This window comes from Nomascus leucogenys, chromosome 15 (assembly GCF_006542625.1).
Source record: "Nomascus leucogenys isolate Asia chromosome 15, Asia_NLE_v1, whole genome shotgun sequence".
NCBI lineage: Eukaryota > Metazoa > Chordata > Mammalia > Primates > Hylobatidae > Nomascus > Nomascus leucogenys.
In genome coordinates this window covers 16525922-16668117 of record NC_044395.1, presented here as the reverse complement: position 1 = coordinate 16668117, position 142196 = coordinate 16525922, and the positions used below count along the sequence as shown (strand labels likewise).

Below are 142196 nucleotides of genomic sequence, written 5' to 3'. Positions count from 1 at the left end.
GATCCTGAGTTGAACAAATTAGCAGCAAAAGGTATTTGGGCAAAGGGGTAATTGGGCTCTTTGATTATAATGTGATTAAGTTCTAAGGCAATAGCAAACAATAATTTTGTTTGTTTGTTTGCTTGTTTTTTAATTGTTTTGTTGTCGTTGTTTTTAGACACAGGGTCTCACTCCGTCACCCTAGCTGGAGTGCAGTGGCACGATCTCGGTTCACTGTAGTCTCAATCTCCCAGGCTCAAGCAATTCTCCTGCCTCAGCCTCCCAAGTAGCTGGGACTACAGGCACACACCAGTATGCCCAGATAATTTTTTTTACTTTTTGTATAGATGAGGTCTCATTATGTGGCCCAGGCTGGTCTCCAACTCCGGTTCAAGTGAGCCACCACACCCAGCCCGCAAACAATAATTTTTAAAATATAAAATACATACGTGCTTTTAAAAAAACTTCTAAATTATTCATAGGTCAAAGGAGAAATTATAAGCAAAAATTTACCTAACTAGAATGATAATTTAAAAAGTATATTATATACATATGCAGACACACACACATATATATATATACACACATATGTACATTCATGGAATGTCTCAGTGTGACATTTAGCAGCTAACCTTGAAATGCTTGCGCTCTTTCCTGATCTAGACTTGGACTGAGATGCACCTACCTTTGCATGTTACACTTAGAGCACAGGTGATTCTGCTGGGGAGGTCAAGAGGGAACCAGGAAGTTATGACTTGGCTAACATGGCAAATCCTCACTGTCTTTGGAAGGGAGGATGTGGAGAGGAGGTTGGTGGGTAGAGAAGATCCTCCCCTTTTTCACAAGGAAGGAAGAAGACTAAATCCTAGACAGGTGAGGCCCGAACCAGAGCATGGGCCTGGCTCTCCCAACTGTGGCCCAGAGCTGCCTCCACAAGAAGGTGCCCCCACCCTCACCTGCAAGCCATTACAGGACCGTGATGGAGGGTGAGTGCAAACCTTGGCCAGGTGCTGGAGCAGGAGGTAGAGAAAACTCCAGCCCCAGCCCATTCGTTTTTGCAGGGAAGCAGAGCGAAGACTTTTCATACAAAGTGGGAAAGCACTGCAATAGAAGCACGTGTCACCGCAGCAAACAGGCACATACCCATTCCAGGGAAGCGATTCCAGCTAGAGGGCTCAGCACATACAAAGGAACAAGTACCAAGAAGCCCAATGTCCAGAGAACAGAGAGAGTTTAGTGTGGGAGAGAAAAACAAAAAGGGAATTTGAAAGGAACGATGTGGGAGCACACTGTAGTGAAGAGAAAAAAATCTGGGCATTAGAGGCAAGGAGACTGACTCAAAATGGTGGGCCCGTGTGTGTGTGTGTGTGTGTGTTGATTACAAATGTATTGCATAGTTATAAAAATTCAAGCAATACTAAAGGTTTAAAAAGTTAGACTGGGCATGGTGGCACTTTGGGAGGCTGAGGCAGGCAGATGGCCTAAGCGCAGGAGTTCGAGGCCAGCCTAAGCGACATGGTGAAACCCCATCTCTACTAAAAATATGAAAATTAGCCTGGTGCTGTGGCATGTACCTGTAGTCCCAACTACTCAAGAGGCTGAGGTACAAGGATCGCTTGGACCCAGGAGATCAAGTTTGCAATGAGCCAAGCTTGCACCACTGCAGTCCAACCTGGGCAACAGAGCAAGACCTTGTATCAAAAAAAAAAAAAAAAAAGAAGATATCCAAGAGTCCATGGGGGCCAGAACAATAGGGCTTTTGGGCTGCTATGAGGACTGAATAAGATAGACTCGTTCTGAGCAAGAAAGAGTGACATCATCTCATTGTAATTTTTTTAAAGTGTAATTTACACACAGTAAAATTCATTTTTAGTGTAGAATTCTGCCAATTTTGACAAACGTACACAAGTAAGCAACTACCACCATAGCTCCATCACCCACAAAAAGCCTCGCTTGCCCTTTATAGCCAACCCATCCCCAACCTATAGCGCCTTACAACCACTGTTTTGTTTGCTGTCCCTATAGTATGCTTTTTCCAGAATGTAATATAAATGGAACCATATAGTAAGTATATTTTTGTTTGTTTGTTTTTGAGGCTTTAGGCTTTCTTTTTTTTTTTTTTTTTTTTTGAGACTGAGTCCAGCCCAGGCTGGAGTGCAGTGGTACGGTCTTGGCTTACTACACCCTCTGCTTCCTGATTTCAAGCAATTCTCACACCTCAGCCTCCCGAGTAGCTGGGATTACAGGCACCTGCCACCATGCCCGGATAATTTTTGTATTTTTAGTAGAGATGGGGTTTCACCATGTTGGCCAGGCTGGTCTCAAACTCCTGACCTCAAGTGATCTGCCGCCTCAGCCTCCCAAAATGCTGGGATTACAGGCGTGAGCCACCACACCCGGACTTAGGCTTTCTTAATACTTCACTTTTTATTTTATTGTTGATTTTTATTTTCTTTATTTATTTATGTTTTGGGAGAGACAGGGTCTCACTATGTTGCCCAGGCTGGTCTTGAACTCCTGGCCTCAAGGGATCCTCACACCTCAGACTCCCAAAACTGAAATTACAGGCATGAGCCACCGCAACCAACCCAACACTTAATATATTTTTTTTAGAGCAGTTTTAGTTTCACAGCAAAACTGAGCAGAAGGTAAAGAGATTTCATATATATGCCCTGCCTCCACACATGCAGGAGTGTCCCTCGTTATCATCAACACCCCCACCAGAGTGGTACATGGGTCACAGATGATAACGCAGGTACCTTTCTGAGTCTGAATTATTTCACCTAGCATACTGCATTTGAGATTCATCCAATGCTTTCACTTAGCATACTGCATTTGAGAATCCCATAGTGCATGGGATTTTGTGGAATATTCCATTGTATTGTATGGCTAGACACAGTTTGTTTTATCTACTCACCAGTCAAAGGAGGTTTAGGTTATTTATTTGTTTTGGCAATGGCAAAACCTCTAGAGGCAACTCTGTACGGGTTTTTCAGTGAACATAAATTTTCTTGAATTTCTTCTGACAAGAATGCAGTAACAAAAAATGCAATTACTTTCCCATCTGAAACAACTAAAATGCTGGGGAGAAAACGCACGAAATGGCTTTCAGACACAGGGCATCAGGCAGCACAGGTCAGTGATTCCTGAGAGAGGAGAACCAAATGAGGGAGCCCTCCAATTGCTACAGTACCAGGAAAGGGGACTCGGGCAGAGTCTGGCAACCTCCCAGAATCCAAGAGATGGAGTTAGGAGTCCTGTGGATAGGGCTCACTGGGCAGTATCTCAGAGAAGACACAGCTTCACAGAGACAGCGCTCCAGAGATCTGCAAAGAGTCCCCGTGAGTCTTCAGCTGCTGATCCAGGCACACCTGAAGCTGAGAAAGAACCATCAGAAAAGATTAGAGGAAGCAATCCCCGGAGCTCACGCAGGGCCAAGAGTAGTTCATATTGCAGCCAACTAAAACGGCAAAACTTCCTAATTCATGAGAGATGAGGAAGAGGATTCACAGAGCATTGCCTCGGTAGTGGGTGAGGTCAGCCCTGGATTAAAGGCTGCCCTATGTGAGCTCCAGGGATTTTCCTTCCTCATCCTTTCTAGAGGCTTCTTCCCTTGCCTTAGGTAGTTTCCTCACACATCTGCACTATCAGTGCTCAGCTGAAAACTTGGGGGGACCCTCCAAGTTTCTCTGGTCCTGCAAACTCTTACTATCCTAACCTCCCCCAGATTCTTGGCACCTCTCCACAACTCAGAGAGAATGCTAGGCTTAGCCTGGGGCCCCCTCCCCAGCCTTCCAGGCACTGCAGCCTAGAAACGATCTCCAGGCAGTAAACTGGAGCAATAGTAAAGCTCATCTCATGAGTTTCTCCCTCTCAGGAATGACAGTTCTCCACTGCCTATTGTCCAGGGTCTGAAAACCATTGTATCATATGTGCTTTCCAATTTTTTAGTTGTTTGAGGTGCAAGGGTAAATGGTCTCTATGCCTCCACCTTGGCCAGAGCTAGAGATGACATCATCTAATCCTGTTTTAAAAGAACCACCCTGGAAATTAGATTAAAGAGGACCAAGGGCAAAAGCAGGAAGACCAGTGAGAAAGCTACTGCAATAATCCAGGGGAGAGCCAGGGCGGCCTGGGCAAGGACTGTAGGAATGGTGGTAGCGAGAGGTAGTTGAGGTGATGATATATTTTGAACATAGACCCAATGGGATTTGCTGACAAAAAGGTTTCAGGTCAGAGACAAAATAAGGAGTCGTGGTAGACTCTAAAATTTTTGGCCTGATGACTGGATGAATGGGGAAACATGGGGGGGAGCAGATTTGGGGTCAGATTGAGGTGAGATCATAAGTTTGGTTTTGGGCAGTTGACATAACCAAGTCTGCCAGGAAGCCAGGAAGGGCTGGTCACTCCCCTCCCAGCCCTTACTCACTCAGCTGACAGCCCCTCCTGACCAGGAACAGGAGGGTGTGAGCTCAGTGCTGGCCACACCTGGGTTTTCCTCCTGTAATGCTGGCTCAGCTTATACACTACTTAACATTTACATGGCCTGCACTTTGTAGTTTTTAAAGTATTTCAGGCCAGGCATGGTGGCTCACGCCTGTAATCCCAGCAATTTGGGAGGCCGAGGCGGGCAGATCAGCTGAGGTCAGGAGTTCAAGACCAGCCTGGCCAACGTGGCGAAACCCCATCTCTACTAAAAATATAAAAAGTTAGCTGGACATGGTGGCACACACCTGTAATCCCAGCTACTTGGGAGGCTGAGGCAGGAGAATTGCTTGAACCCGGGAGGTGGAGGTTGCAGTGAGCTAAGATCGTGCCATTGTACTCCAGCCTGGGCAACAGAGCGAGACTCTGTCTCAAAAAAAAAAAAAAATTCATACCTGTTGATTCATTTAATCTCACAAGAGTACCATGCAGTAGAAGTCATCATCCCTATTTTGCAGGTTAGGGAACTGAGGCTTGGAGAGATGAAGTGGCTTGCCCAAGGCCATTTCACTGGTAGGTAACAGAGTGAGAAATTGAACCCAGATTCCTGGATTCTAAGTCCAGGATTGTTCTTTTCTATATCTGCTTGCAGGCAGTGGAAGGGGACCCTACATCTTTCCTGTTAGCACTGAGGGTGGCTTTGTTTAAGCAGTGAGCTAGGAGAGAACATCTCCCCTCTTGCTTGTGTGTGCTCTATTGCTACAGCGCGCACAGGTCCAATTAGAATGCCAGTGAAGGGCTGGCCATCTGCCTGAGGGAGTGGGAGCCCTGGGGCTCCTGAATTGGGAGGGTCTTCAGCTTTCTCTGGCTTCAACCTTAAGTCTGCTCTCTAAATGGCATGATAACACCATAGGAACCAAAGATTGTAAAGCAAAGTCTCTCCATCTCTTGCCCTGCCCCCTCTGCAGATTTTCCTTCATTCATTTCCCCTTGACACCCTTTCCTCTGTCTTGGTGCCAGAGGTGTGACCTGACCCATCTTAAGGCCAATCATTCTACCTGGTCACTAGATCCTATCCCCTTGGGTCCACCCAAACGACACTTTCTTTCCTCTCTCTCAACTACTGCAGGCTGTCTGGCTCCACTGTCTCTTCCTCAGGTGCATTTAACTTGTTTTTATTTCTTCCATCTTTAAAAGAAAACCATCTACCCTCCTTCCTACCAGGGCCAATGCCTGTCACAGCTAAGTTACTTGAAATTGTAACCTATGCACCAGGGCCATTTTCCGCCTCCCACTGACTCTTCCACATACTAGAATCAAGCTTCTGCCATCTCCCCCCATCTGGCTGACCCATTTCACTTTGCTGGGTTCACAGAGGTCACCAATGACCAAGGGGCAAGGATTGATCCTTAACTTAGCGATGGTCACCCTGTTCTTCTTCTTCTTTTTTTTTTTTTGAGATGCAGTCTTGCTCTGTTGCCCAGGCTGGAGTGTAGTGGCTCGATCTTGCTCGGCTCACTGCAAGCTCCGCCTCCTGGGTTCACGCTATTCTCCTGCACCCACCACCATCCCCGGCTAATTTTTTATATATTTTTTAGTAGAGACGGGGTTTCACCGTGTTAGCCAGGATGGTCTCGATCTCCTGACCTCGTGATCCGCCCACCTCGGCCTCCCGAAGTGCTGGGATTACAGGCATGAGCCACTGCGCCCGGCGGTCACCCTGTTCTTAATACTGTTTCTATATTGGCCTCAAAGACGTCACTCTGCCTTGCCCTTGGGTGCTTCCTCATCAGTCTCCTTCTTGGCCTCCTTTTCCTCCAATTAGCCCCTGAATGTCAGAGACCAGGGTTCCCCCTTACCATGATCTAGATGAGCCACCTTCCCCACAATCTGAGAGATTGCTTACTCCTAAGGTCCAGACTTCTTTTTGGTAACTGTCTACCATTTTGGAGCAGATGCACCTGTGCTATTGCCTCCTCTGTTAGGTAAGTGAATTTGCATGGATACCCCCCAGCCTCCTGGAAAGCTGAACATAGGGAGTTAAAGGGTTGTTCTCCATCGGGAGTCAATTGACCCAATCTGGGGGTTGCAGAATGCAAGGAAGGGAGGAGAGCTGGCCAAAGACAGGATTTAGAGAAAAGAAAGAAATTAGGCCCAAAGGCCCAAAGGCCAAAAGACCAAAGGGTCTATCAAAAGAAATCTTTTCTGTTCCTTTAATGCAAAGTCCTAGCCCTTGGGGTCAGCAAAGCTCCCCTCTCTCTTATGAAAGCAACAGAGAAGACGACATGCTTGGGGAGGAAGGGGAGGAAAGTGCAACCAGCTTCTCTCCTAACACCAATGCGGGGGAGTAGAAGATAATTCCCAGCTTTTGTACCAAGGCCCTTCTGAAAGATTCCCTAAGCACGTATGTTCACTTTCACCTTTATTTTTAGGTGTACAGACCTCCTAAAGTCAATCTGATCTGCGTGCCTGCCACCAGCTCAAATTAAGGACCCTTAATTTGTGTGTATGTTAGTCCCCATTGAGTCAGCATGGGGCTGGCATGGAGCTTAACAGGGAGTGACCCTATATCCAGGTTTGCCCAGGACAGTCCCGGTTCCTAATGTGGTTTTGAGACATTGGGCCATCTGTCAGTTATAATGGCTATTGGGTGGGGAAAGGAAGTAGGGATGAAACAGAGCAATGACAGAGACCTAATCAGACCTGGGGACTGATCCTTACAGGGGTAACTGCAAGTTCAATGCATAGCATACCAAGGGTTCTAAACCCAGGCTTGCCTCAGGAAACCCCAATATCCAACCGGTGTATTGCAGATGGGAAGGTAGCAGGAGGTCCCAGGCAACAGAAGTACCTGAAGACAGGAAAGTGGCTGCGTGGGGAACCCGGGTGGTGAATCCATTCAGGGCAGAAGCACAGCGCACAGTCTCTATAGCTGAGGGCTGGAGGAAGCAGGGCTGGCAGGGACATCTGCCGAAACTGATTCTGCGTACCTGGAGTCCTTGACGGAGAAGAGAGGGTCTTTCGACAAGCTCTTCTGAGTACTTAGTATCTTGAACCCTTTGAAATGCAGTGTGAGGTGAATCCATTGAAGAGAGGAATATGGTATGGTAAGAAATTGTGGTATGAGAAAGTCCAAGAATATAAGCAAACACCTACACATTGGTACATATCCCCAGTTCCTTCCCAGGCGCTGGCCTTATGCCCAGCACCCGGAAACTCTTTGGAAGGTAGGCGTTCATGTGAAGCAGATTTTACCTGGACCTAACTAACCCGGGGAAGGGAAGGAGAGAGCGAGCCTGGGGGAGGAGCTGCTGTGACATTTGTGGTGCCAGGGTCATGACCAAGGTCATCCATACCAGGAGGGCCCTGGCAATGATTCCAGTATTAAAGAGCCACGTTGCCAACTTCTCCAGAGAAGGTATGGGAATGGAAACGACCCAAACACCTGTGAATGTGCCAGACGTTCTTAGGCAGTTTGCCTGTGTTATTTCACCTAGGCAGGTAACATTTTAGACACAAACAGACTGAGGCTCAGAGAAGGTAAAGAAACTTGTCCTAAGCACAGCTGGCAAGAAATAAAACTGGAACCCAACTCCCAACCAGTCAAAAATGGAAGCCCCCAAATCCCAAATTATTAAACATAATTTTTATTTCATCCAAGGCAAAGCTAAATACAATTCTACAAAGCAAAACTTGTTGTAGAGGCCAGACTGATTATATCCGTTTTGTGCTTGAACACAAGTCAGTGCTGGGTGTGTGTGCATCTGTGCCTCCCAGAGGCACTCGCACACCTGAGGCCTCCCAAGGCCTGTCGCTGCATCATTTGATCTATAGTTACATAGGAAAACTGACTATGGGTATTGTTGTCATCCAAGCCAGAGGAATAAACCATGCATAAGATAGTCAAAAGCACTGCGTATCAGGTGGGAGGTGGGAGGGTAGGGACTCCAACCTGGGACAAAGTAAAGTAAAGCAAGCTATAGGATTTTCCCGAGAAGTCCCTGCTCCTGGAACTCCCTACCGCCAGCCCTCTGATGGCAGCTGTCTGTAACAGTGAAATGAAGTCATGGAGTGACAGAATGCAGGAGCACGGTTGGTCTTCTCTGCCTTTAATTCTTTCTCAGTCTCCAGATGCCTCAACAGGCACAGCTCAGCCCAAGAAAGACAGCTCCTGAAATGTTCAGCATCTGCCTATCACCCCTTCCATGCAGAGCCCACCCACTCCACAGTCATGCCGCCAAGTACCCACACTGCCTGCACACGCATGCATTTCCACATGCACACTCCACACAAGCACACCCCACCTCCTGCCATCTCAAAGCGTGCTCTCATGCCCTCACTCCACAAGAGCTCTTATTGGCCTGTTATATGTAGTCTGAGCCCCATCGGCTGCTCTCCCCAGGCCTCTCTAACATCAGGGGTTTATTCGGGCTGCCTTCTGTTCAGTTCCGACATGGGGAAAAGCCCAGAACCTGGAATGCTGATTTCATATTTTGTAGTCGATGAGGAGCTCGGAACTTCGTCTTTAGTCTCGCTGCCATCACTCAGCGCAGCTGCATGCGCCCAGGTCTCTCAAGATCGACTTTGTAAGTGGCTCTCTCTAGCCCACAAGCCCTGGAAGCCACCATCAGAGATTTGCATGCACTGAGGTTCCACTTGGGGAAGATAGCTTTGCCCATATACATCCTAGTGCAAATCCATGCCAGTGTTTCTCCATGGGTATAATGTTGACATGAGACAGGATGATTCTTTGTTGTGGGGGCTAAATTTAGCATTCTTAGTAGTGCCCCCAGGCATGGGGGCAACCAAAAATGCCCCCTCTACAATCTCAATCACATCTATTGAAAACCATCAAAAAAGAGCCATGGACAAGAAGCTTTAAGTATCAGAGTCAAGGTTTCTAATATTGCAAAGACTAAATAATTCCAAGGGGGTGGGATGGAAAGAAAGAGAGAGAGAGAGAGTGTGTGCGTGTGTGTGTGTGTGTCTGTATGTGGGTTTAGAGATGGGACACAGAGATGAAGACAGGACAGACTTGGAACTATCCCTGCAATTAATACCTGGCTTCCCAGATCCCTTTCCAAGCCAAAAAGATGTTTTTAGACAAAACTCACCAAGCCTCACAACAGTCCTGTGAGGTAGGTAAGTATTATTACACCCATTTGGTAGATGGAAAGAGTTGAGCCCAGAGAAGCTGCATGATCCATCTAGAAATCAGCAGTAGACCCAAGGGAGGAAAGAGAGGATGGTGCCCTTCTTCTCCCTACTCTACATGCCTTGGCTTTCTCTTAAGACAGGAAGAGAAGCCCCAAGGTGCTCCACCTCTTCAAATGTCACCATTGAGAAGGAAGAAGAAAGTAGTTTTGCATGAAGGCAGCTGTAAGAAGTTTTCTGAATGGCTGGTGGCTCTGGTCTGTCTGCTCCCAAAGCTAGGAAAATCTGAACCCCAGCCCATGACAGGTTCTAGGTAGAGAAGAATGGGAGGCGCACAGGCAGATCAGATGGGGAACTGGTGAGCCCAGCAGGTTGGCTAAGGGACACTGGCCACAGCCACGGGCACCCTGCAGGTGCTACTGGTCCCCAGTCTCCCCCACCTCCACCCTCGCGAGGCTTGCAGCTGCTTTTTGACAGGGAGAGCTCTGAGGTAGACCCCAAACTCTCTGAAAAAGAGGGCTACTCCTCTCTCATCCCTCCTAGGGGCCCAGAAGACAGGGCATCAAAAAATCAGTAAGGGAGAGAGGGATTGGAAGTAGATGGGCCGAGAGGCCTGTTACCACTTTTCCCTGCCATCCCTGGCCTCACCAATTCTGCCCCACAGGGACTCACACAATGGGCTGCATCAGGAGATCTCACTCCCAACATCACCACCTCCCCCTAGGGCAGGCTAGAAACCCCAATGGGAGCACCTGGCCGGTGTCTCCAAGATTCAGTCACTGGCCAATTCCAGCCTCATGGTTCCCTCTATGACCTTGGGGAGGGGAGGGCTGGAGAACCCTCACCAGCACCACACCAGACTCTGCTGTTATGTCCGGACATACGGGCTAGAGAGGATGGGGCTAAGGGCTAGGACTCAGGACTAAGGCACGGTCTAGCCCCACACACAAGGGCTGTGCAAACCAGCTCTGGGAGAAGCAAAGGAAAACTGTGGGCACCCACTCCCTGCTCCTCCCCAACCCCAGGGTGGGAGGGGGTGGCCCAGCTGAGCAAGAAGCAGCTGGGAAACTCAAGGACCCCCTCATCCAAAGAAAGAGAGTCCCTGAGGCAAAGGCAGGCCCTTGACCCAGGGCTGGGAAATGAACCACCCTGGGGGCAGGGCGTGATGGAGGGCACGGAGGAGCGAGCCAATGGGAGGTTGGAGGGTGCAGCCTCTCAGGTAGGAGGGAGAGGAGCAGGGGAGAGCTGGGCTCGGGAGTACCCAGAGTGGCGATGGTCCTGCCATGCCAGGGGAGGGGCTGCCAGCATTGGCAGCGATGGGGCGGGCATCCCAGAGGCCCAGGACACTGGCTCACTACCTCTGCGGCCCAATTCCCCAAGTAGAAATGCTTGGAAAGGCATAGGGAGCACTCGGGTGCTCCAGGAAGGCTCGAGGAGCCCCTTCCTGAGCCCTTCAGTAACCCAGAGAGCAGAGGAGCAGGCTAGGTGGCCAGGACCCCCCAAGACCAAGGCGACCAGCCCTGGTTGGGAGGGCTTAAAAACTCTGAGCAGGGGAGGGGATAGGCAGATAGGGTCCCGGGACAGGGGAAAGAAAGTTCCCTACTTGGAAGACTGTGGGGGATCTGGCATCCTATGAAGCCGAGGCAGCCTCTCACTGTGGGCCTGCCCCCATCAGCCTCCACCCCAGGTCTTCTCCAGAGGCCTCCAGCCCACTCCCATCTCCAAAGGAAGCCACCTCTTCCTACACCCCATCTCCAGGGCGCAGCTCTTAGGACAGCCCTCACGGATCCTCCCAGTCTCCTGTGAAGAGAAGTATGGAGGAAAACCAAGGCCCTGATTGTGCAGGGTAGGGAGACCGAAGGAGACCCCATCTGCCCAGGTGTCAGGGGACCAGCCCCTCCACACCACCCTAGCCTCTCCTTTCTTTCTCCTGAATCTTCCACAGACCCCCTCCCCTGGCCATCCCTTATCCCTGGGGAGCCCTGACTGGGAAGGGGATGGGCAGGCTGGGCAGGACTCTGGTTTCTTGTGCCCGGAAAGACTACAGTTTGAGGCAAGCAGCAGATGTCTCAGGCACGTGGGTTCTACGGATGGGGCTCAAGCATCAGTTTCATCATCAGAAAGGGGGCTCCCTGCAGCTGCTCAGCCCGAAGCAGGGCTCACACTTTTGAAGGTGGTTTCTCCTCTGCCTTGGAGCCAGGCAAGCCATTCTCCGTGTTGTCGTTCCCCGAGGAGCTCACGAGACACTCCTTCCTGGAGAGGGAGAGAGAAGGGATAGTGGTGAGGAGAGGAGCAAGAGTAGGGGGAGAATTGTGGCAGGAGCCGTGGGCCCTGCACCCAGCCCTGTGCCTCTCCCTGGCCTTCTACAGAGCTAAGGTAGCCAGAGGCCATGTCACCTAACCTCTCTGTACCTCAGTTCCCTCATTTGTGAAAGAGATGTATGGATGACACCTTCTGCGTGGGGTTGCTGGAAGGAGAAATGAGCACTTAGAAGAGTGCCTGGCATGTAGAAAGTTCTCAACTGGCCAGGCACAGTGGCTCACACCTGTAATCCCAGCACTTTGGGAGGCCAAGGCAGGTGGATCACTTGAGGTTAGGAGTTCGAGACCAGCCTGGCCAACATGGCAAAACCCCGTCTCTACTAAAAATACAAAAATTAGCCAGGCATGGTGGCACGTGCCTATAGTCCCAGCTACAAGGGAGGCTGAGGCAGGAGAATCGCTTGAACCTGGGAGGCGGAGGTTGCGGTGAGCCGAGATCGTGCCACTGCACTCCAGCCTGGGCAGCAGAGCGAGACTCTGTCTCAAAAAAAGAAAAAAAGAAGATTCTCAATAAAGCTTAGCTGTCACCTAGTTGTCTCAACATGGCAGAAAGCAAAGGGCACCAGGTGCTGTTCCCAGGGGTCAGTTCCCAGGCTGTGCCACGCCAGGGGGAGGGGTCCAGGCCAGCAAGGAGTATGCTGAGGACACAGAGTCCCTCTCCCCAGGGCCCCCCAGTCCTTCCTCCCTGAGCTCTCTGTGACCAGAGGTATTAAGAGAAGAACAGAGTCCATGGAAGGGGCAGAGCAGGCAGTGGGTTTGGCTTCAAGGGTGAGAGGTCTGGGCAGAGTTTGGTGGGATGGAGCAGAAGACAGCAGGAAGGAGAGATGGTCAGATGGGAAGACACCTCCCAGGAGCCGTTCCACCCTGACCGCCCTGAGCTGGACATGCTCTGACTTCAGTGTGTCCCTCCTCCCTGACACCTGAGCAGTGTGTCCCTCCTCCACAGCAGTGCCCAGGCTGGGCACACAGAGCTCCCCAGGGAGCATCTGCATCCCTCTGAGCTTTCTGCTCATGAAAATGGCCAAGTCTTTCACAGCTGCCACAACTAAACTACATCCTATCCTCACCCTGGGCTTGGGCAGCTGGGTTTGAGGCCTTTGAGAAGGACTGAATATTTTGTCTTCATTAATTTCATCTTGCGACATCTAGTTCCTAGCTCCAGCCTATCAAGATCTTCCTAGATCCCTTTTTTTTTCCAACATAGTCACTAGGCTTCTGGAAGTTTGATAAATATGACATCCCTAGTGTACTTCAAATGTTAATAATAACAATGAACAGGCAGAGCCCTGTGGAATACACTAAAGACCTGTATTTGGATGGACCCATCTCTCTCTCTCTCTCTCTCTCTATCTGTCTGTCTCTATACCTAAGGTATAGTTAACCCAGCCAATTACGACCCACCTAACTGTATTCCATGCAGTCCATAATTCTCCACTGAGAACCTACTGGGTACCAGGCACTGTGTCGGAAACGTGCACTCTCCTAGGGGATGTGACATTAAACAAGTGATTGTGACACACTGTGGCAAATAACAGGATGAGGGATGTAGGAAGGAGGGACCCAACCTAGGAAGCCTCCTCCTAGGAGTCAGGGAAGGCTTTTTGGAAGTATACCTTAAACTTCCAAGCTTCTTTGAAACCAAGAAAGATGAGCAGGAAAAGAGAAAGGGTAAATTCCAGACAGAGGAAACAGCACCCACGTTTCAAAATCAATGGTGAGATGCTGTTCTTGAGAAGCCACTGTCTCTGCTGTAATGTGGGCATTCCCTGCCACTCCAAGGACACCCTCAGGCTTTCCTACAGCCTATCCCCTGCCCCCAGGCTCTCCCACCCAATCCCTCCGCCCACCATGGCCAGATCCTTTTTACTGTGCTCTCTGATCGTGCCAGGGCCCAGCAAGCCCTTGCCAGCTCCCCTGAGTCAGAAGTCAATCACAGCCTGGACTCCCAGGTCCCCAACACCCTCTGCTGGCTTTTTTTCTCCTCCCCGCCCACCTCACCATACCCGGCTCTCTCAACAAACAAAAACCTTGTTCTCCAGACACAAGCCCACTTCCCAGACTCTCTGCCTTGGCTCAGTGGTGCCTCCATCTGGAAGAATCTTCCTTTCACTCTCCCCAGGGCTTAAGTTATATTCATCTTGCAAGGCCTGCCACAAACACCCATTCAGCCAGAAATCCTTCCCCAGAATTTCACCCTGTCCTGAACCCCCACAGCAGCATTGTATCAAACATTGCTGGCACTGATCCCCTCTACCTTGTATTACATTTATTTGTATACACATTTATTTGTATCTTGTCTTCTTTAGTTAAAGGCAGAATCTCATTCCTTCCATAATTTCCTACAGCATCTGGCACAGTGCCTTGCACACAGTGCCTCAAAAACAGCCACAAAATGAACAGATAAATGGATGAACTCTAGATATGCCCAATGAGTCAGTAGAACATCCTCCAATGGTTTAAGCTTTGAAGCCAAATTAGTCAGAGTTCAAATCCCAGCTCTATCACTTACTAGCTGTGTAACCTTGGGCAAGTCACTTCACTACTCTCAGCCTCACTTTGCTCAATTGTAAAATAATAATTACGGGTAGTGTATAAAATTGCCTGGTGGAATTCCTAACATATGGTAGGCATTTCATGAATGACAGGAAGTGGTATTTTCCAGAGCAATCTCCTGTTCTGCCAGTGCCCTATCAAGAAGACATCTAGCATTCCTTTTTTTTTTTTTTTTTTTTTTTTAAGAGATGAGGTCTTGCTAAGTTGCCTAGGCTGGACTCAAACTCCTGGGCTCAAGGCATCCTCCTGCCTCAGCCCCCCAGGTAGCTGGGACTTCAGGCACGCACATCAAAGCTTAGCATGTCTTGTCTTTGATAAACCCACTGTGGCTCTGAAGGACCACTGTTGTCTTTTCTAAGTGCTTTTAAACCATATATTGACAAATTTGTTCTCCATCCATCGATAATAAGACTGGTTATGAAAAACAGAACCTAATCAAGCTCCACACTTCTAGCCTCTCTCAAGATCACCAAAACCCTCACAGCCTCTGGCCACAAGGCAGGAAGACAACCCTTGAGCTCTTCATCGACAACCCAGTTCTGGGGTCCTCCCCTGCTCCCCAGCCCCAACGCTGCTACCTGTACATCCTCTCCCTACCTCTAACTTCCATCCCCTCTTTCCAGAGTAAGTTCTGCCCTTTCTAGTGGAATTCCCTCTTCTCAGCAGAGCAGCATTCCCTCTTCTCAGCAGAGCAGAATGTTTCAGCAAACAGGAGCAGAGCAGTTCTCCCTTCTCTTTGCATCTCGTGGTTACCACCACCCTCTCTGTTCCAATGGGAAGCCATCTCTTCACATCTGTCTTGCTCAGAACACAACTTTCAAATGCCTTTTCCCTGCTCTAGTTTTGCAAGGTTCTCCACATGCCGCTCTGGAGCCTGTCTGATACTGTTCCAAAAACTCTGGGCCTGAGGGTTGCACCCTCCGTACCTCCCCCATCTTCCCTCCCCTTCCCCTTATAGATGTCTATTTTTATACCTGAACTTATCCTAGGGCTCCCTGGGAGGCCATATCTGCCTTTTCAAACTTTTTAAAAATCACCTCCATCTGAATTTTCAGAAATTCCTAACAGAAGAATTTCGCTCCCATCTCCCTAGAAGCGTCTTCCCATTTTAGAGTCTCTGTACATGGAATCTTACATTTTCTCTGTTTTTTCAAAGGCTTCTTAAGTCCTTTGGTAAGGCTCGCGGTTGGGTGGTACAAATGGAAAGAGAGGCTAATGGGACGAGAAGGAAGACAGTGGGATGAGGAAGAACAGGTGGCTGGCGTTTGTGTATTCAATGAACGTATTCAATACATATTGGGAGGATGGGGAGGAGGGAAAGCGATGAGGAAGGGGCTGAGAGATGGGGAGGGGGTGGCAGGGATAGAACAGAGAGCAGTAGGAATGGGAATGAGGGGAATGAGGAGGCAGGTGGAAGGCTGAAAGCTGGTGGGGGTAGATGAGAGGGTGGTGGGTTGCTGGGAGGACAGGAGCATGCTCCAGATCAACTCACTTCTTCTCCCGTGTCTTCTTCAGGATGAAGATGATGAGTTTCTTGATCAGCAGGATGAGGATGAGGAGCCCAATGACCCCGCCCACGACAGCCAGGATGATGAGTGTCACTGTGTTGTCCACTTCTTCCACTGTGTGGCCCGAGTAGGGAGGAAAGGGAAGGCACAAAGGGAGCAGGAGTCAACCTGGAGTTGAGCACTGTGGCAGTGCAAGGGTCATGTAGCCTCCACCCCCTGGCATCTGGGGCACATCCACTCCCAGACCCCCAGCCCTCCCCAGGCCTGCAGCAGGAAGCTGGAGAGACAGAGCATGGCATCTATCAGGCTAGGGCACACACAAGGGGCCCTCTCCCCTGCCCTGCACATGCCCTCCCACAGATGCACTCACACAAGTTCTGGACTAAATCAGAATTGGAGCCCATAACACTCAATTTTGAGTGGTGACTTGATCCCCAAATTGCCAGGCGAAAATTTCATTGCCTCTTTCTAGACCTTCTTTGCTCACATAGAAAAAATTAAGAACCTCCCTATGATACCTCTTAGATGGTGAGAAGACTTTGGAGTCAGATAGTCTGAATTTTAAGTATGGGATTTAACTGTCACTAACTAGCTGGCGATGTTGGGCAGGTCATTGAACCCTCCTAGCCTCGGTTTCTTCATCTGAAAACTGAACTCCTGACTGCTTCCCGGACCTGCTCTACCCACAGTCTTCCTCCTCTCCACCGAGAACAACTTTATCCTCCCAATTGCTATAACCACAATCCTTGGAGTCTTCTTTGATGCCTTTTATTCAAATGCTTTATCCAAGCTACCTGAGAATCCTGACAGCTCTAACTTTAAAAAATTCCTGAATCTAATGGCTCACAATCTCCCTGGCCCTGGCCCAAGCCACCTCTTGCATGGATGTCTGCAATTGCTTCCTAACTGATCTCCTCCCTCTATCATCTATTCTTGGCATAGGGGCCCGAGTGAACCTGTTTAGGCCTTAACTCCTCTGCTCCCAGGGGCTCCCACCTCATTCACCCTTCCAGTAGGGTGGTTACACAATCTGGCTTGATCTGACTCATCTCTCACTCCTTGCCCTGCTCCAGCACTAGCCTGCTGTGATTCTTCACGCATCTGCCTCAAGGCCTTTGCACTCACTGTTCCCTCCCTATCTTCCCAAAGACGCCCTCATGGCTCCTCTCTCACCTCCTTCAAATATCCCCACTCTATCGCCTTTTCCAGAGAGACCTTCTCTATTCACCCTGCTGGCACCCCATCTTTCTTTCCTGCTTTATTTTTTCTTCTTAACACTAGCCACGTTCTCCTCTACAATATCATTTTTCTTCTTTATTTTCTATTGTGTATCTTCATACACAGAAGAGGAGGAAGGTAATCTCCATAAAGGCAGGAATTTGTCTATCTTGTTCGTATCACATCCTCGGAACCTAGAATAACGTCTGCCCCATACAAAGTGCTCAGTAAATATTTGTTGAACAGATGGATGAATGAATCCATACAGATGGAGAGACGATCCACCTCAAGGGAGCTGGTGAGGAGCAAAGGAGCTAAAGTCAATGACAGCACCTAACTCGGGACCTGGCACCCAGAAATGCTCCACAAATGCCAGTTCTCTTCCTTCTGAAAAGGCTGAGCACAAGCCGGGTGACAGGAGCCCAGACGGAAAGGAAGAGGTGACACCATAGGCAGACCTATGACTCTAGGCTCAGAAAAGCTGATTGGATAACCTCTGGCTCCGTCCTTGCACACTCAAGATTGAACTCACGGGTGTCTCCCTCTCCAGGGACTCAGTGTCATCCAGGAGAGCAGCAAACCCCCGGTACACACAAAACGCAGCAGAGTCAGGATCCTTGAGCAAGCCCCCTTCCCTTTTCTCTCTGCTTCTGCACTTCCCTAGTCTTCCAGGCTCCTCCCCTCTGTGGGGCCGCGTCTCACTTCTCCAGCCCTGGTTATCATATCCTCCTTCTCTAACCACACCAGGTCCGGTCAGGGACCACCTGGCTCCTTGTCATATGCACCCTCCTTGTATGATTGGTCCTCCTGTGTCAGACTGGAATCCTAGGTAGGATGTAAGCCCCCAGAGGACAAGGGCCATGTCTTACTCCATCTCTGTTGTTTTCGCCTCTACTGGCAGATGTATGCATCATGTTCTGCCCATTCTAGCTATTTATTTGTCTTCTGTCCTACCTTGTACTGTGAATTCCTCAAGGAAGAATGTAACGTATCACTCATAGCACTTTTCAGTCCAATGTCTGACATTCAATCAATTTTTGCTAATGGAATACCCAGTGGTATTAATAATCAGTATACACGGAGAAAACCTTACTAGCCACAAAACACCCCCAGGTAGCTTCTCTAACCACAACTCTAGGAAAATGAAGCCACATTCCCATTTTACAGATGAAGAAAACGAGGCTTAGAGAGGCTAAGAGTACTTCATAAGCGATTTGGTAGCAGAATAAGTGTTCAAGCTGAGCTCTTCTAGCTTTTAGATGTAACTCCAGCAGCTCTGGAAAGTGTAAAGCAAAAGAAAACACCAACACGGTCCATTTTGCCATTTCACTGTGATGCTGAGTTGGGTGCCTCCCAAGTCCTTCCCACTCCACTGCCCTGTGCCAGCCCCTACTGCATACGTCTATCAACGACTTGGAGGAAGATGGTGGCGTGGTGCTGGAGATTATTCTCCTTGGGGTTCTTCACATGGCAGGTGTATTTGCCCGTGTCGCTGAACTCCAGGTCCCTCAGCACAATGGAAATGTTGTTCATCTTCTCCTTAGTAGAGCCTACCAGAGCGATGCGGTCATCGTCTTTCAACGTCACCTTGGGGTCAGACTTCTCATTCTTCACAGTCCCCTCTATGAGCTGGTGGAGGAAGGGGGTTGGGGTGAGAAAGTAGCCAAGAAAGAATCAGGGTCCTCAAGGGTCATGGCATCACACCAGCCCACTCCTTGGGTGCTTCCCCTGTCCAGGACCAGGAAGAGCCTGCAGTCACACCCTGCTCCTTCCCCCATGGTTTCTTCTTCCAGCGTAAATAGCTCTGCCTGTCTAACCTGAATTTTACTTGTTTCAGGCTAAACCCATTTCCTTTTATTAAGGTCTCCCTGGAATGCAGCACAGCTCTTACTGCTCTCTTCATAAAAGCCTTTTACGTAATGACTCCTGCAAACACCGCACTCATCTCCCTCTGTCACCTCCCACCCAGCCTTTGCTGACACCATGTCACCTGCCCAACTGAATTTTGGCCCCCTATCAAGACCTGGATCAATCCCACAGCCCTGCCCGTCAGCACCCTCTGAGGTCAGCATTTAATTATAACCAGAGTTGGTCTCTTGTGGCTTCCCTGTGAAAGTCTCAGGATCCCCCACTAGATTGTAGAGTGAGTACAATCTAGTGAGTTCACTCCCACCCCCACCGCAGCCGCGCCAATGCTCCTGCAGCTCTCCCTCTCCTCCTCTCTCCTTTCCCCGCCAGTCCAGCTTCTCAGCCCTTCCCTCATTCAGACTCTTCTCATTCCCTCTCTCCAAGCTTTCCAAGGCCTTTCTCTCTCCTGTTTGTTAGACTAAACTATTGATTTTTAGACAAGCAATCCAAGCTTCGGGTGTTTCTTAAGACCAGACAGAGGACTCTAGCCAAGAATTCCAACAGTCCCCGAATTCTGGCAACACGATCTAAGCATCTCTCCCAGTTACATCCTTCCTGGCAGGCTCTGAAAAGAATACTGGGAGAAAGGGTGGCAAAAGGAGGGTTCTGGGGACCATCGCAGTGGGTCTCAGTCCAGAACGGACCAGAGCCTGGGAGGCGAGGCATGGGTGAGGGAGGCTGGACTGTACTGTCCTTCCTCCAAATACTTACAATCTTGAATGCGTCACTGCTGTTGTAGGTCCACCGGAAGTGGAGGTCCTCGAAGCCAAAGCAGCTGGAGAAGGTGCAGGGCAGCAGGATCTCCGTGCCATTGACAGCGTAGATGTTGGTGGCCTTCCCCACAGACACCTCCAGCGACAGGGTTACGGGGAGCAGGAAGAGGCCTGTGTAAGGAGCACCGCCTCCCTTAATAAAACCCCACCAAAACAGCCTGGAGCTCTGGAAGGGGATGCTTGGGCGGGGCGGAGTGGCTTGGCCGGGCAGGTAGGTCTCTATCACCCTCAGTGCCAACTTCGGGAGGATGGCTCTCTACTCCAATCAACACCGCCTGGGCCACCTTCCATCATTCTCTCTTTCTCCCCTGGAAAGGACTGAATTCTGGACCAGGGAGTAGCCCTTGTTGCGCTCTAGATGACCACCAGGGGTCACCCCAACCCAAGGAAACAAGGGCCGGGCCACTGCCGCGAACCGCGCCCCCGCTCCGCCCCTCACCTGGGGACGCAGTGCCTGGAAGCGCTCCTGCCGCACCCACTCCAGGACGCGCAGGGCGGGCTCCCTTCTGTGTGCAGGGGAATTCCCCTAGGACAGTGCGCGCCTCTCGCCAGGTTTTCAGGACTGACGGGCTGGGCGGTCGAGGAGGGGGAAGAGCCGGGTCCCGTAAGGTGAAGAAGAGAAACGCTGCCGCCGCAGTCCCGGGCCGCCGTCCAGTAGCCTCTCGTTCCCCCGCCCTGGAGGCTCCTCCCTGGTCCCCAGGAGCAGAGAGGCAGAAGGACACGTTCGGGCTGAACCTCGCTGGGCCAGCCGAGTCCGACGCCCTCTGGCCGCCAAACGGGACCCTGGGAACCGCAGGAAGACGGCCCGGCGCGGGGGAACACTGCGGGGGTGGGGACGGACGCGGAGCTTGGAGCTTGGCAGCCGCGGGGGCGCGCGGGCGCAGCCAGGGTGGGAAAGTCAGTGGCAGAAGACACCCTGGGGAGGGATTCCGGGCCAGCCCGAGTGCACACGCGCGGGGGCGGGGCGGGGAGGGCGCTGGACCCGCGGTCCCCTCCTGAGCCCGGCAGCCCGGCCTCCTCGCCACACTCCGCCCCCTCGTCCCCGAGCGCCCCCAGGCTTCCTTCTCACCCTTCCAACCTCCGCCCCAGCACTCTGATGCGGCCCCCTCCGCTGGGACGAGGCCTCTCCACTCACGGCCTCCGAACTCCCGCTCCGGAGTCCTTGTAAGGGGGCCTGGTTCCCCGCCACCCCGCCCCACACACACACCCACCCCCAGTCCTGCAGATGCCCCAAGGAAACCCCACTCGCCTCAAGGTCGGTGGAGGCGGGGGCGGGGAGGGTGTCCGGAAGTGGATGCCTGCCTCACCTCGTCCCTGGAGGACACTGGCACCTTCCACCTCCACTCTCAGGAAGGCCCTCTGTTGTCTAACTTAATTCCCTGTTCTGCATCATAGACCTCTTGTTTTGCCCCCACCGGATGATAATGCGTCTGAGCAATGCTTTTCAAATGACAGAAAAGGATCTCCAAGGAGATCAGGCAGCCCTGCTCGCTCAGCTTCTTCCTGTGCCCTTAGCTTCTGATGACAAAGTGAAGTGCTCATAGCCCCCAGCCCTAAAATCACACCCCGTGGTCCAGTAACCCCATGGTGATTCGGCCACTGTCGATAACGATAGTAATAGCTGATATTAACTGAGCATCTACTATGTGCCAGGCGTCTTTCATCCTCACGGCCTGTCCTGAGTCACGTACTATTATAGGTCCACATTGTAGGTGAGACAACTGAGCCTAGAGACGTTATGTAACTTGTCTAAGAGACCCAGATCTGCCCACCAGGGCTCCAATTAGTGCTGGGAAGTTATTTCAATTAGCCTTCATTTTTGGTCAGCTCCTAGGATTTGTGGCCAGCCAGGATTTGTTCTAGAGCCATGGTTTTCAAACTTTGAGAGTGCATCAGAATCCCCTGGAGAACAGTTACGGCTGGCTCCGCCCAGGACCTGGAGTTCTGATTCAGGTCTGGAGTGGAGCCTGAGCTTTTACGTTTCTAAAAAGTTCCCAGGGAATGCTGTGCGCAGGGACCACACTTTGAGAACCACGGTGCGAGAGGATTTGTGCATACTAACTCCGACTTTTATTAGAATGCTCAAAGGCAGGTATAGTGTTCCCATTTTATATATGATGAAATTGAGGCTCAGAGAGGTTAAGTTGACTTGGCCAGGGCCACATAGTAAATGGTGAATTTGCGATTGAGCAGTTACTGTAGGATAGGAGAGGTATTTTATATACACTGTCTCATTTAACCCTCATCATAATCCTATAAGTTAGTATTTTTATTCCCAATAAACAAATGAGGAAACAGGCTTAAAGAGATTACCTTGCTCATGGCCACACACCCAGAGAGTGGCATAAGCAGCGTTCAGATATTAGCCCCCCTTCCACCACTCTGCGACCAACCACACTCTCCAAGAAAAACACTGCTATCAGGGCTTAGCACTGCATAGAACTTCTGCCTTTCTGTTTACCTCTGCCCTCCTCCGCCCTATCTGCCCCAGAGGTCTAGGGACAGAAGCCAGACACAAGATCTCACTCTCCAGTCTGCGGCCAGCACTAGAACCTTCTGGTGGGAGACACCAACTCTGCTTCCCACTCTCCATAGCCCCCACAAACAGGAAGTGAATGCAGAGCAGTGGACAGGGAAGCTGTCAGACAGGGCAGCTTCCTGATAGCTAATGGCCTCCCTCAGGGCACCAAGGAGTGTGGCAGCTCCTCCTCATCAGCATACCGGTCCAGGAATCAGGGTCCTGGAGGAGATGGGGGAACTCAAATCGGTGCCCAAATCTCCCCACCTCAACCCCAGCCAGAAAAAGATATTCAAGAGCACAAAAGATGCGTGCGAAAAGGGAAATCTTGTTGGTTGCTTTAAATAGAAGCAAAAACAAGCAAAAGATGGGTCCAGAAGAGAGGAGAACACTGTATCTTTAAGGTCTGGCTCATGACACAGTACACATTTCTGCCAGGGTTGTGTGCGCCTATGTGGATGACTTAACTCCAATACACTCAGGTCTCTGCGAGGGAAGCATTGCCATTTCCTCAGTAGCTGGGAGGGGAAAATGAAAACCAGCAGAAATGGTTTCACAGAGTCCAGAGCCCTGCCCGAGTGAAAGCATCAGAGAGGGTGGGCGAGCCTGGCTTCTTCAATGCACAGCCCTCCCAGCCGGGAGTCATGTAATCCTACCAGTTATGTCTGGGAGGGTCATGCACGAGAAAGCCGAGGGGCCTGCCTCCCATTGAACTCAGTGTCTCCTGTGAGGCTGCTGTTGGGGAGAGGGGGGAACCAGGAGCAGGTGTTGGTCCACAAAGGCCACCGGAGGGCTGCTTCAGGATGACCAAGTCCAGAGAGGACTGGTGAGCATGCGCAAGGCAGGCCCCACTCTGCCAGCTGACCTTGAGAAAGTCAGAGGTGCCACATCCGGTGTGCATATCCCCAAGCCAGGGCAGGGATGCCTCTTTCCTACTTCTCAAGCTTGGTGTGAAGCCAAAACAGGAGATTATAAAACACAAGAGGGGCTTCCGTGAGTGGGCACCCTGCAGGGAGAGGAGGGTGGTATTTGAAAGTGGAGCAGGGGACAAGGGTGTCCCTCATCACAGGTAACCAGGGCACCCCTAGCTTCCCTGAATAACCAGTGTCAGCCAAGAATATCTCCAGGCCATTCCCACATTGATCTGTATTTCCACCCTCTACCACTTCTTGGCTTATTTCCATGTGGCCGTTTCCCTGGAGTAAAGAAAGCCTTGCTTTGCTGTTTTCTAAACTTAATTCTAGAATGTTAAAGTGTACATGTGTGTGTTTGAGAGTGGGGGGGGCCTCTTTCTGGCATTGTGGAATTGAGGAACAACTCTTCCCAGTCATGATCCCGTGGAATTCCATCCTGAACCCCAAAACCTTGCTTTTCCTCACTAAAAAGCCACTCTCAGAGCAGCCATTTTCTTTGCCTTCTCTGAAGTCCTGGCCCCCTGCCATCCTCATCTGGGGTTTTGTCTGAGGACTGACTCAGGATCACTTTTGTTAAAGTGGAAAAGTATTCAGCACATGCAAATCATATTATTAAATATTCACACCAGCAGGAATCTTATGGCAGCTACCATATATCCCAAGGCAAATGTGGAAGCAGGAAACATTCCACCACCTTTTCCCACATGCAGTGATCACTCACAGCCACCCCAGGATGGGGGGAGGAAAGAGGGGCAGGCTGGTACCCACTCTAAGTATAGCTGTGAGGGCTTGCTGGCATGGCAAGTGGACACACGGCTGACTTTAATAGGGAAGCTAATACACTCTGGCCCAGGGAGAGTTAGAAAGGCTCAAAGTTAGAGCTGGGGGGCAGAAAGTGGGCCGAGGCCAGCAAGACAGGACCCCTCCTGGGGTGCAGGCTCTGGGGGCTTTGGGAGGCAGGGCTGGGCCGGGTAAGGCCCCTGGGCCCAGAGACAAAGGAAAGATTTCAGCTCCCTCTCCCTAGGCAACCTACCTGCTTCCTGCCCATCCCCAGGAGCTTTGCTGGTATGAAAGCATGCCCCTGAGACAGCATGGGATGCTCAATGAAACCAGCTTTGCAAACAAGTCCCAGCAGCATGCCTGTCCCTCCTCTTACAGGCCAGAGAGCAGGTTGTGTTGGCACGGCCCACCCCTGGCTTACGCAGAGATCCCTACACCTCCTTGAGGACTGGCAGCAGGGCAAGGTCGTCCGCTGTGCCCAGTCTCCCTCTCATGCTGATCCCACCAGAAGGGGGCCAGTCATAACAGCTTTGGGACTCCAGCCTTCTCTCTCAGGTGCCCCCACAGGCTTGCACCTCCAGCAGGTTCAGAAGGAGAACTAAGCATGTTTTCCAGGTTCAGACCCAGGATTCCAGATTCAAACTCCCTCCACTTCTCCCCTTTCCTCTCTTCTTCTCCACAGTCTCCTTGCTTCCTCTTTCCTTTTTCTTCCTCTGAGTGGGACTGTGCACCCTCTTCTTAACTGCATTCTCATTAAACAAGCCCTTAATAAATACACACCAGGGGAAACAGGGTTGTGCAACAGAGCACCCTCACAAGTGATAATTAAACACAGATCACAGCAATTAAGTAAATGGGGTAACAAGGAAGGAGTGGGCAGGACAGAGATATTACCAGTTACATGCTTAGGAAGAGATTGGAAAGCACATAAACCTCAAAGGCAATAATATAGCCTTGGAAACTGCTTCTCAGTTTAAGAAAAGGGCATTTTGTTAGGTTATCAAAAATCACTTTGGTCTCAGTCTATGAGAATGGGTTTGATACGGGGAGAGGGGAAGAGGACTCCTGGGAGTTCACTGCTCTGTACCCAGTCTCCGAAGCTGTGAAAACAGCAGCTCTAGGCCCCTCAAGTCTTTATCCTTCCACGCCCATGCCCCAGAGCCTCATTTACTCCTCAGCCCTAAGCACAATTGCTATTTACCTTCCCCCTCACCAGACTTGAGTTAAGTGGGAAGCAGCGTGGTGTGACAGAGCCCAGGAAACTCAGATTCTGTCCCACTTGGCCATCAATTGGCCATGCGCCCCTAGACAAGTCACCATCCCTCTCTGGACCATGACTTCCTCATCCCTAGGAGAGTCCTGTGCTCTGCTTCACAAAGTCCCTGCCAACTCTGATGCTCCCAGGGAACACCTCCAGTTGGCTGTCCAGTCGTCTCTGTGTCTCCCCCACTGGACTGAGAGCAAGGATGTCATCTATGTCCCAAGCTCAGACCAATGCCCCTGTGAGGGCTCAGTCAGTGTTACCTGGTCAAGGGCCAAAGGGACTTTGGTTGGAGTCCCTCTGCAGACCAGAGGGGCAGGGGACAGAGCAGATGAGGCCAGTCCTGGGGCCTGCAGGTCTCCCACCTACAAGTCACTCTGCTTTCTCCTGGGCTCCCAAAGGGTAGCTCAGAAATTCATCTAAACCTACATCAATAGGCCTTAGCCCCTACCTGGTCTATACAGCTGAACAGTCCTTGGAGAAGGTGGGGCTTCCACCTGGAGAAATGTACCAAGACTGTGCCCACAATCCCCCTTACACACGTGCACACACACACACACACACACACACGCACATCATTTTCAGGGCCCTCTTGGTTGCCTACAGAGGCCTGGTTCTATGAGTATTCTAACAAACAAGGGACTGGCATCCCACCACCCAGGAAGATAAGCCAGAGGTGTGAAGTGGGGTAGTTTAATGACTGTCTGAGTTTGAATTCCTCAGTGATCCTTTACCCCTGCCATTGCCACCATGGGGACCTGGGCTGATCTGAGATGGGATGAGGGGAAGTAGCATGGAATGTCACTGTGCCCACCCTGTGAAAAGGAGCCTCAGGCCTCACTGAGGCCCACTTCATTAAAGTCACTGTGAAACCAGCATGAAATCTGTGCCAAAGGTAAGGAGAAAACCAGGGTGTCTTCCATCTAGCGGTATGGAGGTAAATAAACATCCCAAGTACAAGAAATACTGTCTCCCCTCTTCACCACCAGGCACCAACCTGCTAGATCTGCACACAGTTTACATTCGCAGAAACAGTAGCCACTTCCCTCATAGGCTTCTGTCTCCCTGTTTTCAGCACAAATACCTACACCGTGTGTCTTATCCAATGCAGGGAGCTGCCAAAAGCCAAATCTGGCCAATAGAAACAGGAAGAGATGCCGTTGCCGGAGATAGAGTCGGCTTACATTAAAGTCTGGCTATGATTTATGAGGAGATTACATCCTGGACGAATAAATATCATTCCCTAATCTCTTGGAGTTTGACACTCAAAACTCTCATGTGCATATTAATAGATATTAATAATGCTTCTTCCTCCGTGTCCTCTGGACATGTCTCCTCTGTCTCCATATTCACTCCAAAAATGAAGAGCCAGGAGCAGGTCAAACAGGTCTTCCCTACAGAATCTCTTTGTAGGAAGAGAGACGAGGCTGTTCCTAAAGGGCCTTGAATGATCCCGCAAGCTCCTCCAGCCCCTTCCAGCTTTCAGGTGCTGCTGTAGAGAAGGCAGTGGCTCCTGAGGGAGGTAGAGGGCAGAGGAGCAAAGCAGGAAAAGGGCCCAGGAAGAAGGGGACTCCCCCACCCCCAACTGGTGCATGCCTGGTGCCTGGGAAACAAGCAAACGGCTCTGGGCAGGGATGGAAACCACCATCCCAACAGTCACACGTGCAACCCACCTGGTATCCCCTGCACTCAAGCCACGGACCCCCTCCTCCAGCATCCTGAACCTCTGAACTCTGGAGACCCGCGCTGCAGCCCCAAGATCCAGCTCCAAAAACCTGGAGCCGAAGGTGCCAGAGACAGCAAAAAAACTAATCCTGAGACTGGCGGGCTGATGGGGTAGAGAGGGACGCACACGGTCCCCAGGGAGCACAGCCTATGAACCAGGCGGGAACCAGGCAGGAAGCCGGCGGCCACCATCCTCATTCCGTGCGGCACTCCAAAGCCCACCCTATCCAAGGCATCTTCCTTCTCGAGTGTCCCCTTCTCTGGGGGTGGGAGGAGGCAAGAGAAGAGACCAAGCTGGGGCTGCCTTACCCAAAAGCCCAGTGCCCAGCCATCTCGCCGGGGCTTTGCCTCCGTCCCCAGCCCCGAGCATAGTCCTGTTCTCTCCGGAGCGCGCGGGGGTCGCGGGGATGGGATACGGGGCACAGCCGCGCTCTCCGCCCGAGGTCGGCGTTCGGCCACGAAGCTACTCCGGAGCTCTGCGCCGCCGGTCGGGGCTCGGGAAAGTTAGCGGGCAGAGAGCGAGAGGAGGGGGAGGGAGGGAGCGGAGGGGGAGGCGCGCTCGCCCGCTGCTGGGAGCCGGCTGCTGGAGCGGCGGCGGGAGGGAAGGAGGAGGGGGAGCTGGAGCAGGAGAGGGAGGAAGACGGAGAGAGCGCAGCGGCGAGCGAGGCTGCGCCTCTGCTCTGGAAGCGCTCCAGCCGCAGGAGGGGCGGTGGCCGCCGCGGAAGCCAGGCAGCCCCCGCCCGCTGCGCACCCTGCCTGCCGCGCCCCGCCTCGCGGTCCCGGAGACCCGGGACCACGCCGTGCCCCCAACTCCCTCTCCAGTGGGGCTGGGCTGCTGCGGCTGGCACTGCGGGGCCTGCCTGCAGCCACCCGCATCATCCCATGCGCTGAGCTGCCAATTAGGAGCATAGTTCAGGGGGAAGTAGAGGTGGAGCTTTTCGGTTGTTAGAAGGCTGTTTTGCTTTGCTTGGGGGAACACGGGAAGGTTAGCGGCTCCCTCTCCCAGGACCGCCAAGGGACCGCTCTAAAGTCCGCAGCGGACGCTGCCGCAACGGGTGGGCGTGTGCGGGCTTGCTCACTGCAGCCTGCGCCTCCTCCGTGGCCGTGCGACTTGGCGCGCGTGCAGCCTCGGGACCCGCTCCCGCCACCTTCTGCCCCATCGCTCAGCAACTCCGGCGCTTGTTTTAGGAAGCCCCGAACAGAGCTTTCCAATTGCAAACTGACCCCGCACTCCCTTCCCCCACCCCCACACCACCCCGCCCCACATTTCTCCATGGACCCCTTGGAAATCACCATGCTCCAGGTTAGAGAGCAGGATGGTCCGCGCCTGGTCTGTGTCCTGCGCCCCATTTCACCCTCCCGCTGCACCCCTGCTTCTCATTTTCCCCACCTAGGCCATCCCCCTCAGACTCTGCCTTTTCGCCCTCCTCCAACTCTCCTGTTTTCTTCGGAAAGGCAGACTCCCTCGGCCTCCCTTTTGGGGTAGGGGTGGAGGAGTCCAGGGTGACAACCAGGTCAGAGGGCTGAGGAGAGCTGTGAACGAGTAAGCCTTTTCCCAGACAGGCCCAAGTGAAAGAGTTTCACCTGAGCGGTGCTACTTGGGGTGGTGGTTCTGTAAATGAGTCGATCTCCTCCTCAGCACCTTTCCAACCATCCAAGACCCTCCCTGCCTCACAGGCCCTCTTTACTGTCTAGGACTGGTCCGAACTGGGAAGCCCCCTCCCACTTCATGGTCTGACTTCTGCTGCAGGCACACCAACGCACCGCCTTCTTAACGAGGGGTCTCTGGGTGGACTTCGGAGTGATCACGGACCCCTTGAGGTTGCAGGCAAAGTGCTGAATGTCTGTTTGCTTTTTCAGGAGAGAGGGTCGCTGCCTTCCCTATAGTGGCACAGAGGCTGTGGCAGCGCCACCATTTATGACTGTATGGCTTTGAGCAAGTTACACAGTCTTCTGGGGGAGCCTCTGCTGCTCGTCTATAAAATGGTGAATGCAATGATATTTGCCTCCTAGGCTTATTAAGAGCAATGTTACCCCTGGACCTGGGCAACAGGAGACTCAGCCCTGGATTTCTGGGTTTAAAGGCTTTCATTCTGGCCCTCCTCTGGCCATGCCCCTCCTCACTGGAGAATGAGTCCATGGGACCAAGGGGGCAGGGCAGGCGGGGGCATGCAACTCCTCCCTTCTAGACTGTACTCCAGGTATCAGGAACTCTGGAATTCCCCTGTTCCCCAGATCTGTCCTTTCAAGAGCTGACCATATCAGATGTACAGTCAAGGGCTAGAGCACTGGACAAGGGACAGCTGTTTGCAGGTGATGGGGAATGCCTGAAACTTGACATACACCCCAGGCATGCACAAGAGCCCCTCTCACTACAGGACCAGAGAAGAGCGTGTACCAGAGAATGGCCTGAAAATTTCATTTTGGACATGGTTTTCCAGGTTATCATGAAGGAAGAGTAATTAATGGCAGAGGATAAAACATCAATTTTAACACTTTGTTATCCTGATTAATATTTAGACATATGTATAATTTCCATTTGTACATTTGCTCCAGGACTTGCAGCATCAGAAATGGACCTAGCTGTAAAGAGGGAATGAGGTATTATTGCATGTAAAAGTGCTTAGCAGACAGCTAGGCACAGGATAAACACTCAGTACATTTGAACTTAAAGAGGTCTGTGGGCCCTGAGGCTAAGCCTCCCCGTCTGTCTCCAGGTTCGCAGGATTACCCTGTCCTTCCCCCAGGAGGTCCTTGCGCTAGATCAGCAGGGCCAGGCATACAAACTGACCACTTTATTTTTACAGCAGGGGTCATGTTTCTCAGAGCCCTAGACTGAGGTGAGAGAGGAGGTGAGCCAAAGGGAAGGAAAATGACCCCTGCCCAGAGCAGGGGGAGGAGAGGGACAGAGCTGCAGGGATATCTTTAGATCCTGGTGACAGGAAAAGGTGGCCAGTGTCCTCAGTGTCCTCTCCCCACCTTCCCTTCTACCTCACTGCTACCTCACCAATTCATAGACTTTGAAGGGTCCATAGGAAACCCTCATGCCTTAGGAATGAAGAAACGGGCTCAGAGAGGTAGAATGTGTAACCCGAGGTCACCTACAAAGTTACTGTTAAAGTCAGCGTTAGAACCTGCCCATTACTTGATTTCCCCAGTCCACACCCCCAGCTTTCCTCTGAAGAACTCCAGGAGGGCTCCGCAGCTGGGCAGAAAGAGTGCTTGGGAAATGGATTAGCTTAAGGGCTAGAGGATTTTACATTTATAGAGCACTTTCCTCAAAAATTCTCAAAAACCTAGCCCATCCATCTAACTCAGAGCCACCTACTGAGGATGCCAGGGGAGAGGGTGTCAAAAGGTCAGAGCTCCTTCTCTCTTACCTTTTCAAAACTATCTTTTCCAGGGGCCCTCCCTGATTTAGCACCTCTTCACCCAGCTCAAGAGTCCCCAGTCACTGGATAGGGACAGGAAGAAACAGATACCACACCTTGGCTCCTGTCCCTTCTGCTGGAAGTCCCTTAGGGGAGGGCAGGGGTGGTATCTGGGGACACAGTCCCCAGCCACGGTCGGACAAGCCCGATTCCTGGTGATGGGGTAATGCACACGCAGCTCTTGGGTGGCCTAGCTCAGAAATACATTGAAGAGCCAGTTTTCAAAGATGCAGAGGCGGATTGGGCCCTGTGCCACAGAGTTGTCAGAGAACTGCCCGCTCACAGGCTGCGGGAGACAAGGCCTAGATTTAAGGGGAAGGAGATTGTTTCCTTGAGGATTCGTGTAGGGTTCTTTGAAGCAGTTAGCCCAACAAAAATCCTCAGGGACAAAGCAACTGACTCAGTTGGTCTGCTCCTCCCCTGCCCTCCTAGGGAGCTGGATCTGAGCTAGGAAGGAGGGTGAGTGCCTGCTTTCCAGGAGGGGCCAGCCTAGAGAGGAATCAGCATGCCCCAGGGGAAGTCGGGTGGGCAGGAATGGGCCGAGCTGCAGCTGCCAGCCTCCAGAGCCGCTCTTACACTGGAAGGCATTCACCCCCTGGAGTGGGATCGCCTTGTACAGATGATCAGGGTGGGTACATGGGATGCTTCCTCCCCTGTCAGTTCTCAGAAAGCTATCGAGACCCTGTGCAGAGGAGGAAGGGCAACAGAGAGCTCCAAAGAGGTCTCCAGCGCTATTTTGAGAGGAGTTCCTCCTAAGTAACAAGAGCCTGGCAGGGAGCCTCCTCCCACTCTGGCTCCCCTATTGCCCTTCCCCGCCAGCCTCCCTCTCCCTCCTCTTCCCCCATAAACCCTCGCGCTCCTGCTGGGGCACTGCAGGTAACAGAGGGAGCTCAGCGCAGCGCTGACTCGGCTCTTGGAGCTGGAGGACAACGGGCTCTGCAGGGAGCCCGCCTCCCCCCACACACACCCACCTCACAGCTCCTCTCCAGAGCAACACCGAGAGGTGCATCTTGCCTTCCCTGAGCTACCCCCTGGTGGTAACCAGAGCCCCGGTCTCAGAATGGGGAAACTGGAGGCGGGAGATTCTCTACTTGCACTAACTTAAAGTTAAATGTTCACAAACCCTCCTGCCACTTGAGTAGGGATTGAGTGGACGCTACCTGGACAGACTTTTGGGAGCTTCCTTCTGCAGCACTGAGGTCTTCGCTCTACCCCTCCCTACTCACCACTCCCTTCCTCCAGCTCAGAGCACCGGCTTGCCCCTAGCCAGAGTCTCAGCGTCCCCTGAAGTTTGGCAGGTGCCGAGGGGGTTAACAGGACAGCATGTACCAAACCAACCCGCAGGCACGTGGCTTAGCAGTCCAGCAAGGAACACCGCACAGAGTCCACCTCACACCAGCGAGTTGGAGTAAAGATAAACTCTTTCTGAACCCTTCTCCCAAGGAGAGTCGATCGCTTCTTCTCACTCCTCTCTGCTTTCTAGGGGCTCTGGGCAGAGGCAGGTAGGCAGCCACCTCCTCAATCCCTCCCTTCCTCTGTTTCTGTTTTCTGCCAGGTTCTGTCCAAACATCCTTTCAGGCTGAGATGGGTAGGGAGCCCCAGACAGATGAGCTCATTGGAAGGAGGAGGGCAGAGGGAGGAGGGAGCTGAAATATCCTGACCAGAGGGATGCTCACCGGCCAGTCCTGAGCTGGAGAGGGTGTGTGCCCACTTCCGGGAGCAGGTACGTGCTGCCCTTGCAGTAGCTCCAAGATGGGGTGAGTCCTGGACATCTCTTTACTATAGGCCACATTGGGGTGGGGTTTGAAGCCCCCGGGCAGGGTGTCAACCACCGTACCCAGCACCCCAGAGCTATATTTCTCTCTCTGCTTCATGGGTCACCATGGCCCCCTGCCTGCCCATCAAGGGAGGATGGTGGCTCAGGAGGGCTGGGAACTGGAGGCTTTGGAAAGGTCTGTCATTCACTGCAGCCTGCTGCTCACAGCACTGCCTTGTCAGCTGAATAGTCAGACGCCCTCCTGGCCTGGCTCTGAAATGGGCACCTGAGACAGACTGGCCAAGCCAGAAGCACAGCATAGCGCGGAGTACCCGGCAGGACTCCCCAGATGCTCTGGTTTCATGCATTAGGAGCATTTTAGTGTGGGAGCAGTGGGTCTTGCAAAGTGAGGGGAGAGGGAGGATGTGGACCAGGAGAGCAAATGTGGCAGAGAAGGTGGGGGGCAGAGGAGAGGAAGAGAGGAGGCCTGGGAGCAGAGGAGAGTCTTCGTGAGTCGAGGGCAACTTAAAGTTGGAATGTGGCTCAGGCTGAAGGAGACGGGTGGGGACAGGGAGACAATTGTCCAGTAGGTGAAGCAGAGGATACACAGGCTTTTGGCAGGAAGGGAGTGGAGCGAGAAGCCAGGAGAGGGGAAGGTGGCCAGCAGATGCTGCAGCTGTTTGCACAGAGCTGCGGGGCCAAGGGCCAGGCCATGTAGGGGTGGGCAGGAGGGGCCCACCAGGAAAGCGTGGCCTCTGCTCACAGTTTTGCCCTTATGTTGTTGTCCATGTTCATTTTAGGGTTGGCTCCAAGCCACCCTTCCCCCACCCCCAAGTGCTCGGTCTGCGAGAGCCCAGTTCACTGTCCTTTCTCCTGGTGTCATGGGATGGCTTTGGCCTCACCAGGCCCTGAGTGTGAATTTGGCTCTGCTGTTTCCTAGCTGTGCCACCTTGTTTGTACACATACTTGTAATACTGCAGAACTTTGTTTCCTCATGTGTAAAAATGAGAAAAGAATGCATTTGGGCGGGGCCTTGCCCTGAGGATGAAGTAAGCTGATATACATCGAATACCTAGGTCAGCACCAGGCACAGAGTAGGTACTCGAGAAATAGTGGCTCTTATTGATCTAGCCAAGAGTCCCATACCTTCCTCCCTCAATGCCCTTCAAGTTCAAGATGGCCATGAAATCCACCTCTTAGCCCTCCCAGCAGGCTCAGCTCCAGTGGACAGCCTGCACGGGTATGACAGATTTGGCAAAGCTGGGAGCACTCAGGGACAGGGAGGCAGGGAGGACTTGTGTCTTCCATCTATAGTCTTGACTGGAAAGACAGGAGTTTCTGACCTGGCTGGTGGGCCTAAGGAGGCAAGTCAGACTTGGCCTCATATTTGGAAAGAAGCTCCCCAAGGTCATCTGGTTTCAAATTTCCCACCCTCTCCCAGTGTATTTCTCACTGTATATAGAGGCTCACCCACAGCGCCCACAGCCCCACCACTGATAGATCAGGTACAGAAGAACCAGCCGGGCGCGGTGGCTCACGCTTGTAATCCCAGCCCTTTGGGAGGCCGAGGCGGGCGGATCACGAGGTCAGGAGATCGAGACCACGGTGAAACCCCGTCTCTACTAAAAATACAAAAAATTAGCCGGGCGGTGGCGGGCGCCTGTAGTCCAGCTACTCGGAGAGGCTGAGGCAGGAGAATGGCGTGAACCCGGGGCGGAGCTTGCAATGAGCCGAGATCGCGCCACTGCACTCCAGCCTGGGCGACTGAGCGAGACTCCGTCTCAAAAAAAAAAAAAAAAAAAAAAAAAAGAAGAACCAGGTAAAGCGGTACAGGGGCATAGAGGGGGCCTGGGGAAGGCCATCACTGAGTAAGAAGGCAGAGGGCCAGACACGCGCGCGTGTTTGCGGTGTATGTGTTATACTTATCTTCAGGCAAGCAAGACTTCAATCCCACTTCTATAATTTGAGTCCTAAAAAGAGGACTGCAGAGGGGCATTATCAGTAAACTTAAAGGCTATCTAAAAGTATGCCCCTGATATAGGAACCTTCTCAACAACACCCTAAGTTATGCTTAAATACCTTCCGGGATGAGGATTTCATTACCGCAAAAACCCGACCCTCTGCACAGCTCTGATTTACATTGGATCAATATCTGTCTCTCCCTGCCAGTCCTAATGTCTTGCCTTGGGACAGAATGGGACAAGTCTAATCCCTGTCCCTGAAGCTACAGCCTGGGCCACTCTATCGGTCAACTGCTGTGATGCACACTTCCCCTCCTGGCTGAACCCACCCTCCTCTTCTGCCCATTCGCCCACAGGAAGAACTCTGGATCTGTTGGGGCAAACCGTTCCTAGTCCCTTTGCCACCTGTTTACTGGGAATGTGTCCCACTTGAGAAGCAGAGGCAACTGTGATTGGGATAGAGGTGACCTTGCCAGGGCCATAGGGGAAAGCCCCTCCCATGGGATCCCAAGTAGCCAAGCTGAGTGCCTGGCACCCACTTGCCCCTCCTTCCCCAGCACCTCCTAGACCTGAAGGTCATTATTGCCAGAGAAAAGAAAAAGTTGCCATACCAGGCCACTGACTCCCCCATCCCAACTCATCTATTCCCATCACCTCTTCCCCAGGGACTTGCTCCCTTTTCTCCTAGGCTAGGCTCCACTGACCGCCCCCAACCACGTCCATGTGCCGTGTCAGGATGCCAGGATATGGTTCTCAGTGGGGCTTCCTTCCCCAGGCCCTCCGGAGCCATCATCCACTGGGCTGCTGGAGCCTGTCCTAAGAGGTAGCTGGCACTCTGGACATCAGCTTGGTAGCAGGCAGCCAGGAATGACTAAAACATGGTGGGTTTTTGGGGTGTGATTCTGTAGGAAGAGTCGGGGGCAGCAGTGCTACCAGGACTCTCTGAGAAGAGTTCCTGCAGAGCCCTTCCCATGCGGACCTTCTGAGCCCCCAAAGAACCAATGAAGAAGGCCAGGAGACCTAGTAGGGGCCTGCCCTCCTGTTCTGTGTCCAGTTGCCCAGCCTGCACCCCATCAGACACTACCCCAGGCTGCTATCACCTGAAGATGATTTGATACTACCTTCCACCCTTGCAAGATGGGAGGGAGATAAGTAGCCTAAGAGGGGCCCATATGCAAACTGACATGAGGCACATCATGCTGATGGGGGGTGGGAATGGGACTCTGGGAACTAGTGCCAAAGGACATGAGCCTATTTGCCCAGGGACATCAGCTCAGCCTGGGGAAGGCCTTTACTGGGGGAAGAGAGACTTGGCTTCTATCCCAGGCTCTGTCATTAGCCAACTGTATGACTTTGGTCAAATCACGTTCCCTCTCTGAACCTCAGCTTTGAAAACTGGGCCCTTAAGGAAGCATGAGTGCCTCTTCTGCACCAACTCAGGTCAAGCTGGGGAGGGCAGGGGAGGGGACTGGGCTGGTGCGTGCTGCTATGTCAAGCACTAGGCCCAGCACCTGTGGACTGCAGGAAGAACAGTGGACTTGGAGCCTGATGCCAGACTCTGTCTGTGCTTGCCTCATCATGTCACCTTAAGCATGTCACTTCTCTGTTCTGGTCCTCAGTTTCCCCTTTAGAACAATGAGGAGACTTGACAGGTATTCCTGGGGGCCCTCCCATTTCTGCTGTTGTGAAGGTCTACTCCATCACCCCTACTCTTTTTGGCCCAGATTCCTATTCCCTAGCAACCGTCCATGGGCAGGTCGATGGCTATCCCACTGGGATATCCCATGCATGGGGTGTCCAGTGGGAACTGGGAAGCTCTTGTACAGGTACCTCCACCTCAATTGAGGGGCACAGGAGACCAATAATTTTGAGCACCAGGGTGGGAACTATCCCTTCCCCCACCAAGGCAGCTCATTCTGCAATTGAAATTAATCCACCCCGCCCCAGGCAGGCCGGGCCAAAGAACCCAAATTTAGGGGAGATGCCTGAACCAAATCCAGCCTTCCCAGAAGCCAGGCCCAGTTCGTGACTACCAAGACCCTCTTCCCCAGGGCCTTGCTCCCTTTTCTTTGCCCATAGGAATAACTCTCAATCTGTTGGGGCAAACTGTTCCTTAACCCCTTTGCCACCTGGTCCCCAAAACCAAGTGTTTGGGGGAGAAGCCCAGTGAGGAAGATGCTGCTGGCCTGGCCGAATATCAGGGGCCTGTGTCCATCCTGGAAGGAACCAACCAGAATCCCTGGTGCCTTCTGCTGCTCAGTCCATGTCCCTTGCCCAAATGTTCCTATCTGTTAAGTAGAGAAGCACCCCCCCGCCAACACCCCATTCTTGGAAGGACTCAGGCTCCAGGGATAGACATCCTTTCAAACCAAGGATACTTTGGCTCTGTTGAATACCAGCCACCTTTGTTAAACACTGCCACCTCCAGTCTGACTTCTCTCCCAAGTGGCAGTTGTCATCCTTTAAGCCATTAGAACTACAAATATCAAGGTCCTGTTGGTGTATTCCTAACTACTAACCACTGGTGAGGGTCTCTGGGTCACCGGGTAGGGAGGAATGAGACAGAAACCAATAGAGAAGTAGGAACCAACTACCTAAGTATGTCCTTGCCATTCAGTACGTTGAGGTTTTTCTTGCTGTAAAGGGTTATCCAGCCCGTCTCTCTTTGCAGTGGTCCTTAATTAGGAAGAAGACACAGATTGGCGGGGGGATGGGTGGTGGCAGGGTGAAGTTCTGAGAGAGCAGGAGAGGCTGGAGCAGTTGAGAAAGTCAGCAGACTGAAACCAGCAGAGCGTGGTGGCCGGAGCATGCAGCCAGAAGTGGGGCTCGAACCCCAGGGTGGGAAGAGGAAGGTAAGCCTGGTAAGCCTCCTAGGTGAGAAAAAGAGAGAGAGAGAGAGAGCGGTGCAAGGGAGAGAGGGAGAGATGCAAAGAGATGGAAGAATGGAGAGCAAGGGAGAAAAAAAGCCCTGTCTGGGACAGTGGAGCCCCTAGCCAGGAGGTCGCCTTTGGTCCTAAACTTCTTAGGGCTGCTTTGGCACAGGTAAATAGGATCCAGCAGTATGTAGATGGGACATGAGCCACCTGAACCTTCCCACAGCCACCCTTCTCCATGAACTGCATGAGGGCAGACTCTGACCAGCTGTTATCTATCTATTCTTTCTGAGTCCAGAGGAGGCAAAAGAAATGTCTAATCCAACACCTTTGGGGAACAGAGCAGGAAGGATGGCCTGTCTGCCCACACAAAGAACCGGCAACATCCTCATGACAGTCAGCCTTGGGAGCTTCCAGGGTTGTCTTCATCCCCAAAATAATCAAGAGCCCTCCAAGAAGTAGGTGTTCAGCCACCCTGTTCCAGGGTGAGCAGAGTCCCCAGGGGGTTGGGGAAGGCAAAGGGATGAAACATCTATGGGGGCACAAGTGTGGGGTATACAACCTTCCCCTTGTGAGGCAGGGGCGTTGAGGCCCTCAGATGCTGGAGATCTGGCAGCGCCAATGGGATTACCAGGAAAGGAGCACCTAGGGTTCCAGTTAAGATCCTGGTGAAGCATCAGCCTACCCTGCCCTGAACCCCTGAATAAAGCCACACTTGAGGGATTTTCAGGGAAGATAGTTTATTGTCACCAGTAGACCCAAACAATAAGACAAATTGCAAAAGAAACAGTCTGCTCCCAAAAGCAGATACATCCCAGCAGTCGAGTCATAGAGGGCCATCTCAGTTTCTCTCCCCTTCCAACCACCCCTTCCAACCTCTCTACAGCACACACAACCGAGAAAGTGCATATGTAGTTGGGTTTTCCCCTCCAAGTGCACAAAGCGCAAGAACATTCCAAAATTTGCCTTTGGTGAATCAACTCAAAACACTGAGAAGTTATTACACCTCCCCACACACACACAGTGTAACTTTTGGGGTGGGTGTGGTGAGATGTTTGATATTTGTATATATAATATATCTATACCTATAGAGAGAGACTATGTACAGTGCATCAGCAAGCTTCAATAAAGGAAGACGCCAGCAAGAGGCACAGCAAGAGACACAGGCTGTCCATCCTTAAGACATAAGTAGGAAGGAAGATTTCTTGCTTCATCACCCGTTAACTGCACCAAGCCATTCCTATGGCCTGGAACTATCCTTTTGCACCTGCCCAGTATTTTCAATTGTCTGTCTGCTTAACCTGACCTTGCAAATATTTACCAGCCCAACCTCCCCAAGGAGACTCGCAGAGAGAAACATGGATCCGATCAGCTTTTCCTTTTTATAAACTGAAAATAACTGTGAAGAGTCCATAGCTAGGGGGCAGATAGCTATTTCCAAAGCCAGTTCCAAGGCACCTCAAGGCATTTCAGTCCTGAAAAATTGTGCTTTGTTCTTATAAGCTAAATCCCATGGGTTAGCCAGCCCGTCTCTCTTTGCAGTGGCCCTTAATTAGGAGGAAGAGACAGATGGGGGGTGGGGGCAGGGGGAGGTTCTGAGAGAGCAGGAGAGGCTGGAGCAGTTGAGAAAGTCAGCCGACTGAAACCAGCAGAGCGTGGTGGTGGGAACATGCAGCCAGAAGTGGGGCTTGAACCCCAGAGTAGGAAGAGGAAGAACTTGTCAGCTTAAGTTAGGAAACAGGGTAGAGAAATGGCCGCTGTGGAAACATCTCTCTGGTTTTCCACCTCTACTTACAGAAGCCCCATTTTGCTCCCAACTTCACCATCCTGGGGGAGGCAGCTCTACGAGTCCTCCGGAGGAGATTCTAAGAGGCTCCAGAACAAAATGCATATGAGGGCTGAGCACCTGGGACAGAGACGGCTCCTGACCCAGCCCCATCTGCCGGGGCCCGGAGGCCCATGAAGAGACATTGCTTTTCCTAGGCCCCAGTTGGTCAGGGCAGAGGAAAAAAAGACTCCAGGAATCTTGGGCTTCTTGATGGAGAGTTAGAACTTCTCAGAATACACTAGGAAAGCCCGCAAATAATTCCCCTAAATGTTATGGATCCTGGAAAAAGATAAGTTCGCAACATCAGCACAGCTCCTCACTCAGCCTGGGAGAGAAGGACACTTAAAGGGTGACCAAAAAAATGAAATCTGCAAGCTGCAGAAATAAATACAACCACTCTTGGTCTCAGCTGGCATGAGGTGCCTGCCACCCACCTCTCTGCCCCCAGCTGGCTGGCTCGAGGATGGGCAGCGTCCATCTGCTGCAGGCATCCTGGCGGCTTAGCTCACCCCCATTGGCAGTGTGTTGATTGGCAGTTAGGTACTGAGCTGATGAGTTTAGCATTTCCAGATGGGCTTGACTCACTCACCTCACCCAGGTGTTACCAGGCTGGTTGCCCATCCCCCACTCTGCACCCACTCTGCCTGGCCTCTGCACCCTTGACCCTGTTGTATTGCCCCTCTTCCCTGCTGTTTCTCCCTTCCCAGGGCCCAGATTCTAGAATCCCTTCATCTTCCCCTACTGTAGCCTTGGAAGCAGTGTCTTGCAGAGGTGGAATTAGATGCACCAAAAAGTTAATTTTGGTCCCTACAGTGCCAACCTGGCAGTCCCCAGTGCTTATGGCTTTGTGTATATCCCCGGTGCCCGGCACAGTGCCTGGCACATAATAGATGCTCAATAAGTGGTTGCTGAATTGAAGCAAATTAAGCTGAATGTCCCAGATGATATTGCTCTCTCCCCAAATTGGCAATCTGATGGGCAGAGGCAGGGATTGGTCCCTGAGACTGTCACGGTCCTGTCTCCACCCCCTTTTCTAGACTTATTCCCTACACTGGGCACCTGACTCCCTGAGCAGGGGTGGGGCTGAGCTCCTGGAAAGGCTGGGAAGTGCAGGGGCAGGGAATGGGGCATTTGCCAGCAGCTGTGCCCTTCACACTCGCTCCCTCCCTCCCTGCTTCCCTCCACTCCTCCTCAGTCCAGGCCAGAGGGGCCGGGCTCCTAGGAGAGGGTCAGGGCTAGAGGAGCCCACCCCTCCAACTCGCCCCATCATGGACCAGGCCACAGAGGCCCCTCCCACTGGGAAAATGATGGCTCTGTTGATTCAACCTGGAGACTGAGGAGCCAGAGAAGAGGGCAGGACCCTCAGTTTCTGTCAGTTGGAACCTCAGTTTCCCCATTTTAAGTGAGTGACTTGGCTAGCTGATCTCTGAGGATCTTCCAATGTCATGTTCTCAGAGTCAGTGTTTCTGCCTCTTGCTCTTTCTCTCAGGCCTAACCAATTTCCATTGAATGTGAGTGTAATGGCAGTGATGCTTGGCTCCCCACAATTGCCTTTTTTTTTTTTTTTTTTTTTGAGATGGAGTCTCTCTATGTCGCCCAGGCTGAATTGCAGTGGCACTATCTCAGTTCACTGCAACCTCTGCTTCCCGGGCTCAAGTGATTCTCCTGCCTCAGCCTCCCCATTAGCTGGGATTACAGGCACATGCCACCACGCCCAGCTAATTTTTGTATTTTTAGTGGAGGTGGGGTTTTTCCCATTTCTACTAAACGGATGGGGGTAATCGACCCGCCTCGGCCTCCCAAAGTGCTGGGATTACAGGCGTGAGCCACCGTGCCTGGCCTACAATTGTCACTTTTGTCCCCACGAAGGGAGTTGTTGGGAGAGGAGTGAGTAGCGTGGCCGCAGATGGGAAAAGGCTGGCATTGGCGGCTCAGGTTCCAAGGCCTCCCCTCATGCTGGCCTCAGGCTTTCCCTTCCCTCTATGTAGCCAAAAGCCAGGTGGAAACCCCACCGAGGGCAACAGGGAGAGTTCCCACTGAAGCCCCAAAGAAAGCTGCCCCATCCTGCGCATGGCCTCCTCATTTCCCAGCCTTGGCTGCCCCTGCCCAGGCGAGGGTGGTTACCCCATGGAGAAGGCAGAGCCTGCAGCAACCTGCATTCACCATGGAGCCCAGCCCTCAGTCCCTCAGCTGACTTTGAAACTGGCCTCTGTTGGTGGGTCCCCGCTGGGAAACATGGCCCCCTACCTGGAGCTGCTCTTCCAGTCTGGCCTCATCCACAGTCCCAAGGGATTAGGAGCCAACGGGAGCCCCGAGGAGGCCACTAGCAATGGAAACGAGGGCCCAACATGGCCTCCTGGGCCAGGGCACACGTCCAGCTTTGCCTGCAGCCCTGGCTTTCCGTCAGTGCCCTGGAATGCACAGTCATCCCTTTAACATGCCCCTCCAAGTTTCAGGAACTCATCGTCACCTCCAGCCTGATGGCTGCTCTGGGCTGGGAGCAGGGCAGGAGCACAGCCATGCCAGGCCAAGGCCCTCCTGAGGGAGCTCTGTCAGCACAGGAAAGCCCTCCCTCCCCACCAGGTCCTCTCTGAAGCCACTGCCAGGCCAAGCACTGGGCAGGTGGACAGCGGCCCCCTCCTCTACCCCTGCCCACCCACTCCCTTCTCTCTGGGGACCCTCACATGTGCCTCCTGCCTCCCCCCAGGGACTGGCAGGTGGGAGCCCTTTCTCTCCTCTCCCCAGGGCCCACGCGTCCCAGAGCATGGCAGGTTTCTCGGATGGAAGAGAGTGGGTCACTCTTGGTGCAGGGTGGGAGATACGAAGTGGGGGGTTCAGGAGGCCCCAGGTGGGCCCTGGGGTCCTAGGTCACGGGAAGCACACCAAGAGCGAGCAGGCAGGGTCACTGTACAGGGCAGAGAGGGGAGGAGACGGGACACGGGAGGCTGCAGGGCCGGCCACCCACTACTTGGCGCCATCATCCGGATTGCCTTCGCCGTCCGTCTTGCCCTCCTCCTCGGTCTTCAGGTCATCTGTGCTCAGCTTCTGCTCTTTTTTTCTCCTCACACACTTGACCACCATCAGCACCAAGATGACCACAGCCAGGAAGCCCCCGACGGAGGCACCCACAATCACGGCCACCGTGGAGTCCCGCTCAGGGGGCTCTGGAAAGGAAGCAGAGCCACTGAGCACCAGGGCTGGGAAAAGGGCCTCCCCCACCACCCCACTACCCGTGGCATGCATGGAACCATCCTGACTTTACTCTCCTCCACAGACAGGACTTTAGCAAAGCCAAAAAGCAATCCAGTGACTGACCCTGAAGCGCCCCCACCCCCAAATCCCAGGACACCCAAAGCCCCCAGAGGAGGTAGTGTGATGAAGTATTTAAGAGCATGAACTTTAAGATCAAACAGGCCCAAATCTGAGTCCTAATTGTACAACTTACAAATTGCGGTGACCTTAAGTAACTTATCCTCTCTAACCTCAGTTTTCTAACCTGTAAAATGGGGTTAATAATAGTACCTTCCTTAAAGGTTTTCGTGAGGGTGAGATAATGCATGAACAGAGCTTAGCCCTATGACTGAGACATAGAGGTGCCCGATAAATGGAAGCTGCCATCATCACCATCATTATTATTGCTGTTGTTGTCATTTGAAACAGGGTCTTGCTCTATTGCCCAAGCTGGAGTGCAGTGGCGCAATCGTGATTGACTGCAGCCTCTATCTGCTGGGCTCAGATGATCCTCTCACCTCAGCCTCCCAAGTAGCTGGGAGGATAGGTGCAAGCCACCATGCCCAGCTAATTTTTGCATTTTCTGTAGAGATGGAGTTTTGCCATGTTGCCCAGGCTGGTCTCGAGCTCCTGAGCTCAAGCTATCTGCCTGCCTCAGCCTCCCAAAGTGCTGTGATTACAGGTGTGAGCCATCACGCCAAGCCCCATTATTAAGACTGGGATTATAGTCTATATCATTACCAGGACTCTCTGGGACATGTTCCCAGGTTCTTGAGGACTAGAGGGAAGAAAATGGATTCCTTCTATGCAGCACAAACGGTTGCTCCCACCCTCAGGAGGGCATGGCCTCCCCAAAGTGCCCCGAGCGAATGCTGCGGAGAGTAGGTGGGTGGGAAAGGTCAGGGCCCCGCAGCTGGCACCCCAGCCTTCACCTTCCATGAGGACCTGCAGATGGATCTTGCCGTGGCCACGGTGGCGGTCAGGGGGGTTCATGATGTAGCAGTTGTAAATCCCCTCATCCTCCGGCTGCACGTTTCTCAGCATCACGGACACATCGTACTTGCTGGGGTTCCCCGAGAACTCCACGCGGTCTTGAAACCGCTCCAGCTTCAGGTTAATGATCTTCATGCGGAACTGGAGGAACTGGGGATGGAGCAAGGGACAGGATGGGTGGCTGGATGAGCAAGGAACTACAAGGACAGTGAGGATGCCCCCTCTTCCCATCCACTCCTTTCCTGGGGAAGAGAGGCAGTTACCTCTGTGAGGCACCTGGGTGCTCAGCACACCTTGTTTCAAAGCCTCCAGAGCACGCAGCCCACCCAGGGTCCTCTGGGGCCCTAGTGCAGTGCAGGGTCGGGTGGTAGATCCGGGGGCTTCATGCTGCAGGGCTCCTACCTCCTTCCCCACCCCCGCCTTCAGCCCAGGACTCACCATCTCCTCGGAGCAGTTGTTGCACTCCTGGTAAGTCCAGTTCAGGGAGAACTGTTTGTGGTTCACTGTGTAGCAGGAGTTGAAGGTGCAGGGCAGGCGGGCGTCAGAGCCGTTGAGGACATTGAGGGTGGCAGGTACTGTGACCTCCATGCTCCGTCCTGGTGGCACTGCAGATGAAGCCACAAGCTGGTGAGAAGTCTGGCTGAAAGGGCTGGGGAGGGGCAAGCCCTCTGTGCCTGGGGGTGTTGGGGGATGAGGCAGAGCAGAGCTACGGGCAGGGGACTGGGTCCCTGACAGCTCCAGTTAGTCAGGAGGTGGGAGTTATTGTTATTTGCAACAGGGTCTCTGTTGCCCAAGCTGGAGTGCAGTGGCGCAATCATGATTCACTGCAGCCGCGACCTGCTGGGCTCAGGTGATCCTCTCACCTCAGCCTCCCAAGTAGCTGGCAGTACAGGTACAAGCCGCATGGAATTGGGCTTCATTCTTCCTGGCAGGGGCCCACTCAGCCTCCCCAGTCCATACTCCTGGAGTGGGCAGGCGCATATGGGGCACCAGATGTGGTCTTTGGGGCAAAGCGGGGCGGCAGAGCAGGTAGGGGAGGAGAGACACCAAATCATCACATCATCTATATCTGTCAAGCCAGGGGCAGCCAAATGGCCCCAAGCCTTTTCTAGAACCACTGTTAGGCACCCCCACCCCCTGTGACACTTGCCCCAGTTCTGTCACATGCTAGCAGAAGACCACAGACAAGGGGCTTCACTATGCTTGCCTCAGTTTCCCCCTTATTCTCACCACTTCTAACCATCTCTGCTGGGCCAAAGCCCTTCCAGCTGAAACTGCAGGGCTCCCCTGCAGTTCTGTTCTCAGGACAGCAGCATGAGAACAGCTGGCGATTTGGAAGGCCTTGCTCTCCATATCCCAGGGACAGAGCAAAGCTGTGTCCCAGCCCAGCCCAGCCCCCTACCTTCCTCAGGCTTGTGACAGACAAGAAAGAGGCAGACAAGCTGTGGGAGGGAAGAGGTGCCCCAGAAGGTGAGGCACCATTCCAAGGACCAGCTGATGGTTCTGCAGGGACAGGAGTCCCTCTTGGAGATGTCAGGCCTGGAGACACTGCAGCAAGGAGCTGCTATAGGCGGGCAGGGTGGGAGCCGCTGGTTCTGTGGAGTCCTATTAGGAACACCAGACGTAGGCCAGGAGACCTTGGTGCTAGGGCTGAGAAAGGCCTGTCCCACTCTGACATTCTAAGCAGGACAGAGCCCACAGGGAGGTGAGTGAGGGGCCTGGGGCAAGACACGTAAGGGGCATCCACTGTCTGGTCGTGGAAATACCTCCTTAAATGTCACACCCTAGGCACCTCACTGGACTCACCTGAGCCCTGGCCTTCATTCCAAGATGCTCTGCCTGTATCCTCAAGAACCTTATCTCAGAAGATTCCTTTTCTTTATGGAGGATAAATAGCAGTGTTCAGCGTCATTCATTCACTCATTTACCAAATATTTATAAATCACCTACTGTGTGCCAGGCACTTAGTCTAGGCCCTGGGGGTTACTGCTGTGAACAGGACAGGCAGAGTCACTGCATCATGAAGCTTATATTCTGGGGAGAAGGATAGACATCAACAAGGAAAAAAATCATGGAGTTGAAGGTAGAGACACACGGCAAGGTAGAGGGGCATTGTCTGCTGTCGGGTGGGCAGGGAAGACTGCTCTGAGGGGGACACGCAGGCAGCGCCCACCTGAAGAGAGGGAGTGAGCCCGTTGAAGTTTTGAGCGAGTCAAGTTCCCAGGCAGGGGTACTCCCAGGGGCCAAGTCCCAGTGGCTGGAAGGAGCTTCGTGTGCCTGAGGCAGAGGGAGCAGAGTGACTGAGGGGGTGCATGGTGAGACCTGAGGTCTGAGAGTTAGGCAGGGACCAGCTCACAAAGGCTTTCTGGGCCAGGATATGGAATTAGGAGTTTCATCTTTGGAGTGTGATAGGAGGTCCCTGCAGGGTTGGGGAGTGTGGGGGCTGCTGGGAGGCTGCCCAGGCAAGCCCGATAGAGGCTGATGTGGGAATAGCGTAGACAAGGGTATGCGACTAGACTTGGGTTCAATCCCAGCTCCAGCCTCAGAAGCTGGAAGAGTGGGGGCTGCTCCTTTGTAAAACGCAGTTGGTGACACCGATCTCCCAGGGTTGTTTCGATAATGAAAACAAGCACTAAGTATTCAGCAAATGGTAGCTGCTATTATCCTCAATTCTCCCCAAGTTCTGCCTTGCAAACAGGAAGGGCTTGCAGGGGAGCCTCTGGCCTGGCCTGAGGGCACCTTGGAGAGTGCCCCCCTCCAGCCAGTCCGTAGTAATTGGCGAACAGCCCAGGCCTGCAGGGCTCCTATTTTTCAAACTTTTTTTTTTTTTTTTTTTCTGCACAAAGCTGCAGAAGCAGCTGCCCTGCAGCCTGCAGGGAAATCAACGTCTGCCTGGAGCAGCCTTCTGCCAGCCCCGCCCCTGGCCCGAGTGACCAGGGCAAGTGGCAGGACTTAAGAACCAGAGATTCTCTGAACTGGCAGCAGCCCTGGATGGAGGGGTAGGCATGGGGACCTCATCTGTTCTCCAAGCTGGGAGACAGGTGTCACCATCTGCGTTTTCTAGAGGAGGAGCCCAGGGCCGAGGATTCCAGGTGTAAGCTTAAGTGCTCATTAGGGGAGTACGGACTGGGGAGGCTGAGTGGGCCCCTGCCAGGAAGAACAAAGCCCAATTCCATCTCCTGTACTTTCATCGCCATTCTGAAAGCATCTGGCACCGCACCAGCCAGGGAGGAGGTGTGCAGAAAATGCCAACAGCATCTCCATCTGCAGAGGCCTAGAGCTCTGAGGGAAGGCATTGACAGTGCTTGTCCTGAGCTTACCTCCCATCCCAGGAATGTCCTGCCCCTCTAGCTCTTCCCTTGGAAGGTCGATCGTCTTCCCAGGGGCTCCCCAGACCAAAAAGTCTGCGTTCTGTGAAGCCCGGCGGACCCTGCGCGGGCCTCTGCCCCGCCCCCCCCAAACCCAAGGCAGTGCTCCAGATTAGAACTTGAACCCCACCATCTCGAAGGAGCTAGCACCCTGCCGTAGGGGAGGGCAGGGTAGAGAGGAGTGCGGGGGCGCCTTTTCTGGCCGGCAGGACTGGGGCAGCCGGGAGAGGTGCAATGCGGGCTCTCGCTCCCCACCCTGCAGCGCAGCACTGCAGAAGGTACGGGGCGGAACACGCGTGCCCTCTAGTGGTCACAGAGGTCAAACTTGAAGTTCCATCCTGCGGAGCGAGCATGGGATCCGGAGCCATAGCTGGAGCTGGGATCAGAAACCGTAGATCTAGCCCCATTGTTTTACCGGTGAGGAAAGACAGGCCATGAGAGCCGCACACAGAGAACAGGGACAAGCTGAGGCCAGAATCATGGTTCCTAGCCCCTAATCCAAGATCCCCACGTGAGCCTGTGGCCTCACCAGGATCCCGGCAGCTCTAGGGTGCTGGCCTCAGACCTTCCACCAGTCCAGGCCCTCATTAAAGACGAGGAGACCATGGCTCAACAAGGTCAGAGCTGTGAGCAAAACTCTGGTCTCTTGATTAACTCTCCTGCTTCGGGAAAGCACCTGAATGCATGGCCAAGGCCACAGAAAGGACTTCATCACGGCCACAAACCCTTACAAAATGCTTACAACGAGCCAGGCACTGTCTAAGCACTCTATATATATATCACCTCATTTAATACTATCAAAACCCTGTTATCGCTCCCACATTCCGGATGAGGAAGATGGAGCACAAAGAAGTTAAGAGACGAGCCCAAGTTCACGGCTACTAAGAGGCAAAGCTAGAATCTGAAGCCAGCCTGCCTGGCTCCTGACAGGGTTGAGGCATTGAAGCTGAGTGAGGAAGTGAGCCCCATTCCAAGGCATCCGGGGTACCAGATCTCTTACCGACTATAGTGGCAGGTCCAACTCCAGGCAGGCCGGCCAGCAGGGAATGGTCCCATTTAAAGGAACCTCCATATAAGGGGGGCCCACAATCTTCCTGGTTGTCCCATTTGAGACCAGGTCTGGGGCTTGTGTCTCCTGATTTTCAACTCACAGAAGGGAAATGATCATCAACGGGATGTGGCTTCTGATCTTAGATCCAAAATCTCAACAGTGGCGGGCCCCCCGCTGTCTCCAAGGCACATCTAGTCATCCGCTGTTCTAACTAGCCCATCTTGCAGAGACTATGAAAATTTGCTCATCTGCCAAATGCTGTCTCTTGCAGAGACTGAAAGTTAATCTCCTCACTCCTCTTTCCACCCTACAGCAACCTATGAGGTAATTATTTTCTTCTTGGTTTTTTTTTTTTAAGTGTCTAAACAGATGAACTGTCTCCCGGGGCAGCCCTTGCCTCCCAGGTGAGTGTGGCATCCAGCCCGTATCTCTGCACCTGCACTGCCTTACCATCCAGACCCTTCCTGCTCCAGGGCCTCCCCAACCCCGGCCACGCCAGTCCATCCCTGTGCAGCCAGGAGCAACCCACCCTCATCACTCCTCACCTCCAAACCTCCAACGGCTACCCACTGCTTTCAGGATCGAGTCCAGGCTCCTGGGCACAGCTTCCAAGCCCTTTGCCATCTGGGACCAACCTATACCCTAGCCTCATCCCCTGCCAGCCCCCATTCCCCCAGGTCTCCTTCACTCCAGTGACTCCAGTTCTGATTTTTTCTGAAAACACCACCTTCCTTCCCTTCTCCATGCCTTTGCACGTATTTTTGCTTCAGGTTGAGAAGCTTGTTTGCCCTCCTGCCCCTGAACCCCTTCTACTTATCCTTCAGGTCCCAGCTTACAGAGCATTAGCCTCGGTGACTGTTTCCCCAGTGTCCTTGTCCTCACCCCAGCCCTGTACCTATCTCTTCCACATGACTTGGGGGCAGAATGGCAGGATAGTTAACCTCCCAGTGCCTCAGTTTCCTCATCTGTAATATAGGGGACATTAAGCCCAACTTCATAGGGCTGTCGTAAGGATTAAATGACTTACTACCTGTAGGAAGCTCAGCACAGTGCCTAGCACACGGCCCGGACAAAAGTTAGCTGCGACTATGATGATCATTATTGCTATTATTGTTGTCATACATACAATGTTGTCTTGTTATTATTTGTTCACGGGCCTGTTTCCCTCAAGAGGCTCCGGGGAACTGATTCTTATTCATCTTGGTATCCCTGGCACCCAGGACAGTGTGTGGCAGAGCGGGGACTCAATAAAGTCTACTAAAGGAAGAAGAGACAGCTTTCTCTCCATGTCTGGGTCCCTGCCACCACAAGCAGCAGATATGTGCAGTGGGCTAGAGTGAGGACTAGACTTCACTTTCTTTCTTTCTTTTTTTAAGAGAGAGGGTTTGGCTCTATTGCCCACGCTGGAGTGCAGTGGTGTGATCATGGCTCACTGCAGCCTGGAACTCTTGATACTCCTACTTCAGCCTCCTGGAACAGTTAGGACTGCAGGTACATGCCACCATGCCTGGCTTATTTTTCTTTTCTTTTCTTTTTTTTTTTTTTTTTTCTGTACAGACAGAGTCTTGCTATGTTGTCTAGGCTGGTCTCCAACTCCTGGCCTCAAGTGATCCTCCCACCTCGGCCTCCCAAAGCACTGGGATGCAGGCGTGAGCCACCGTGCTCAGCCCAGACTCCGCTTTCTGTGCCTCCCCTAACATAATCCATACATTGGTAAGCAGGCCAGCGACTGTGGAGTCAACGGTCTCAAGAAAAACTTGAGGGCAGTCCAGTCATTTGAATTGTTTCTGGCTAAAACTAGCCTCATATGCTTCTGTCGTGGGTAGAGCTGGTTGCCCACCTGCCCTTTCTCTTTGCCACCTCCATAGTCATCCCCACAAGCCAAGCCCCGACAGAGTCCCCTCCCTCGTCAATTGTGGCATCCTCCATCCTGGGGATCGAAGCTACTGCAACACCACCAAAGTTCCATTGTCAACTCAGCCCTCAGCATTGGAGTGCCAGGGACATGCCTCATTACAGCACCAATCAAGTTCAAGTTCAAGGTCCCCATTCCTGCAACCTCTCCCACTCAGCTTTGCAGAAGCTTTAGCTTCCTCCCACCACCATCTCCCCACCGCCAACACTCAGACCTCTTCATCCCAGACTCCCTCTTCCTCACCCTAGCCCAGAGCTCCGGGTCCTGGTCACTGAGCCCCCTTTCTGTCTTTACTTAGCCATGGCTCTCACCAGGCAGCTTCTCTCCTGCAGGAAGTGCTTCCTAACTCCTGAGGGAGGGGTCCTGTCCTCCAGCTGGGGCTCCTTACAACAGGCCACTCACCCAACTCCCCTTCTTTCAGCCTGTCCTGAGACTCTGATCAATTAGGTACTGTTAATATAGCAGTGCCATTTCTTCAACATTGGGGGCAGTGGAATCCAACATTTAAGAGAATGTGCTGAAGTCAGACACAGGGAGTTCAAATCTCAGCTCCCGTTACCATAGTCATCTGTTTCCTCCCTGTAACCTGAGTATAATAGAATCTACCTCAGATTGCTGTGAGGGCTAAACAAGATACACAGTGCCTGGGCTCACGAAAAGCATTCTTACTTTAGCCATCGTTGAGTTCCTGCCGTGCGCCAGATCACAAACATGTCAGGCAGTAGGCATTCTTTAGTTTACCCGGGAGGGAACTGAAGCTCAGAGGGGTTGAGTAACTTGCCTGTGATCATTACGTAAATGACAAAGGTGGCTGGAAACCCAAGTCCTGCCAGAAATTCCATAGCATTCCTGCTCTGATGTTAATATGCCAAGTAACTCAGCAAAGCAGGCTGGCAGGGCCTCTGCACTGTCTGTGTTTAGCACTCCTACTCCAAACCCAGCACATCACACCACACAAAGAGAGAGAGGCTTTGTGGTGGGGAATAGTTCCATCAACAGTCCTTGGACTTGACGCTCAGTTGCTGCTCCAGCAATAAGTAAGTTTAGGAGCAAGAATGAAACGCTACAAAGCAGGCTTGCAAATAACTTTCTAGCCCACTTCCCCACCAGGAAGTCTCTGAGTGGTCAAATACAAAATTAATATTTGGGGCCACTTGACAGGACAGTCTGCAAGACTGGGCTGGGCAAGTTCTGAGGCTGGATTTAAAGGGCTGCAACCTTACTCAGCCTGTGGGTTCCATTTTTTTCCTGAATCTCTACACCTGGCCCTTCCTCCATTCCATCCGGCCCAAACCAAAGGTGGCTTCTCCATCAGTGCGTGCCTCAGCAGGTCTCCTCCCAACCCAGACATCATTCCCCAAGCCCGCTTCCCACCTACTCCCACACACGTTCCAATAGATCAGTGAGACCGAGTGCCAGGAAGCCAGACCCAGACTCAACTTTCTGCCACCAGCTCCCCCGCACACTCTCCTAATACCCTAAATCCACCAGGGTCGAGGTTCCGAAAAGAAGCCCCTTAAGGGAGCATTAAGTCCCAGGACCCCACATTTGCGGCAACTACAAAAAAAAAAAAATCCCTGAAGAGACTGCAGGTCAATCCACTCTCTGCCCCACCCCCCACGTAGGTCCACTTAGGGGAAATCCAGAGGAGATTCACCTCCCTTGACAATTGTCAGCCCCCAGCAACACTCAGATCCCCTGACCCAACATTTCTGTGACTAAGTAGTCCCAGGGTTCTGCACTCCCCAGCAACGTCCCTTCCAGTCCCCAGCACCTCCCCTCCCAAGGACACAGAGGGAAATGCTAGCAATGTCTTCTTTCCTATCCCCTGCCCCCATCCTCTTCACATTGCGGCTACACTTCTGAACCCTCGGGAGCATGCAGATGTGAGTCTAACTTACCCAAAGAGAAAAAGAGACTGAGCCCCGTGAGGCTGAAGGCAGGGCGAGGTAGCCAGGCATCTCTGTGCATTTTCAGAGACTGAGATGTTAGTCGGGTGGGCTACGGGAGAGGGTGATTTGAGGGGGCGAGGACTACAAGGGAGGAATGGTTGGATGCTAAAAAAAAATGCACGGATGTACTTCAAAGACATATACAACATTAAGGAAGCTTTATTTCCATCTCTCTAATATGGCCGGCTTGTATGTTGCTGCTAAAAAGAGAGAGAGAGGGAGTGTGTAAAGGAGAGAGAGAGAGAGATGGGGGGAGAGAAAAGGGGGATGGGGTAAATATTGTGGTTGGTGGATTTCAAAAAGCAGGTGGGAGGGCATAAAAAAGTCATTTTGAAAAGAACAAAATCCCAGAAATTTTTACCCTCTAAAACAAGAAATAATACAAACCCTGCCTTTTGACCTCACTGGGATGATTGTTGGATTTTGAAAGCTATTAGAGGAATCCATTTATTTTCAAGATTCTGGAAACGGAAACACCTTTTGTCATTTAAAAACACCCCCAGGCTGGCACAGTGGCTCACACCTGTAATCCCAGCACTTTGGGAGGCCAGATGGATCGCTTGAGTCCAGGAGTTCAAGACCAGCCTGGGCAACATGGCAAAACCCATCTCTACTAAAATACAAAATTTAGCCAGGCATAATGTCGCACACCTGTAGACCCAGCTACTGCACCACACTCCAGCCTGGGCCCTGCCTCCAAAGGCAAAAAAAAAAAACCCTAAAAAAAAAAAGGAGATGCTTGTTTTTGTGTTATTGAAAAGGGTTCAGGAAAGTGAGTTGGAGAGACTTTCAAGAGGTAACGATTTCCTCATTCTAGCGTTTCCTCTGAAAACAGAACATGTTGAAGCAGGCTGATAGAAAAATACCCAAGAGATCTTACAATCGAATGTAACACAGGCCTTTGGAGAAATCTGATTCAAACAAATCAACAGGAAAGAAAAGTTTTTGAGACAATTGGGAAAAGTTAAATATGGACTACATAGTAGATTGTATTAATGAATCATTCTTAATTTTGTTGGGTGTGATAAAATGTGGTTTTGTCCTTTAACATCTCTATCTGTTAAAGACACACATGGATGGCCAGGTGGGATGGCTCACACCTGTAATCCCAGCACTTTGGGAGGCCAAGGCAGGCAGATCATGAGGTCAGGAGTTCAAGACCAGCCGGGCCAGCCTGGTGAAACCCCGTCTCTATTAAAAATACAAAAATTAGCCAGGCATGGTGGCGTGTGCCTGTAATCTCAGCTACATGGGAGGCTGAGGTAGAAGAATTGCTTGACCCCGAGAGGCAGAGGTTGCAGTGAGCCAAGATCATGTCACTGCATTCCAGCCTGGGCGACAGAGCGAGACTCTGTCTCAAAAAAAATAAAGACACACATTGGTGTGTTTATGGGTGAAATAATATGATGACTGGATTTGGTTTAAGATATTCAAAGAAGCCACGCACGGTGGCTCATGCCTGTAATCCCAGCACTTTGGGAGACCGAGGCAAGTGGATCACCTGAGGTCAGGAGTTCGAGACCAGCCTCCCCAACATGGTGAAACCCTGTCTCTACTAAAAATACAAAAATTAGCCAGGTGTGGTGGCGTGTGCCTGTAATCCCAGCTACTTGGGAGGACTGAGGCAGGAGAATTGCTTGAACCTGGGAGGCAGAGGTTCAGATCACTCCACACCCCAGCTGGCCAGAGTGAGATCCACAGGAAGATTACCACTATGCCACTGGATAGTACATATTCCCCAGCCTTGGGGAAGCATCTAACGAGGAGGTGTAAGAGACCCTACTCCAATGAAGTAGCAGATCCATGCAGATCATGATGTGATGGCCCTTTGTACCAAACAGGGAGCAACTAATATTTTTGAGCATAACTCTGTGCCAAGCACTTTATTGTGATATCTCAATTTTTTTTTTTTTTTTTTTTTTTTTTTAACAGGTCTCACTCTGTCACCCAGGCTGGGGCATCTCAGCTCACCGCACCTCTGCCTTCTGGGTTCAAGCAATTCCTGTGTCTCAGCCTCCAGAGTATGCTGAACTACATGCACATGCCACCACCCCCAGCTAATTTTTTTGTATTTTTGTAGAGACAGGGTTTCACCATGCTGACCAGGCTGGTCTCGAACTCCTGACCTCAAGTGTTCCACCTGCATCAGCCTCCCAAAGTGCTGGGAATACAAGCATGAGCCACCATGCCCAGCCTGTGATATCTCAGTTTAATCTTTTCTTTTTTTTTTTTTTTTTTTTTTGAGATGGAGTCCCGCTCTGTCACCCAGGCTGGAGTGCAGTGGCGCAATCTTGGCTCACTGCAACCTCCACCTCCCGGGTTCAAGCAATTCTCCTGCCTCAGCCTCCCAAGTAGCTGGGATTACAGGTGCCTGCCACCATGCCTGGCTAATTTTTGTATTTTTAGCAGAGACAGAGTTTCACCATCTTGTCCAGGCTAGTCTTGAACTCCTGACCTTGTGATCCACCGACCTTGGCCTCCCAAAGTGCTGGGATTACAGGTGTGAGCCACTGTGCCCCGCCCTGTCAGTTTAATCTTAACCCTGGGATAGGCGATTTCTTTTTCCTTTGTCCTTTTTCTTTTTTAAAAATTTATTTATATTATTATTATTATTATTATTAATTATTGAGATGGAGTCTCACTCTGTGGCCCAGGCTGAAGTGCAGTGGCATGATCTTGGCTCACTGCAACCTCCGCTTCCCAGGTTCAAGTGATTCTCCTGCCTCAGCCTCCTGAGTAGCTGGGTTTACAGGTTCCCATCACCATAATTTCTTTTTTCTTTTTCTTTTTATTCTTTTGTTGTTGTTGTTCAGACAGAGTCTTACTCTGTGGTCCAGGCTGGAGTGCAGTGGCACAGTCTTGGCTCACTGCAACCTCCACCTCCCAAGTTCACATGATTCTCCTGCCTCAGCCTCCTAAGTAGCTGGGATTATAGGCTCCTGCCACCACACCCGGCTAATTTTTGTATTTTCAGTACAGACGGGGTTTCGCCATGTTGGCCAAGCTGGTCTCTAACTCCTGGCTTCAAGTGATCTTCCCGCCTTGGCCTCCCAAAGTGCTGGGATTATAGGCATGAGTCGCTGCACCTGGCCTTTATTCTTTTTTTTTTTTTTTTTTTTTTTTTTTTTTTTTTTTTGAGACGGAGTCTCACTCAGCTGCTTAGGCTGGGGCGGTGGTGTGATCTCGGCTCATTGCAACCAGCATCTCCCGGGTTCAAGTAATTTTCCCTTCTCAGCCTCCTAAGTAGCTGAGATTACAGGCACCCATCATCATGCCTGGCTAATTTTTGTATTTTTAGTAAAGGCGAGGTTTCACCATGTTGGCCAGGCTGGTCTCGAACACCTGACCTCAGGTGATCCGCCCGCCTTGGCCTCTCAAAGTGCTAGGATTACAGGCGTGAGCCACCACGCCTGGCCTATTCTTTTTTTAATGGCAAATGAGGAAACAGAGGCTCATGGGGCTCAACCCACCCAAGTTTACATATGAGAGTTTAAGGGCAGAGTCAGGATTCAAACCAAGGTCTTCATGAAACTCTGGGTGTCACCAGCATTCCACATTGCTTAGCACCAAGGGAAGGAGACATGGAGCTACCCCCAGGTTGTCTAGAAAGGCACCAGGAAGAGAAGACCAACAAGACACATGAAGCAATTAGCCTCTGCAGGTGACATAAAAGCAAGGGCTAAGAGGCAGGCTATGGAGAAACAGTGAGAATCCAGCACAGTGCCTGGCTCAGGGCAGAAACTTCGTCAGCAGGCGGTGAATGACTGCACGGGGGCACACCTGAATGAATTAATGAATCTGGAGAGGGAAGGGAGGAAAGTAGACATTGTGGAGGAAATGAAATCCTGCCACGGCCTCTCAAGCTGTTCTGGGCTGGGGAGGAGCAAGGGGGCCAGGGCTTTGAGGCAGAGTTGCCAGAAGGCAGAAAGGTGGGTAGTCTAAGAGCCCTTTGTGGTTGTCCCTGCCGAGATCACACACAGACTCTGTCCCCAAGTGCCTCTGTCCCATCCCTAGGGTCTGGCTCTGGCTGGCCCATTCACAAAACACAGGGCCCACAGGGCAGAACTGCAGGGAAGGAGAGGTGGGGCAGCCTGGGAAGAAAAGTCTCCTTCAGTCGCCATGCCTGGCCCCATGCCCAGTGCCCTCAGGCCCTGAGGTCTACCCCGCTGTCAGCAGCTCACAGCTGTGCCCCGAGGGGTAGACTGGCACAAGCAGGGCCTCAGCTCCCGCTTAGGCGCGCACTGCCAAGTCCCACTCTGCAGCACAGCCATCCATGCTGCCGCAGACACATGTCAGCTCTGCCCCGTTGCCAGAGATTTTTGGTTTGACGTAGCCGGCCTCCTCTTTTTTTCTTAATGCAGCAGAGGGTGCCCGTGAGGCCCAGAAACTGAAGGAAGCTGCTTGCCTGGCCTCACTTGGTCTCACATCAGGTCCAGAAGCTTCTATTTTGGAGGCATCTGAGGCAAGAAGTGGATCCAGAAGATCTGTTTTTATCCAGAATTCCGCAAAGAGAAACTGCATATCCAGACTTAGAACAGTCTTCATCCAACTCAGCCCCCCGGGACCAAGGGTCAGGAGGAGCCAGATCAAGGGCGAGGGGCAGTAGCAGGCAGAGCCAAGGGGAGAGAGGAGGAGAGCTACCCCGGAACTTCCCCACAACCCACTTGGGCCTCCAGATGCCCATCTGCTCCGAAAGAGTAAGCCTTCTCCAGGAGCCAGTGAAAGTCTGGGAAGCAGCAGCTGTAAGAGGTGTTTTGCCGAATGAAGACACCAGTGTCAAAGATGTGCTTTTTTAGGAGTGAAGCCCTGTGGTTTTGGCATTCGTGCCCAGGGTTATTTATCAGTGAAGGTTTTATTAGACAGCTCTCAATTACCTACCCTGCCGGGAAAAGCAGTGTTACAAATAATTCAAAGGAAGGTAGTTTCCTTTTATCTTTGGAATGCCTCGTTGAGGCTATAGAGAGCCTCCCTAGTTATTTACCTTAGAGCCTCACTTTTCAAAGTGTGGTCCCCAGGCCAGCATCATGGGTGTCACCTGGGAGTTTGTGAGAAAGGCAGTGCTACAGGCCCCACCCCAGTCCCAAGGAATCCAGATCTGCATTTGTGTGTGTGTGTGTGTGAGATGGAGTCTCACTCTGTCCCCCAGGCTGGAGTGCAGTGGCGCAATCTCGGCTCATTGCAAGCTCCGCCTCCTGGGTTCACGCCATTCTCTTGCCTCAGCCTCCCAGGTAGCTGGGACTATAGGCGCCCGCCACCACACCCGGCTAATCTTTTTGTATTTTTAGTAGAGACGGGGTTTCACCACGTTAGCCAGGATGGTCTCGATCTCCTGACCTTGTGATCCACCCGCCTCGGCCTCCCAAAGTGCTGGGATTACAGGTGTGAGCCACTATGCCTGGCCCGAATCTGCATTTTTAACAAGATCTCCAGGTGATTCTTGAGCATATTAAAGCTTGAGAAGCACTGCCTTCAGCCAACATCAAAAGGTTTGCATACCATGAGCAAGGGGCCATTAGAAGCCAGGTTTGGGGGTTCAGGGAGAGAGGAGTAGGAAGCAGGAACAAGCCTCGGATGAAATGCTGGCCTCTGGTGATCTGCAGAGCACACAGCAGTCTGTTCATGAGCTACGAGGTAGGGATGCATATCACTCACCTCTCTTCTCTGCCCCACAAGCTTCTGAAGCCCTTCCTTACCAGGTGAGGTTTCTCTAACCTGGCATGCAGCTTCACATCTCTGTCTTTGCCTTCACTGTTTTCCCTTGTAGGAATGCCCTTTGTCCCTTGCCTGCTCATCAAGCTCATGGTCTTTCTTCAAAAATGCTCCAAAGTCACCTATTCCTGCTCTTCTAAATACCTCTTCTCTCTGCTCCTGTGACCCTGGGTACATTCACTCATTTATCAATCAGATCTCTCATTGAACAAACTCAAGTATCTGTGGAACAGCCCCTATGTGCTAGACACTCAGCTAGGAGCTAGAGACCAAGAAATGAATGAGATACAGCTCACCCTTGGAAAGCTAACATTCTAGATAGGGAGATAAATGCATACACTCGCAATACAGCATGGTGAGTGCAGTCCCATCTACCGGAGACATGGGAACCCAGGGACACCTTATATTGAACTAACAGGAGTCAAAGAGTATTTTTATTAGTTACTTACCCATCTGACCTCCCCAACTAGACTGTAGTTCTTTAAGTACTGAGATTGCGTCTTATTCTTCTGAGCATGCACTGGGCCTCTACTGGTCCTTGAGCAGATGAAAATGAGTGAATATCTACTTCGCATCTGGGGAAGGAGCAGAAATTCCATCAGCCTGACCTCCCCAGTCAAGGTGTGGTAGAACTGGGAATGGAAGCCAGGTCCAGCCGCAATCTGTGCATGCTGTTCCCCTCCACTCCCTAGGAATTTCGTTCGACAAGGGATTGTCCCCCTTGGGGTCAAATGCTACAAGGGTCACAGAAAAGACCTAAAGCAGAATTTTTTTTTTTTTTTGTCCTCAAACTTCGCCCAGGCTGGAGTGCAGTGGCGAGATCGTGGTTCACTGCAACCTTCACCTCCCAGGCTCAAGCGATCCTTGTGCCTCAGCCTCCAGGGTAGCTGAGACTACAGCTCTGTGCCACCACACCTGGCTAATTTTTGTATTTTTAGTGGAGACAGGGTTTCACCATGTTGGCCAGGCTGTTCTCAATCTCCTGGCTTCAAGTGATCCACCCGCCTTGGCCCTCCAAAATGTTGGGATTACAGGCATGAGCCACCGTGCCTGGCCTAAAGCAGAATTTCTAAGAGTTTGAGATCTCTAAGAGAAAATAAAGTATCACACCCATGAAACAATTAGAAGATAAGGAAAGACAAAAGTAGATCAAGTGCAGAGACATCTAAGAAGAGGTGAGAAGTAGGAGATCACCCAGGCCGGTGATCTAAAGCAGGGCCTTGAAGGGATGTTGGTGTGGGGAGGCAAGAAGGAAAGGAAAGAGTCATCCCAGGCAAGAGTACACCAACAGCAGGAAAGACAACAATGCATGGAGCAGAGGGTTCCTGTTATGAAAAAAAATGAGGCATGCAACATCACTAATCATCAGGGAAATGCAAATTAAAACCACAGTGAGATACCACCTTACTCCCGCAAGAATGGCCATAATTAAAAACTTAAAAAACAGTAGATATTGGTGTGGATGCAGTGAAAAGGGAACACTTTTACACTGCTGGTGGGAATGTAAATTAGTACAATCACTATAGAAAACAGTGTGGAGATTCCTTAAGGAACTAAAAGTAGGCCAGGTGTGGTGGCTTACACCTGTAATCCCAGCACTTTGGGAGGCTGAGGCATGAGGATCACCTGGGATCAAGAGTTCAAGACCAACCTGCCCAACGCGGCAAAACCCCGTTTCTACTAAAAATACAAAAAATTTGCAGAGCGTGATGGCAGGCACCTGTAATCCCAGCTACTCAGGAGGGTAAGGCAGGAGAATTGCTTGAACCCGGGAGGCAGAGGTTACAGTGAGTCAAGATCACACCACTGCACTTCAGTCTGGGTGATAAGAGTGAAACTCCGTCGCAAAAATAAAGAGAACTAAATGTAGAACTACCATTCAATCCAGCAATCCCACTACTGGGTATCCACCCAAAGGAAAGGAAGTCATTATATGGAAAAGACACATGCACGTGCATGTTTATAGCAGCACAATTCACAACTGCAAAGATATGGAACCAACAGAAGTGCCCATCCACCAATGAGTGGATAAAGCAAATGTGGTGTATACATACACCATGGAATACTACTCGGCCATAGAAAGGGATGAAGTAATGTCTTTTGCAGCAACTTGGATGGAGCTGGAGGCCGTTATTCTAAGTGAAGTAACTCAGGAATGGAAAACCAAATATGGTATGCTCTCACTTATAAGTGTGAGCTAAGCTATGAGGACTCAAAGGTGTAAGAGTGATGTAATGGACTTTGGGCACTCCAGAGGGAGGCTGTGAGGAGGCTGAGCATAAAAGACTACATATTGAGTACAGTGTACACTGCTCAGGTGATGGGTGCACTAAAATCTCAGAAATCACCACTAAAGAACTTATCCATGTAACCAGAAACCACCTGTTCCACAAAAACTATTGAAATAAAAAAAAAAATACCATTAAAACTTTTTTTTTTTTTTTGAGATGGAGTTTTGTTCTTGTTTCCCAGGCTAGAGTGCAATGGCATGACCTCGGCTCACTGCAACCTCTGCCTTCCAGGTTCAAGCAACTCTCCTGCCTCAGCCTCCCGAGTAGCTGGGATTACAGTCGCTCACCACCATGCCCGGCTAATTTTTTGTATTTTTAGTAAAGATGGGGGGGTTTCACCATGTTGGCCAGGCTGGTCTCGAACTCCTGACCTCAGGTGATCCACCAGCCTGGGCTTCCGAAAATGCTGGGATTACAGGCGTGAGCCATTGCACCTGGCCTAAAACTATTTTTTTTTTTTAATGAAGTATAGATGGGCAGACAAGATGGCACCAGCATACAGAAGGCCATGAACATACAAGGCAGAGTTCACACAGCTTTGAAAGATCTCGGACAGGTAAATCACTATGGCTCGCACCATCTATGAAGTGAGAAAGGTCTCAGCTTTCTGAGAAAACTTTAAGTTCCCTTATTTTTTGAAGAAGAGATGTTCTGGTAGTTGGGTTTTACAGAAGTGGTCAGGGATTGCCTGACCTCCCTAGACCACATCTGCAAACTAGCTGGCCAGGACAGAAGGTCAGTGGTCCTGGGAAACTTTGTTTATGCTGAATTAAGAGGATAACTGCAACCTAAGGCTCTGCAGCTCTAAATAACTGAGCTAACTCAGTGGCTCCCTCCAACCACACACACACAGAGCTAGTGTTTTATGAAGGAAAATGGCCAATTACCAACAGACAGGTGTGCATACTGACCAGTCAAAAGGGAGAAAAGGACACTGGTGGGGGGCAACCAGGAAGAGACAACTAAAGGGCTGGCAGAAGGCTGCAGCCTTTTTTTTTTTTTTGTGACTGAGTTTCGCTCTTGTTGCCCAGGCTGGAGTGCAATGGTGCGACCTCGGCTCACCACAACTTCCACCTCCCGAGTTAAAGCAATTCTTCTGCCTCAGCCTCCCGAGTAGCTGGGATTACAGGCATGCGCCACCACACCCAGCTAATTTTGTATTTTTAGTAGATACAGGGTTTCTCCATGTTGGTCAGGCTGGTCTCAAACTCCCAACCTCAGGTGATCCGCCCGCCTTGGCCTCCCAAAGTGCTGGGATTACAGGCGTGAGCCACCACGCCTGGCCAACAAAAGCCTGCAGCCTTTTGAAGGAGACTCAGCTCATCTTCTACCGATCCCCAGTGGACAGGCAGAACTGTTTTCAGTTGCGATAGCCAAATTCGGAAGCTGCTAGGTTCTCCATTATTCATGAGTAGCTCCGCTCCCTCCACCCTTGGGGCTGCTTTCTGTTGGCAAAGGCCTGTGTACTTCTGCAAACCTTAAAATATGAGAGCATCTGATGTTCCAGGGACCTAAAATACTGCAAATTTAGGTAACAAAACCGCTTTCCAAAGGCTCTACTACAAGGATCTTCAGTAGCTTTCCGGTCCTTCAAAATCTGTCTCCTCAGAGCTATACAAAGCCTTGGCCTAAGCTCAGCTTCCTAACTCAGTCTTTCTTTGGATAGGAAGAGGAGTTTAGGGATTTTGGTAAAGGGCTTTTTGTCCATAGAAATCAAAATTAAGAGATGGGGACTGAATCACCAGAAGATATTGTCATCCCTATTGTTAATTGTGTTATTAAGATTGAATAGCAAAGATTGACTAGCATTAAATAGAAGATAAAATAACCTATTTCTGAGTGGGTTCTTCATTTCTGAGTGACGTTAAGAAGATACATCTACCTGGAAAAACACATTTGAAGGAAATGGAGGGCTCAGGCCAGGCACTATCCCCTATACTACCTCATTCAGTCCTTGCAAAACAAACAAACTGACAAACTTCTGTGAGTCTCCATTTTACATATAGGGAAAACTGCCTCAAAGGACTTAAACACACTTTGCATATTGAAGAGGAAGAGGCAGCCAGGATTTGAACCAGGGCTATTTGATCTTGAAGCCCATTCCCTACACAATTTCCCTTCATGTTCCTGGGTGTAATGGACAAACCACCTCTAGCAGAAGGGCTGAGAGAGAAGCAGGTCTCTTTCCCAGTCCCCTGTAGGGCTGCTTTGGCTTTAGGCGAAATTAGTGTTTGACAACTGTGGACTTCCACCCTCAACCTTGGCTCCACGCCTGTGGATAAGAAGAAGGTTTGTGGGGAAGAAGCCTTGGAGCAGAGATGTGGGCTTCCTCTTCCTCCCCCTCAGTCACAACTGCCGAACCCAGAATGGAAGCCAAACTCTGAATGAATCAAATTTGAATTTGGGCACACCTACACTTTCACGGTCCAAGTGCCTGCTGAGGATCATGTGGATAAGCTGTCCAGCCCATCCTCCTGCTCTTATCCTAATTATTTTCTTGGACCCTGAGCAACAGATGTAAAATCACCATTCACCCACCTAACTCTGTATCCTGAAGGCCATCTTCCAATGCACACAATATTTGAGGAAGTGGAAAAGGGTCCCTTATTCCAGGAGAGAAGTTACTTAGTAGCCCAGAAATGAAACCACTTCCTCTCCATGAACACTCCGGATACAAGAGAGTCCTCTTCCCCCTCTACTTTTCTCACCAATATGTGTCCCTGGTATGTCTGGGACAGGATACTGCCTTCAACACCCATATGGAAAAGCCTGACATACTCCTCATCGAGAGCTGGCAGATAGGAAGGAAGCATTTAATGATGCTTATCCATGTCTAAACTAGAACATAACCGGTGTGTTATGAGAGGATCCTAATGTTTGGAGAGTTGGGGAAATCATTAAAAATGTAGCCCCAGCAGGCGCAGTGGCTCACACCTGTAATCCTAGCACTTTGGGAGGCCAAGGCAGGTGGATTGCCTGAGCTTGGGAGTTCAAGACCAGCCTGGGGAGCATGGTGAAACCCCCGTCTCTACTAAAAATACAAAAAATTAGCCGGGCGTGTCAGCGTGCGCCTGTAATCCCTGTAATCACCTGTAATACTTGGGAGGCTGAGACAAGAGAATCACTTGAACCCGGGAGGCGGAGGTTGCAGTGAGCCGTAATGGTGCCATTGCACTCCAGCCTGGGTGACAGAGCAAGACTCCGTCTCAAAAAAGGAAAAAAAAATGTAGCCCCATTTAAGACTGGATCAGAAATCAGAAAAACAGAAAAGACCTCCTCTTTATCTGGCCCTGCATGGCTAAATATGAAGAAAGGGTTGCAGAGAATAAGAAAGGGTTGCAGAGAATAAGAAAGGGTCTGTGGCAGTCAAGGAAAGGAGACCAGAGCTGAACTCAGGCTGATCCTTAGAGGCTGGAAATTGTTCAGAACCAAAGGATATTCTTTTGTTTCTTCTTTTCCTTCCTCTTCCCTTTCCCTTCCTTTCCTCCCTCTTCCCTTTCCCTTCCTTTCCTCTTTCTTATTTTGAGACAGGATCTCAGCCTGTTGCCCAGACTGGAGTGGAGTGCAGTGGTGCAATCATATCTCACTGCAGCTTCTAACTCCTGGGCTCGAGTGATCTTCCTACCTTAGCCTCCTGAGTAGCTGGGACCAAAGGCATGCACCTCCACACCTAGCTAATCGATTTTATTTTATTTTATTTTATTTTACTTTATTTTATTGAGATGGGGGTCTCACCATGTTGCCCAGACTGGTCTTGAACTCCTGGCCTCAAGTGATCCTCCCCCTCAGCCTCCCAAAGTGCTGGGATTACAAGCATGAGGCACTGCACCCAACCCCAAAGGATTTTTTTTCAATAGGTTTTTGGGGAACAGGTGGTGTTTGGTTACATGAGTAAGTTCTTTAGTGGTGATTCCTGAGATACTGATGCGCCCATCACCTGAGCAGTGTACACTGTACCCAATGTGTAGTCTTTTATCCCTTACCTCCCCACCCTTTCTGAGTCCTCAGAGTTTATTGTATCATTCTTATGCCTTTGCATCCTCATAGCTTAGCTCCCACTTATAAGTGAGAACGTACAACGTTTGATTTTCCATTCCTGAGTTACTTGACTTAGAATAATGTTCTCCAGTTCCATCTAGATTGCTGCAAATGGCATTATTTCATTCCTTTTTATGGCTGAGTAGTATTCCATGGTATATATATAAATGTATATCTATACCGTATTTATTTTCTTCTTTGCATCCTCATAGCTTAGCTCCCACTTATAAGTGAGAACATATGAGGTTTGGTTTTCCATTCCTGAGTTACTTGACTTAGAATAATGTTCTCCAGTTCCATCCAGGTTGCTGCAAATGGCATTATTTCATTCCTTTTTATGGCTGAGTAGTATTCCATGGTGTGTGTGTGTGTATATATTATTTTATATATATATATATTATATATTATATATATATATTATATATATATATACTATATTTATTTTCTTTATCCACTCATTGATTGATGGGCAATTGGGCTGATTCCATATTTTTGCAATTGCGAACTGTGCTGCTATAAACATGCATGTGGAGGCATCTTTTTTTTCTTTTTTCAAGACAGCGTCTTGCTCTGTCACCCAGGCTGGAGTGCAGTGGTGTAATCTCAGATCACAACCTCCGTCTCCCAGGCTCAAGCAGTTCTCCTGCCTCAGCCTCTCAAGTAGCTGGGATTACAGGCATGTGCCACCACACCCAGCTAATTTTTGTATTTTTAGTAGAGACAGGGTTTCACCATGTTGGCAAGGCTGGTCTCGAACTCCTGACCTGATCCACCTGCCTTGGCCTCCCAAAATGCTGAGATTACAGGCGTGAGCCACCATGCCCAGCCTATCTTTTTCATATAATGACGTCTTTTCCTCTGGGCAAATACCCAGTAGTGGGATTGCTGGATCAAATAGTAGATCTATTTTTAGTTCTTTAAGGAATCTCCACACTGCTTTCCATCATGGTTGTACTAGTTTACATTCCCACCAACCTTGTAAAAGTGTTCCCTTTTCACCACATCCATGCCAACATCTAAAATTTAAAATTTAAAAAAAAAATTTTTATTATGGCTGTTCTTGCAGGAGTGAGGTGGTATGGCACAGTGGTTTTGATTTGCATTTCCTGATAATTAGTGATGCTGAGCATTTTTTCATATGTTTCTTGGCCATTTGTATATCTGCTTTTGAGAATTGTCTATTCATGTCCTTAGCCCACTAATTTATGGGATTGTTGGTTTTATTCTTGCTGATTTATTTGAGTTCCTTGTAGATTCTGGATATTATAATAGCCCTTTGTTGGATATATAGATTGCGAAGATTTTCTCCCACTCCGTGGGTTGTCTGTTTACTCTGCTGATTATTTCTTTTGCTGTGCAAAAGCTTTTTAGTTTAATTAAATCCCATCTATTTATCTTTGTTTTTGTTGCATTTGCTTTTGGGTTCTTGGTCATGAAGTCTTTGCCTAACCCAGTGTCTAGAAGGGTTTTTCTAATGTTATCTCCTAGAATTTTTATGGAGCCAGGTCTTAGATTTAAGTCTTTGATCTATCTGAAGTTGATTTTTGTATAGGAAAGAGATGAGGATCCAGCTTCATTCTTCTACATGTGGCTTGCCATTTATCCCAGCACCATTTGTTGAATAGGGTGTGCTTTCCCCACTTTATATTTTTGGTTGCTTTATCAAATATCAGTTGACTTGTAAGTATTTGGCTATATTTCTGGGTTCTCTATTCCGTTCCATTGGTCTATATGCCTATTTTTATATCAGTAACATGCTGTTTTGATGACTGGCTTTATAGTATAGTTTGAAGTCGGGGAATTTAATGCCCCCAGATTTGCTCTTTTTGCTTAATCTTGCTTTGGCTATGCAAGCTGTTTTTTGGTTCCATTTGAATTTGGGGATTGTTTTTCTATTTCTGTGAAGAATGGTGGAGGTATTTTGATGGGAGTTGCATCGAATTTGTAGATTGCTTTTGGCAGTGGTATTGTTGGACTCTGTGTCCCCATCCAAATCTCACCTTGAATTACCGTACTCCCATAATTCCCACATGTTGCTTGAGGGACCCAGTGAAAGATGATTTGAAATCATGGGGGCAGTTTCCCCCATACTCTTCTCATGGTAGTGAATAAGTCTTATGAGATCTGATGGCTTTATCAGGGGTTTCTGCTCTTGCATCTTCCTCATTTTCTCTTGCTGCCCCCATGTAAGAAGTGCCTTTTGCCTCCCATCATGATTCAGAGGCCTCCCCAGCCATGTGGAACTGTAGGTCCAATTTTTCTTCCCAGTCTCGGGTATGTCTTTATCAGCAGTGTGAAAATGAACTAATGGCTGGGCGCGGTGGCTCACACCTGTAATCCCAGCACTTTGGGAGGCCAAAGAGGGTGGATCACGAGGTCAGGAGATCAAGACCAACCTGGCTTACATGGTGAAACCCCATCTCTACTAAAAATACAAAAAATTAGCCAGGCATGGTGGTGTGCACCTGTAGTCCCACCTACTCTGGAGGCTGAGGCAGGAGAATGACATGAACCCAGGAGGCGGAGCTTGCAGTGAGCCGAGATCGCACTACTGCATTCCAGCCTGGGTGACAGAGCGAGACTCTGTCTCAAAAAAAAGAAAACAAACTAATACAGTAAACTGGTACCCATTGAGTGGGGCATTGCTGAAAAGATACCTGAAAATGTGGAAGAGACTTTGGAACTGGGTAACAGGCAGAGGTGGGAACAGTTTGGAGGGCTCAGAAGAAGACAGGAAAATGTGGGAAAGTTTGGAACTTCGTAGAGACTTGCTGAATGGCTTTGACCAAAAGCCTGATAACAATATAGACAATAAGGTCCAGGCTGAGGTGGGCTCAGATGGAGATGAGGAACTTGTTGGGAACCGGAGCAAAAGTGACTCTTATTATGTTTTAGCAAACAGACTGGTGGCATTTTGCCCCTGCCCTAGAGATTTGTGGAACTTTGAACTTAAGAAAGGTGATTTAGGGTATCTGGCAGAAGAAATTTCTAAGCAGCAAAGCATTCAAGAGGTGACTTGGGTGCTGCTAAAGGTATTCAGTTTTATAAGGGAAGCAGAGCATAAAAGTTCAGAAAATTTGCAGCCTGATAATGTGATAGAAAAGAAAAACCCATTTTCTCAGAAGAAATTTAAGCTGGCTGCAGAAATTTGCATAAGTAACAAGGAGCTGAATGTTAATCCCTAAGATAATGGGGAAAATGTCTCCAGGGCATGTCAGAGGTCTTCATGGCAGCCCCTCCCATCACAGGCCAGGAGGCCTAGGAGAAAATGGTTTCATGGGCCAGGCCAAGTGTCCCTGTGCTGTGTGCAGCCTAGGGACTTGGTGCCCTGCATCCCAGCCACTCCAGCCATGACTGAAAGGGGCCAACATAGAGCTCAGGCCATGACTTCAGAGGGTGCAAGTCCCAAGCTTTGGCAGCTTCCATGTGGTGTTGAGCCTGCGAGTGCACAAAAGTCAAGAACTGGGGTTTGGGAACCTCTGCCTAGATTTTAGAAGATGTGTGGAAATGCCTGGATGCCCAGGCAAAAGTTTCCTACGGGGCGGGGCCCTCATGGAGAACCTCTGCTAGGGCAGTGCAGAAGGGAAACGTGAGGTGAGAGCCCCCACACAGAGTCCCTACTGGGGCACTGCCTAGTGGAGCTGTGAGAAGAGGGCCACTGTCCTCCAGATCAGAATGGTAGATCCACCAACGGCTTGCACCATTCCACTGGTAGATCCACTACCCAGAATGGTAGATACACCAACAGCTTGCACCGTTCACCTGGAAAACCTGCAGACACTCAATGCTAGCCCATGAAAACAGCCAGGAAGGAGGCTGTACCCTGCAAAGCCACAGGGCGGAGCTGCCCAAGACCATGGGAACCCACTTCTTGCATCAGTGTGACCTGGATATGAGAACTGGAGTCAAAGGAGATCATTTTGGGAGCTCTAAATTTTGACTGCCTCGCTGGATTTCAGACTTGCATGGGCCCTGTAACCACTTTGTTTTGGCCAATTTCTCCCATTTGGAATGGCTGTATTTACCCAATACCTGTACCCCCATTGTATGTAGGAAGTAACCAGCTTGCTTTTGATTTCACAGGCTCATAGGTGGAAGTGACTTGCCTTGTCTGAAATGAGACTTTGGACTGTGGACTTTTGGGTTAATGCTGAAATGAGTTAAGACTTTGGGGACTGTTGGGAAGGCATGATTTGTTTTGAAATGTGAGGACATGAGATTTGGAAGGGCCAAAGGTGGAATGATATGGTTTGGTTCTGTGTCCCCACCCAAATATCACCTTAAATTATTATTATTATTATTATTATTTTTGAGATGGAGTCTTGCTCTGTCGCCCAGGCTGGAATGCAGTGGCACAATCTCGGCTCACTGCAAGCTCTGCCTCCTGGGTTCATGCCATTCTCCTGCCTCAGCATCCCAAGTAGCTGGGACTACAGGCGCTTGCCACCATGCCCGGCTAATTTTTTGTATTTTTTTTTAGTAGAGATGGGGTTTCACCGTAGTCTCGATCTCCTGACCTTGTGATCTGCCCGCCTCGGCCTCCCAAAGTGCTGGGATTACAGGCGTGAGCCACCACGCCCAGCCCATCTTAAATTATACTCCCATAATTCCCACATATTGTGGGAGGGGCCCAGTGGGAGATAATTTGAATCATTGAGGTGGTTTCCCCCATACTGTTCTCATGGTAGTGAATAAGTCTCATGAGATTTGATGGTTTTATCAGGGGTTTCTACTTTTGCATCTTCCTCATTTTCTCTTGCCACAGCCATATAAGAAGTGCCTTTCACTTCCTGCCATGATTCTGAGACCTCCCCAGCCATGTGGAACTGTAAGTCCAATTAAACCTCTTTTTCTTCCCAGTCTTGGGTATGTCTTTATCAGGAGTGTGAAAACAAACTAAATACAGGCATTATGGTCATTTTCACAATATTGATTCTACCCATATGTGACCATGGGATGTGTTTCCATTTGTGCTGTCTATGATTTCTTTCAGCAGTATTTTGTAGTTTTCATTGTAGGGGTCTTTCACCTACTTAGTTAAGTATATTCCTAAGTATTTTAATTTTTTTGCAGCTATTATAAAAGAGATTGAGTTACTGATTTGATTCTCAGCTTGGTTGCTATTGGTGTACAGCAAAGCTACTGATTTGTATACATTAATTTTGTATCCTGAAACTTTGCTGAATTCATTTACCAGCTCTAGGAGCTTTTTTGATGAGTCTTTAGGGTTTTCAAGGTTTATGATTATGTCATCAGCAAACAGAGACAGTTTGACTTCCTCATTACCAATTTGGGTGCCCCCCACCAAAGGATTTTTAAGACTAACCCTATCAAATCTTACAATAGCAACCAAAAGTATAGGAACCGCACATTTCAGACCAAGAATTAAATCAGTGGCTGTCCACTGTGGCAACCCATGAGTATCAAGAAAGACAAATGCCTAAACTTCACCCAGAAATTTCAAATTAGGAGGCCTGTGGTGAGGCCCCGCAAGGAGCCACCAGCAGGAATGAAGAACCACTGAGTTAAATCCCAAGGCTGTATTCATACCCTATTTCCAACCCATTCACCCCAAACCTTTCCCAGGACCAAAACCAGCCTCTAGTGTGTTAGCACGGTTTGGCTTTCCTCCAGGAACTTCAGTTGTTCCAAAAGTTTCTAACTGTAAATTCCTCACCAGGGCTCAACGGAGGCATAAAAATGGAACGATTTCCACAAACCACACTTGTTTAGAAATAATGTGCCAGAGGAATGATTTGGGTTGGTTTTTATCTCTGATTCTTCCCAGTAACTCATCCACTAAGAACACTGCCCACAGGAGGGTCTGATCCAACAGGGGGTTTAAGGCCACTCAGCTCAGCCTGGTTCCCAGGGCCAGTGTCCCACTCCAGAGGCCAAGTCCATGCTCCCCTCCCCTCAGCAGGGCCTGTTCCTCCAGAGCTGTCCAGTCTCTCTGCCAGGCTCCAAACTCTCCATCTTCAGTGTATTGACCAAACAACGAGACAGGAGGACAGCTGGGAGAGCGGGGGTCTGAAATCACTGGTAGAGTGGCCCAGGACGCACAGAGGAGAGAGTCTCCACCGCTGCTGAGATGAAGGGACTCTCCATTCTTCTCAAAAGGCTTGTTGTGTTTTTGGCATTCCCCCACCTGACTTTTTTTCCAGTGAGTTGTTCCGATCTGACCTCAGAGAAGGCCAAACTGGGTGCTGTGGGGGGAAGGGCAGAAAGAAACAAAACATACTCGTAAGAAGTAGTCCCATAATCATTGAGCTCTTCTCTTGAGCCCGGCCCAGTACTGAATTTCATATGCATTATCTTATGTGATCCTTACCACCAGAAGGTAGGTATTATTATTGCCTTTCTAAGCATAAGGAAGCTGAGGCTCAGACAGGCCAAGTTACCTGCCCAAGACCATTGGGCTGCAACACAGAGTTAGAATTTGGACCCAGGTCTGTCTAACTCCACAGCTTGTGACCTTAACCTGTGTCTACAGCCTCAGAAAGGGAAAACAGCAAGGTGCCGCTACATTTACATGAATTTCATCAATTCAACACAAAAAAACAAAGGCTCTTTGTTACCCCTGCTCCCTATCAGAGAACATGTTTATAAATGAAGTCTCAAACAAGTGGCCTGCAGTCCCAGATTCACCAACAGGCTTATTTAACTTGGCACATCATATTTTAAAATAACTTGACTGGCCCCTGCCAGCCTTTGAGTTTGCAGCCCAGGCCTCCCCTCTTACTCTATCGGATCTAGATCAAGACGACAGGAATGGTGTTTTCCACAAAATCGAAACCATAATCGCCTAGCATTAAACCTGGGGAAGTTAGCTGTGAAGACAATTGTTCCTCCTGCATCATCTCCACCTCGGAGACTTTCTGCAAACAGTGCCACCCTGGCTGGTGACCCACTCAGCAGTAGACACAAGGCAACTGTATCAGCAGGTCTCCAGGAGCCAGGATGAGGCCTCGCAAGTTACTGCAGCATCACATAACAGTATAGGAGAAAGACACAGGGGGAAAATGATTCCATTCAGCTGCAACTTCAGAGTGGAGTTAATGTTTCACTCAGTGGATCCAGGCCAGGCCTCTGATCTCAAACTTCCCTGGCAGACCTCTCTCTGCTGCAATCAGCTGGGAGTCATGTGTCCTCAGGGCTGGTGTGACAGGAACAAACAAAGCCCATCATTCCACAAGCAGAGGAGGCCAGCCTTCCCAAACCCAGCAGAACACTGCTCCTTAATAGGCTGGGTGCCTATAATTAGTCTCCAAATAGCACCATGCTCATTGCCAGCTCACTCCTTTTGTCCCTACCCCTACTCACTGCATGCTCCGAGGTGCCTTTTCCAGGTGCTGTAGTTCTCTAAGGGGCTACAGAAGTCTAAGCAAAGGGAAAGTAGGAATCAGACTCCAAAATATTGTATGAGATCCAGCATGTAGCCTGCCTGGCAGTTAGATTATGAGAAGGTATAATAAGTCACAAAGTTAAGAAACAAAATCTAAGCATTGGAAGGAACCCTACTTTGACCTTTTGACAGCAAGGAAAACAACTCACTGCAACACAATACTTGCCCAAGGATCTTATCCTATTTATCCTATTTTCTTTTCATTGTTGTTTTTGTTTTTTTGTTTTTTGAGACAGGAGTCTCGCTCTGTCTCCCAGACTGGAGTGCAGTAGTGTGATCTTAGCTCACTGCAACCTCCACCTCCCAGGTTCAAGTAATTCTCCTTCCTCAGCCTCCCAAGTAGCTGGAGCTGGGATTACAGGTGCCTGCCACCATGCCTGGCTAATTTTTTGTATTTTTAGTAAGACAGGGTTTCACCATGTTGGCCAGGCTGGTCTTGAACTCCTGACCTCAAGTGATCCACCCGCCTCAGCCTCCCAAAGTGCTAGGATTACAGGCGTGAGCCACCACGCGCGGCCTTTTTTTTTTTTTTTTTTTTTTTTTTTTTTTTGAGACAGAGTCTTACTCTGTCGCCAGGCTGGAGTGTAGTGGTGGATCTCGGCTCACGTAACCACCGCCTCCCAGGTTAAAGCAATTCTCGTGCCTCAGCCTCCCAAGTAGCTGGGATTATAGGCACGCATCTCCACACCTGGCTAATTTTTGTATTTTTAGTAGAGAGGGGGTTTTGCCACATTGGCCAGGCTGGTCTTGAACTCCTGGCCTCAAGCAATCTGCCCACCTCGGCCTCCCAAAGTGCTGAGATTTCAGGCATGAGCCACCACACCCGGCCATGTTTTCTTTATTAGATTGAACTGATGAGGCAAAAGACATTCTCCCTGACCCCAGTAAAGGCCACTCTTCACTTCTTTTCACCACTAATATAAATAATCTCTGGTGATAACCTTTAATCCTTGAGCTTGGGTAAGAAAGTTTGATATCACTCTTCTATCCAGCAGAACTTCAGTTTCTCAGACTTTCCTGCTACTTAGAAAAATCACTGCCCTCAGCAGCCTCCCTGGGCAACCCAGCCACGCCCACCACCACCACCACCTGAGCCTCTGACACCTGGCTCGGCTGGGGCCAGCATCATTCTCACCATGGTCATGTAGGTGGCCTCTGATTTTTCACTTGGTTCTTCTTCCTCGATCACCTCCCGTACAATTATTGGGGAGTAAATGTGTTTCTAGAGGGGGAAAATGGTACAAAACTTCCTTAAAATTAGATGAATCTTATACACCAGAGAAAAGGCCACCTAATCCTATTTGCTGGGCATCGACCACCCAAACTGGTAGGTTCAGAGGGTTACTGAGACCTAGAGAATTCTCAATAATGATAATTCAGTCTTCAGTCTTCTTGAAAATTAACTGTCAAAGAACACAGTCTTAAGAACCAAACTCTTTGCTTCAAAAGCCAAACATCTTTGTTTAGATGGATGTTTAGGTAGCAGCAGGAGTTCCTTATCTTGCTAAATTCCTTGTATTCTGGGGTTATTTCCTTCTAATTACAGTAAAGGCAGAATGGCATTAATCAGCAGTGAATTGTCATCGTCTCCCTCAGAGGATTTATGCGGCAGGGCCAGCCCTCATTGAACCTCACAACTGTGAGGTTCATGGTCCTGTCACTCGTTGGGAAAGCGGTATCATCCAGTGGCCCATTCTTGGACTACTGCACTCTACTGGGAGAAAATCCTACTCTTGGGACAAAAACAGCCCAAAATAGAGAAAGGTAACTATTCAAAGAGCTTTTTAAAAATTAAAGAAAGAATAGGAGTTAAAGAAAACCAATCCATTTCTCAGTCTCTAGAAGCAATTATTTGTAACTCCATTACAAAATCAATATGGAGAGAAAAGTCCTTCTTAATCCTTTCTTGCTAAGATCTTAGACTATTTCATTTTAAGCATTAGAACTCCTTAACTCCTGAATGTATTATAATTCTCCATTAGACTTTAGACAAATAGCACCTCCTAGATTACAAAGCATTTGCATATCATCACCTTATGTGAGCCTTACAACAACCTTGTCAAGCAGGCTGGGCAACTATAATATCTTTATCCTTATCCTCATTTTGCTGATGAGACTCAGGGAGGTGGCAGATCTTTCTGACTCCAAGCGCAGTGCTCTTTCCTCAGCCCAATACCAGGATCTGCTGCCCGGGGCTGGCCCAGCTGGCCCCATGCACTGTACTCCGCAAAGGCTCTTATTTTAGTGACAAAGGCTTCCTGAGTCCCTGCTCTGTGCCAAGCACTGGCCTGCAAGCTGCGACATACAATGGGTAAGATATGGTTCCCCGGGGAATGAGAACGGCCCAGGCCTGCATCTACTTAGTGTTTTAGGCTGAAGCGTGTGTTCACCTCCCCTTCATATCTTTCAAAATGCCAGGGTTCTTCTTTTATCCCTGGATTAGTCTTCTTCGTGTTCTTCACCAAGACTGTAGAATTCACTGAACTGCAAGACATGAAAAGCATGTGGAATTAACCAGCGGGCATGGTTTATTCAAGGGTCCCTACATGAGATCCCCTCTTGGCTTTGTGAAGAGAGAAACACCAGAGAAGGAACTATTCTCTCTGGACTCCTGCAGCCAGGGCTACCCGGCTCACTTGGAAACCTGAGAAGCGCATCTCTTCTAATGAAGAACAAGAAGCCGTTCTGGAGATAATTTAGGCTGAAAAACAGCTTCAACTTCTCTATTATCACTCAAGCCACTTTCAGTCCGTATGGGAGAGGTAATTTTAAGTGAATGAAGAGAGAGGGGAGATGGGATTCCATTTGACCATCCTGTCTACGTTTCTGAGGACCAGGGAGTGCCGCGGAACCAGCAGGGGGCAGCAGGAGCTCAGCAAGACGCCAATCCGAAGGGCTCCTGGCCTTTCCGGGGGGCGGAGCAGAAAAATCCCCACAAACACCCCACCCAAGCCCCAGGCGAGGAGCTCTGCGCCTGCCCTGTCGGGGTCCCTTGGCCTTTGATTTCATGGCCGTTTGCCTTCTGAACATACTTTCTTTTTTTCTATTTTGGCCTAAGGCAGAACTAAAAAAAAAAAAAATTCAAGGTTTAAGCTAGAAAAGAAACCATATGTTTTGGTCTCAGTGGAAATATTTTCACTGTATTTTCTGCTTTTAAAGTTGTATCTTCTCATTGTAAAATAATTCAGATAATACAGAAACGTAGACAGTTGGAAGTGGAAGTTCCCTGCAACCCCTCACCCCATGGGATCCACCTTCTCCTTCATCTCAAATTCCACACTATTACCCACATTTTACAACTATCCTTCCAAGCCTCTCTCAGTGTAAGCATAAGCTCACATAAAATGTATTTAGTACATATGCTGCTGGAGTGAGCATCACATTATTTTCTCTTTTATAAAAATGAGGTCATACCATAAATTCTGTATTTTTACCCCTGGGATATCTTTCCATGTCATTACGTAGAGGGATCTGGAGTGTTTCATTGAGTGAAACACTGTTTCACTGAATCATTGCCTTTCTGACAGACACTGGCAATTATCCCTGTTTTTAATTATAAGCAAGACTGCAGTTTTGCACAAATCTCAGCATATCCATTTAATTATTTCTTTAGAATAAACGACTAGACATGGCAGTGCTACCTTTCCTTTGGCGGGAAACTGAGGTCCCGACAGGGGAAGTAAGCTGAGAGTGGAATCCAGGTTGTCTAGCTCAGTGCTCCGAGCATGCCCAGAGCAAAGACCTTTAGAGAGGCCAGCCAAGTTCAAAACCAAATCAGGAAGCCCTAGAGAGCGCAAGTGAAAACTTAGCAGGCACAAGTGTTTTCTGCAGGATCCAAGACCCACTGGGAAAGAACACTCAAAAGTCAAGATTATTCATGAGGCCCTTTCCCACTGAGGGAGTCAATCTGCACTACAAACATACTCCATCGATAGTTGGATAAACTGAGGGACATGGATCTGCCAACAGCCAGTGAAACACTAGTGTCCCTGTTGGAGCATCTGGGCACTTCTGAGACCCTGGGAGAACTACTGATGAAATTCAGGCCTTTAAAAGCACATTATTATTATTATTTTGAGACAGAGTCTCACACTGTCACCTGGGCTAGAATGCAGTGGCGCGATCTCGGCTCACTGCAAGCTCCACCTCCCAGGTTCACGCCATTCTCCTGCCTCAGCTTCCCAAGTAGCTGGGACTACAGGCACACGCCACCACACCCAGCTAACTTTTTGTATTTTTAGTAAAGACAGCGTTTCACCGTGTTAGCAAGGATGGTCTCGATCTCCTGACCTCATGATCCGCCCACCTTGGCCTCCCAAAGTGCTGGGATTACAGGCATGAGCCACTGCCCCTGGCCAAAAACACCTTTTAATAATAATTCATTTAGAACCTGAGGGCACCCATTCAAAAATCATATCTCATAATTAGAATGTGGTCTTTTAGATAAAACCACTGGCAACCCTTAAGATCTTAGCTTCTATGCGGAACGCACAGTATGGATAATTTAAAAATCATCTCTTAGGCAGTGAATGGTACCATGATAGTTCTTGTGAAAGATTTATGCTCTGAATTATGCCCTACTGAGACACCCATTTCTAAGGGAGTCTGTAGTCTTTACATAATAACAAAGTGAATGAGGAGAGTGTAGGAACATTAAATTCTTTTCCCGGGCAGAGTAAGGAAAGTGGGCAGGGTTACCACAGGTGATTCCATTTAAAAATACCCCCTTCTGTGAGAATGGCATAGGTAGGGCCCTATCACCGTCTTCCACTTTGGGGTAGAGGCAGCCTTGCACCCCCAGCCTCCCAACCCAAGGGGCGGGGGCAGCCCTGTACCTCTTATTCCCACAGGTCCTCTTCACGATCAACATCAGAACAGGGAGCAGTAGGATTGTGGCGCAGACAATTCCCACGATGATCACCAGCTGATTACCACCCAGGACCAGAGGCCTCAGGGCTGCCGGGGTCACCAGTGCTTGGGAAAGGAGAAAAGCAAAGAGAGGGTCTCAATACTTAGCAAAAAGCTGACAGCCCCACAGCCCTATACCAAGTAGCACCAGCCAGGCCAGGAAGCAGAGGGGAAGGCCAGACTCCACCCCATATCTGGACATTAGGGACACTGTCTCCATGAGATTGAGAACCAAAGTCTAACCCCCTCGTTTACCCTGAAATGTAGATTAAGGTGAGTGGGAGAAGAGGCTAGCACTTCACCTCTAGTAAAGTTTCCTTTCTCATCAACAATTCTATTCTAAAATTTGGCTTAACAAGTGACCCAGAAATAACAGGCATTTTAGAGGCTACTGATCTTCCTTAGGGCAAGTGGTTGTCTTCAAAAGAACTCATGCCGCAAGACTCAGGCCCACAGTGACGATACCAAGTAAAGCCTCCGGAGGTACTTCTGCCCATACAGTACCTTCTACTCATCTGCATGGTTCTTTCTAAATACATAAAGCAAACACCTCCTCAGGGCCAGACAGCACTAGGTACAGAGGATTCAGAGACGAATGATGTGTGGTCCCTGCTTCCAAGGAAGGAGACAAACACGTCAACAGAAAACCACAGCCTGCTGTAGGTGCTACAACAGAAGTCTGTATGGGGAACAGAGTGTAGGGGTGGCCTGCCCCTACACACCTGTGGGTGCTTCCCGTTAGGTGGGACGAAAGACTTGAGAAAAGGAATAAGACACAGAGACAAAGTGTAGAGAAGGAAAAGCGGGGCCCAGGGGACCGGTGCTGTGCTTACAGAGGACCCACACCGGCACCGGCCTCTGAGTTCCCTTAGTATTTATTCATAATTATCTTTACCATCACCGGTGCTGTGCTTTGAAATGTATATGCGAACATCTCCATAAACCTTTTAGCAGTATTGCTTCAGCAAGCCCCACCTTATTCCTAAAGGCAGTTTTCTCCTTACTCAGTAAACAAAGCACATTCTGCACCGCCCAAAATCCTTTTAACCTTAAGTCACCACAGCACATGTCTCTTGCAAGGACAAGGTTGGGGGTAGGGTCACAGATTAACAGCATCTCAAATACAGAACTAAATGGAGTCTCTTATGTCTACTTCCTTCTATATAGACACAGTAACAGGCTGATCTCTCTTTCTTTTCCCCACAACAGAGGGGCACAGAAAAAAGGGTGTCCAATTCTATATGCAGCAAGTGAGAATTTGCCAGCAAAAGTTCTGAAGTTTAACCTGAGACTTATAGGAAACATCCAGTTTGTTGGGCAGACAATATGGAGAAGGACAGCGGGGATGTTCTGCACGAGATCTGGAGGCCTGACAGGATGGTGACTTTAGAAACTAGAAAGAGTTCAATGGGTCTGGCACAAAAGTGGCATCTGTGGGTGTGCTGGAGAATTTGGCTGGAGAGATGACAGGGTCCAAGTCAGGAAGGATCTTGACTATCTCAACCAAGAATTTGGCATTTTTCTGCAGGCAATGAAAAAACCATTGAAAGATTATTAGCAGTGGAAGAGAAAGTTCTTAATGTGATTTAGAAAGATGGCACCAAGAGCCACATGAAGAATGAGGAGCAGTGGCTGAGAGAGAAAGCAGAGACTGGTTAGAGGCCTACAGTTCAAGACAGAGATGAAGACAGCCAGAACTAAGGCGTCAGTGACAGACTGGAAGGAAGACAACTTCGGAAGGAAGACAACTTCAAGAGTCTGTAGTAGGAGTCAAGGACTTGTTGACCTGACCTGTTAGATTAGGGGTCTAGGAAAGGGAAAGAATCAAGCACACCCCCAGGCATCTAGTTAGACAACTGAGGTTGGAGAGATGGGCTGAGGAGGTGTGTGCAGGGGTAGGTTAGACATGTTGCGTATGAAGGATTTGTGGAAAACTTGTGTAGAGTTGACTAAGTATATCCATGGGTGTGTGTGGAATTGTGTCCAACACAGAGTGCATATAAATGCTACTGAGGGAGAGAAGGCTGAGGATGGATAATTGCAGTGCCATTGGTGATCTAAGCTGGAGTAGAGGTAGAATAAGCCAGAATGCAGTGCACTGAGGAGTTAATGGGAGATGAGACAGTAAGATACCAAACACAGACCTTTAGCAAGCTATTTGGCCATGTTGAGAAAGAAACACATGATTGTGGTGGTGGTTGTACAACTCTGAATGTACTAAAACCATTGAGCTGAACGCTTTAAATGGGCAAATTGTGTGGCAGGTGAATTGTATCTCAGGAAAGCAATCTTAAGAAAAAGAAAGGCACAGAATGGAGCTGAAGAAAAAAAGACATGGAATGGAGCTGGAGTAGTTAAGTGGTAGAATTGAGCAAATGTGTCCATTGAATGGTAGAAGCCAATAGAAAGTGAGAGCTCAAAGAGCCATGTTGTAAGGCTCCTGAGAAGGATGCCACCTGGGCACAGGGGGCCAGATAAGCCCAGAGCAGAAGGGACCTTCCTCTGCCTCAGGATGGCAGGGCAGAGATAAGAATGGGGAAACAGATATGTTTGTGGGTGGAGAAGCTTCATGAGCCCCCATAATGGCTCGATTTTCTCTGTGAATTGGACTTCTGAGAAGGAAGCACACAGAGAGATGATGGTTCTTTAAGAAACCCATCTGCCCTGCTCCCCTCTCCAGCTGGAGACAAGGTGCCTCCACAGACTTAAGTCTCTGGCCTGAGGTATGAGGTATGTTCCATCCTCACCCCATCTTCCCCACCCCCAGCCAACCACAGCCAACTCCTGAAGGCCCTAGCAAGAGGCAAAGTCCACAGGCCACATCCTGATTGCTAATTGGGTTGTGGTTTAACTTTAACCCCTCACTTATCAACCTCTCTCTGTCAACACAATCGAGTCTTTCCTCTCCTACACACCACTGGCCTTGATGCACACTGTTTGCCAGAATCCAGAACCTCTGATCAGAAAACCCCTCCATTTTTGATTCTGGTGCCTGCATGTTTCTCTCTGTTCCTGGCTGTCTCTCACTGGCTTAGGATCATTTCCCGCTCCACTCTAGCACATACAGCACCTCCCTTGAAACCAAGTATGCTGACTTTGGACATCAACTCCAATCCTTCCCTGAGCTCTGTATCTTTACATCACTAGATGACCCTGGCAATGAGTGGAGTCTGGCAGAGGATTGGTATTCACTAAATTAGCTCCCCTCTTCTTGGCCTAGCAGCAGGGCCAGAACTAGGGTGAGGCAAGCCAGGCACCTGAGGGGCCACCTCTAAGGAGGCATCATTCTCAGGGTTGTGCAAGGCCAGAGTCAGCACCTGATGCCTCCTTCAATTTTGCATCATAGGAACCTCTCTGGCCTCACTCTAGTCCTGGCCCCATGCACTAGCCAGGAGGTCCCTCAATGCTCCCCAGCCAAATGTTAGATACTTCGAGGCTCTTCCGGGCTGACATGCAGCACAATGGTTTTCTTGAACACCAGGTTCCCTAGGTGGATACTGCAGGTGTAGTTTCCTCCATCTGACTCCCTCACTCCTTGAAGCGTGATGGAACCGTCATTGCGGAAAATGTCCCCCACCAGGTTCACACGATTCTGGAAGTGGCCCCAGCTCTGGGAGTACTCCGCAGACATCCTGAGTTTGTGGTAGTAACGAAACACAATCTCCTCCTAGAAGTGAAAGGCAGAAAGTATGATATTGTGAGGACTGGAGTGGAGCGGGGAGCAGAGAAAATGGGGGAGGGAAGATCTCAGGACTCCAAGGCCCTACTAGGTGAAGGCAGTAAAGGTATTATCAGAAAGCATTAAATAACACAAAGTCACGTACACACACATGTGCATGCGTGTGTACTTGTGAGGGACATCACCAGACCATGAACAGTTGTTCCATCTGAACGGAAGGATAAGAAAAGGAGGACTTTCATTTCGTGCACCTTTCCAATAAAAAAAGCAAAAGTATACTTTTATTCTTGATGACATTTCTAGTTGGATTTCCAATAGGAACCTGAAACATGTCTAAAACTGAACTCTTCATCTTTCCCCCAAACCAGTTCTTTCCAGTCCATCCCATTTTGGTACATGGCAGTGCTTTCCTCCAGATACCCAGGCTAAAAATCTTGGAGTCATTCTTAATTTCTGTCTTTCTGGAACAAATCACATCAAATCCCTCAGCAAATCCTATCACCTCTACCTTCAAAATATATCCCCAATCCAGCCAGTCCTCACCTCCTCCACTGATACCATTCTGGTCCAGCTCATCTCTCACCTGGATTCCTGCAACAACTTTCTTACTTGTCTCCCTGCTTATTCTCTATGACAATCTATTTTCAGCAGATGAGCCTTTAAAAATGTAAGTTAAATCATGTTACTCCTGTGCTCAAAATCCTTCATGGCCCCCACTCCCATTTCTACTAAAATGCAAGGCCCTGCATGACCCAGCCCATCTCCTTTTTCCTCTGACTTCAACTTCTACTTGCTCTTCCCTCACCTACTTGGGTCACTGCGCTCCAGCCACATGGACCTCTTGGCTGCTCCTTGCATACTGGCTGCAGGGCCTTTGCATTTGCTACTGTCTATGACTGCAAGAACACTTCCCCCTACACATATGCAGGGTTCACTCCGTCACTTCCTTCACCCCTCTCCTCAAATGTCATCTCAGCGAGGGCTCCCCAAGCACCCACATAACAAAAACCACAAATTCCAGCTTTATTGTTGCCCGTAGGCTCTTACTATTGCCTGATGTATTATATACTTCTTTGTTATTTTACATGTATCTCCCTCCATCTTGGTTGTAAGTTTCCCATCAGGACTGGGGCTTTAAGTATTCTTCATATAGCAGATGCTTTAAAAATAACTTGTTAAATGAATATTGGCATTAAAAAAAAAAGCCATGTAGATTGCTTTTTTAAAGCTTTTAAGAAAAGTTAATGGGTGTGTAGACACAAACATGAATGAAGTGACCTGGCCCCTAACATTTTGTCTCTTGTGATTCAAATTCACAACCTCAAAATGTCAATTCTCGTCTTATTTTCTCCTGTGAATCACTCAATGGATGACATTTAAATGTATGGCAAGCTCTCAGGGGTGAACCTGGGACCAGATGTAATTCCCCATACTCCATCACGATGTCACCCACTGTGACCCACTCAGATAGCATAGAGGAATCAAGTGCAAATGACTTTGTTAGAGAGATGACCTGGAATATGTTTTAATTTATAAAAGTTAGTCTTTAATAAATTTTGCAACTTAACTTTTATTAATAACAAGTTACTTGGGATACCCCCACAACACATGTTGACCCATAAATATACGGCCACATCATGGTTGAGATCTACTGGTCTAATGAATGAACTTGCTTTTTCCTGCTTTATAGAGTTCCCGTGAAATACCCCTAACCCTGGCCCCCAGGATCAATCAATCCAACACGTGAAGTACCCATGAAAATTCCCTCCATCACATAAATGGGGCAATGGGGCACAGATGAAAACTCACAGAACTAACCCCAGTAAGAATAAAAGTGTAATCACTTTTATGCCTAGCCCATTGCTTTCCTGGCTGGGCCACAAAAATCATCTCCCTCTTTCTCCCATGGACTCTATACAAAGGAAAAGGGAGAAAGAAGGAAACTAAAATGCAGGGGCCAAGTCTTATACAAAATGCTTTACATGTACAATCTCATATCGGCATCTAAAAGTTAAGCATCATCATCATCATCTTGTTCTTCTTGTTCTTCATGGGAGTTATCTTTCCCACCAGAAAGCTGAAATTGCTAGGAGAAGGTCCAGTTCTGATAAGCACCAAAGCCCAGGCTCTTGCAACACCTCCTCATGTGCCTGATTCTACCTCTGTCCTGACACCATCAGCCAGAGCCTTCTCTAACACAGTGATGTTTCCTCCTTGTTACCTTTGCGCGCCGTCCTGAAAATATCCATTCTACCTTGGTCACGTGTTTCACTTCTGTGCTCTGGAAAACACATCCCATCTGAATCAATTCACCCACACGGACCATGAGCTCTGAGGATAAAACGGTAAATCAAGTCAGACTCAAGTTATAATCTATAGAAGTCAAAGAATTTCTAGAAGAGATCATGTTTAGCCAAAGACCCTCAGCAGCAAAAATCGCTGTCACCACCAAACACTGTACGTATTCCCTCTGTAGGTGATCCAGATGATTCCACATGGGCAAAGTACTCAGAGCCTCCTCCCTCAGACCAGCACAGCATCATCCCCAAGATAAGAATACCCTCTAACTGCCCATATGTACCAAGCCTGAAGGTTTCTGCTGTCTCCATACCACCATAAACACTTTCTGGTCCTCTTTAATACCTTTCTCTTTCCCCTTTTCCGGAATTCCTCCCATGAACTCTAATTTCACATCAAGTTTGTACGAAGGGAAGTATGGAAAATCTCAAAGCCTCCACTCTATGTTCATCATCTTAGACACCAACATCTGCTTAGCATAAATGGGAAGTGGAAAGTTATAGAACTCTCATTCTTATATTTAACCCACTGACTCTCCCAACTAAAAAAATGAACCATGGGTAACTTTCTTCAACTTCTTTTATTATTTTTCTTTTATTCTAGGACCTAGTTCTGGCCTTGGTACAAGTCACAGGACTCCTTGCTAATTAGGCCAAGACAAAAGACAGCTTTCTCCTTGACTTTTCTGTTTTAATCCTGCTCTCTCCTGCCCCCACCCTCCCCACTTCCCCTGCTTCTGGCTTTCCAACTCCTAGGCTCTTCCTTCTGCCTATTGTACAAGCAGCTGATCCACCATATGTTTATTACATAAGTCATTTTAAGTGGCCCGTGAAAAAGAAAAGAAGTAGAAAGACATTTCTGATTTTTCAGTAATGCTCTATACAAATCAACCACAAAGTTGATTAAGCAATGAAAGGCAGGATGGTGTATAAGGAAGACACAAGTCTAGTTCTTAAGTGCACAGAGTTCCTTCAAAAGAGTGTTAAGCAAAGATCACGAGGGAACAGAGTGCATAAGCCACCCTTTCATCCAAATTATTTCCCTGGGAAAAGAGTAACTTCCTGCCCAGCAGGAGAAATGCACAATAGGAGGAAAGCAAAAGAAAATATTATGAACTCTAAAATCTATGGAAGGAATTATTTTGAAAGCGATAAAAAAGTTACTCCAAAGAATACCAGTAAGGAAGCAAACTCCCTTTAAATCTATCAGCACATTAAGAATTAAACTCTATTTTTAAAATGCAATAATAACAACTGAACATTCTGACTCCTTTCAATGCACCACCATGTGCTAAACACCCTATACATGGTAGACCAGTTAGTCATTACAATATTTTGAGGTTTGTATGACTACTCTCCCATTTTACAGAGAAGGAAAATAAAGGAGCCCAACGCCACATGGCCAGGAAAGATAAAGCCAACATTTAAGCCCAGGCCTGAGTGAAAGGAAAGCCCGAGTTTTCTCACTCACTCTACTGTGGTACGCCACATAAGTAGAAGGATGGCTGATTCTAGAGCAAAAGTAGAGGACATTAATCTAATTATTATTTTCATCTATAGTATTTAAATTGAGAACTAGGAAAAAAAGAATTGAAGTGGTAGAATCATAGAGAGACTGTCAACTGAAGGGTAAACTTTGTAGAGAAAATTATAGATGACTGCAAAAAATGGAGTTGCCATGTTGGTGGAGGCAACTTACATAAAGCAAGTTGCAACATGTTCCACTAGGCAAAATTGTTAGGGGTTGGATCTATTCCCATTCTAGCTGGAAGAAAAAAAAAAAATACAGCTTGCTCCACTAGCCACTGGGGGAATATCTGACTACCTCTAACATTGCCCTAGCCTGTTTCCATGGATTCCTCAGCTCTTGAAATTGACTCCTTGTGGTTCCCTCTGTGTCTCTTCTAAGCAGGAAAAGGCTATGTTTGCATGGACAAGTGTTCAGGCATGGCATTAGAGACCAAAGGCAGAAAAAGGAAGCAAAAAGAGAATCCTCTGTAATACCAGCAATTTGGGGAGGCTGAGACAAGAGGATCACTTGAGCCCAGGGGTTTGAGACCAGCCTGGGCAACGTAGGGAGACCCCGTCTCTACTTAAACAAACAAACAAACAAAGCCAGGCATGGTGATGCACACCTATGGACCTAGCTACTCAGGAGGTTGAGGCAGAAGGATCACTTGAGCCCAGGAGTTCAAGGCTACAGTGAGCCGTGATCATACCACTGCAACTCCAGAGCCTGGGTGACAGAGCAAGACCCCACCTCAAAAAAAAAAAAAAAAAAAAAGAGATTCCTTGGGCACAGGCATCTGATTTGCTTCTTCTTCCTGGAGAACAAGAGCTTTGGAATTAAGAGAAAAATGATAATGAAAAAAAGTAGGATAATTAGGAGAGGGGCCAGAGGCCACCTCCTGCAACTCCATTTTTTAGAAATCAGATTCAAGCAAGGGATGCTAACTCAATGATTTCATTCGTTCCACAAATGCTTATTAGTTGCTTACTCTGTGCCAGGGGTTGTGCCCAGGCAAGCAGGGAAGACACAAGTGAATGGGTGTGATGAATGTCATAAGAGAAGACAGCAGGGTGCACCGGAGGAGCTCATTAATAGAGCCGGGAGGCTAAGGACCTAAGCTAGCTGCAGGCAGGAAATGGCCCCAGATTCTAGTTCCCTAACAACATTGCAAGCTCTCCTGGGGTCACAGACTGTTCCTTCTATTCCACACTCTTAAAGAACGCATCTAGTTCTGTGGCTTGCAAACTTTTACTTTCATTTACGTATTTTTATCTGTAAGTGTTTATATCAATAAGTAAAACTAAATTTTAGAGACACTAGCTGACGTTAGTTTGGATATCATTAGTTTATCATAAAAGAGAGACATGGAAATTATTTACACAATGAAAGATTTCAGAACTCCAGTGGAATAAGTGGCTTCACATGAGGGTTTTTCAATAGTGATTTATTTTGGTATACACACTTTCCAAGAATGCCACCATTTCTAAGTAAGAAATGATCCCTGTCATCCAGAACTACTTTAGTGCCTCAATATTCTAGATTCTGGGGGAAGAATTTTATCTCCAGCTTTCGGGCTAACTGGTTGAATCTCTCCACCCTTTCCTTTAGAGCCCAATACAACAGCTTCTACAGTTGCTTGCAATACTTTTGAGATTTTTCTGGATGCATAATGCCTCCTTTGGTTACAGTCTCAGCTGCATTCCTTTCAACTAATACCCAGTCAAAGAGGCAAAAAAAACTTTCTAAATGACTTGGGCCACCACAGCTTATACTCTCCCTTTCAAACTGCTTGCAAGCAGCAGAATCCTTATTCAAACCAAATCTTACCTGGCAGCCCAATGAATACAACAGGAAAAAGGAAAGGGATGTTGGCTGCAATGCAGGTGGGAGCCTAGGGTCCTATCTGAGCAGGTATGTCTGCTACCAACCCCCTGCCCCGCTCTTACCCGTCATGTTCCTTGGAGCTTAAGGTTCTACAGAGCACAAATTTTAAAACCACCCACTCCTTCTACTTACAAATGGAAAAATAAAGTGCAAAGAAGAGTTAGAAAGATCTGCTCCTTTCTTCTTTTTTCTATTTTAAGAGACAGGGTCTCAGCTCTGTCACCCAGGCTGGAGTGCAGTGGTGCGATCACAGCTCACTGCAGCCTCCACCTCCTGGGCTCAAGTGATCCTCTCACCTCAGTCTCCCCAGTACCTGAGACCACCACAGTCATGTGCCATCACGCCCAGCTATTTTTTTTTTTTTTTTTTTTAAGATATAGGGTCTCACCATGTTGCCCAAGCTAGTCTCAAACTGGCCTCAAGTGATCCTCCCACCTCGGGCTCCCAAAGGGCTAGGATTACAGGCATGAGCCATCACACCCAGACTTTTTCCTTTTTTTCTTTTCTTTTTTTTTTTTTATTTTAGTTAGAGTCTTGCTCTGTTACCCAGGCTAGAATGCAGTGGTGCCATCATGGCTCACTGCAGTCTTGAACCCCTGGGCTCAGGCAATTCTTCTGCCTCAGCCTCCCAAAATGCTAGGATTACAGGCATGAGCCACTGAGCCTGGCCTGCTCATTTATTTTCTATCCCCCAGAACACCTAACATAGGGTACCTATAAAATACAGATGTAGCATCAATGTGGATAACTGATGAAAGGTATTAGGACACAGTAAGAAGAACATGGACTTTGCTGTCAGAGGTGCCAGGGTTCAAGTACTAGTTATTCCATTTAATAAATATGTGTCCAAAACATATTTGGACATATATGTGAACAAAACATACTTCACAGGGCTTTTGTGGAAGGAAATGTGTTTAAAGTAATAATACAATAATTATCAATATTTTATTTAATAAAATAACTATATTTTTATTGACTCAAATAATTATGATCATTTTTTGAAGATTCACTCTGTGGTAAGTACTTAGCCCAAAGGCTGGCATTTGCTCAAGATAATCAGTTTCCTTGCCTCTTGCACATGAAATCTCTTGCCCCTTGGCCCCTCTTTAAGTAAGCATTTGCGTACCTTTGGGCTCCTCTGGAAGCACACGCAGTACCACCGCCTTCTTGAACACCTGGCTCTCCCCTTTGTGGCGGATTTCACAAGTATAGGTTCCCTGGTCAGCCTCTTGCACATCTTGGAGCAGGAGAGAGCCATCATTGCATAAGACGTCCCGCATCAAGTGTACGCGGTTCTGGAAGCGTCCAATGGGCACACTGAGATTGGAGTAATAGTATAGCACATATTCATCCTGAAGGGCAAAACAGTGTTGGAGAAAATCAAAAGAGGTGCCAGACCAAAGAGCCTGGATCCCAAACACTCTGTTATGTGGGGGCAGCAGAGCTATCATCATGATCATGATCCAAAAGCATTTGGTATCCAGTTAATAAAAATAATGTGCCAGGCAACAGTCTAACTTGCACAAGCTCTGCGACTCCCTTTCTACAAAGACAAATGGAGAAATGCAGTCCGCATTTTATTTCTTACAGTTTAAGGTAAAATATAGCACCCACTCCGAAGATCACTCTACGGTTTTAAACTTACAACTTTTGAAAACCATCTCTCATTTTCACCCTATTTTCTGCCACGGCCCCAGATTAGATGGCATTCAAATGCATGATCTATTTTCACTAGTGCTGTGGGTGGTGTTGGCGTAAGAATTCCAGGCATGGCCGGCTGGCTGCCACTTTTCTCAATTCTACCCTCCTCCCGGCAGCAGTATCATAACACAAAAGGAGTCGTCCACAAGGAATGGTTCCAGGCTGGGCCCTGGGGAATTCTTTTGTCTTTGGTTTTGGTTTTGTATTGTTTTCCTCTGTCACCCAGGCTGGAGTGCAGTGGCACAATCACAGCTCACTGCAGCCTTCACCTCCTAGGCTCAGGTGACCCTCCCACCTCAGTCTCCCAAGTAGCTGGGACTACAGGTACATGCCACTGCAGCCAGCTAATTTTTGTGTTTGTTTTTTTGTAGAGATGAGGTTTTGTCATGTTGCCCAGGCTGGTCTCGGACTCTTGAGCTCAAGTGATCCCCCCGCCTCAGCCTGCCAAAGTGCTGGGATTACAGGCATGAGTTACTGTACCCAGCAGAAATTCTTATTTCTACTTACACCATGGGTTTATCCCTCTTATAAAAATAAAGGCCAATAAAAATTTGAGTGAGAGTAGCATTATAGGGACAACAGGGAATGTCCTCTGAGCTACAAAAACAATATTTTGTTTGCAAACATTGGGACTTTATTGTTAGTAACAAACTACTTGGAATGTTTTTCACAAATGATCCTGATATACGAGTATCTATACAGACTCTCTGATGAGGCTTAATACGCTGTTCCTCACTCCAAAGAGCTCCATGAAAGAACCTCGCCCAGCCATGCTGCATCTGCTAATCCCAACACTTTAAGCAGCCACAAAGGAGAAAAAGATGATTCCCCAGCACACACACAGAGCAGTGAACACTGAAAGAATCTGTCCTCCCTACCCCAAAAAAGATCATTGTGGTATAGTTCTTATGCCTAGGTCAGAGCTCTCCTTTCTAGAACCTCGGAATTTACCCCTCTCACCCGCTTCTGCTACTTAACAAAGGGTAGAGATAAAGGAAGGAAACTAAAAGAATTTCACGTGCAAGAACAAGGAACCTCTCATTTCATGTTTGTGTCTCCCATCAGCCCCTTAACTACTTGAAAGGTAAGCATTACCATTGTAATTGCCTTCCTCTTAACAGCTCAGGAAGCTAAGATCAGCAAGGTTGAGTAACTTACTTACCCAGCTGATAACATAGCCAAGTTCCTGAGCTAGGATGAGGCCTAGTTCTGATAATCTCCAAAGCCCTGGCTCTTGAACACCTCCTGGTGGCACCTGATGCCTGACTCTTACACCACTCTGTCCTGACACCAGCAGTCAGGAGCTTCCATTACATAGTGATGTTTCCCCTGCGTTACCTTGGCATGCTCTCCTGGTGACAGAATCCAGTCTATCTTGAATATGCATTTGTCTTCTGTGCTCTGGAAAACACATCCCATCAGAGCCGAATCACCCACATGGACTGTTAGCTCAGCAGGGGAAACATTCAAGTCATTCAGGCCCAAGGAATAATCTACAGAAGTCAAAGGCAAGAGGACACATCATTTAGACAAATACTCTCAACAACAAAAATCAATTTCAATCATGGAGTACTAAACACCCCTCTCCCTGGATGATCCGACATAGACAAAGTCCTCAGAGGCATGTTCAAAGGCAGCATGGCATCCCTGTCCTCTAGTTACCTATATGGCTCATCAGGAGGATTCTGCAATCTTCATACTACAATAAATGCTATCTGGCTCCCTCCTCCTATCTAGTCACTTACACTTTTCTGGTATTCTTCCTCCCAACCTTTCTAAAGAAATAAGGGAAACCCAGAAGTCTCTCCTTTCTGATCATCAATTTAGAAACTCACCTCCACTTACCATAACGAAGAAATGGGATGTTCCTTGCTCTTAAGTCTCCCACTGGTTCCCTCTCTGAAAAGGGACGTTTTGTTACTTCCTCTTTTCCCTTTCTTTTAGTTCCTTTACAAAAACATTTGCTGGCTGATTCTGGCTGTAGGGCAAGTCCTTGTAATTAGGCCACCACAGAGCACAGCTTTCCTCCTGCATTTCCACTGTGTTTGTCCTCTCCCTGCCTCACCCCTCCAGCTTTGCCATCAGCTTTCCAGCCTCTAGGTGCTTCACACAGGGACCCCTGTCCATTATCTGTATGTTGCTCAAGCAATTTCAAGCGGTCACTACAAGAAAAAACCATTACATGGATATTTCTGTTTTCACAAGATATGCTCTATGCAAAGAGACAACAAAATCAAGAAAGATACATTTAGATGCTGCCCAGTTCATATCAGAGAAGAGCCAAGTGAAGGGAATGAACAGAAAATGTGCCAGTCTTTTCATCCAAGCTGTTTCCCTGAGAGAAGAGAGTTAACTTCCTGCCCAACAGCAGGCCCACACAGCAGGGAGGACACAAAAGAAAACATCAACTCTAAACCCTTCAGAGGGAATTATTTTGAAAGAAATCAAAATTAGCTCCAACAAATATTTGGAATTTTCCTGTAAGGAAGAATTGAGCAGCTCCATGTGTGATTGAAAGTGTAATAAGCGAATTTAATATTAAGAACACTGTATGTAGAATTAAATGAAGGACTGCTAGGAAGCAACAATAGCAACCAAAGCAAAGAGAAACTGATGCTTGAAGGGCAATCTTGGTAGAGAAACAGCTGAAGATGAGATTTTCTGCAAGAAAGGAAAACTTCTCCACAAAAAACTACAAAACCCCCAGTGCCACCAAGTCACCACATACAGGGGTTGGTAGCTCTCCGGATCGGAGGGCAAAAACCTGCAGGCTGCTCCACAGACCTCTGGGAAAATGTCTAAATACCTTCTGAGATCATTATAACCCTGCTTCTTTGAGAAAAATTCTCTAATGAACACCATTTTGGTGTGCGTGCATGTGTGCATGTTTGTACACACTCTGTATTGCCTGGAATAGGAGCAAAGGCAACCCTGTTGTATACTTTGCTGAGTCAGGGTTTAAATCACTGTCCAAAGTTCAAAAAATAATAATAAAGAGAAAAAGAAAAGGCTATGAGAGCAAAGCACCTGATTAATTTCTTCTCCTTCCAGAACTACATCCACGGGACAAAGAAAAAGGCATGGAGGAAAAGGATGAAAACCTAGAAACCAGTGGAGATGAGCAACAAAAAAAAGCTCAGCACTTAGGAGGAGGCGTAAACAGGAGACCAATCTGGCCTGAGGAGATAGCCAGGTCAGGCTCCTCAGAAGGAAGTGGAGCATAAGGGGAAACCTGAAGGGTAAGGAAGCATTGGGCGGGCTTACTAGGGTGAAGTGTTGAGAGGAAGGTTCCAGGCAAAGGAAACCACCATAAATTGGGAAAGAGCTCAGTGCATTTGAGGAACCACAAGAAGGCTGGCGTGGCCATAGTATGAAAAACAGCTCTGGGTCTCTCTTTGGTAATTTCAGTTCCTGATTCAAGGTGAACTGTGGTTTTAAAGATAGCAATTTAAAGTGCAGGAATGGCACAGAGAAACTTTCCCTTTGTCACATAAGAGGGTCCCAGAACACCCTTTAGGACCCAAATGCATTCTGTTTCTAATGGAAACAGGAAGATTCAGCTTCCCAAGAAACCATAAGCTAGCTGGCTTCAAAAACAGCTGCTTCAACAAAACTGTGAAGTTCCACATTAGGGTTTCCATCTTCAACAAACCCAAGGGAATCGAAAATATATAAAATTGGCTTTTAATAATGCACAGAACTTAGGAGAAATCAAATACCCCACGCAGCCCCTTAGCTTCTACTTACCCAGTAACACTGGCAGCAGGACGAGTTTCAGTGGGCAAAACATGCTGCTCTCAACTTTCAAATCTTAAGATAAAAGAACAAAAATCAGAAAATCATGTAAAGAGAAGTTCATTAATTTAAAAAACCAATAGTGAAGGACTATATGGAGCAGCCTCTGTTTGAGATACTGGTATGCAGCATTGAACAAGAAAAACAGACATGGTCCCAGCTCATTTGCAGTTTGTGTGTAGCGGGAGGTGGGGAAAAAAGAAGCAAATGAATGAATAAGAAAATACCAGATGTCAATAAGTGCTATGATGAAACAAAACAGAGTAGTGTTTGAAGGGTCACTTGGGGGCTGCTTTAGATTGGCCATAAGGGAAGATCAGATGAAAGTTGCTTTTCAAGAGAAAAAAAGGAAATGATTGCAGGATGCCCTTGAGATGACAACCCTAGACTTTCCACTACCTGTATGTTTCACACAAACAAAAAATTATAGGATATCCAGCCTGAAATTTTTCCCCATCTCTCCACCTAAATTAGAATTACTACTTTTTTGGGAGGAAGAGGTGGGGGGCGGGAACAGAGTCTCACTCTGTTGCCCAGACTGGAGTGCAGTGACGTGATCTCCGGGGCTCAAGCAACCTTCCTGTCTCAGCCTCCTGAGTAGCTGAGACTACGGGCATGCTACACCACACTTGCTAATATATATATATATATATATATATATTTTTTTTTTTTTTAAGTAGTAGAGAAGTCTCACTGTGTTGCCCAAGCTGGTCTCAAACTCCTGGGCTCCAGCGATCCTCCACCTCAGCCTCTCAAAGTGTTGGAATTACAGGCATGGGCCACCGCGCCTGGCCCATGGTGAACTTTTTATCTTATTTTTTTTAACTTTTTAAAGGCAGGGCAGTGTGGCTAGAATGAGAATTGGGCTGTGCATTGGACAAAAGTATGTGTTTGATATGCATGTTATCTCTGTAGTATTCATTTCATTGCATTCCCCAGCCCCTGGAAAAGGATTCACTGTTCTACCAAACACCCCCAAATTTTCTTAGCTAAACAGAAGAACCCTGACTCTCAGGAGTTACAGTGCAACCAGTCTTGAGTTCCCACCTACTACTGCTCCTGGCCTCAGCCGTGGTCTTTACCCCTGGCCACCCTGCCGCTGGGGAGATTCCACCTCAGAATCTGCTAAGAGGAAAGATATGTTTTTTGCATTAACAGCAAGGTACCCCACCCAGCTCTGCTGAGACATCTGGCACATACGGTAGCCATTTTAATTAATAAAAATTGATTACTTGGCGGGGCGTGGTGGCTCACGCCTGTAATCCCAGCACTTTGGGAGGCCGAGGCGAGCAGATCACGAGGTCAGGAGATCGAGACCATCCTGGCTAACACGGTGAAACCCCATCTCTACTAAAAATACAAAAAATTAGCCAGGCATGGTGGCGGGCACCTGTAGTCCCAGCTACGGGAGGCTGAGACAGGAGAATGGCGTGAACCTGGTAGGCGGAGCTTGCAGTGAGCCGAGATCACGCCACTGCACTCCAGCCTGGGCGACAGAGCGAGACTCCGTCTCAAAAAAAAAAAAAAAAAAAAAAAAAAAATTGATTACTTAAGACATTCCTTAATCGTATTTTGCAATCAACAAAATCCTCTACCTGGAAAATCAGAGTCAAGCTATTCAAGGAGGTTCCTACCTTAGGTCCCACTTACACAGAGAAGTCAGCTGATCTTGCTGAACCTGTTTCCTTGCCTTTAAAAGGGATTGATAATGAAAGGATCTAATAGGATAACGTAGATAACTGTGCTCTGAAAATGGGAAGCATTACCATGGAAGATTCTTTATATAGATAAGAGTCAGAAACAGAGTTTGTAGCTTTAGGGGAGATTTCAGGTTCTGAGCTTCTACCTTTCTAAGAATGGCAAATGATGAATCAGAATGAACTGGAAACTTAAGTTTCCGTTTTCAAACCTTGTTGTAACAATGTGGATAATAATTACACTGAGCCAGATATACCAGGAGTCACATAGATTCCCCTAAACAAAAGAACCTCTAATGAAAACACAGACCTCTCTCAACATAACCAAAACCCCATTCCTGCTCCATGCCACCCCCCTTGCCCCATACATACATGGATGAGGGTCATAAGGCGCTTCCTTTATGGTATGTCCTAACATCAGTTCATCACATCTGGGACATCTGTTGCCTTCCCCGGGGAGTTGGTTGTGCTCCCTCCTCTGCCCAGAAAACAGCACTTAGCAGTGGGACATCCCCCCTGCAGCTCACCAACCGCATGGAGGAGTAATGACTAATTTATATGTCTGCCACCAACTCAAGTCTGCAGACTCTAAAAGGCAGCACCATACGTGCCTTATTTATGTGTGTCCTGTTACCATGTTACAGCACTGGTAAAATGCCTGGCATATACTGGATAAATGCTCATAGCTGACAATGTGACCATTAAGTTGAAATCAACTTAAAGGCATCTTGCAGCAGCCCCTGCTCCACTCTATTCTAAGAGGAAGCCAGCGACTCTAAAAAGATTCTGAATCTTGGCACTAAACCTGAGTAACTCAGAGCCACACCCAAACCATCTTCAAACAAATTCTAAGAAACATGAGTATCATGAATAGAAGACTCTCATTGTCAGTCCTACATACTCAAATGCACCACTAGAACTCAGTGAAGAGAGAAGCAATGATTTTAGCGGAAAAATTACTAAGAGTTTTTTTTAAATGCTCTTCTGGCCTCAGATCTTCCTTTAACCAACTCTTTGATCTTTGGGAAAATCACTGGGCCTTGTTTTCAATATTAAAAGATCAGACCTTTTTCTTAATAGAGCAGCACACTAGAAATCAGTAGTTGATATGTTATAAAGCAGAGAAGGTTAATGCCAGGCCCTGGGTGCTTTACACATTAACTCATTTAATCCTCACAACAACCCCATGAGGTTTTACAGATGAGGAAATGAGGCAGAGAATGACAATGTGACTTGCCTAAGAACACAGTGCAAGTGGCAGAGCGAGGATTCAAACCCAGGCATCCTGGATCCGAGCCTGTGTCTTTGCCACTCTATGCTCTTCCTTCACATTTGAGAAAGTAATCAATATTTTAGAGCAAAGCTTTTCTGAAGTTATTTGTCAAAACAAGATTAATCTGCTCCTCCTGACTGAATGGTCCTCTAATCCACCTTGCTCAGGCCTTCACCCAGTTAACGCCTACTCCTCGCTCACATCTTAAATTAAATATCATTTCCTCGGGAAACTTCTCCTCAACCATTCATCCCAGGACAGGTCCCCAAGCCACATGTCTTTTTTTTTTTTTTTTTTTTTTTGAGATGGAGTTTCAGTCTTGTTGCCTAGGCTGGAGTGCAATGGCACAATCTCAGCTCACCGCAACCTCCACCTCCCAGGTTCAAGTGATTCTCCTGCCTCAGCCTCCTGAGTAGCTGGGATTACAGGCATGCGCCACCATGCCTGGCTAATTTTGTACTTTTAGTAGAGACAGGGTTTCACCATGTTGGCCAGGCTGGTCTAAAACTCCCCGTCTCATGTGATCCACCCACTTCAGTCTACCAAAGTGCTGGGACTACAGGTGTGAGCCACCATGCCCAGCAGCCACATGTCTTAATAGTACCTCTACCTTTCCTTTAGGGCATGGGCCACTATGTCTAATTATCTATTTATTTGTGTGCTCATTTAATTAAGACCCTGCTCTCTAGCTCCACCCCCAAGACTATAAGCTCCATGAAGCCAAGAGCCATGCCCATGAGCCACCACACTCCCAGTGCCAGCGTGGTGTGAGGTACAGGGACATCTTCAGTAACTACTTGTCAAATGAGTTCATAACACCTTGGACATTTACCAAGAACACTATTCAAGTTTGAATTTCCTAGTGAGTTGACAGATATTTGCAAATTCCTATCTATATATTCACCAACACACACAAATTCTGAATTTTATATATACATATTTAGCTGAATAACAAAATTCTGATTTCATATGTAGATGAATAAAATGAATTTCAGTTTTAAAAAAATCCAGCAAAAGCATTCAGAAGCACCTTAAGCACCTTGATAATAGACACCTTTGATATTCGCAACTTCTACCCTGCTTCCTTCTCTTTCCAGATACTGATTTATCTCCTCAGCAGATGTTTTGAGATAATTCTCCATAGTAAGTTATCTCATCTGTTGGCCAAATATTTTCACCTGAGCTCATGGTTCTTTCACAATATAAATTCTGGCAAATACCTTCTGTTCTTCTAGGGGGTTATAACTATCAGGATCTTCTTTTCTGTTACTAATAGTGTAGGGGTGTTAAAAATGGGCAAATGGTCTGAACAGACATTTCTCAAAAGAAGACATACAAATGGCCAACACATATATGAAAAAAAATTCTCAATATCAGTAATCATGGAAATGCAAATCAAACCCACAATGAGCTATCATCTCACTCCAGTTAGGGTGGTTATTATCAAAAAGACAAAAAAATAACAAATGCTGAGGATGCAGAGAAAAGGGGACTCTTATACATTGTTGGTAGGAATGCAAACTAGTACAGCCACTATGGAGAACAGTATGTGTGTAGTCCTGATAAGTAAGCAACGATGAGGAGGGGGCCACAGCTGGGGGAGGGCCCAGGTGAGGAAGAACAATGAACAACTGTTCTGAGACATAGCTAATCAAACAACCTGAGGGCATAATGACTTCTATGGGCACAATGACCTCTTTCATAGGTAGCCCCCTCCAGCACGACCCTATAAAACTTCCCTTCAGCCCCTGCCTCTTTGCAGACAGCGCCTTCTCTGCTGTGCTGCCCATTACAACCTTGCAACATGTTTTCATACCTTCTCTAATAAATCTGTCTTTCTTTCCTATGACTGTCTTGGTAAATACATTTGCTGCCGGTGACATCGGCCCTAGCTAGTCACTACCTGCAACATTTTGGTGATCCAAAAGGGGATTGCTTGGGGACCTCTCCCCTACTCTCTCCCTTGCCTCTCCTCCAACTCCACTATCTCAGTGAACAGCATCCAAGTTTAGAGACAACTGAAGATCCTGGCCAGGGCTGCTCCCTGTGGACCAGAAGGTCCTGGTGAGAAGTCACCACCCAATCAGAGTTTGCTTTCCTTTTCAGTTTTCAACTGATACAAACTCTAGTATCCCTCTGGCGACTTATGACAACTGGCCAGGGCCACTTCCTGGTGTGGCCTGAAGGCCAGGGGCTGAAGAGTTTTGTCTGCCTTGCCCCGGAAAGAGGAAAACCCTCTCCTACCTTTCCTGGTCAAAAGTCCCTCTATGTGTCACAATTGGCACATGTGGTTTGGGGAACTCAGACCCCCCTCTTTCTCACTCTAAATTCTCCACATGAAGACAGGCAGACCTCCTGCTCTGGATGTTCCCAAACTAGGTGAGCTCAAGCAGCCTCAGAGCAGTGAGTCTCCCCATTCCCCTCCCCTCTCCTCATACCTGAAGCGATCATCCAGTGCAAGGCCCCAGTGCCGAGAGTCTTTCTGATAGCTGGGATGCCCTTTAGAAAGTGCACCCAAGTCCATCAGTGGATGTGAGTGGAACGCTTTTCCTTAGCGAGAAGCCCCAAGAGAAAGCAGTTTGTGTCCCCAGCGGACATTAGCCCCCAGAGGTTGGCTCATCATTTTCCAGTCCCACCATGGGACAAATCCCATCTGTTCCTTCAGACTCACCTCTGCATTGCATCCTAAAACATTGAGACAAATTTAACCCTTAGACTCTCAAAAAGAAACACCTACCTTTCTTGTGTAATACAGCGTGGTCCCTATGCAAAAAAAATCCTCAATTTAGCCTCCTCAGTCTTTTATAACCAAGAGCAGAATGAGGAGGACAGGGCTAAGGAGAAAGAAAAATGCAGGGAAGAAAGGCAGGCTCAATTGTTGGCTGATTTAGAAGCCCTCAGCTCCCTCCAGTTTGCCCTAAGGACACTGCTCCAGGTAAGTGCCCTCTGGAAGGCAAACTGCCCCAATGGGATACATGGGAAAAAGCCCCGCACAGCTTGTACCCTCTGCCACAAGCTCAGCTGCTGAAAACGGGACTGTCCTGAGGGCTGAAAGGCCCTGAGGACAGAATTCTAGCCCCTGATGGCCTTAAACTGAAGTGGGCTCTCTGCCCCAGCTGAATTCCAAATCACAACTAAACAAAGCCAAGGGTGACTCCGGAGGTGGCAAGTAAAATTATTAATTTCCCCTTGTTCAAGAGCTGCCTGTCATAGAGTTGCCTCCTCTACCCCTTTCTGGAACTACCTTTTGTTTATATGGTAAAAATCTGGAAAATCACTATCTGGAGTTCAACAGGCTTTTAGATTCAGTCACTATTGGAACTGAGTACACCATTAAAAGGAAAAGGCTAAATTAAAAGAAGCGTGCGTAATAATAACATGGCTAGTCCTAGAAAGTTCTCTTGAGCAGTTAAAATCCTTTGCAAACTTGCAAATGCTCTAAACTCCTCCTGGAAAAAAACAACAGCAGTCACCTTGCACCATAGGTCACTGGTCCCCAATCGTTTTGGCACCAGGGACCTGTTTCGTGGAAGACAATTTTTCCACCGACCAGGGAGGGTGGGTGATGGTTTGGGGATGAAACTGTTCCACCTCAGATCACCAGGCATTAGATTCTCACAAGAAGCATGAAACCTAGATCCCTCGCATGTGCAGTTCACAATAGGGTTCATGCTCCCATGAGAATCTAATACCCTCGCTGATCTGAAAGGAGGCAGAGCTCAGGCAGTAATGCTTGCTTGTTCGCCCTCCACTTACCTCCTGCTGAGCGGTTCGGTTCCTAACAGGCCATGAACCAGTGCCAGTCTACTGCCCAGGGGTTGAGGACCCCTGCTGTAGCTCAACTGCTAAAGCTTTGCCCTCTCACAGTGGTGCCCTGGGTTCAATTCCTGGCCCCAAAAGTGAGTCTTTTGTGATTTAATCATTTATTGATTCTTTTCCCCTCCATGGACAGCTCCTAATTTCCTGTCTTGAAATTTTCTTTTCTCTGAGTTACTTTTGGGGCAATTCTAGATCTTGTAAATTGCTTACCATCTCTTTGGAGACACCTTGTGTCTCCAGACACACATGGACCTTGTGTGTCCATGTTTAAGTTATCCCCTTACTTAAGGTTTATTAATTTCACATAGGAGGTTACCTTTAGGTAAAGATTCAAAAGCCTGAAATATTGGCCATTTGTCCTGGCTAAAATCTGGTAATAAAATATTTTTAAAGGATTTTTATTTTGAGAACTCCATAGTCAGAAATCAACTTAATTAAAGATGATATTTGGGCTGTATGTATACAGATATTGTTTTAAAAGCCCCTGCTGGCCGGGCACGGTGGCTCATGCCTATAATTCTAGCACTTTGAGAGGCCGAGGTGGACAGATCGCTTGAGCCCAGGAGTTTGAGAGAGCCTAGATCGCTTGAGCCCAGGAGTTTGGGCAACTTGGCGAAACCCTATCTGTACGAAAAAAAAAAATACAAAAATTAGCTGGGTGTAGTGGCAGGCACCTGTAGTCCTAGCTACTCAGGAGGCTGAAGTGGGAGGATCACCTGAGCCCGGGAGGTTGAGGCTGCAGCGAGCTGTGATCACGCCACTGCATTCCAACCTGGCAACAGAGCAAGACTCCGTCTAAACAAACAAAAAGCCTCTGCTTTCCCTCTAAGAACTTCTCAGTCAATGGAATTTTGTCTTGATTCTCTATTTCTGTCTGTCTGTATATTTATATGTGTTGTGTGTATAGTATTTATATAAAAGAGTTCTAATTAATTGGCTTAAAGAAACTAAAATCAAACATATTACCAGAAAAAATTGAAACTTTAATCCCTTTTAGGTCATGTGACTCTAATGATTTTAAAAAATAAAGACAGTGTAAATAACATAAAAAATAAAGACAGTGTAAGTAAAGAATGTGTTTTGGTGGGAGGTTATAAGAAGGCGTGTGAATATGGTTTCTGTTACAGAGAATGTAATTTTGTCTAGCTCAGAGGGTTTTAACTATTGGCCTCACCTAAAAGAGTAATGGGACAACTGGGCATGGTGGCTCACTATCTCGGGGGTTTAAAAATAGCCCACACCTATACAGACACACCCTAGCAAGAAATTTAACCTAGCAATCTCTTGAGGGGGGATAACCTCCTCATATGTGGCCCCTTCACAGAACTCGCACAGTAACATGCAGTATAACCCTTAACTTCCTAACAAACGGAAAATATTTTTTGTCTAATTCAAAGGTTACTTAAAGGTTACATATAGGCCGGACGTGGTAACTCAAGCCTGTAATCCCAGCACTTTGGAAGGCCAAGGCATGCAGATCACCTGTGGTCAGGAATTCAAGATCAGCCTGGCCAACATGGCAAAGCCCTGTCTCTACTAAAAAAAATACAAAAATTAGTTGGGTGTGGTGACACACACCTGTAGTCCCAGCTACTTGGGAGGCTGAGGCACAAGAATCACTTGAACTCGGGAAGCAGAGGTTACAGTGAGCCGAGATCATACCACTGCACTCCAGCCTGGGCGATAGAATGAGACCCTGTCTCAAAAAAATTAAAATAAAAATAAAAATAAAAAGAAGAAGAAGAAAGTTATAAAGGTAAAGAGGTATTCTTGATAAGGATAGTTGTAAAGAAAGAAATTTTATATAAGAATGGATCTTGTGTGGTAAATTCTTGTCATAAAGTAAAATGACTGATTGTTAAGAAAAAGGGAAGTTTAGGACAAGTCAGAAAGTCCAAGCCTATCATAGATAGTCATGACTGGTGTAAGTAATGAGAAAATTCATGAAAGAAATTTAGTCTGTCTAAAATTGGTTCCCTATGCTGTGTTTAAATTCAAACACTTTTTCATCAAGTAACTTCCAGGTTGTCTAAATGGGCTTTCAATAAGGAAAAACAGTCAGACTGCAAAAGGTTTTTCTTCATCTTTTCAGTAACTGGCTTAAGAAATAAAATTGTATCTACTAGAATTCAGCAGTTTCACCTTCAAATTATGCTGTGAATGGGATATCGGTCTCTCCACAGTGATGCCTGCTACCTTTACAAGTCTCCCCAGAATTCAGCTGGATACCAGTTTTGCCTTGACATGCTCCCACTCTCTGATGAGACCCTTCCTCCAGCAAAATCCAATATCCTAGGTCCCACAATCCAGGATGGGTCTCTTGACAGATCAACAATCCTAGTTAGGGAGAACTCTATGCTCCTGGTCAGCAGGAAGCAGTTGGAAGATGAGACCTCTGCCCAATGCCAAAGATTTGTCATTGTTGTTCTGCCAGGGGTGGAATGTAGAGTCCTGATAAGTAAGCAACAATGAGGAAGGGGCCCCAATTGGGGAGGGTCCCAGGTGGGGAAGAACAATGAACGATTGTTCTGAGAGATAGCTAATCAAACAACCCAAGGGCACAATGACATCTGTGGGCAAAGTGACCTTGTTCCACAGGTAGCCCCCTCCAGCACAACCCTATAAAACTTCTCTCTAGTCCCTACCTCTTTGCAGACAGCCCTTTCCCTGCTGTGCTGCCAGCAACCTTGCAATGTATTTTCACACCTTCTGTAATAAATCTGCCTTTCTTTACTTATGACTGTCTTGGTAAATACCCTTACCACCCATGACACCAGCCCTGGCTAGTCACCACCCAAGACAATATGGAAGTCCCTCAAAAAACTACAAATAAAACTACTATATGATCGAGCAATCCCACCACTGGGCATTTATCCAAAGGAAAGGAAATCAGTATATTGAAGAGACACATCTGCACTCCCATGTTTATTGCAGCACTTATTACAATAGCCAAGACATAGAATCAATCTAGGTGTCCAACAATAGATAAACGGGTAAAGAAAATGTGATATATGTACACAATGAAATATTATTTGGGCATTAAAAAGAATGAAATCCTGTGATTCACAGTAACACAGATGGAACTGGAAGACATTCTGTAAAGTGAGATAAGCCAGGAACAGAAACTTAAACACTGAATGTACTCACTCATACGTGGAAGCTAAAAACATTGACCTCATAGAAGTAAAAAAGTAGAACAGAGGATACTAGAGGGGAAGGGACATAGGGAGAATTTGTCAAAGGAAACAAAATTACAGCTAGATAGGAAGAATAAGTTCTATTGTCCTATACCACTTTAAGATGGCTATGGTTAACAATGATATATAGTTTCAAAGAGGTAGAAGGATACTGAGTGTTCCTAACACAAATAAATGAAAAAAAGTTTGAGATGACGGATATGCTAATTAGCCTGATCCAATCACTATACATTGTATGTATCACAACACTCCTGTGTACCCCATAAATATGTGTAATTATTATGTGCCAATTTTTTAAACTTACTAAACAGTGTAGGGGAATTATTCTCCTTGGCAGTTACTACAGAAAATAAATCTTCAGAAAAGAGACATGCTACAATGAGACTACCATACAAGATGTGAAAGTTACCCCCCAAATTACAACATCATGAGACAAAATAAGGGACAGCTGCTGTCTCTCAGTGTTGGTCCCTAGTAAGGACAACTAACCGCCGAGCAAACGGACAACTGCACAGCCTTCTTTTACTCACAGAGTGTTGTCCACCTGCAGAGCCGAGTCCTCTCAATCTATCCGCACACTGCTGTGCACTTCTAGGCTCTCAGATGTTTTTAGGTCTACAAGTCCATATAACCACTCTAAGTCATGTCTCTTAAAATACGCCCTCATTTTCCCTTGTTAAGCCATTGAATACAGACTGGTAGGTCACGTGGCTTCTGTAACACAGTCTAGGTCACATCGGTTAATGCTCTACACGAATGGGACCCTGGAGGTCCTTACTCCTGCTCCCTTCTTCAGAGTGGGTTATACCTAAACCATCCTGCATCAGCCTTTCCCAAGGTCAGGGCTGTGCTGAGGGTGTAACAAGTATGGACAGTAGCCTAGCTCTCTTGGGAGATTTAAGTCTCGGGCTTCTAAAGGTTAAATATTGGCTGGTCTATAATGGGGAGAAGAAAAACAGTGGTATAACTATGTAAAATGATGGCTATATTAATCTGCTTCACCACAGTAAACTTTTTACTCTCTACATGTATCCCACAACATCATGTTGTATACCTTAAATATACACAATAAAATTTGTTTTAAAATAAAATTAAAAACAGTCTTCTAAAAAGAAAAACAGTGAAGAAAGAGCTCTGCTGTGAGCTCAAGAACAGCCAGTCACAGCTGTACCTAAACCCACGGGTGACTTAAAAGCTGAAGCCTTGTCATCATCATTGTCATGTACTCTTATTATGATGAAACTTTGCTCCTCTTTTTGCTGAGGAGATTCACCTAAGTTACTCTACATGACAGTAACTGAAACAGCACCCATTAGACTATTTTATGACATCCCCCTGCAGAGATCAAGAGTTCTGCAATCATGGCTTCACAATCCCGAGACACTACCAATTCAACCAGCCTTCAGGACTGGCACACTTCTGCGTGAGAAAAGTTCAAATAATGGCTTAAGAAATTCAAAGCAACTGCTTACCCAAGATGAAGAGCACCCAGGGGAGGCAATGCACTGAAATCTCCCCACAGCTGCAGTCCCCAAGCTCAACTGAAAGACTGCTGTGAGCACTCTAGGATAGGCTCAGAGCAAACCAAACACGTGCCTTCTGAAGTGGCTGCAGAGATGCAAAGAGGAACCTCTAAATCAAGGTTCTCATTTCAGTCATCTGGCCCATTACCCAATTGCTATGTATACTTTCATTCTAAAAAGAGGTGACAAATTCAACCTACTGAGGTGAAGCTTGCACTCAGACCTGTTCAGGTGCCATCTCCCCTTTTAGATGACAAGCCTTCTGAGGGTAGGAGCTTGAATGGCACCAGGCAAATAGGTGCTGAGAAAGAAATCCATTTCATGCAAACAAAATACAATAAATGTAATATTAACACAAAACATTCTGTGTTAAAGATACAGCAATCTCTTTCATTTTTCCTCTCAAAACAGAGGTGCAACCTCGCCAGGCAATCACCCAATCCCTGCTTCCAAAGATACGCCTGCCCAGTCCTCCAACTCACCACATAGACATGAAAGTTTCCTCTGGCCGTGTGATATCAGCATTTCCAGAATACAAGCAGCCATTGATTCCCATAGAGAACCTCTTGAGTGACTTGGACATCCTAGATTAGAACTCAAGGTTTCTTCACTTCAAGATACCTCTCAGTCTTAGTCACCACTTCAAAATAGGTGTTCTCAATGTATGCACTTTCAACCTCGGCTAGATTGGCTTGACCTAGGCGTGGGCAGACTCATCTTATGGAACTTATCCTGTATCATCTGAAAAGCTGTTGAACGCTTGCTCCCAAACACTATGCTGCATGGTCCTTGAGAAGTGATGTGCTAGAGAGCCAGCAATCTCCACAGCATAAATATTCCCATCATAGCCTATTTCAAGTCACCAACAGTTTAACAACTGGCCTGCAAAATTCCTAAAAAACTTAATACAGGTTGAATATCCCTTATCCAATATACTTGGGACCAGAAATGTTTCAGATTTCATATTTTTTTCAGATTTTAGAATATTTGCCGAATACATACCAGTTGAACATCCCTAGTCTGAAAATCCAAAATGCTCCAATAAGCATTTCTTTGGAGAATCATGTTGGCACTCAAAGTTTCAGATTTTGGAGTATTTCAGGTTTTGTATTTTCAGATTAGGGATACTCAGCCTGTAATCAGCTCTTGCTATGTAAGCTGGTTCCAGCACACCACGGAATCTCTGCAGGTTCTTGTGAGGGTACAGCTCAGACATGACTGGTTGCACGATGCTGAAAACCACTGTTAAATCAAGTTTAGCCTAAAGCTGCCTCCTTACATATTTTAAGTTTGGCCTAAAGGTTTCTCTGTACATCATGAACTACAACGTAAATGGAATAGTAGACAGACTGTAGTCTACTTTTGTGCCAGTCACTGAGTTTGGCCAATCGAAGATGGCCAATGATTCAAACTATTCAAATAAGGCAAACACCGAGCTGTAACCAATCCGGCTGTTTCTGTACCTCACTTCTGTTTTCTGTACATCACTTTCATTTTGCTGTCCATAAATCTTCCACCACATGGCTGTGCTGGAGTCTCTGAGCCTACTCTGGCTCAGGAGACTGCCTGATTCATGAATCATTCTGTGCTCAATTAAACTCTTTCAAATTTAATTCAGCTTTTAACACCACAAACCCCCACCTTTTTCACATGACAACTCCCACCTTTCATGTAGATATGCACACACCAAAAGGTAGCCAAAGGGTGCAAAGAAGTTTATTGACTATGATACAGTAAAGATATCAAGAGTTACAATATCTGTGCATATGGCCCAACAGTGCCTACCCTCCTACAAAACAAAAACAAAAACAAAAAAAGGCAATGAGGTGCAGCAGTTAACAGCCCAACACTGGAGTCAAAGGAATGGAGCTGCCTCTTCTGGCAGCAAAGTTTCAAGTTGTGCAATTAAATAATAGTCTTGGTCCTCTCCTTGTGGGTCTTCTTACAGTTTCCCTTTAGAACCATAACTGAGTGACTTAGTAGAACATTCATATTCAGGATGTGGCCTCCAGAAGTGCTGTTTTGTTTTGTTTTGAACAAAGATGTGCTACCTTCTCTCTTGAAGCACCAGTGCTGGGTTCAGGAGCTACAGAGGACTAAGATGTTCCCCATGTAGCCTGAAGTAACAGGTCACATGGAAAACACAAAGCAATTGGTAAGTTCACATTTTGTAATCGAATTAAGAGCGTAATGCATAAAACTTAAGGTCACGTAACCACAAGTAAAAACTTCAGCAGCTAAAGAAAAATTCTGGAAGGCTTTTAACCCCTTCTGAACTAAGTTCCCTTTCTAAACGAGGCTGGTTTCCATGGCTGTGACAAGAGCTCATGGGGTAGCAAAAAGAGAGAGAGAATAGCACCTTAGAAGTTACTCAAACAAGACGTGAAACAAATAAGTAAACAAAAAAAGCCACTTTATCTTCCTTTCATCCTTAAAGAAGGCAGGTGTCTGTACACTGCTTTGTGATCCTTCAAAGAATAAAAAGCTGTAACCCAAATCTCAGTATAAGGGATGAAGAAGGAAAATGATAGCAGCTGATGACTGGGATGTGACCACAAACCCATAAAGTAAACTAAATTATCAATGTACTCCCTTACCACGAAGGACTCCATTCAGTCATTTAAAAAGCAAGGGACTAGTTCAAATCATGATTAAGGCTATAAAAGAACATGACTGAGTATTCACAGAGCACCAATTACCTCAAGTTTAGACTAGGGGTCAATCTACAAACATACCACCCTGCAGTAATCTTCACAACACACCTGCAAGGACATTACAAGAAGGCCCAGCCAAAACTGGTTCCTCATTTAATGGGATGTGGCTTTCAGTGGGTTCCTGTAACACCATCTCTTTCTTGGAGAAATGAGGACCTGCAAAATAGTCCCCCGCACAATTAGATCTCTATCTTCAAATCTCTGAGAGCCCAAGTTATTTACTCTCATTGCTCAAGTTGCTTTCCTTTCTCTATTGAGGTGTCAGAAATGGTCACGTTAGATTGGCCTCAGACAACCACAAATTTAACAAGCAGCCCCAAAGTACCGTGAGGTTTAACCACTGAAAATGTAAACTGCCAGTCCTGTCTTTGCCTCTTCTACTTCCTCGCGTGACCAGAGTCAAATCACAATGTCCTTCAACTAACCAGATTTGATAATCTGTGGACTAGGTTAATAGAAGAGGCCAGGCCAAATCTATGATACAGATCTAACAACCCAAATTTTTTAAATTAAGTCTTCGAAAAAAAAAAAAGAAATTGAGAGGGAGAAAAGTGATTTTTAAACTAACATATACAGTCTAAAGTGCTGTAATATGGAAACTTCCTGAACCACCTAATGAAAAATCATGAAAAGGGATCAACCTGTTGAAACAATAGAGACAGGTGAGGCGATAATTTTTGTCTCTCATAATTGAGAAGTAAATCCAATCACTATTACAGAGGACTATTTATATATGCACCATCCATCTTTACTGATATGCTATACATATGCCTTAATGGCTTATAAAAAATCCTATGTAAATTAACATTTGAAACAAGTTGTCATAGCAGAATGGAGTAACCTGCTATAAGGCACTGAGAGAATACAAAGGAGAAGTATGTCATGCACAATCTCACTTCCTCATCTCAAATATTATGTAAAAACCGCTTGCAAATACCATAGTTTACTCATAGTTGGCACATTTTAGAAATCAACAAAGTTTTGAAAAATAATACAAGTGAAAAGGTGATTTAATTGCAAAGAACTCCTGAAATACTCCATAAGCCCCCCCACTAAAAACCTGTAAAGAGTTTTTCTTGCTTCTGACCTGAAAAGTCAAGAAGAAAAGTTGTAGTTATAAGAAAATAAAATAACAGGCCAAGCGCAGTGGCTCACACCTGTAGTCTCAACACTTTGAGAGGCTGAGGCGGGTGGATCACGAGGTCAGGGGATTGAGACCATCCTGGCCAAAATGGTGAAACCCCATCTCTACTAAAAATACAAAAATTAGCTGGGTGTGGTGGCGCATGCCTGTAATCCCAGCTACTCGAGAGGCTGAGGCACGAGAATTGCTTGAACCCAGGAGGCAGAGGTTGCAGTGAGCCAAGATCACGCCACTGCACTCCAGCCTGGTGACAGAGTGAGACTCTGCCTCAAAAAAAAAAAAAAAAAAGGCAAGAAAGAAAATAACAAAGACTGCTTAGCCTAAATTGTACCAGCAAGACTAAAGAAAATAATTTTTCTACTTCATGATTCCTTTCCTTAACTGTAAATTGATGACACTGTATTTAATACTTAAAAACCCAGTCAAAGCAAACCAATGACTTGATCCTACCAACTCGAAGGAAACTAAGGGTATACACCCTAAGTTATCCAAACACAACTGAGGTTGAAGTCATTAAACCGGTAAGTATATGCCCTATACTAACTCACAGCTGAAAGTGTACATGGAGCAAAAAACAAAGAATACCTATCCCAAGTGAATATTTTGTCTGGTGACACATCAGGAAGCCACAAGCTCCACTTCATTTAAAAAATTATTTGGGCATCAGCAGTGTGGCAAACATTTAGAATTCTCCTTCAAACAGTTGGAAGAAAACATGTAATACATTCCAGAGCAAAGACGAATCAAAGAGTATCTTTTTGCTCAGGAAAAGAATTTCTTCATTCAATTACAGCATAATTTATTGAAAGGGGAAGTCATGAGTCTCTTATGAGAGTTCTTGAACAGTTTATAAATACAACAAGAACATTTATTCAATAAATAAGTGCTTCCTAAAGTCTTTACTGATAATCTCCAGGATTGTCCATCACTATGGTCCAGGCCAGCTCCACTTTCTCTGACAGGCTTTAGCTGCCAGAGGAATGGGATGATTCCTGTTTTTAGGTGACTCTTCTTATGTCATACAGACTTTCATCAATATGTCTCTTCATAGTCTGAATCCTGGAGGGAGAAAAACAGCAGGTGTGAAACACAATTCCAGAGTTGGAATTTAGGCAAAGACCACATGTTAGGATCCTCCAAATGGAACCTGGCTTGGGGAGACAACCACAGTGAAATGCCACTGACTCAATACACCTAAACTCCCATGGAGCTTCACAGGACCTCAATATAATTGGTGTCTATTGGGCTAATTTCTGCTTTGAAGCCCTAGTGGTTTCCTTTCCCTTGATGAATATTTTTTAAAACCTCAGCACACAAGAAAAGATGCCCGTCTACCGCACCCTTTCTTAGCAAAACAAGTGTCAGTGGAATCACCCCAGCAAACCTCTCCTCTCTTGCAGAAATGTGCAAAATTGTGGTTAGGAATTTAGACTAAGTGTCAGTCTACCACTGAGTTCCACCTCTTGTGGCTGTGTGACCTTGGATAAAGTTATTAACTTCTCTAAGCCTCAGTTTCCTCATCTGTAAAATGGGGATAATAAAAATACACCTCATAGAACTGTTATGAGAATTGAATGAGGCAATATATGTAAATTACTTAGCCCTGCCTGGCACTTCATAAGCACTCATTCAAGACTAGCTCCTGTTGCCATTATTATTATTCATACTCATATTCATTACTTCTAACTTCAAGTGGGCCATTAGCACTATCTGGCATACTGCATTTCTCTAGTCTATTTATTCTCCTTGATGACTATTTCATACCCTTCCCTCTTTCCCCAAACTTCCAACACCTCCTCTTCCCATCATTCTCAGCTGACGGCCTTGCTTTCTCCCATGATTGGGACTACAGAAGCAATCAGTAGGGAATTTCCACAAGCTCCATCACATGTGGTCACTCATCTACATCTGGACCCATCTATTTGGCCTTCCCTATTGTTCTTATACGCTCTCCCTGTCTTACTTTATCTAAGGTCAACATCTCCACACCACTTATGCACTAGATCCTGGCATTACCCCAGCAATCCTCTCCTCTCTCTCTTGCAGCATCAATTTTTTTCCTTCTCTACTACATAATTCCCATCTGCATATAAATGTGTTCATTTTCTCCCATTTTAAAAAGAAAAGCCACCGGTGACACTGCCCTCCACGTATTGCCTGTCTCTCTGCATCCCTTCACAGCACAACTCCTTGAAAGAGTTGTTTATACCCACTGCCTCCAATGCATCTTTATACCCACTGCCTCCAATGCATCAAGAAAGATGCAATCTTTCTTGACCCCACCCCAGACGAGTTTTCATTCCCACTATTCCGCTGAAGCTCCTTTTGCCAAGGTCACCAATGACCTCCATATTCCCAAATCATCCAATAATCAATTATCAGCTCTCATTTTACTTCACCTGACTCCACAGCAAATGACACAGTTGATCACTCTCTTTTCCTAGAAATACTTCTTCACTTGACTCCCAGGATACCAAAGTCTCCTGGTTTTCTTCCTACCTCACTAGCCGCTCTTTCTTAGCCTCTTTACTAATAATTCCTCTTCATCTCCCCATCCTAGAAATCTTGGAGGGCCCAGGCTCCGTCCTCTGACCCCTTCCCTATCTACATTCACTTCCCTGGAGGAAATGTCTGTATCAGTCTCTATCTGCTAATGGCTCCTAAATCTCTATCTCCCATCTAGACCTCTCTTCTCAACTCCACACCCACAACTGCCTACTCCACATCTCCCCTTGGAAGTTTCATAAGTATTTCAAACTTAATATGTCCAAACCCAACTTCTGTTCTTCCTCCTAAAATTTGATTCACCCACAGACTTCCACATATTAGCAAATGGTAACTCTATTCTACCAGTTGCTCAAGTCAAGAATCTCGGAACTATCCTTGAGTCCTCTCATTTTTTTCATATATAAATGCAAAAGCAGTAAATCCTTCTGGCATTACCTTCAAACTATAATCACAATACAACCACTCCTCACCACCTCCACCACCACCACCCTAGTCCAAACTACCAGCATCTTCAGTTACCTGGATTAATGCAAACGCCTCCTACTTGGACGCTCTGATTCTGTCATTGTTCATTACCACCCATTCTCAACACAAAAGCCAGAGTAATACTTTTTAAACAGACATCAGTTGATAGTACTTCTCTTCCCAAACCCTCCAATGGATTCCATTTCATTGAGTAGAAGTCCAGGTCATTAAAATCATCTATAAGGTTCTGTAAGATCTATCTGCTGTGTTACTTCTCTGATGTCAACAAATACTATTCTTTGCCTTGCTGTCTTCATTTCTGCCATACTGCCCCCTTGCTACTCCAAGAATATGCCAATCACGGCCCCTCCTCAGAGCCTTTGAACGAGTCATTTCTTCTGCCTGAAATGCTCCTCCACAATAGCCATATGGCTTGCTTCTCTTAGGTGTTTGCTCAAGTATCTTCTCACTGAGGTTGTCCCTAACCTATTTAATGTCACACTCCCTATCCAGCCAACCCATCCCCCTTTTCTGCTTTTTTTCTCCATATCATTAAGTACCATCTCATATACTATATATTTTACTTATTTTTAAAAACCTTTTGAGTATTTGTACCCCAATTCAACAGAGTCTTAAAGGATGAGAAAGTTTTCCAGGCAAAGAACATTCAGTTCTTGGAGGGTAGGAATTTTTGTCAGTTTTGTTCACTGCTGGTTCCTAAGCACCTAGAACAGTACACATGGCACGTGACAGATGCTAAACAAATCCCTGTTGAATGGATTAATATCTGAAATGTGGATAATAACCGTATGAACATTAACTTATTTTGCATTCTTAAAAATATCCGAGCCTCCAAAGGTTGGTATTAGGTCCTCTGCACTGGCATCACCAACCTTTCTCTCATCTTTCCTATGATACTCAAATGCATGAGACAAAGAGAAACAAAAAACACTGCAATTAGTCATCAAGCCAAGTGTGAGTTTGGCAATAAGTAAACAGGAGGCAATGACAGGTATGTATCATATGAGATCAGAAGTTCTTTGTGACCCGTTTTCAACTGCACCACATCAGACAGTCTTCCCTCCTGCTAGGATCCTAGGACACCCACCCCAGCCTCCTAATTGGACTCTGATTCTGTCATTAGTCACAGTGAGTACTCAAAGCAGGAGGGATGACAGCCTTTTGACATTTAAATCAAAACTTGGGCCTTCCAGGGTGGTATTTCTTATTGATAAAAGACATCAAGTTACCTAAAAGGTTATATCACCCTAACTCCCTGAAAAATACTGCGGCTCAGTAGGAAAGTTAAATTCAGGGTCGGGTCCAGCCAGTCGAAGTCTCCTAGTATGAATTCAGTGGCATAGGACACTCCTGTTTTGGGATTTTCTGTCAGTCAGCAGAAACTACTCTATCTGGCCCCCTTCCCTAACCTAAGACCACTGCTCTATGCCCATGAGACAGGAAACAAAATCTTGGTTAGAATTGGTAGGGGTCCCCTGAGTCCAAAATGCTTTGGGGGAAGATGCTGGTTCATATCTTGCTTGGACCTACCTGCATATCCTCTGCTGCCTCTGAGGGCATAGGATGGATCCTCTTAGGTAAGGAGGAAAGTGGGACATCAACAGTAAGCAGAAGGAATGGCATGCACTTACCAGGCACTCAGCGCAATGGACGCAAAGCCTCGCCATGCACGCCTCTTCCTCCTCCTGATCAGTGCTATAAAAAGAGGACAAACCAAATCTGAATCACCACTATCCTCAACACAGTAGAGCAGTTGAAACTACAGGTGTTGAAATCAGACAGGTCTGGTTTTAGATTCCAGTTCTTCCACTCACTAGCTGGGTGACTGGGCAAATTGTTTAAGCCCCAGAAGCCTGTTTCCTCATCTATAAAATGCACATATTGGCCAGGCGCAGTGGCTCATGCCTGTAATCCCAGCACTTTGGGAGGATGAGGTGGGTGGATCACCTGAAGTCAGGAGTTCGAGACCAGCCTGGCCAACATGACGAAACCCCGTCTCTACTAAAAATACAAAAATTAGCTGGGCGTTGTGGCGCATACCTGTAATCCCACTTAGTCAGGAGGCTAAGGTGGGGAATCACTTGAACCCAGAAGGCGGAGGTTGCAGTGAGCCAAGATTACGCCACTGCACTCCAGCCTGGGCGATAGAGTGAGTGAGACTCCCATCTCAAAAAACAAACAAACAAAAAAATGCACATATTACCACCCACCCTTAAAGCATAGTTGTTAGGAATAAATAAAAAATAAATACATGTGAAACACATACCATAGTGCCCGGCACATAATAAATGCTCAATAAATTATCACTCATTCAGAAGTGTACTGAGCACTGACAAAGTCTGAGCATTGTGCTAGCCTAGAGGTAAAAAGATAAATAAAACTTGAGCCTCTGAAGAGCTCATGATGGGGGTGAGAGACCTGTTAAAACTTAACAAATATGTTATAATGCAGTGTGATAAGTGTTTTAATAGAGTTAACGTCAAACTGCTGCAGCAGCAAAGAGTGAGGAGTGACTAATTTTCCCCTGAGGACTCAGGGAAACTCAAGAGAAGGGGCTATTTCACCTGGGTCTTGGAGGATAAGAAAGAGTTTCCAGGCAAACAAAAGAAGGAAAGAGGGCATTCCCAGCAAGACAAAAGGAGGGGTCTTAGAGGATGAGAAAGAGTTAGGAAAAATATATGAATGAAGTATAGTATGTTAGGGTACATAAATAAGTTCATGGCAGCTGGGACGTGGGGAGATGCCAGGGAACAATGTAACTTAGAGTAAAATCATAAGGGGTTTTGGATACCATGCTTAGAAATAGACATTAGCATTTTTACCAAGAGTTCTTTGTCTTTTTTGAGCCACAGATTCCTTGGAAAGGGCACAGGGTGCTCTCTTATCATTAAATAAATGCACACACACACACACACACACAGAGAGAGAGAGAGAGAGAGAGAGAGAGAATTTTGGACCTTCTCAATGTAAGACTCCCCTCCCCGACATAGATAATGGAGAAAGGGGGTTTTACATAGATTTTGGTTTTGATTTCCTTTTACTACATTTATTTTTAGGGAATATACTAGATCATGCCTGCTCACTGGCAGAATGATGTTTAATAAATCTTTTTAATAACCACGATCCATGTAGCCCCTCCCTTCAGAACACATGCTGACCAAGAATAGATCTCGCTTATTGAAATCGCTTTTGCCCTCCACAGCTATTCTTAAAGCCTCTCTCATTGCTCAGGCATTTTCTGTCTGGAGACATCATCAGCTCAGAGCCAAATACAAGGAGAAGGAAAAATAATTGACCAGGAATTGAAAGAATGAAACATCGACTTCAGAATTCATTCAGACCATGGCACTGTACAATCTGATTTCCAAAGCAGAAGACTAGGACCATAGATCAACTCCCCCATCTCTCTCCAAATTAATATTCACACACGTCACTTTCAACCTTCCTTTTGGCACCCCTTAGCAGAACTATTCTCTTCGAAAAGAAAGTTCACCCGCAGAACTAAACTCGGTCCAGAAGAAAGGAAGGTGCGGATGTGGGGGTCTGGGTAGGGTGCTAAGGAGGAAACAGCCTTGCTGCCCAGGGCTCCTGCGGGACTTACTCATCGGAAACCTCAATAGACGACTTCTTATAGCCAGACCTGCTCCTCTTCTTCAGCCCAGCAGCCTTCCTCCCCATTCTCACCAGCAGCAGAGCAACCACCACGGCTGAGGGCACAAAGACAAGGATGGAAAGAAGGGCCACAGAGGAAAGCATGGTGCCAAAACCTAGAGGTGGAGAAAGAGAAGCTAAAAGACAGGGACGTGCAAATATGCCTCCTGCGACATGAGCAACTAGGTTCTACTTTTGCTCTTATATTTCTTCTGATTACAAAAGTAATAAATCATTATGTGAAAGGTAGAAAATACACAAAAGTACAATGAAGAATAAAAATGTACCCATAATCCCACTACCTAGGAAGAACACTTTGGTATCTACCCATTTAATCTTCTTCTAGGGGTATCGGGTATGGGGTGCATGGGGGCATATATATTTTTAAGTATGGATCATATATTACATATTATTTTTAACCTCCTTTTTTACTTATAATATGATAAATATTTAACAATTCCTTCCAGATGTGATATGTAATGACTGCATAGCATTCTATCATGTTGAATAATTTATAGAACTAATCCTCTAATGCTGGACATTCAAGTTGTCTCGAATTCTTAGAATCTACAGGTCACATTAGGATGGGCAGGCTTATACATAAATCTTCATCTTTAGCCCTAATTCCTTAAGATGAAATTTCCAATGAAATTACTAGATCAAAGGGCCTATACTTTTAAGGCACCTAATTCATACTACCAAACTGCCTTCCAGCAAAACTGTATCATTTTCTTCTTCTGCCAGCAGTATGAATGTGCTCATCTTTGAAACCTACAAGTTATTACCTTTAAAAGAAAAGATAAAAGAAAGAGAGAGAGAGAAAGCAAGAAAGAGAAAGAGAAGGAAGAAATGAGAGAGGGAGAGAGGAAGGGAAGATGAGAAGGAAGAAGGAAGGAAGGGAGGGAGAGAAGGAGGAAAAGAGCAAGGGAGAGAAACTTGAAAAAGACTTGAGAAATGATGACAAATCTATAATGATCCATAATGTACCTCTAAATCTTTGGCTCAAATCCAATTAAGGACTAGAATAACCACTTAATTGTCATCAGGGAATAACGTAGGAAAAAAAAATCCGTCCTTAATCTACTGTTCTCCTGTTTCACACGAAAGGGAAACTACTGTTCTTTGCAGTGTAAAAGAAAAGCACTACCTCTCATCGTTAGAGGGGGTACCCTTTCAAGACACAGGCAAGAACACTATGTCATAACTGGGAGTATGAACATGCTAGGAAAACTGGAATGACTTCTATTTCACAGAGATAACAACCCTATATTTACTCAGGGGTTTTCCATGCATTCCACAAGAACTTTGGTCACCTAAAGTTAAAATTAAAAAAAGGATCATGGAGAAACTATGACAACATTTGGAGAGAAAATTCGGTTTTCAAAATAAAGATGAAAAATTCACCCCAACATACATATTGGGATGGCAGAAAAATTACTTCTACTCAAGATTTAATGACCCAACTGGCTTACAAAGATAGACAGCTTTGTTTATCATCGAGCTCTCCAGAAAGCACCACAGCAGTCACAGAGCACTGCAGAAGAAGGTTGGTGGCAATGAGCTTACCCCTTTCTGTGACTGTTAGCTCTGTCATGGGAATATTATGGTGCACATCTGGGGGATTCTTCACAGCACAGCTGAATGTCCCATTGTCCTTTATGGTAGGGTTGCTTATACTTATAGATGCATCCCCTTTGTATACATTTCCAACCCAGGAAATCCGATCCCGAAATGTGCCTGCTGTGGTTGGGTACTGGAAAGACTGATAATGAAATATCTAAGAAAGCAACACCATGAGAGAAAAAGTTAACTTGGAAAATGCAATGAAAATATAAAACTCAGTAGGTCCAAAATAAAATACAACTGTATAATGGTGGTTTTTTTTTTCAGTTGGGCAACTTTTTATGCTTTTTTAACCTCCATCCTATAGGTTAATAAAACTGATCAGAAAAAGGTCCGATGAGAGACTTCTGGGATCCTAACCCTTGAATCTCTTCTAAATTCTCCCTAGAACCCTAAAGTAATAGTTCTCAACCAGAGGCAATTTCACCCTCCAAGAGATATCGGCAATATCTGAAGACATTTTCGATTGTCACAACTGCGGAGATGCTACTGGCATCTAGTGGGTAGAGGCCGGGAATGCTACTAAACATCCCACAATGCACAGGACAGCACCCACAACAAAGAATTATCTGGCTCAAAATGTCAACAGTGCCAAAGTTGGGAAACTTTGTTCTAAAGTAGCATCTCATATTTGAATAGCACTCTATAGTTTGCAAATAATTTCCACACATTTACTCACTTGAGCCTCACAACTACACTGAACTACATGAGGCAGGTATAATTATTCCAAATGTATAAAAAGTGAAACAGGCTGGGCATGGTGGCTCACGCCTGTAATTCCAGCACTTTGGGAGGCCGAGGTGAGCACATCACTTGAACTCAGGAGTTCAGGACCAGCCTGGCCAACATAGTGAAACCCCATCTCTACTAAAAATACAAAAATTAGCCGGGTGTGGTGGCATACACCTATAATCCCAGCTATTTGGGAGGCTGAGACACAAAAATTGCTTGAACCCAGGAGGCGGAGATTGCAGTGAGCCGAGATTGTGCCACTGCACTCCAGCCTGGGCAACAGAGCTAGACTCCGCCTCAAAAAAAAAAAAAAAAAAAAAAAAGGAAAGAAAGAAAGAAAACAAAGCCAAACCAAAGACTAAGTGAGTTGCTCCAAGGTATACAACTAGTAAGTGACAAAAAGGAGATTTTTGCTTATTCTCAAAATCACAAGGAAGTTGTAATATAATTCAGCCTTTCTCAAGTTATCTATCTTGACAATTAATATAATCCCTAAGTCTAATACCTGATAAGTACTCAATGAATATATGTTGAATTAAAACAATGCTGCCTAGGACTTGATCAGACACTTCATCACCAAAAGCCTAATTATCAGACACTTATCAAAAGCCTTGATTAGACACTTCATCACCAAAAGCTAATTATACCTGGGGCAGGCCAGGCAGGTATTACAATACAATATGACTTATGCAATATGGCTTATGCAAAATACAGGCTTTCCTCTTTCTTTGTTACTTGGTACCTTCCCATTTAGGAACCTGGGTGTTTACAACTACTGAACTGCCCAATTTTGAAAAGCAACTTCCCAGAAAAGATGCTAACTCACTTATTTGTTCATTTGTTCATGCATTTATTCAACAAATATTTGGTGCAGACCTCTAATGTGCTAGGCATTGTTAAGCAAAAGGATATGGCGGGAGCCATGCAGGCATAGTCCCTACTCTCACGGAACTTACATTTTAGTGATAAAGACAGATAATGAGAAATAATAAGTGTGTTGAACATTTCAAACGGGGAGGTAAAGAATCCCTACCACTAATTATCAGCATCAGTGTAAAAGAGTTTGAAACTCCTTATTGACAAAACACGGCCCACTGTGTATCCTCGAGATTAGTGTAGCCCGTAAATTCAATGTTAAGTTCATGAAACTTACATCCTTGCTAATTGATTAATCTGACAGAATCCTGATTGACTAACCCTATGACTGCAACATCATGTTATGTAACTTTAATTCCAACTTGTATGAGTTTGCTGATTTTCTGACCAGCCTCGCAGAGAGCAGCACTAGAAGACAGCTGCTGTTTCTGACCCAGGAAGCTCCCCATTGCTTGCTCTGTCCTACTTTTGGCCAAGGAGGCAGAGCCAAATAAGGCCAGCCACAGTTTCCTGACCACTCAGAATCAAGTGAACTATTTCAAGTCTGAAAAAAAAGTGGGAGGGGAGCATGAATACAGCCTAGCTTCTTTCACTGGAGCCCCTACCTAGCCTCAAGCTATGTGACATTCTATAATGGCTCCTAACACAGAATGCAAAGCTTATGTATACATGAAAGTCAAAGAGGACGTTTTTCCAGTGAAGGAAATGGGATAAATAAATTAACAATACTTTAAAAAATACAATCTTCCATACAGCTATGACATTCACATTCTTGAATAACATCTATCCTGAGCTAAGGATACTGCTGGAAGCTTAAAGAGAAAAAAATTTTATAGCATTTTAATCTTCAATTAGACACCTACAATGAAACTTGGACCATAAATGTGTTTTATATGTGTGACTAATATACCTCAATAAGGTATATTGTTTCCAATATTGCAAGACCATCTGTCACCAACATCTGTCACCAACACGAGGTGCCACCATTTCCTTCATAGGCAGCCATATAAATCAATGCAGATGTTTATACACTGGGAGAAAGCGCCAAGATAACTCCACAAAGCGCAAATATGCAAACAGATACACCCATTGAGATAACTTAATACGACAGAAAATGAGCAGCCTTAACAGAAAGGATGTCTGTGACTGGACCTATAGAATTTTTCTATTCAATAGTCCTGAAGGTACCCCTTTTAGTACATTAAATCTGAAAATGAAGCTATGAAATAGTGCAAAAAGAAACAACAAAGAGGAAACAAAATTAAACCACATTTCCTCTGAGTTTCTGACAGCTTTTTTCCTGCAGCTTATTTACAGAATTCTTACATGGGGCCCTGTGTGACGAAATGAATGTCATATAGGATAAAAGTTCATCTATCTCTATTAAAGTAGAAGCCCATCTTCTACTCTAAGATGAGATGGCCTCAGGCATGCCTGTGATTTGCAGTAAAACAATTCCAAAACTGTTGACCAAAGGAACGTTCCAAAAAAGTACACACTTACTGATACTGTGCGGCTGCTGCTGGGAGGGCGATATGTCCAGTCTATAGTAAGCTTGTCAGTGACATCTGAAGTTGACTTGAAAGTGCATTTCAACTTGATCTTTTCTCCAACATAACCTCGGACATGGGCATCTGCATGAATCTCCAAGCAAAGGACCATATAAACACCTAATCAAAGCAAACCCAAACACTTAAAATTCATTCATGTGGGTGGAATATACAGATGTGAGTGAACAATTATTTTTAGAGCCCTCATTAAAAAGCCAGAGCAATAAATATTAACAACTATCTTCTCAGGCAAGCCCACAAGGGACAAGGAGTTGATATCTGCATTAATCAAAGATAGTATTTTTCAATCATTTTCTAATCTTAAATCACAACTGAATGCTTGTGTAAAAATTTAAAATCTGGTCACACCAGTGTTTTCCCAAATACAGGCTTGTGGTTCAATTAAGTACAAACAATGGGTCTGCCCATGGCTGGCTAAAAGGCAACATCACCCATCCCCTTCCATCCCCGCCGCAGACACACACACACACACACACACACACACACACACACACACACACTGGGAATATGGCAGCTTTTGTGGTCTAAGGGACTTACCCCAAGTATAGCATGGTTGCATCATGAAGCTACCATTGCCTCATCGACAGCAAAATGAGAATAGGAAGTAAGAATGGAGAATTTATTTCAAATAATTTTCTAAAACTGCCCCCAAGGTACTATCTAGTTTTTCCCTTTTTCTTAAAGCTGGCTGAGGAATCACACATCCACTAAAAGTAAATCATGGGGAAGAAAACAGAATAGGTGAATGCATTCTAGCAAGTAAAAATAAGGTACCATTTTAAAACCTACTAGAGACTTATTTCTTCCAAAACCACTCATTTATCCAACTCTGACACTTCATCTCCCTGAAAAGGGCTGGCACTTTGTTCTACCCAGTTCCTTCTGCTTTCAGAGAACAAAAACTTATCTTTCCCTACAGAGGCATATTTTAGGAAACGACATTGCCAGTACTTTGTTCTTCCTGCTTCCTTATCTACCTCAAGAAGCCATGAATCTTCTGGTGGCCAAGATAAACAGAGCAGCAAGATTTCAGAAAAGTGCAAACCCACACGCTGTCCTGAAAATCAGCAGTGCTTCTGGTACAGGCAGAATGGTGTAGTGATTGAGCACACAGGCCACGGCTCCTATGCCAGAGGGTCTGGGTTCAAATCCCGGCCCTGTCACCTGCTGGCTCTGCAGCCTTAGCAAGTTACTGTACTTCTTCAGTCTTCTCACCCTCGTGGGAATGATAATAACAGTATTTACCTCAGAAGGCCACTGTGAGGGTTAAAAGAGTTAAAACACATACAACACTAAGAAGCCTACCCAAACCAGAGTAAGTGCTCAATGCATGTTAGACAGTGTCATTGTCATTATTGCCACCTCTTCAGTCCTGCCCACACACTCTCAACCTTTCCTGTCACAGTTATGAGTCATCAGTTCCACTGCCTTTACCTCTGCCAGCTTTGAATCATTTTTCTTGCTCCTCTCTAGACAATCCAGTCTGTTGACATTCCTTTTAAAAGGAGGAGACCAAAACTGAACCCACTAATAAGAACTCATAAGAATCTGACCCATCCCAAAGATGAAGATTACTTCTGGTCTGCCTAGGGCACCCATTCTGACTTTGCCATGCTAAACCTGTCCTGCCTTCTGTGCCTTTGCAAATGCTGTCACTCTGCTGGAAAGCTTTTATCCCTCAGTCCCCACTCTCTTAGGCCCTCAATCCTGACCCATCACTGTAACAAAATCCTTATTCATCACTCAAGATCTAGCTCTAAAAACTGGAAGGTGGAAATGAATGGACAATCTACACTCTCCCCATGTCCATTCCTTTATCCTAAAACATAAGTATAATATAGAGATTTAAAATACAGATTTAGAATTAGCCAGACCTGGACTTGAGTTCTAGCTCAGCTACTTTCTGGTTGTGAGACTGTGATCTCGGTTACCTAACCAGTTCAAGCTTCAATGTCTTCACTTGGAAAACGGGAATAATAACAAGATCTACTTCACTAGATCACTCTGAAGAGCCACTACAATCAAAAAAGATAATTTGTGATTATGATCATGCTGTTCATTTCACAACATGAAATGCTTGGCACAGCATCTGGAATAATAACTTTAATAAACATTAGCTATTATTATTAAAATGAACACCACACATATTCAAAAACTTTCAATAATTTCCTATTGGACTACAAAATAAAATTCAAACAGTGGCAATCTAGCCCCAAACTTCTGTCACTGCATCCCATCTACCTTCCCAATCCCTTCATCATTACTTGAATGTCCTGCCATGTCCCACGTGTACTGTGTCCTTTCATGCCACTGAGCTTCTCTTTGAAAACGTCTCTGTCTGAAAGGCTCTCCCCACCTCTAATAATCCTGCCTGGGTTGTTCCCCACCACACCACATCCCAACATTCACACACCTTCAAATTCCAGCTCAAATATCGGCCCCCTTTGCAGTGCCTTCCCAAATTCCCTGATGCGGTTCATCACCCTTTCTCCTCCTAACACTAGGTACGTAAACCTGCACAGGCACAGATGCCATCGATTGCACCTAGTTACGAAGGCTATTCCTCTATTAAATGTCAGCACCTTCAGGGCAAAAATTCAGAGGGAGGGGAGCAGGCAGAGGGACACTGAGAGAAACAGGTGGACAGGTCACCAGAAATTCTAGTATAGGAACAAAGCATGCTTGTAAATCACCCACTTTATTCCTATCACCTTTTTTATAGTACATTCAATACTCTTAACTCCCCTACGCTCCTGTCTTTCCATTGGACCCTTTCAGAAAAAGCTCAGCTCTAGACGACCACAACTAGACTGGGCTAGTATACCCTGAACAAGAAAAATCACACAACTGGACAATTACCATAAGAAATGCATTAATATCTCCCACAGCTGAGTCCTCAGCGAGGCCTGGCAAACCTTTAACTGGCCTTGCTTAGCTTCCCATTCCATGATTCCTCAAGCCCTTGTCATTCTCCCTTAGTCCTCCATGCAACCTCCAAACTCCTCATTCTCAGAAGAAAATGTTACCTCTTACATCGTCATGAAACTTGAGGCCATATAAACGGCCCAGGCACACACATTCCTGCATCTGCTCCCATCCTTACTTCCAACCTGAAAGAATGTGGTGTCCCTTTTCCTATGCAAGGCCAGGTCCTCTGCTCTGCCTGGATTCATCCCCTCCATTCCCCGCTTTAGCAGAAAAACCTCTCTAGGCCAGGCGTGGTGGCTCATGCCTATAATCCCAGCACTTTGGGAGGCCGAGGCAGGCGGATCACATGAGGCCAGGAGTTCAAGAGCAGCCGGGGCAACATGGCAAAACCCTGTCTCTACTAAAAATACAAAAGAAATTAGCCGGGCATGGTGGCACATGCCTGTAGTCCCAGCTACTCAGGAGGCTGAGGCAGGAGAATTGCTTGAACCTGGGAAGCAGAGGTTGCAGTGAGCTGAGATCACACCACTGCACTCCAGCCTGGGTGACTGAACGAGACTCTGTATCAAAAAACAAACAAACAACAAAAAAACCTTTCTACTACCTTCAACTCCTCCCTTTCAGACTCTAAATACACAGGTTTCTCCCATCCTTAAAAACAAATAGCAATTTTAAAAAATCTTTCCTTAACGCTGTAATATTACTCTAGTTACCAACTACTGCCCTTTCTCTCCTTTCTAAGCCAAGTTTGTGAAATGGAGACTTGAGGTCTCCATTTCCTCCTTCCCATTCACTTAGGGACTTTATGGTACAACTGAACTCCACTACCACTTCTGGTAAAAGGCATCATATATCTTAAAATTGTAAAATCCGAGGGATAAAAACTCTAGTAGACACCTTTCTATACTTATTTTACTGGATCCTCTACCAGTAACTCACTGCTCCTTGAACTTCTCTATCCCAAAGCTTGCATGACAATGCTCTCATTCATTCACTCGTTCTTCAAACATACATTTATTGAGCATCTGTTTTGTGCCATCCTCTGGGTTTGGAATTAAATGTAAGCAAAATAAATACACTCCCTTGTATACTTGAAATACGGTAGAAGTTTGATACATTAATCAAATAATCATAAAGACAAATGCGTAATTAACAAACTTGGATAACTACTATGAAGGAAGGAAAAAGAAAGTGGTTATGGGTACGGCCCCTGTTACGATGGGGGAGAGGAGAGTGGTTAATGAAAGCTTCCCTGGAAGTTACTCTTGAGCTAAGATCTGAAGAAAAAGGTAACAAGGTGAGGAGAGGGAGGGCATTCTAGGCAGAGGACACAGCACATGCAAAGGTCCTGCACCAGGAAGGAGCTCAGTCAGTCAAGGAGCTGAAAAGAAGGAGCATGACTGCAACACAAAAAACACGAAAGGGAGAGAAAATAGAATGAGATGTGGCTGGGAGGTAAACAAAAACCAGACCAGGCAGGACCTCACAGATTTGGGTCCTCAACCTTAGTGTAATAGGAAGCCATGGAAAGTACTTAACTGTGGAACTGGGCAAGAAGAGACCTAATGAAATTTGCATTCTTAAAAGATCACTTTAGGCCGGGCACAGTGGCTCACGCCTGTAATCCCAGCACTTTGGGAGGCCAATGCGGGCGGATCACGAGGTCAGGAGATCAAGACCATCCTGGCTGACTCAGTGAAACCCCGTCTCTACTAAAAACACAAAAAATTAGCCGGGCGTGGTGGCAGGCGCCTGTAATCCCAGCTACTCAGGAGGCTGAGGTAGGAGAATGGCGTGAACCTGGGAGGCGGAGCTTGCAGTGAGCCGAGATCACGCCACTGCACTCCAGCCTGGGCGACAGAGCAAGACCCCATCTCAAAAAAAGGAAAAAAAAAAGATCACTTTGGAGAAGACACAAGGAATCAAGAGTGAATATGGGGAAATTCAGCATGTTGGCAGGCCGAGGTGGGTGGATCATCTGAAGTCAGGAGTTCGAGACCAGCCTGGCCAACATGGCGAAACCCCGTCTCTACTAAAAATGAAAAATTAGCCAGGCGTGGTGGTGGGAGGCGGAGGTTGCGGTGAGCCGAGATTGTACCACTGCACTCCAGCCTGGGCAACAGAGCAAGACTTCGTCTCTTAAAGAAAGAAAGAAAAAAGTGAATGAGTGAATATGGGGAAATTACTGAGGAGGCTACTACAATAGTCAATTAAGAAAGAAGGGAAGTTTGAACTAAGTATGGCTGTGGAATGTTAGGGAAAGGGAGGTATCAAGGATGACTCCCAGGTTTCTGACTTGCTGATGTCATTCACTGAGACAGGAAGACTAGAAAAGTACTAAGCTTGGCAGGGGAACAGGAGTTTGATTCTGGATGCATTTAAGGTGCCTCTGAGATACCCAAGGGATAATGTCAAGGGAGCAGTTGGTTTAGGGCAAAGGTGAGCAAATTATGGCTCATGAGCTAAATGGAAGCAAATGGATCTAGTGGAAAGGGAACAAACTAAAAATAACTAGCAACTGACCTTACTGCTAGCTCTGGGTGTGACCAGATTGGCCTAAATCAATTATGACATCCAGTGGTCTTTTGGTAAACAGCTAAAAAAAAATTTACAATGTCTTTTAAAATAAAGTTTTATTAGAACACAGCCATGTTCATTTGTTGATGTATTATCTGTGGCTGCATTTTTTGCAGAATTGAATAGTTGCCACCAGAGACCATGTAGCCCACAAAGTCTAAAACACTCTCTGGCCCTTTACAGAAAATGTTTGTCAACCCTTGGTTTAGAACAAAGAGATATGGGTTACAATTTAAGATCACAATCTCTTTAGTTTCCCTCCAACCAACTCCACCACTGACTGCGTTACACATACACACACATGTACTCACTCTCTCTCTGTCTCCCCACATCTCTGACAGTACGTATCAAATATATAAGGCTGTTCTTTTCTTAACCATCCTTTAAACACTGGTGTTCCTTAGAGCTCCAGCCTGAATATGCAGTCATTCAACATGTTCTCCTTGGACAATCCTATTCACTTGTAGATTTAACAACCACTAATAGGATAACGATTTCCCAATCTATATTACTAGCCATGACCTGCCTCTGAGTGTTCAAGTGTTACCGGACATATTCTCTTGAATATCACCCCCACAGGACCTCAAGTCGAACATAGTAAACATTTGTTTGTTGCCAGCTCAACATCCATTTCCCCTGATCTCCTAATAATACCATTTTTTTTTTTTTGATACCTACCTTTTCCCACATAGCCTATGAGCTAGGAGGAAGATGACACTATCAGTCAGGATCCAGGCAGGAAATGGAAGACACAATCAGCTGAGGTTGTGAAAAGTGTATGGGCCACTTTTCTTTTCTTTTCTTTTTTTTGAAACGGGGCATCACTCTGTTGCTCAGGCTACAGTGCAGTGGCGCAATTTCAGTTCATTGCAACCTCTGCCTCCCAGGTTCAAGTGATCCTCCCACCTCAGCCTCCCAAATAGCTGAGACAACAGGCATGTGCCACCACACCTGGCTAATTTTTCGTATTTTTGGTAGAGATGGGGTTTCACCATGTTGCCTAGGCTGGACTCAAACTCCTGAACTCAGGCAATCCTCCCACCTCAACCTCCCAAAGTGCTGGTAAGAGTGGGAGCTGTGGGCAACCTGACAGGGGCTGTTGTTAGAGGGATACAGGTACTACAGATCATGGCACCAAGAGAGGGAGGGAGCAGGAAATAAATATCCTGATCTCTCTCCTGCCCTCCAATCTCCTGCCAATGCCTCCCATTGGCCAAATCTAACTGGAAACCAGAGGAAGAGAGCCTGAATGATGTACTCTATACAGTCAGCTTTCCAAAGAGTAGAGTAGAGAAAAGAATGAGTCTGGTGGGAGGGGAGAAAACTAAGAGTAAACAGCAACTGACTTTACTGCCAGCTAAGGCTGACTCAGATTTACCTAAACCAATCATTACATCTAGTGGTGTCCTGGTAAACAGCAAAACATTTTTACAAAAAATAAAAAGTGCAGATACATAGGGTTGCACAATTTCTGTGGTGCAAATACTCCTACCATGGTCAATTTCAAGCTACACAGGTTAAGTCCCTAATGCTGACATAGGAAGAGCTGTATTAATATTTAATTGGCTCTTGAGAGCCAATCACATCCTCCCAATCATAAAGATAGGTTTTGGGTCAATATGTGATCTAAGCTAATCCAATCAAAACGAGTTTCAGAAAACCTGCTTGGAAAGTTATTTAATGCCCCCCACCCCAGGCCTGCCTTGTTTATTTTTTGTTTTTTTGAGATGGGGTCTCACTGTGTTGCCCAGGCTGGTCTTGAATTCCTTGGCTCAAGTGATCCTCCCATCTTGGCCTCCCAAAGTGCTGAGATTACAGTCATGAGCCACCTCGCCTGGTCCTCCATGCCTCGTTTATGCTCCTCTCTAGGTCTAATATTTTCTTCACTCCCTATCTCTAACAAACTTATTCCTCTTTCAAGATTTAACTTCACCTCCAGGAAATCTTTCCTTTATTCTCATGCCAGATCAAAGCATCTCTCTCCATCCTCATGGTTTCTAATGCATTTCCCTCTTAGTATCAGACTCTAAAATCATCTGTTGACTTATGTCTTCTCCAATTGATCCTGAGCCCACCAAAACAGAGCCTAGCATATTGTGGATGTTTAGTAATATTTATTCAACTAGACCAAACCAACAGTTTCCTCCTTTTTTTTTTTTTTTTTAAAGACGGAGTCTCACTCTGTCGCCCAGGCTGGAGTGCAGTGGCGCGATCTTGGCTCACTGCATCCTCCACCTCCCGGGTTCAAATGATTCTTCTGTATTTTTAGTAGAGACAGGGTTTCACCATATTGGCCAGGATAGTCTTTAACTCCTGACCTCGTGATCCACCCGCCTCGGCCTCCCAAAGTGCTGGGATTACAGGCGTGAGCCACCGCGTCCAGCCCAGTTTCCTTTTTATAAAACAAAAATTATTACAAAATAAGCATTAAAATTACACATTCTGGTTACTAAATTATAGTAAATTTTGGTTACTAAACCAAATTTTGTTTACTAAATTATAGTAAGTACACCATCAATAAACCCACCTACCTACCAATTTTTTCCTTGTTAATATATCTGAACTCTATATTTATGAGCATGATTTTGCCACAAAGTTATAAACATTTAAAGTCACTTTGTTGAAATCTAAATACTGGATATGTGGGGTCTTCAATGTATAGTTAAAGAAAAATAAGAAAAGTAAAGTTTATCCATGGATGAACTAAAATTCAGGCCTGGTGAAAAAAAAAACAACTCTAAATGACGATAATTTTGTACAGTCTTATATAAAACTCTGAGAACTAGAAGAAATTATTAACTTTTTTCTTTTTCTTGATTTTTTTGGTTCTAATTCACTTGTTTATTTTGGGGGAGGAAGACTTTGGTATGGAACAAAGAAATACCAAAACTACTTTAAATGGAATAAAACCAACTTTATTCTTTTTTTACCCCGTACTGGTAGATAAAGCAAACTTTATAAGTGGACTGTTGAAAGAAAAGTGCCTTTTAAAAGTGTTTAGTTTCCCAGTGTCCTTCCAAGCTTAAGATACAGAAGCATTTGTTCAAAGGATAGAAAACATCTAAAAGTTTAGGCTCAAGATCAATCTTTACAGACTGATATTTTCAGTTTGTTTTTTGTTTGTTTGTTTGTTTTTTGAGACAGAGTCTCGCTCTGTCACACAGGCTGGAGTGCAGTGGTGTGATCTCGGCTCACTGCATCCATGGATGAACTAAACTATTCTATACTGTTAGACATCAGGGTGTTGACTCCTTTTTGGGGAGAAAGGATAATGACTGGAAAGAAGCACAAAAGAAGGCTTTTGGAATGCAAGGAACATTTTATATATCCTGATTTGGGTGCTAGTTACCCATGTGTGTTCAGTTTCTTAAAATTCATTGAGCTGTATAGGCTTATGACATGTGTACTTTTCTCTACATATATATACTGAAATTAAAAAATGTTTTAAAACCAATCGATGTAAGATAGTCTGTCTCTTCCACTCATAAAAAAAAAATACCAATCCAACATTAATTCACTCAGAAATGTCCATCCCAGGCCTAATGCCTTTATCTCTTCATCTGAGCAGAAAAGCATTCTTGCCAGGTAAAAACAGCCAACTATAGAAATACTCATAATAATTAACAAAAACTTTTTAGTCTGGGGAAAAAAAAACAAGAAAATCACATTTTAACATAAGTAATTTTACACATGAAAGAATTGAATGTGTCAATAAAGCCCCCAATCTTGTATGCCCCATTTTCTAAAATATAAATCTACTGATATTTTATTCATATTGCACACCTAAGTAAAAGAGAGAAAAGTTTAAGAAACCTAGGTCCCCTAGTCTACCATTTCTAAATACTTAGATAACTGATAAAGCAGGACCAGACTTATAACTTAAGGAGAATTCAAATAATCTAATAATTTAAGTGGTCTTATCTTTGAAAACAAAAGGCAAATAAACACTGACATGAAACCAAACTCAACCACATAAGATTTAAAACACCAAACAAATGGATGAACCTTGAAAACATGCAAAGTGAAAAAAGCCAGTCACCAAAAGCACATATTGTGTAATTCCATTTACTTTATTTATTTTTATTTATTTATTTATTTATTTATTTATTTATTTATTTTTTGAGGCAGGGTCTTACTCCATCGCTCAGGCTGAAGTGCAGTGGTGCAATCCCAGGTCACTGCAACTCCGACCTCCCAGGTTCAAGTGATTCTTCTGCCTCAGCCTCTCAAGAATCTGGGATAACAGGGGCATGCCACCACACCCAGCTAATTTTTTTTTTTTTTTTTGCATTTTTTGGTAGAGATGGGGTTTTACCATGTTGGCCAGGCTGGTCTCAAACTTCTGACCTCAAATGATCCACCCACCTCGGCCTCCCAAAGTGCTGGGATTACAGATATTATTCTATTTATATGAAATGTCCAGAATTGGCAAATCAATAGATACAAAAAAATAGACTGGTGGTTGCCAGGGGCTAAGGGAAATGGGGAATGAGGAGTGATTGTTAATGGGTATCAGGTTTCTCTTTGGGGTGATGAAAATGTTCTAAAATTGATAGTGGTAATGATTGCATAACTGTGCATATACTAAAAACCATTCAATTATGCCCTTTAACAGGGTAAATTGTATGGCATGTGAATAATATGATAAACCAGTTGTTTCTTGTTTTTGTTTTTTGAGACGGAGTTTCACTCTTGTCACCTAGGCTAGAGTACAATGGCGAGATCTCAGCTCACTGCAACCTCTGCCTCCTGGGTTCAAGCGATTCTCCTGTCTCAGCCTCCCGAGTAGCTGGGATTACAGGTGCCTGCCACCACGCCTGGCTAATTTTTTTGTATTTTTTAGTAGAAACGGAGTTTCACTATGTTGGTCAGGCTGGTCTCGAACTCCCGACCTCAGGTGATCCAGCTGCCTCGGTCTCCCAAAGTCAGGCAAGAACCACTGCACCCTGCCACCAGTTATTTTTTAAAAGGCAAAAAACCTATTCCACAAGTACATAGAGATTGTAAAATCAACTTTTAATGTTTGATTGAATTATATGGTCTGCTGGACTTGACAGATGCTCTTCAAAGCAAAATGACATTAGATTTAAGAAAACACCATTTCCAGATTTTTTTTTTCTCAATAAGACAATATTTGAATATTTCTCGTGTGTGCGTGTGTGTGTGTGTGTGTGTGTGAAAGACAGAGAGAGAGAGAGGACTGGGTTTATTAGGAGTGACAGTAGGCCAGCCTAAATATCATACTGCAAAGTAATTTAGATAAAAAACTGGAGACTTATGATGACACAGGCAGCTGGGAGGGATCGGGGGTGTGCTGGCAACATGAATATTAGTCACCAGTTAAAATAAAAACTTTCCAGCCTTAACGGCTAAGATTTAGGGCATCTGAAGTCTTTAAAGTCTTTATATTTATATAATATTAAATATCTCTTTCAGAAATCCCCATTACTCTCAAGGAAATTTTATAAAGTTAGCAATTCACTCTAATACTAGATATACTAATATTTTATTTCCCAGGAAGACACACATACACAAAATCCAGGAAATAATTGTACCTTAAAATGAAGGTAATTAGGTTGGATTGAAATTTATGCAATTTGAAAATTATATGAAAGCAAAACTCACCTAAATTTTTAGATGTGAATGTCGGTGTGAATACCCTACTTCTGATATTAATAGATTAAATTTTAACAGAATTTATATGCTCTTTCTTGTATTAAAAAAAGTTATGAAAATGCTAAAGCAGTTGCTTTTTCATCGATATGCTTCTCTATAATGAATCACATCACGTCCCTTCTGTGACTAACAAATATTTCATTTTATAGACAATAATCACCTACAAAAAATAAAATTACCAACTGTCATGATTTTGTTTCCCAAAACTACTGGGACAAACTACTGAATGCTAGAACTGTCTTTTTTCTAATCAGGGTATACAGCGCCCAAACCACAGCAGTCAACCACTGTTAATCACATCACAAAATAACACCGGGTGCCCCCAAAGCCAGAGCTCTTTGTGGTTCCATCAAGTATGCCATCACCAAACCACAATGACAGGTCACGCAAGGTGGAAAAGCTCCCAAGGCTCAGGAAAGGACTGACAAAATACCAACTATCCTCAACGGGGTGGTGATGACATCGCCCCGATGTCCCGCTCCCTCCCTCCTTCCTTCCCAGAGCTATACGGGGCCTTTCTGGAGACCCTCCCCACCCGGAACCGGAAAAGCGACCATCTTCCCTAGCCCCCCCGGCCGGATGTGGAGCGTAGCCAGACGGAGCACTCACCCTGGAAGAACAGGACGCCCAGCAGAGGGAAGAGAGAGCAGCCACGGCTTCCAGCTGCTCCTCTCTGCTGCATCCCGGCAGCTCTCCAGATGCTTGCACACCTTGTTTACAGCTCCCAGTAACGACACAGGTAACACCGGAAGTGACGTCAGGGCAGGAGGCCGAGAGACAATTTAAATGGCGATCCGAAGTTACCATAGGAACCTGGCTTCTTTCCAGAACCACACCTGGTTTCACTGAGCAGAGATTTATTAACTTTCAGGCGGGAGCTAATTGCTCTCTTTTGCTTGAAAATGAAGTAGGCTACAGACTTGGAATAATTACAATTTTGTTTTTATGGAATTCTACAGAACTAAATAATTTTGACGCTCTGACTGCATGTCAGACATCGTTTTTACGTCTCGAGATTTAGTTGAAGGTTCTCAGAATACACTCCCGTAAATTTAGAGTTCAGAAACACCTGGGAGATCATACAGTATAGATAAATATATATTAGGTGCTTGTAGTGATAGGTGCCACAAGCCTCATCGGTTGGTGTCCTTTTTAGTGTAGGTATTACAGCATCCAAAATTGGGTGTTTATTAAATTACTTTTGGCGGTGGCGATGATGATCAAATCATTACAGCCTGTATTTGAGGAAAAGGGGAACTGGGATTTGTGTGTCTTTGGTTGGAAAAGTAAAAAAGTTATGTTATCACAGTGCTTGAAGTGAGATGGCATCACATACTTCTGAAAAAGAGATGGTACAATAAGTACGCTGCTTTAATAATCAGTAAGCCTCTTCCCTGGAAATTGCCACATGTCAATGAAAGCAGGAGGAGAATAAAAGTATGCTTTCGCTTTGGGGAAGAATTAATAAGTTTCCATTTTTCAATTTCCATTCCTTTACTAGACTTGAAAGCCAGTAGTTTTCCCTGTTAAAAGTGTAATGCAAAGTACTAAATAGAATCTTTGATACTTTTCTTTGAAAGAGCCCTCAAACTAAGTAGTGTTGTTATGCCCGATTCCCAGCTATCCAAAACAATGTGAAAATTCTGTGGAAATCCGTATACTTCTGTTTACCCAGTAGAAACTGTATCCATTACTGACTTGCAGGTTGTCTCTACTAAGAAAACTTTTCGGTAAAGATCAAATATATATCCATCTGTTTTCCCTGCAGTGTAGAACTTCTAGATATGTATATACACAAATTATATAATTGATAATTCTTTATTACTAAAGGTTTATTTACATAGTGTTTAAGGCATAATAAAAAATAAATTACAATACAAAAGTGCTCTTTAGGAAGGAGACACCAAACAACAGGCCCATATTACCCCTTGACTATTTAGCCAAGACGTAAGCTACAAATTTTGCTGGAAAAACTGTCCATACATTTTTAACTACTTCTTCATTGTTCTTATGGACCATCATCCAGGACATCTGTTTGAAGAAATATCCAGTTATAATATTTTCAAAGGTTAGAATTGTGAAGAAAAAATGTAAAATGTGATTAAAGGATATATAGCCTTCAGATGTAATTTACACTTTTAAAATTGCACTTTAGAACTTTGCTTTTTTAGACAGTATAAAAGGCAGAATGAGACAGATATGTAATGAATTTCAGAATTGAGGTTCATATGTAAATCATACAATTTAAAAAAAATAGTATTGGAAAAATATCAAGGTCTATACATTTAAATACAGATAATCTGTTTGAAAATTCCAGTTTGTTAAAAGAAATAACATCTGCAGTCCAGTTGATTAAAAAGTGAAAATATCAATCTGTAAAGATTGATCCTGAGCCTAAACTTTTAGATGTTTTCTATCCTTTGAACAAATGCTTCTGTATCTTAAGCTTGGAAGGACACTGGGAAACTAAACACTTAAAAGGCACTTTTCTTTCAATCGCCCACTTATAAAGTTTGCTTTATTTACCAGTACAGGGGAAAAAAAGAATAAAGTTGGTTTTATTCCATTTAAAGTAGTTTTGGTATTTCTTTGCTCCATACCAAAGTCTTCCTCCCACAAAATAAACAAGTGAATTAGAATTCAAAAGAAAAAAAAAAAAAAAAAACAAGAAAAAAGTTAATAGTGTTTTCTAGTTCTCAGAGTTTTAGATAAAACCGTACAAAATTATCATCATTTAGAGTTGATTTTTTTCACCAGTCCTGAATTTTCAAACTTGTAATATGCTGTTTCACAATCTTTTTATTAAATTGCTTAATGATTCCAGTCTGCAAATGAGCATAGACTTTGCTCTGTTGTTATAGATCATTGAATTGAGGGGGAAACATAGTAAGCTAAACAGTCCATCACTGCTCATGAAAGACCCACGTTGTTGATTATTTTTCCCAGCACAGAAGAAAAGTGACAAGTGATTCATCCTGCAATGGTATCTGCCAATCTTTTCATATCTATGTAACCTTTTGTAGTTACTGTGTGATTTAGCGTTGTGCTATTGTAAATCTTGGATTAATTAACAAAACAAAAATCTATCACCTGGAATATTGAAAGAAACTCAATAAAACAAGATGTGTCTCATAGTTAAGGAGAGACATAAAAATAAAAATGTCATTTAACAGTTTGAATTTAGGATTTACTGTTAATCAGAAACACCGAGGAGGCTTAGCTCACCTTTTAATTGAGAATATGGGAAGGAAAGAGAGTAAACACATTAACTTTAGTAGCAGAAGTGCTGCTAAAAGAAATACGTGAAAGGAAATATAACAGACAAATTGGGTTTTATCCCCTTTGATACCAATATATGTGTATACAAGTCATAACACTATAAGTAGTGTCTTAAGGGCAAAAATGTAGCTTCTTGTTTATAAAACCTAGTGAGCACTTGAAAAAATTTACACTCTGAAATTAAATAAGACCTTAATAATGAGGCTGTGTATGACTGGTGATATGGAGGAGCACTGTGCTGGCTCCAGAGGGATGTTGCTTGTCTAGGTATATGCTGCAGAACTGGTTGGAAAACGGGTCACAACTGGAAAAGCCAAAGAAAAGTTTCCATTAACTTCAAGAAATACTAGGGTTCTTGTTCTTGGAAATCATCAGCTTCCTAAAACACAAAACAAAAGTTTACATGGATAATATATGTGAGAAGAGTACAATGGGAATACTTGGCATTATGAATTACATATATGTTATTAGAAGGAAAATATTCTGAGGGAAAGTATTCATATTCTCCCCCAATTTAATTTTTAAAAGAAGTTTCCTAATCCTTATTACATAATTTTCAGAGTTAGTATCCTTAAATCATAGCCTCTAAGTACTTGCATGGACACTTGGATGACCCACAACTTGCTCACACACATACATTCCATATTCTCCCCACTTCTCACTCTCATTACAAACAAAATCAGACATACAGAAAAGTAGAGAAGAGAGTATGTGGAATTTACCCATCCCTTAAATTCATTAATTCATTCTTTTCTTTTCTCCCCTCATCTCCCCCATCACCTAATTCTGAAGCCTTTTTTGTTTTATTTGCTTTTTTCCTATGCTTTTAAAATAAATTGCTGACATTTACCCCTAAATACTCCAGTAAGCATTTTTCAAAATAGGTACATTTTCTTTATAACTACAATACCATCACTATACCTAATACAAACTAACAATAATTCCCTAATATTATCCATATATTTAACATTTTCATATTCAAGACTTTCCCAATTGCCCCTCCAAGCTTTTTTTTACAACTAGCTTGTTCACACTATTATTCATCCAGTTGGGGATCACACATTGCACTTTGATTGTGTTCATCTCTTAAGTTTCTTTTGATCTAAAACATCCCCCATATTTATTTTCCATGACCCCAACTTGTTAGATAATCCCCTTAACTTTAAAAAGACAATAGCCATTGGTTGGTAAAAACTCCCTGATTTTGGAGTTAATTTTGGTTTTCTGGTTTTACAATACAATCATTTTTCTCCATATTCTCTTTTGTAAATCCTTGAGGTCTTTTCACTTTAGTCTATAAAAATGTGACCCTCTTTGCAACTAATAATGGTCTATAAAAAATTTCCTCCCATGTAACAGAGCCAGAGTTTTACAGGATAAAGTCATTAATATCAAGAACTTTCTTATGAGCATAAAATTTAAGTTTGCATGTCTGGATTTATAACATCTAGCAATTAAATGTGTGGACCTATTTCAGAGAATGGGAGAAATTCTGAGCATATGAAAAATAAATTGGCCCGGCGCAGTGGCTCACGCCTGTAATCCCAACACTTTGGGAGGCTGAGGCAGGTGGATCACTTGAGCTCAGGTGAGACTAGCCTAGGCAACATGGCGAAACCCTGTCTCTACAAAAAGTACAAAAATTAGCTGGGTGTAGTGGCGCACACCTGTGGTCCCAGCTACTTGGGAGGCTGAGGTAGGAGGATCACTTGAGCCTGGGACGGGGAGGTTGCAGTGACCCAAGATCGCACCACTACACTCTAGCCTGGGCAACAGATTGAGACCCTGTCTCAAAAACAAAGACAAGAGAAATAAATTATCCTACTTTTTAAGCCTGATGAACCTGAAAACTGGAAAAATGAAATTATACACTACTAAAACTGGATTCATTTCACATAGTTATTAGTGCCAATAACTAAATGAGAGGAGTTGAAATCAATTCCAAATAGTACAAAAGCTCTCCTGTAAAAACTGCCAGATATGTCTATTGAGTCACTCTCTTAATACCATAATTGGTTTACAATTTAAAAAAAAAAAACAGAATAAGCAGATACTAATCTTTTGATTTAAAAAAGATTTATTTACTTGTTGAATATTTATTATTAGTAGTAGTAATAAATATAACCCCGAAGCCACAAATAACCTTAGGATTCTCTCAGCTTTAATGGCAGTAGAGTCCAGCTTCTTAATCTTTTGCACAAAATGCACTCGAAGGAGGAGCTATCCATAAGACTAATAGAAGACTTTTGTCTCCCTGACCCAGCTCCTCTAATTTCATATGGGAAACACCTAACAGCCATAAAGTGCTCTGAGAGTCCTCATTAGAGATGGGCTGGACATGTCAGAAAGCTGAAGAAAGAAATCAACCTATTTGTGAACCTTACCGTCTAAAATTGTTAGTCTGTGTCTTCTAAATAAACAGAGACCTTTTTCTCTTGGTTGAGCCTTTCCTCTTCTTTTCTGTAACAAAGAAGCAGAAACCAAATGTCAAGTGAACAAGACAAGAAGCAAGTAGGTAAATCCCACAGAAGCTTCAGGTAAGGTATTTTTCCCCCATATTTTTGGAAGAATTACATGCACTTGGGAGTAGATTGAAGTTTACACAGGCTAAACTGGTGCCATCTAATTAATAATATTTACACCTCTGAACTTAGAGACTTTTCAGAATGTAAGGGAGTACAGTTTGGGTTCTGATTCGGGAACTCCAGAGTTTTAAAGCAGACGCCTTATTTTACCATTAGTATCCCACCTCTAATTTATATTTGTTATTCAAAAAATAAATAAAAAATTTTGTGTTGACCTAAGTCTTCTTTATTGATTCTATTCAAACTAGAACCTCAGAGTTGGGTTTGCTTAGGCTTCTTAAAATCAGTTCTGTTTGGCCGGGCGCGGTGGCTAACGCCTGTAATCCCAACACTTTGGAAGGCCAAGGCAGGTAGATCACTTGAGATCAGGAGTTCAAGACCAGCCTTCCCAACATGGTGAAACCCCATCTCTACTAAAAATACAAAATTAGCTGGGCATGGTGGTGCATGCCTGTAATCCCAGCTACTTGGGAGGCTGAGGCAAGAGAATCGCTTGAACCCAGGAGGCGGAGGTTGCAGTGAGCTGAGATCATGCCATTGCACTCCAGCCTGGGCAACCAGAGCGAAAGTATGTCTCAAAAAAAAAAAAAAAAAGGTCTGTTTATTTCAGTAAATATTTATTAAGGAAATGAGATAAATGGTGCTGGAACAACTAGATATCCACACGCAAAAGAGTGAATTTGGACTTCTGCCTCAGCCATATACAAAAACAAACTCAAAATAAATCAAAGATCTAAATGTAAAAATTAAGACTATAAAACTCTTAGAAGAAAACATAGCCATAAATCTTCATGATCTTGGGGATTAGGCAGTGGTTTTTTAGATGAGACACAAAAGCACTATCAGCAAAAGAAAAAATAGATAAACTGGACTTTATCAAAATTTAACTTTTGTTCTTCAAAGGACACTATGAAGAACATGAAAAGACAACCCACAGAATGGGAAAAAAATAATTGCAAGTTGTATGTCTGATAAGGAACTAGTATCCCTTAAATAACTCTTACAGCTCAACAAGAATAAGTGAAATAATGTACCCCATATTAAAATGGGCAAACTCTGAATGTATGCATCTCCAAATAAGATACACAAATGGACAATAAGAACATGGGAAGACGCTCAACATCAAGTCATTAGGAAAATGCAAATCAAAACCCCAGTGAGATACCACTTCACATCCACTAGATGGCTTGATATAGTTTGAATATTTGTCCCTGCCCAAATCTCATGTTGAATTGTAATCTCCGTTGCTAGAGGTGGAGCCTGGTGGAGGGTGTTTGGGTCATGGGAGCAGATCTTTCATGGCGTGGTGCTGTCTTCAATAGTGAGTGAGTTCTCACAAAATCTGGTCATATAAAACTATGTAGCACCCCCCCTCCAACTCTCTCACTTTCTCCTGCTCTCTCCATGCGAAATGCCTTCTCCCATTGTGCCTTCTGCCATCAGTAAAAGCTCCCTGAGGACTCCTCAGGAGCCAACCAACATCGGCGCTATGCTTGTACATCCACAGAACCGTGAGCCAATTAAATCTCCTCTTTATAAATTACCCAGTCTTAGGATTTTTTTTATATAGCAACGCAAGAATGGCCTAATACACAGTTATGATTTAAAAAGAAAAAAGAAAATGAGTGTCGAGGAGGATGGGGGATGGGGAGAAATCAGAACCCTCATATATTGCTGTCAGGAATGCAAAATAGTCCAGCTGTTAAGAGACAGTCTGGCAATTCCTCCAAAAACTAAACAGAGTTACCATAAGACCCGACATCCACTTTTAGGAGAATTAAAAACATATGATCTACACAAAAGCTTGTAAATGAATGTTTATGGCAGCATTAGTCACAATAGCCAACAAGTAGAAAAACCTAAATTCCCATCAATTGAATGGACAAACAATATGTGGTATAGGCATACAATGGAATATTATGCAGTCATAAAAAGGAAAGAAATACTAATACACACTACAACAAGGATGAGCCTTGAAAGCATTATGCTAAATGAAAGAAGTTGGGCATAAAAGAGCACATATTGTATGATTCTATTTAAATGAAATGTCCAGAATAAGCAAATCCATAGAGACAGAAAGTAGATGAGTAGTTGTCAGGGGCTGGTGAGGGGGGATAAAAGGGGACATAGCTATGGATATGGGGTTTCTTTAGGGGAGGGAGCTTAAAAAGGTTCTGCAATTAATGATGATTGCTACACAACTTTGTGAACATGAAAAGGGTAAATTTTATGGTGGGTAAATTTTATCTCAATTTTAAAATACATTTAATGAACAACTGCTATCAGCACAACAGACTTTCCTAGGCCCTGACTCATAGTGGCCCTGCTGACTGCCTAGCCCAGTGGTTTTTACAAATGTATGCTTCACTTTAATATAAGGGATTTTTTAGAAAAGCTTTACATAGCAGATTTTTATAAAATCAACCCCCCCCCCCCGCCGCCCCACATAGTAAAGAAATCCCATAAGGAAATATTTTGTGAAATTAAGAAAGCTTTTGTAAAGTTACTAGTTCATACCTAATTTATCTGTCCTGCAAATGTGAATTCTTTTATATAGGATTGACTTAAAGGGAAAAACATCTGTTCAGCAACTATTTAGCCCATTGCAAAATACCAAGAGTCGCCATTAGAGTGTTAGAACTTTCCCAGAACTGCCCAGCCTTACGATTTTATCTCCACCACTTTATGAGCTCTTTCGGCCCATCGCTTTTTCCGGTAATGCTGGAAGAGGACCACTACAATTACTATTATGATCATCAGTGCACAGGCAGAGCCAATGGCCAGAGCCAGGAAATGGATCTCAGAGAAGCGTACTGTAAGGAGAAAAAGATTAAATTAGGATTCTAAAAAGAAGAGGACTACAATGAAATCTAATGACATAATAGGGATGCATTTAATCAATAGATGGAATCTTCCTTTATCCTACCTTTATGCATAAAATACTATATTACCTTGTAAATCCTACTAGCAATAGGAAAACCATACACATACTTTAGTGGTTCTCAAAGTGTGGTCTTCAAAGTAACAGCAACAATATCACTTGAGAACATGGAGATCTTAGGCCCCACCCAGACCTACTGAATTAGAAACACTAGAGGTGGGGCTGAGCAATCTGTGTTAACGTGTTCTCCAGGTGATTCTGATGCACCTTTGAAAACCACTGGATGGGTTGAACTACCTATGGGGTAAGGTTTTTGCTAACCTCATCAAACGTAGTGCCCAACCCATTTCTCCCTGACTTCTCACCACTTTCATTCAGTCAGTCATTTATTCAGATTTATTAAGGGCCAGATTTATTAAGGGCCTACTGCATTCCTAGCACTGTGATAGAAATGCAGAGCCAAAAAAGACATCATCTTCAAGGAGCTCATGCCACTGAGAGGATAGGAAAGTAAATCAGAAGCTACAGTCTAGTGGATAATTGATGGAAAAGGGAAACCAGAGGGAAGGTCCCCTAAGCCACACTAGAGTCTGTGAACCCTGGTTCTCTTGTCCTTTAGCTTTATTTCTGATTATACTTCCATAAGCCCTCAGAGCCAGAAAGGACATTAGAGAATGTCTAGCCCAGGATTCCCAGCCTTGACTCCATGAAGGAGGATGGGGAAGAAGATGGAAGGTAGTCTGCAAGCCCACAGAATCCATGTCTCATTTTGTATGTCTCCATTGTTTCATGGGAAGCAGGGCCATGGCTTTCATTTGATTCTCAAAGAATAATTACCCACATATGTTTAAGAACCACTGATTTTTTGTTTGTTTAACCTGTTCATTGTGCAGATGAAGAAACTGAGGTCCAAAACCATTACATTATTTCTTTCAATACTCAAATGACTTCTGCAAAGTCACACAGCCCTCTATTGGTGGGGCATTGAGAAATGGTTTTAAACTGTACTATGAACGAAAGGAAATCATACCACTGCACAGGCTTATATATTTGGAGTAGTGTTGGTTAAGAGCACACACCAGAGAGTACTAGGTTGAAATACCTAGCTGTGTGATTTGAAGTAATTAACTTCTTTGAGCCTCAGTTTCGTCATGTATAAACAGAAATAATGATATTCATCTCTTGAGTTCTTAACAAAAAATAAAATAATTCATGTAAGTTGTTCCATGCTGTGCCTGTACAAAATAAACACTCAGCTGTTAAGTACAATTCAGAGGTTGGGACATATTCACATTTATTGTCTCAGTTTATCCTCACCATGATCCTCACTGTGTTATTCTCACTTTACAGATGAGGAAAATAAGACTTACTGATAGCTGGTAAATGGTAGCAATGACTCAAACCCAGATCTACAACTCGTAAGTTTTGTGTACTTTGCTCTTTGTTGCTTGGCATGGTTTTCCAGATTGTCCTTTATAGGGATGCAGACAATACAATGCACCAATTTAGAGCACAGTTTTAGATTCAAAGTTGATTGGGTTTGAGTCCTAAGTTACTCCATTTATCAGCTACATGACTCAGGGCAAATGACTTAACCTCTGTGAGCCTCGTTTCCTCATTGGCAAGATGGGAGGCATTAAATGCACAATAAATTGATGAGATATGTAAAGATTAAATAAAATGTGTCATGTAAAGCCCCTGACATTTGGGAAGTACTCAGTAAGTGTTAGCTACCATCATTAGTACCTGCCTCCTAGAGTGGTGTGGGGATTCAATGAGGTAGTGTGTGTCATGCACTTTTGACGGTGCCTAGCATTAGAGTAGGTACTCAATAAGTATCTCGAATAAATGAGTGAGTGAACAGACCTATTGTAAGCCTTTTATCAAAGAATTGCTCCCTCTCCCTTTCACAATCTCAATGCCATTTTTGTAACTGATTCTCTGAGTTCCTTTGCTTTACTTTCTGTTTCTTTCCACAGCCAAACAAAGCCTTTCTCCTTTTACCCCAGAACTCTTCAGTCTCCCTCTGAGGCTCCCAGTTCTGAAGGGCTAGTCCCTCTCTCTATCCATCACAAAAGATTGTCCCTCTCTCTCAGCCTTAACAAAGATTGCCCCTTTCTTTTCTACAAGCTCTCATCCTTTCCAAAACCAGTGTTCCCTGCATAACCTACCAGTGTGCACGACGCTGAGCCGGATCTCCCCTATCACCCCATCAACATCAGGTGGGTTCTTCACCTGGCAGGTGTATGTCCCATTGTCGTCGAACTGCAGTTTCCAGAGAAAGATGGAGGCATCATATCGCTCAGGGTTCCCATCCCAAGACACCCGGTCCTTAAACCGCCCACTCATGGGTTGGAAGGGGTCTATGTGGTAGTAGAATACCTAGAGAGGGGAAATGGCAAAAGGTCTTCTTACTTAGCACCCAGGCAAGGAGGCCAAGATGGTGGGAGCAGAAGTGAAACACCAGCAAACCCAACTGTCCTGTCTGCGGCTCTGTCGCTTGCTTTCCCCTTCAACGGCCTCTCAGTCTCTGTCCCAAGAATTGTTTCCAAGCTTAACCTTGTGCTTGCTGCTAAGAAAAATACTGGAAGGGAAAGGAGAAATGGACTGGCTTATTATTTCCCTAAAAAAGAGTACCCTGGAAAATGACGATAATCTACTTACAAACTGCTCAGGTCCCCCATCTAGAGGACGAAAATTCCAGGTCACTGTTAGAGCATCACCCACAGGGGCAAAGCTGGAGAAAGTGCATTTTAACCGAGCATCTGTCCCGTTAACAGCCTCCAGCACCCGGGAGGTATAAATTTCCACAGCTGCTATAGGCCAAAGAGCTGCAATGAAAAAGAAGAAAAAGAAGGGTTAACAGGGGATGTAGTATTGTGAGAACTTCTGCTGACACTTCCAAAATAAATATTTGAGTAGGACTTAAAGTAAAGTGAAATTGAGATGCCCCAGCTCCCAAACTGACTTCACCCAGAATCTACATACTCCTACCTGTATGCAGCCTGGACCCTCCCATTCCATGTGACAACTAAACTACCACACAGCAAGCCTTCGTAGTGCTCTTACTTTCTCCACAGCATGATAGCCTCGCCTCGTGGTACTGACTTCAAAACTGTTATAACAAACTACTAACATCCGCAAGTAGAATTGAAAGCATAAACAAAAAATTAAAATGAATCATAACATTGATTAGACATTACATTATGTATTAAGGTTAAGCATTATGTGTTGTATGTAAAGTGGTCTCCTAGCAGGTAAGTTTTCCAGACGGGTCCTTATGTGGATTTTGTAGTTACTAGTCTATTACAGGAACTGAATTAATCAACTCCAGACAGTTTATGTTTGCCTGCACCCCTAGAACCTTTATACCACGTGGCATTTTTTTTACCCTGATATTTACATTTAGAATGTGTGTGTTGGGGCACTTTCAAAATCACAGTAGGTCTCTCTCTAACAATCTCCACTTTCCTGGTGTTGCCGAGAGTCACAGACAAGACCCACACCCAGAAATCCAAATGCCAAGTCCTGCCAGCAGTAGGAGGTTGAGAACAGCCACACACAAAAAAATGGCATGTAACCTGAGATTAGAAAGCCCTCTCTGTGCCTGAATCACTGGCAGCTGAACACACCTAAACCTGTTTGTCCGAGAGCAGTTCTCCAAAAACAGTCCACCAACTTTGGTTTCAGTAAAACCCAAAGTAAAACAAACTGTATCTGTGGCTCAGTCTCCCAAACAAAAGTCTTGCAACTTCTAAGACAATTAGCTAACTTCGTAGAGTGAGCAGTGAAGGAGGAAACGCTGAGAGAAGCCCGCCGGCTCTTACCTGTGAGCTGTATGCCCAGGAGAAGAAGCACCGCACGAGTAGAGCTCTTGCCATACATGAGGGAAACCCAGCCTTGGCCCCAGAGACCAGACCGGGCAGACCGAGGGCTCCAACACCCTGCCAAGGCCACTCTGGGAGGAGCAAGCACCACGTTTTCCCAGAGAGAGGAGTTTGAGTTGAGTTCCTCACCTGTGCCTGTGACTCAGCCCGCTCTGCCTGTGCACTTTTCTGAAATGAAAGGTGGGGCCTCAGCTCCCAATGCCCTCCTTCCTTTCCTCTCTCCCGCCCTCTGCACTAACGAGCACAAGCACGTCTGCACAAAGGTCCCAAACTCCCGCAGTCCTCTCTTTACTTTCAGTTAATCTGACTGGGCTCTGGCCTCTAGATGGCCTCGGAAACAGCCAGAGGAGGTGGTGCCAGTCTGAAATGTCCCAGACTGTTATGGGTTTGGCCCCCACACGCCCTTTTAAAACAGGCTTTAGGCTTGCCTGGGAAGTGAATGTTGAAACTGTCCTGCAGTGATTCCACTTCTCAAAGCACCACCCCAGGGCCACATTCACCTGGGACTGGATTCCATACAACTGCAAAACGGGAGTCGGAATTCCTCAGGACCCTCTGTGGACAAAAAGCTGATACCCTTGTTACCACAAGGATTCCTGCACTTCTTCTAGTTTGTAGCTTTCCAGGAGACCTGGCAGAAACAAACCAAATCAAATCTCCACGCTTAACAATCCTTTACCTTTGAAGAATTTAAAAACAAATCAGGACACCATCCCTGCACATTCACCCTGCCATCTGAGTGCAATCTACAAAGTGCTCTCCTGCTGATTGTTTCATCTCCATAACGCCCCTGTGAAGCATTCCCATTCTGCCAGTGAGGACTCTAAGAACCCGAGGAAGGTAAATGATTTGCCCAAGGTTGCACAGCTACCATGTGGCAAAACCAGAACTTTTCTTAAAAATCTCGTGTTCTTTCCACTAAATAACAGCTAATATGAACAATCAGACATGGGGCG

At 46.3% G+C, this 142196-nt stretch overlaps 5 protein-coding genes across 11 annotated transcripts; all 5 read right to left on the bottom strand.

Moving 5' to 3' along the window:
- Nucleotides 1-8030: 8030 nt before the first annotated feature.
- On the bottom strand, nt 8031-27714 carry SCN4B (sodium voltage-gated channel beta subunit 4). 5 transcript variants are annotated; one of them, XM_003253217.4, is made up of 5 exons: nt 27347-27714; nt 19778-19950; nt 18559-18787; nt 15925-16054; nt 8031-11811 (listed from the first exon to the last, which is right to left on the bottom strand). In XM_003253217.4, the coding sequence occupies exons 1-5, from the start codon at nt 27405-27407 to the stop codon at nt 11718-11720; spliced, it is 687 nt and encodes a 228-aa protein (XP_003253265.1). In that variant the 5' UTR covers nt 27408-27714; the 3' UTR covers nt 8031-11717. The 5 variants fall into 5 exon arrangements, 4 of the variants coding, with proteins under 4 accessions (XP_003253265.1, XP_030685394.1, XP_004090592.1 ...); XM_030829534.1 differs by lacking the exon at nt 27347-27714 and adding an exon at nt 20279-20628; XR_004033664.1 differs by lacking the exon at nt 27347-27714 and having other exon boundaries at nt 18713-18787; nt 19778-20199.
- Nucleotides 27715-37779: 10065 nt separating this feature from the next.
- On the bottom strand, nt 37780-51658 carry SCN2B (sodium voltage-gated channel beta subunit 2). The gene is made up of 4 exons (XM_003253218.4): nt 51346-51658; nt 43549-43715; nt 43050-43260; nt 37780-42050 (listed from the first exon to the last, which is right to left on the bottom strand). Exons 1-4 carry the CDS (start codon nt 51413-51415, stop codon nt 41851-41853), a joined length of 648 nt encoding a protein of 215 aa, XP_003253266.1. The 5' UTR covers nt 51416-51658; the 3' UTR covers nt 37780-41850.
- Nucleotides 51659-69175: 17517 nt separating this feature from the next.
- Nucleotides 69176-102940, bottom strand: JAML (junction adhesion molecule like). Of its 3 annotated transcripts, XM_003253219.4 has the most exons (10): nt 102072-102940; nt 90566-90628; nt 88157-88311; nt 86244-86469; nt 81648-81757; nt 79177-79414; nt 75675-75813; nt 73230-73323; nt 71975-72061; nt 69176-69640 (listed from the first exon to the last, which is right to left on the bottom strand). In XM_003253219.4, the coding sequence occupies exons 2-10, from the start codon at nt 90606-90608 to the stop codon at nt 69548-69550; spliced, it is 1185 nt and encodes a 394-aa protein (XP_003253267.1). In that variant the 5' UTR covers nt 90609-90628; nt 102072-102940; the 3' UTR covers nt 69176-69547. The 3 variants fall into 3 exon arrangements, with proteins under 3 accessions (XP_003253267.1, XP_003253269.1, XP_012351443.1); XM_003253221.4 differs by lacking the exons at nt 90566-90628; nt 102072-102940 and adding an exon at nt 88654-89106; XM_012495989.2 differs by lacking the exons at nt 90566-90628; nt 102072-102940 and adding an exon at nt 88664-88800.
- Nucleotides 102941-103816: 876 nt separating this feature from the next.
- Nucleotides 103817-129689, bottom strand: MPZL3 (myelin protein zero like 3). Its single transcript, XM_030829741.1, has 6 exons — nt 129218-129689; nt 117360-117526; nt 114192-114402; nt 112576-112741; nt 110606-110669; nt 103817-107039 (listed from the first exon to the last, which is right to left on the bottom strand). Exons 1-6 carry the CDS (start codon nt 129288-129290, stop codon nt 107013-107015), a joined length of 708 nt encoding a protein of 235 aa, XP_030685601.1. The 5' UTR covers nt 129291-129689; the 3' UTR covers nt 103817-107012.
- Nucleotides 129690-130410: 721 nt separating this feature from the next.
- Nucleotides 130411-141352, bottom strand: MPZL2 (myelin protein zero like 2). The gene is made up of 6 exons (XM_003253224.4): nt 141181-141352; nt 140018-140184; nt 139525-139735; nt 137138-137285; nt 134272-134347; nt 130411-132266 (listed from the first exon to the last, which is right to left on the bottom strand). Exons 1-5 carry the CDS (start codon nt 141236-141238, stop codon nt 134284-134286), a joined length of 648 nt encoding a protein of 215 aa, XP_003253272.1. The 5' UTR covers nt 141239-141352; the 3' UTR covers nt 130411-132266; nt 134272-134283.
- Nucleotides 141353-142196: the final 844 nt, after the last annotated feature.

Coding starts and splice junctions, on each gene's coding strand:
- SCN2B (XM_003253218.4), bottom strand. CDS start 51,415: ATGCACAGAGATGCCTGGCTACCTCGCCCTGCCTTCAGCCTCACGGGG. Junction 43,716..51,345: donor CAGTCTCTTTTTCTCTTTGG/GTAAGTTAGACT, acceptor CTTCATCTGCAG/TGCCACCAGGACGGAGCATG. Junction 42,051..43,049: donor TCTGCAGGTCCTCATGGAAG/GTGAAGGCTGGG, acceptor CTTCCTTTCCAG/AGCCCCCTGAGCGGGACTCC.
- MPZL2 (XM_003253224.4), bottom strand. CDS start 141,238: ATGTATGGCAAGAGCTCTACTCGTGCGGTGCTTCTTCTCCTGGGCATA. Junction 140,185..141,180: donor CCTGGGCATACAGCTCACAG/GTAAGAGCCGGC, acceptor TTTTCATTGCAG/CTCTTTGGCCTATAGCAGCT. Junction 139,736..140,017: donor ATGGGGGACCTGAGCAGTTT/GTAAGTAGATTA, acceptor TCCCCTCTCTAG/GTATTCTACTACCACATAGA.
- JAML (XM_003253219.4), bottom strand. CDS start 90,608: ATGTTTTGCCCACTGAAACTCGTCCTGCTGCCAGTGTTACTGG. Junction 86,470..88,156: donor CACCAGGAGAGCATGCCAAG/GTAACGCAGGGG, acceptor TTTGCCCTTCAG/GATGAATATGTGCTATACTA. Junction 79,415..81,647: donor TTTCAGGACGGCGCGCAAAG/GTAACAAGGAGG, acceptor TTTCACTTCTAG/GAGGAGATTGTGTTTCGTTA.
- MPZL3 (XM_030829741.1), bottom strand. CDS start 129,290: ATGCAGCAGAGAGGAGCAGCTGGAAGCCGTGGCTGCTCTCTCTTCCCT. Junction 112,742..114,191: donor GCTAACAGTCACAGAAAGGG/GTAAGCTCATTG, acceptor CTCCACCTCTAG/GTTTTGGCACCATGCTTTCC. Junction 110,670..112,575: donor TCTATTGAGGTTTCCGATGA/GTAAGTCCCGCA, acceptor CTCTTTTTATAG/CACTGATCAGGAGGAGGAAG.
- SCN4B (XM_003253217.4), bottom strand. CDS start 27,407: ATGCTCGGGGCTGGGGACGGAGGCAAAGCCCCGGCGAGATGGCTGGGC. Junction 18,788..19,777: donor GCAGTGACGCATTCAAGATT/GTAAGTATTTGG, acceptor TTCCTCCACCAG/CTCATAGAGGGGACTGTGAA. Junction 16,055..18,558: donor CCTCCAAGTCGTTGATAGAC/GTATGCAGTAGG, acceptor CGGGCCACACAG/TGGAAGAAGTGGACAACACA.